This window comes from Typha latifolia, chromosome 13 (genome assembly GCF_019914945.1).
Source record: "Typha latifolia isolate L0001 chromosome 13, TyphaL0001v2, whole genome shotgun sequence".
NCBI lineage: Eukaryota > Viridiplantae > Streptophyta > Magnoliopsida > Poales > Typhaceae > Typha > Typha latifolia.
This window is the reverse complement of record NC_133098.1, coordinates 9,114,424-9,226,368: the sequence shown is the minus strand read 5'-3', so window position 1 is coordinate 9,226,368 and position 111,945 is coordinate 9,114,424. Positions and strand designations below refer to the sequence as shown.

The 111,945-nt window shown below is 35.9% G+C and overlaps 12 protein-coding genes, 1 long non-coding RNA gene and 2 other non-coding genes across 25 annotated transcripts; 5 read left to right on the top strand and 10 right to left on the bottom strand.

Annotated features, from left to right (window-relative positions):
• Positions 1 to 9,854: 9,854 nt before the first annotated feature.
• Positions 9,855 to 11,902, top strand: LOC140799764 (peroxidase 16-like). Its single transcript, XM_073154220.1, has 4 exons — positions 9,855 to 10,158; positions 10,250 to 10,447; positions 10,887 to 11,052; positions 11,292 to 11,902. The coding sequence occupies exons 1-4, from the start codon at positions 9,940 to 9,942 to the stop codon at positions 11,696 to 11,698; spliced, it is 990 nt and encodes a 329-aa protein (XP_073010321.1). The 5' UTR covers positions 9,855 to 9,939; the 3' UTR covers positions 11,699 to 11,902.
• A 4,099-nt stretch (positions 11,903 to 16,001) lies between these two features.
• On the top strand, positions 16,002 to 18,329 carry LOC140799935 (peroxidase 45-like). The gene is made up of 4 exons (XM_073154496.1): positions 16,002 to 16,299; positions 16,961 to 17,158; positions 17,242 to 17,407; positions 17,782 to 18,329. The coding sequence occupies exons 1-4, from the start codon at positions 16,081 to 16,083 to the stop codon at positions 18,192 to 18,194; spliced, it is 996 nt and encodes a 331-aa protein (XP_073010597.1). The 5' UTR covers positions 16,002 to 16,080; the 3' UTR covers positions 18,195 to 18,329.
• LOC140800203 (pentatricopeptide repeat-containing protein At3g61360) lies at positions 18,209 to 24,399 on the bottom strand. The gene is made up of 4 exons (XM_073154874.1): positions 24,357 to 24,399; positions 21,103 to 22,662; positions 19,286 to 19,532; positions 18,209 to 18,744 (listed from the first exon to the last, which is right to left on the bottom strand). Exons 1-2 carry the CDS (start codon positions 24,397 to 24,399, stop codon positions 21,176 to 21,178), a joined length of 1,530 nt encoding a protein of 509 aa, XP_073010975.1. The 3' UTR covers positions 18,209 to 18,744; positions 19,286 to 19,532; positions 21,103 to 21,175.
• A 442-nt stretch (positions 24,400 to 24,841) lies between these two features.
• On the bottom strand, positions 24,842 to 28,705 carry LOC140799934 (pentatricopeptide repeat-containing protein At5g44230). Its single transcript, XM_073154495.1, has one exon. The coding sequence runs from the start codon at positions 27,584 to 27,586 to the stop codon at positions 25,658 to 25,660; it is 1,929 nt and encodes a 642-aa protein (XP_073010596.1). The 5' UTR covers positions 27,587 to 28,705; the 3' UTR covers positions 24,842 to 25,657.
• A 1,310-nt stretch (positions 28,706 to 30,015) lies between these two features.
• LOC140799998 (plasma membrane ATPase-like) lies at positions 30,016 to 37,107 on the bottom strand. The gene is made up of 16 exons (XM_073154610.1): positions 36,934 to 37,107; positions 36,124 to 36,243; positions 35,738 to 35,974; positions 34,328 to 35,089; positions 33,369 to 33,491; positions 33,172 to 33,276; positions 32,940 to 33,084; positions 32,690 to 32,854; positions 32,362 to 32,600; positions 32,248 to 32,280; positions 32,070 to 32,151; positions 31,792 to 31,952; positions 31,404 to 31,577; positions 30,959 to 31,141; positions 30,665 to 30,846; positions 30,016 to 30,438 (listed from the first exon to the last, which is right to left on the bottom strand). Exons 1-16 carry the CDS (start codon positions 36,988 to 36,990, stop codon positions 30,342 to 30,344), a joined length of 2,865 nt encoding a protein of 954 aa, XP_073010711.1. The 5' UTR covers positions 36,991 to 37,107; the 3' UTR covers positions 30,016 to 30,341.
• Positions 37,108 to 42,588: 5,481 nt separating this feature from the next.
• LOC140800202 (uncharacterized) lies at positions 42,589 to 43,965 on the bottom strand. The gene is made up of 4 exons (XM_073154873.1): positions 43,920 to 43,965; positions 43,468 to 43,730; positions 43,235 to 43,289; positions 42,589 to 42,868 (listed from the first exon to the last, which is right to left on the bottom strand). Exons 1-4 carry the CDS (start codon positions 43,963 to 43,965, stop codon positions 42,864 to 42,866), a joined length of 369 nt encoding a protein of 122 aa, XP_073010974.1. The 3' UTR covers positions 42,589 to 42,863.
• A 4,505-nt stretch (positions 43,966 to 48,470) lies between these two features.
• On the top strand, positions 48,471 to 53,966 carry LOC140799945 (COP9 signalosome complex subunit 5-like). Of its 3 annotated transcripts, none has more exons than XR_012111125.1 (7): positions 48,471 to 49,019; positions 49,746 to 50,027; positions 50,117 to 50,264; positions 50,577 to 50,659; positions 53,165 to 53,245; positions 53,332 to 53,481; positions 53,569 to 53,966. XR_012111125.1 is itself a non-coding variant. In XM_073154511.1 (6 exons), exons 1-6 carry the CDS (start codon positions 48,621 to 48,623, stop codon positions 53,428 to 53,430), a joined length of 1,092 nt encoding a protein of 363 aa, XP_073010612.1. In that variant the 5' UTR covers positions 48,488 to 48,620; the 3' UTR covers positions 53,431 to 53,966. The 3 variants fall into 3 exon arrangements, 1 of the variants encoding a protein (XP_073010612.1); XR_012111126.1 differs by having other exon boundaries at positions 48,488 to 49,019; positions 53,630 to 53,966; XM_073154511.1 differs by having other exon boundaries at positions 48,488 to 49,019; positions 53,332 to 53,966.
• A 4,829-nt stretch (positions 53,967 to 58,795) lies between these two features.
• Positions 58,796 to 63,481, top strand: LOC140800339 (AP-4 complex subunit mu). 2 transcript variants are annotated; one of them, XM_073155077.1, is made up of 13 exons: positions 58,796 to 58,957; positions 59,170 to 59,264; positions 59,645 to 59,848; positions 60,027 to 60,143; positions 60,283 to 60,411; positions 60,551 to 60,677; positions 61,148 to 61,248; positions 61,408 to 61,512; positions 61,619 to 61,713; positions 62,081 to 62,168; positions 62,338 to 62,398; positions 62,528 to 62,601; positions 63,162 to 63,481. In XM_073155077.1, the coding sequence occupies exons 1-13, from the start codon at positions 58,900 to 58,902 to the stop codon at positions 63,258 to 63,260; spliced, it is 1,353 nt and encodes a 450-aa protein (XP_073011178.1). In that variant the 5' UTR covers positions 58,796 to 58,899; the 3' UTR covers positions 63,261 to 63,481. The 2 variants fall into 2 exon arrangements, with proteins under 2 accessions (XP_073011178.1, XP_073011177.1); XM_073155076.1 differs by having other exon boundaries at positions 61,145 to 61,248.
• A 2,484-nt stretch (positions 63,482 to 65,965) lies between these two features.
• LOC140799750 (ribulose bisphosphate carboxylase small subunit, chloroplastic-like) lies at positions 65,966 to 68,186 on the bottom strand. Its single transcript, XM_073154208.1, has 3 exons — positions 67,744 to 68,186; positions 67,122 to 67,253; positions 65,966 to 66,396 (listed from the first exon to the last, which is right to left on the bottom strand). The coding sequence occupies exons 1-3, from the start codon at positions 67,897 to 67,899 to the stop codon at positions 66,148 to 66,150; spliced, it is 537 nt and encodes a 178-aa protein (XP_073010309.1). The 5' UTR covers positions 67,900 to 68,186; the 3' UTR covers positions 65,966 to 66,147.
• A 1,006-nt stretch (positions 68,187 to 69,192) lies between these two features.
• Positions 69,193 to 69,374, bottom strand: LOC140800543 (small nucleolar RNA U3). Its single transcript, XR_012111264.1, has one exon. It is a non-coding gene; the product is annotated as a small nucleolar RNA U3 (small nucleolar RNA).
• An 8,101-nt stretch (positions 69,375 to 77,475) lies between these two features.
• On the bottom strand, positions 77,476 to 77,943 carry LOC140800262 (uncharacterized). Its single transcript, XR_012111169.1, has 2 exons — positions 77,863 to 77,943; positions 77,476 to 77,769 (listed from the first exon to the last, which is right to left on the bottom strand). It is a non-coding gene; the product is annotated as an uncharacterized lncRNA (long non-coding RNA).
• LOC140800541 (small nucleolar RNA U3) lies at positions 77,572 to 77,787 on the bottom strand. Its single transcript, XR_012111262.1, has one exon. It is a non-coding gene; the product is annotated as a small nucleolar RNA U3 (small nucleolar RNA).
• Positions 77,944 to 83,625: 5,682 nt separating the features above from the next.
• On the top strand, positions 83,626 to 86,256 carry LOC140799930 (probable receptor-like serine/threonine-protein kinase At5g57670). Of its 3 annotated transcripts, none has more exons than XM_073154487.1 (7): positions 83,626 to 83,951; positions 84,045 to 84,299; positions 84,407 to 84,564; positions 84,639 to 84,718; positions 84,819 to 84,954; positions 85,051 to 85,200; positions 85,782 to 86,256. In XM_073154487.1, exons 1-7 carry the CDS (start codon positions 83,762 to 83,764, stop codon positions 85,929 to 85,931), a joined length of 1,119 nt encoding a protein of 372 aa, XP_073010588.1. In that variant the 5' UTR covers positions 83,626 to 83,761; the 3' UTR covers positions 85,932 to 86,256. The 3 variants fall into 3 exon arrangements, 2 of the variants coding, with proteins under 2 accessions (XP_073010588.1, XP_073010586.1); XR_012111119.1 differs by having other exon boundaries at positions 83,627 to 83,951; positions 85,051 to 85,694; XM_073154485.1 differs by having other exon boundaries at positions 83,627 to 83,951; positions 84,057 to 84,299.
• Positions 86,257 to 88,711: 2,455 nt separating this feature from the next.
• Positions 88,712 to 91,916, bottom strand: LOC140799931 (uncharacterized). Of its 6 annotated transcripts, none has more exons than XM_073154491.1 (3): positions 91,732 to 91,916; positions 89,561 to 90,521; positions 88,712 to 89,050 (listed from the first exon to the last, which is right to left on the bottom strand). In XM_073154491.1, the coding sequence occupies exons 2-3, from the start codon at positions 90,472 to 90,474 to the stop codon at positions 89,008 to 89,010; spliced, it is 957 nt and encodes a 318-aa protein (XP_073010592.1). In that variant the 5' UTR covers positions 90,475 to 90,521; positions 91,732 to 91,916; the 3' UTR covers positions 88,712 to 89,007. The 6 variants fall into 6 exon arrangements, with proteins under 6 accessions (XP_073010592.1, XP_073010590.1, XP_073010591.1 ...); XM_073154489.1 differs by having other exon boundaries at positions 91,683 to 91,910; XM_073154490.1 differs by lacking the exon at positions 91,732 to 91,916 and adding an exon at positions 91,025 to 91,379.
• A 1,571-nt stretch (positions 91,917 to 93,487) lies between these two features.
• On the bottom strand, positions 93,488 to 98,676 carry LOC140799924 (cytoplasmic 60S subunit biogenesis factor REI1 homolog 1). The gene is made up of 5 exons (XM_073154479.1): positions 98,421 to 98,676; positions 97,095 to 97,673; positions 96,837 to 97,009; positions 94,968 to 95,186; positions 93,488 to 94,006 (listed from the first exon to the last, which is right to left on the bottom strand). The coding sequence occupies exons 1-5, from the start codon at positions 98,523 to 98,525 to the stop codon at positions 93,847 to 93,849; spliced, it is 1,236 nt and encodes a 411-aa protein (XP_073010580.1). The 5' UTR covers positions 98,526 to 98,676; the 3' UTR covers positions 93,488 to 93,846.
• Positions 98,677 to 111,945: the final 13,269 nt, after the last annotated feature.

Sequence of the window (111,945 nt, the reverse complement as noted above, 5' to 3'; positions counted from 1 at the left end):
GGGCCACTAGTCCCTTCCGCAACCGCCGGGGGTTGGTGGACCGACTAGCAACACAGTAGGACCGCCGCTGCACCAGCTCGAGCCCGAGCTCGAGTTTAGCCCTCCGGTCGTCGCTCACCACCGTTCCACCACCGCGAGGACCAGCCAAGGATCAACTGCCGGTGATCCCGGACCAAACCCAGCCACCGCTGCCCCCCATGCTCCCTGTGGCAGCACCCCTAGGCCGGATTCCAAATTCAGCCTTAGGGTTAGGTTATTGAAATGGAGATAAAGTGCATGATTTTCGAGGCAGGTCAAATTTTTGCGAACCAATTCGACCACCTCATGCAAACTAGTTTGGAACCCATGAACAAAACCCCGAGCACAAGTACGAGCCCGAGGATGAATGGTGGAATGAATCGGTGGGCCCGCGTTGTCAGACTGAGCCGAACCCGCGTGCAGCCCGGGGGCAACATGAGCTAAACCCGTGGGCCTATGACCCACGAGACTAACATCGACCCCGAGGTCACTATGCTCGTTATGACAGACCACATTTTGGGATCCAAGCTCGGACCGTCAAGCATGATTTTCCAAAATTTTCTAGAGGAGACCCGCTAGATTGGACCTATCTAGCGGAGCAGTTTTTCACATACCATGGCACGCCCGACCACCAGAAGGTCCAGCTAGCTTCATTCCACTTGGAGGGCGTGGCGATTAGGTGGTACCAGTCGACTGAGCAGACTTGACCATTTGAGTCTTGGCAGGACTTTGCGGATGCGATTTGTGCTCGATTCAGTCCGACCTAGTACGAGGACTTTCAAACCATATTGACTAAGCTGACTTGGTCAACAATAGTTCGAGCTTACTAGGAGGAGTTCAAGAGAATATGCAATCGAGTCACTAATCGGTCTGACTCGGCTCTGAAGAGTACCTTCATTAGTGGGCTTAGGCCTAACATTCAGGCTGAGGTCAAGGCTTTGAGGCCCACTACTTATGACGAGGCCTTCTCCTTAGTTGTTCTGATGGAGTCCAAATTGGATCAACTAAACCAGCTCCGCAAGGAGGAGAGAAGAAAGGTGGCCCAAGCCCACGGCCCACTAAAGACGGCATCTACCCCGACTCAGCCTGCACCAATGGCTCAACCTAACCGATAGATGATCACGCGCCGCTTTGTACCCAACGACTTGAAAGAGCGTCGAAGAAAAGGCTTGTATTTTTACTGTGTTGACCAATTTACCCCCCGATCATAAATGCAAGCGTCAGCCAGCCCATGTCATTTTCCTAGGCGGACTCGAAGAAGATGAACATGAATCCACTGATTGGCACGACAAGTTATATGATCATAAGGGTGTGAGAGACTATCACCTTGAGGACAAGGTGTTAGAAGCGTGGTGGATTGTTACGATCCGACCACATGGGTTAAGTCGAGTCAAGTCAAGTCGAGTCAAATTAGTTACTTAGCTTTATCTTCCTATTTTGAATTTCAAATAAATCGGATAATCCGCATGTGGATTCAATCCGCTAGGGATTTTACTCTTATAAATAATGATGGACATGGGTTGATAATTATTGAGAGAAATATGAGTTTAGCCAGTTATTATTTTCGTCCTTATCTTTTTACATTAGCCGTTAGATTGTGTTTATTTTCATAGGAGTAGATCATAACCGTAGATCCCTTACAAGCATCCAAACCCTAGCCACCTCCTACCTCCAGCAGCCACTGTACTACACGGCCGTCCACCACCACCCTTGGCCGTCCACCACCCTCCGACGACCGCCACAATGTCAAAAATTACCGTTCTGCCCTCCCTGACCTATCTCTACTATTTTATTTTTATCTTTTCATCCCGACCTCCGATTTAGGTGAAATTAGAGCCATTAAAACTCTAACTCACAAGGCAACCTCTACCTAAATTTTCATAATCATCCTACTGACAGATCGTTCCAGATCTAGTCCATAACACATTACCTAGGGAGAGCAGGGAATGTTAGGGAGATGGACGACCCACCATCTCCTCCCTACATTGAGGAGTCAAACTGAGATACCATTCCACTGAGATGCAAAATTTTGGTTTGATGAGCTCAACTAACCTGCTACGGTGATGTTCTAGATAGTCATGCTTGATCTTGCCAACCAGGGGCCACCCGACGAGTGTAGTTTCCAAGCTCATGCCATATTCTTCCACAAAGAGAGCAATGCTTGGCATTCTCACATGACTGACTTGAACTTCAGTATTTGCCCCTATTGAGGAGAGACACCAATAGCAGGGTTGTAAAGGGCTTTGAGTCATTCTTGTATGAATCTTGTCCACCTAGCAGGATCCAATGATTCAATGAAGACAAGGACTCCGACCTCAGAGGGAGATATTATAGAGGCAGTCAGCTGTGAAACTGTACCTCGAACTCACAGAAAAATCACAATTCTCCACCGGCACATTTTACTTGAACTCTCCTAGAACAAGCATGTCCCTACTAAAAAATCCGAGGAGCTCCAAGCCATTCCTTTAGTCAGCTTCAATGGAGTTCCAAACACTTGATATTGCTTCCTTAAGTCCCATGGGGTTGTAAGGTATGTTTATAATAAGTTTGCCTACTAAGCAATGATTGTCATTGCTGTTCAGAAAGGTGAGATCTTTCTCTGGAGGTATAACTTCTTAGATGTTGTTCTGATCAACTCATTGTCGTTAGAGGCCATGGACAAAGAAGTACACAAGGATATCGCGGAAGAAGACAAGTACATACCGCGTCAATAACGTCCTAAAGATACCATCATCGGTCTTTGGAAGGTGGAGGGGGCATTAGTAAATCCAAAGAGTATAACCTTGAACTCATAATGTCCATCTTGTGTGAGGAATGCGGTCATTTTATAGTTAACTAGATGAAATTTAATGATCAGTTGGTTTGAGAGATATACAAGCAAAATATTATAGCTTTAAGAAGCATCTATGTGTAAAAAAAAATCAAATGCTTTCAGAGATTTACATGCAAATAAGAGATTTTAGAATATCAATTTTAGAGGTTTGTACACATAAACCAGGGATATTAGAATGGTGTACATGCCAAATATAAAAGGCCAACAAAAGTATACATTCATATATATATATATATATGATCATGGCTCACATGTTGCTCTATGCCCCCCATACGTTATCTAAGAGATATTGACCTTGGAATGAAATGAGCAATCTCGTTTGTCTCCATCATTAAAGAAGTCTATGGCTAAATTTATCACATGCATGCTATCTACTCTACAGATAGTATGGATAACTTTACAAGCATGCATGCAGTTAATTTTTTGTGCCCTCTGGATTATTATTCACGAATAAGATCCTTTGCATGGATAGGGATGGATATATCCTTTAATTAAAACCACCACTTTCTTCTTTCTATCTAAAAAAAGATATCATTATTTCATTATGGTTATACCTAACCTTGGTCCACTTCTTCCCTTCGTCATCTTCTCCCATGGAACGGCCGAGAAGGAGAAAGAAAAAAAGTCGGCGTCCAGAGAGAAGACAGCCCATGAACATATATACCAAACAGAAGAGACCAAACGAGGAGATCATGCTTGGAAATATTAATATTAGTATTGTCTTTGCCCCCACGCAAGCATGGCATGGCATGGCATGGGTTGGGTTGGGTTGGCTTGGCTTGGCTTTCTCGGGGTGTTGCTTGGAAGCGACTTGCAGCTGGCTGTGGACTTTTATCGAACACCTTGCGGGCTTCGGGAGTGAGCATGCATGGATTGCGGTGCATGCGGTGCTATCTGCCAAAGAGAGAGTAGTTAGGATGTCAACATTGTTCAATCCTTATCAAAGGAAAGCTTTAAGACAAAACTCTTGCCTATTTCATCTACATTGTATGCCAGGGTGGCCATTAAATTTTTCAGGAAGTTTTTCAAATAACCACCTACTTTTTAAGTGATTTCATTATTAGCACCCCGTTTTTCTTTTCTTTTTTTAATCTATAAACCCCATTAGAGGAGAAATTACATTTTACATTTTAACCCCCCGAATAGTTTTATTTATGTAAATAATCTAATAAAATTTTCTAACTTAATTAAAATAATATCGATGGAATTTTGTATAACATAATTATAATAAAAAAGAAGAAGTAATCTCTCACAAAAGAAACAAAGAAAAAGATTGTGGAAAAGATTGTTCTTTCCATCTCTGAGACAAGCATCAATCTTATCAGATTAATAAATAGGGCATGGACAAAGGGAATCCTACCTTTCTTTTTTTCAAGTAAAGTTCCAAAGATTAATAATTAAAAGGTTATATAGTTTTGTCACCAATTATTAATTTGTTGAAACTAATATTTACCTTTGATTAATCTAAAGCTATGATAGTCATTTTGAGCTAAAGAAAAAATCACAGACAAAAAAAGGTGGGGATTGGATAAAAAATATAACTTAAAAATGGGTGCTATCTAAAAATTTACTTAGGTTTTAAATTCAGAAAAATTTGCATATAACACCCTATTTTTTAACGAATTTATAATTTATACGCTATATTTTAACTATTTATAAATCAAACCCTATAATTTAACTAAAAAAATTATTATTTCAATCTATGAGACAAGCATCAATCCTATCAAATTAATAAATAGGACATGGACAAAGACAGTCCTACCATTTTTTTTCAAGTAAAGTTCCAAAGATTAATAATTAAAAGTTATATAGTTTTGTCACCAATTATTAATTTGTTGAAAATAATATTTACCTTTGGTTAATCTAAGACTATGACAGTCATTTTGGATAGATGACTTACTACAACCGGTTAAAAAATTCGTAATAAACAAAGCATGAAAAGACTATTTTACCCTTATAAAAATTTATACTAGGGCTTAATCTGGGAGCAACGACCTTCTATAGAAATATTCTGTTATAATATATAAAATAATTTTTAAATACCTACGCTTTCTTCAAAGGAGGGGCAAAGAAAATGAAAAATAGTGACGAGGGTATTTTAGTAATTTGGTGTACATCAGTTAGTCAAAATAAACGTCAGCGTGTTAAACGAGAAGATGAGATATGAACCACAAAATAGATAAAATATAGGGCCCTAAATAAATTATTGATAATTATAAATTTCTTAATTTTTTTTATAATAATCTAAATACATCAATTAGAATTTTGTACACCATTTATGATTACCAAATCTAACACCTTATATAACTCCGAGATAATTGGTTACTTTCAATAGTATCAATTAATTATTATACAATCTCAGTCTTTGAATAAAGAAAAGAGAAATAAAAAAAAAATTATTGATCTTGTCTATATATAATTATTCATCATTATTATAAAAAAAACCAAAAAATACATAAATACATATTAATTAGCAAGAAATTTGAAATGAAATGGATTTATAGAAGTTTTGATAAATTAAGTATCAAAAAAAAATTAAAAGATAAATATGTTAAATTTAATCAAAATTTTAGGCTAAAAAAATCATTAAGATTAATTATGTAATTTTCTTAGGTAAATTTGCATATAACACCCTAATTTTTTTGATTAATTATGGTTTACACCCTACATTTTCACTTTTTATAAATCGAGTCATATGATTTAGTAAATATGTGTATAAAGCACATAAGTTAGAGTTATTCAGTTATTCCTTCTGTTAAATAGAAATATTTTAATATCTAAACGAACTAAAATGCTCTTCGAATGACTTGGTTGCCGATTTTTTTTTAATAAAGTTAACTTAACTCAAATATTTGGTTAAGTTTAATTAACAGATCTAACTTAAACTAAATCATATAGCTTGATTTCATTAAAAGATACGATGTTATATGCAAATTTCTTAATTTTTTCGAAAAGTAAGACCCAATTTTTTTTTGTAAAAATAAAAATAAAAAAAAATCAGTCGGATTGCATGGATTACCCATTGAACGGCCGTTAGCGGATTATTATAAGATTAGAATGCTTATTTTATCCACACATCCATGTATGGTCATCATCAAATCTTCAATTGCTTTGTTTTTTTACAACTCATCTCATTGAAAGCAACTAACCACAAGAATTTGATAATCTATTATACATCTAGATGTCTTTGAGTCATCTTGTCTCTTTGTTAAGGTGTCATTAAGGAAGAAGCTAGATATTAATGTTAAGGACAAATGTTCACTCTCCATTTCTTTTCTTTTCTTTTCCTTTTTTTCCCCTTATTTTAGGTTTTCTTTGGTAAATTTATGTTCATAGTAACTTAGGTTTTTAATTAAGAACACCTCGATATTTATCATTCGACTCTTGTATTATAGGTTAATCATCAAAAACACCCTAAATTAAACTTAATCTGACGCTTAAATACCTAAATTACTTCTCATTTTTTATTAATCCGGTAGCATTAATAAAAAGTTTTCAATAACTAAAGTAGAATTTGAATGATAAATATCAAAGTATTTTTGAATTATTTTTCTAATAATAATTATTTAGGCAAAACATAAGGTGTTTTTAATATATATATATCTTCTAAAAATTTACTTAAATATCCATCTCAAATTTATATTTACAATTATACCCTTTAAATCAAATCTTATCATTACTATTCTATAACTGCAATTTATTATTATTATATTTTTTTTCTTCTTCTTTTCCTTTCAAGAAGCTATCAACTAGTCTTCTTCTGCTATGTTTCTACATGTGAACTCCAGCATACAAACCTCTGTCACCATAAACTAGAAGAAAAAAAAAATTGAAGGGTTTATATGCAAATAATGAACTTTTGAGTAGTATATATACACCAAAAATAAAAATAAATAAAAATTTGTATACTAATAAATGCTTATAATTTGAAACACTTCAATTGGGAATACATAAACTACCAAAGATGAAGAACCGACCTTGATTGGATCCCAGAAAACTATTTGTCTAGTGTCTACCGGACCATAAATAAATAAATAAATAAATATCTTTGGCCGTAGAGTTTTTGACCAAACTAGCCCTCTTCCAAACTTTTTTTTAACCGAAATATATCACCGCTAGAAAAACTATAACTACACTCAAATGCTAATACATACAATATCTTTTTCTTACATATAAGAAGCTGATCAACATTTTATTTGCGGCAATAAACATTTTTAAATAAATACTGATAAGATTAGCAATTTATTTTGTTAACATATTTTTACTACTACCCATGGTGAAATAGACTCTTTAATATTCTGTCTAGTGGATAATCATTTAGGTAAAAAAAAAGATTTATTTTACAATATATGTCAATAAAACGTCAAATCTATCGGTACAAGAGGAAATACTAATATGTTCAGCGTCTTCTTCTTACAAAAAATTTCAAAAAAATCGTTATTGACCGTTATAAATAAACCCCATTTTGATTAAAAAAAAAAATCTAATGCTAATATATACAATATCTTTTTCTTACATATAAGACGCCAAACTAATCAACATTTATGTGCAGTAATAAATTTAGTCGATTATACTAATATTTTGTTTAAAAAAATCTAAGCAAAACGCTGATAAGATTAGCTTTTTATTTTGTTAACATGTTTTACTACTGCCCACAATGAAGTAGACTTCTTTTAATATTATATCTGGATCTATTTAGGCAAAAAAAAAAGATTTGTTTTACAATATATGTCAACAAAACGTTAAATCTATCGGTATAAGACGAAATACTAATATGTTTAGCGTCTTCTTCTTACAAAAAATTTCAAAACTTAGTTGAATCTACTAGTGTTTTGTTTGAAAAATTCTAATATTACGTCTGGATGATGATTCATTTAGGTAAACAAAAAAAAAGATTTGTTTTATAATATATATCAATAAAACGTCAAATCTATCTATATAAGAGGAAATACTAATATGTTCAGCGTCTTCTTCTTACAAAAAATTTCAAAAAAATTGTTATTGACCGTTATAAATAAACCCCATTTCGATTAAAATCAAAAGCAAAAAAGAAAAAAAATTCAATGCTAATATATACAATATCTTTTTCTTACATATAAGGCGCCAAACTAATCAACATTTTTGTGCAGTAATAAATTTAGTCGATTATACTAGTATTTTGTTTAAAAAAATCTAAGCAAAACACTGATAAGATTAGCTTTATATTTTGTTAACATGTTTTACTGCTGCCCACAATGAATTAGACTTCTTTTAATATTATGTCTGAATCCATTTAGGTAAAAAAGAGATTTGTTTTACAATATATGTCAACAAAACGTCGAGGAAATACTAATATGTTCATCGTCTTCTTCTTACAAAAAATTCCAAAAATATTGTTATGGACCGTTATAAATAGACCCATTTTGATATTAATTTCCTGAGATGATCTATTTCGATTAAAACCAAAAGCAAAAAAAAAAATCCAATGCTAATATATACAACATCTTTTTCTTACTATAAGATACCGAACTGATCAACATTTATGTGCAGATATGCAGTAATAAACTTAGTTGAATTTACTAGTGTTTTGTTTGAAAAATTCTAAACAAAACGCTAATAAGATTAGCTTTTTATTTTGTTTACATGTTTTACTGCTACCCATAATGAATTAGACTTCTTTTAATATTACGATCTAGTTGGTGATCCATTTAGGTTAAGAAAAAAATATTTGTTTTACAATATATGTCAACAAAACGTTAAATCTATCGGTATAAGAGGAAATACTAATATGTTCAGTGTCTTTTTCTTACAAAAAATTCCAAAAATATCGTTATTAACCGTTATAAATATACCCCTTTTGATATTAATTTCCGGAGATGGTCCATTTCGATTAAAACCAAAAGCAAAAAAAAAAAAAATTCCAATGCTAATATATACAACATCTTTTTCTTACATATAAGATACCGAACTGGTCAACATTTATGTGCAGTAACAAACTTAGTCGAATTTACCAGTATTTTATTTGAAAAATTCTAAGCAAAACGCTGATAAGATTAGCCTTTTATTTTGTTAATACTACCCACAGTGAAATAGACTCATTTTAATATTACGTCTGGATGATGATTCATTTAGGTAAACAAAAAAAAAAGATTTGTTTTATAATATATATCAATAAAACGTCAAATTTATCTATATAAGAGGAAATACTAATATGTTCAGCGTATTCTTCTTACAAAAAATTTCAAAAAAATCGTTATTGACCGTTATAAATAAACCCTATTTTGATTAAAACCAAAAGCAAAAAAAAATCTAATGTTAATATATACAATATCTTTTTCTTACATATAAGACGTCAAACTAATTAACATTTATGTGCAGTAATAAATTTAGTCGATTATACTAGTATTTTGTTTAAAAAAATCTAAGCAAAACGCCGCTAAGATTAGCTTTTTATTTTGTTAACATGTTTTACTGTTGCCCACAATGAATTAGACTTCTTTTAATATTATATCTGGCTCTATTTAGGTAAAAAAAAAAAAGATTTGTTTTACAATATATGTCAACAAAACGTTAAATCTATCGGTATAAGGGGAAATACTAATATGTTCATCGTCTTCTTCTTTCAAAAAATTCCAAATAAAATCGTTATTGACCGTTATAAATAGACCCCTTTTGGTATTAATTTCGGGAGACAGTCCATTTCGATTAAAAACAAAAACAAAACACCAAAAACTAAAAAAAAAAAGATTTGAGACAGGGGTAGTTTGGTCAAAAAACTCTTGGGCTTGTCACAAGCTCTGTTTTTGGTGCAAAGAAACCCTCCAATTTCCTCCACATGGCTTTACTCGTCCAGGTTGTTATCTTATCTCTCCCCATTCATTCCCACTTGTTAATTTCCTCAAACATCACATTCATTCATTCATTCACTCACTAATTCACAGTTGTTTCTGTAGGACCACTCTACCCCACTATATTCTCTTCTCTCTGCTCTTCTCTCTATAAATACACACAGCATTCATTTATAAGCATTACAAACAACAAACAAAGATAGATATCTTATAATTCCAGCAGCAGCAGCAGCAGAAGAAGAAGAAGAAGAAGAAGAAGCTATGGAGAATACTTATAACTTCCTTTTGCTCTCTTTCCTTGTATCATCTCTCCTAATTCTTACACCTCCGGCGACTGCACAACTGAGGCAGAACTACTACGCTAACGTCTGCCCCAACGTCGAGTCGATCGTCCGGGCCACCGTCTCGCAGAAGCTGCAGACCAACTTTGCGGCCGCCGCCGGCACTCTCAGGGTCTTCTTCCACGACTGCTTCGTCAGGGTAAAGAATTCTTCTTCTTCTTCTTCTTCTTCTTCTTCTTCTTTTTGTGTAAGTAATAACAGGGTATGTGAATTCCGAGTGCATTGGTCAGGGCTGCGACGCGTCGGTGCTGCTGCTGGCGGCGAACGGCGACGACGAGCTTCACAGCGGGGCGGACTTGACGCTGTCGTCGGATGCGTTGGATTTGATCAACAAAGCTAAGGCCGCTGTGGATAGTAATCCTCAGTGCGCTAACAGAGTTTCTTGCGCTGATATAATAGCCATGGCTGCCAGAGATGTGGTCTCCTTGGTATCCAATTTCTTTCTCTACTTTTTTTTTTATAACTTTATTTCTCGGATTAGAACAGAGGATTATTTCTATCATTCTTTGATTATAATGACATCTCTCTCACTGTTTACTTGAATGGAAAATAATTAATGTAGTGCTCTCTGCTTTACTGGTTGGTGCTCTGCTTTTATATTGACTCTCTTTTTTTCTTTTCTTTTTTGTTCTAATCTTTTTATTGTGCGATAATGATTGAGAGCACCTTTGATGAATATAATTAGATACTTCTTTCACTCCTAAAGGGAGAATAAATAAAAGCATCTAAGAAACCTCTGGAATTGAATTGAGACTGGAATATATCTTCTATGCCTTTTTAAAAAGTACATCAATTTCAACCAATTCATATCCTTCATCTGTATGTAGAATTATCATCTAATAAATTTTTTTTTTTTTTTGCCTTCAGGCAGGAGGGCCATTTTATCCGGTCGAGCTCGGGCGGCTCGACGGCAAATTAACCTCGACGGCGATCGTTAAACATAGCCTCCCGAGTCCCGGATCTAATCTCGATCAGCTTAACGCATTATTTACCGCTAATGGGCTTTCGCAGACCGATATGATTGCGCTATCAGGTTGGCAAATTCTCTCATTAAAACAAGAGATTAAGATTATACCTCATGAGCTAAGTAGTTGTAGTTTAGATGGCAAGTCTTAATCAATTTGCATAGAAGCAAATAATTTGATTGCAAACTTAGGAAATTCTGTACATGAACCTTGTCACATTTATTAAATATTGTACGTAGGTCTCTTTTTGATAGGTACAGTAGCGAGATTGATTTTATGTAATAATATCTTTGGACATTATGTATAGGTGCTCATACAATTGGTGTGTCACACTGTGACAAGTTCCTCCGCCGGATTTACCAATTCAGGCAACCGTCGGCGTTCAACCCGCCGATGAACGTATTCTTCTTACGCCAATTGCGTCGCTCCTGCCCGGTAAACTCTAAACCGTCCAACTTCGCGGTGTTAGACCTGCAAACGCCGGCCAAGTTCGACAATGCCTACTATCAGAATCTACAACAAATCAAGGGCGTCTTGGCCTCCGACCAGGTCCTGTTCAGCGATCGGCGGTCGCGGGCCACCGTCAACTGGTTCGCCAGGAACCAGACCGCATTTTTCGAGGCATTTGTCACCGCGATCACTAAGCTCGGGCGGGTCGGAGTGAAGACCGGCCGCGACGGTGAGATCCGCCGGCTCTGCACAGCAGTCAATTAATTATTCTAATTATATCTTCTATTACATATCGATAGTACTCAAGCTTTCGCTTCTGTGTATCAAACTCAATCCCTTCCTCGTTCTTTATTTATTGTGTCAATATCATATGAATCCTCATTTTTATTACCGTTAGATTTATCATTGTAAATTGTGTGTACTCCGTTATAATAATATATACTTTAAATTATATTTTTTATTATAAAAGTTTGTCAATTTTGCCTATTTATGATCTAAAACTCTCTCTTTTAATTCAATTATTAGAACAAATCATGAGTTGTTGTTGTCCAATATAACAAAACCCTAGCTGTACTAATAGACAATTTGGCTGGCTGGCATGATAATATAATTATATAATTATATATAACAATAGTCACATTCACTATTATAATAATAATTAATAGGGTAAATTAGAAAGTAGGGTAAATTTTTTTTTAATTTTTTTAATTTATTTATTTTCTCTTTAAGTATACATTTATATATGATTAGAGAAGTAGATGCCACTTTTAGGATCCCCTACGCGGAATGTGGGACCCCCCCCCCTGATTTACTTAATGAAGCATGGTCATAAGGAGCCAAAGGATGGTCCTGCTTGATCACATGAAGCTTGTCTAATTGCGTATCAGGACAAACATAATTAAGGGAAATTTTTAAATAACACCCTGTTTCTTTTTAGTTTTCTTGTGATCTGACCCCCACTGTTTGGCTTCGTATACACTTTGTATTTCTGTGTGTTTTTTTTTTTGGTTGAGAAAATGCTTATAGGCTAGATCAATTTATTAACATCCAGAAGTTTCATCAACGCAGTCTGATACGTAGAGAGAAGAGAAATAGAGTGATAGACTCAGCAAAGGCTCCACACTTGGCCTGTAATAAACAACACTATAATTAAAATATAACATCAAGCCTAAAGGAACAATCAAAATAAAGAATAACCCTAGTAATCAACGACACGACCTTAGGAATTCACAAAGACAGGAATATCGAAGATCACCCACATAGAACAATAAAATTTTAAAATAAAATCCTACAACATCCTAAAATAGCAACATATCAAAAATAAAGGAATATAGCTTGAGTGGCTAGATCCGATCAACAATAAGAATTATTGAAAAAAAAAAAATCATTGACGAGCATAGCCTACTACCGTGAATGGGTATCAAACCCACATCCCACTTAGTGGATCCTCACCCACCAAACAAGGAATTTAAAGCCAATGGTAGTTGGGAACAAATGAGAAGAGGGTCAACGGTGGCGGAGCAACTACGACAGCAACAAAGGGATTAGGCAGAGCATGGGAAGAGACAGATGTAGGTAAAAGGAGGAAGAGGTGAGGCAGAACAAGGGTGAACTCCAATACAAAAGGTGGCGGTAGGGTGGCAGCATAAATTCGACATGGAATGGAAGGTGAGCTCAAAAGGGAACGACAGCAAGCGACAACGAAGGAAGGAAGCTTGGAGAGAGAGAGGGAGAGTACAAAGCAAAGATGGAGAAGGAGGAGGTCGAGATGGACTACAAGAGGGGAGGCAACGATTGACAGAGAAAGGGTGATAGGGCCGGGGTTGAGAGAAGAGAAGAAGCATTAGAGGGGAAGTGAAAGAAGAAAAGGAAAAATCGAGGAGAGAAAGAGAGGAGGAAGCCTCTCCTCTCGCCTAGCCATTGGAGCTAGGAGAGGAGAGGGTAAAACTCGCCAAATTGATAGGCAAAACCTTTTGAAAGGATGGGGAGTCCTGCATCGAACCCTAACAATTCTTGGGCCAACAAAAAGGGAAGATGACCTTGTGTATTTGTCTTGCCTCTACTTTGGTCACTCGTTTTGCCTTTGATAAACAAAACATTTTCTTTATCATATCTATCAAAGATCTAACATTCCATTATTTTCTTTGCCAATTCTTCTTAGTTGCTAAACAAATTCTCAAATTTCGCCATACATGGTTGTCTTGCCCACCCTTATAATGATGAGACAAAAATGTGATGCTCCTTTTAAAGCCCCTGAATAAGGTACCATTTCATCTTTGCTTCACTAATCGGCTCATCCGAATTAAAACCACATATCTCCGCACACAAAAGTTCTTTACGATAAAAAAAGTACTCTCCATTGCTCATTTTCTCTTAAATTATATTTGACAACTCATTCTCTAAAAATTACAATTAGGCCTCATTTTTCTTTGTCAACAACATTTCAAATAATCAAACACATCTTAATAACAATGACTTGCTTAGTTATATATGGCTAAAAAATAAGAACTCTAAATAACAAGATAAGAGTTATTTTTAAAATGCTCATAATAAGTAGTATGACTAGTAGTGACACACCAATTAGTTAGATGAAATAGCGTGCTAAAATAATAAGTAGATCTAATGCTAATATTTTTAACATTCATTACATTAGTTAGGCCCTAATTTTCAAGACAATTCTGTATCTCCATCCTTCACATAATTAAACCTAAATTAAAACGGATTGAATGATTTTTGTTAACTAGATCTCATCAAGAGGTAAGACTTCGGATTAAGCTGATTTGTTCTAAATAAATAAAAATTCTCTACATTAACTAAATAATGATTGTGCGATTTTATATCCCGATATTCCTCGGATTACATTCCTGACTTAAGATTATATGGAGATATTTCTTTTTGTACTTATCGTAAAGAAATTTTCAAATTAACACTCAATATACTAATAATTTTATCATTTAACACTCCATGTTATGCTACATCAACAAAGTCGTACCTAAACCTTTTGGGTCGGTTTAGGTTTCTAACCGTGTGCTTCGGTTGTTGGTCATAAAAGGATAAACTCGATCCCAACTGAATTAGCTTTGAGTCAGGACCGCCCTAAGCCCAGTTAGAGTTCGAGCTAGGTTTTGGCCGTCAAAATTCAAGTCGAGTTTGATTGGGGTTCAGACCTTCAGGCCGAGTGAGCACTCCTAGCTAGAGCAGTTTATTACTCTCTTTATCTCTATAAAGAGAAGGTACACAATTCTTACTTTTTTACCTCTAACACACACTTATCAAATTTATTAGAATATAGTTGAGAAAAATATTCAGGAAGAAGTTTGACTGGAAATAAGGGAAATTGAGAAGTAGAGATATAAATATAAGCAAAATAGAGAAATTAAAAACCTCTCCAAAATTAAGGTGTTTCTTTTTAAATTATTCAAATTTAGGGGTGTTATTTTGTAAAATTTTCGCTTTATTTTATTGCCGCGTTAAATCCACTCCATGTGATTTTAACGTAAAGAAATTTTCAAATTGACACTCAATATTCTAATAATCTTATCATTTAACACCCCATGTTATGCTAGATTAACAAAATAAGGTGTTTCTTTTTAAATTATTAAAATTTAGGGGTGTTATTTTGTAAAATTTTCGCTTTATTTTATTGCCGCGTTAAATCCACTCGACTGGTTTAAGAATATTTGAACGTTGGCCAGAAACGCGTAATATTCTCTTAAATTAGAATACTATAACATTTCTACCACATGATCTGCAGATTCGCATATACTAGTAGTTTCTAGTAGTTTCTAGTAGTTTCTAGAAGTTTCTAGAAAATATTCTAAAATAAACATGCATGCATGGTATTATATCAACCATTGCATCATCATAATCATATGCCTTCAATGGCAACTAATTCTTAATAAACAACTCTAACTATATATTAGAAATTATTCGGTATCTCTTTTTCTGATATAAGTCTTTATTCTATGAATAATTATTCTTATATTCACTTATATTATGAAATAAGAATGTAATAATTAATCTAGATGTGATATAGAGCGAAGAAAAAGATACGATAGAAAACAAAGTATTTTATTTTTTATAAAATTATAATAAATATCGTTTGATTTTATATAAAAGTAGATTGCTGAGATAGATTTTAATGTAGTATAAAATATAAGGAATGGTTGAATCTATTATTAGATAAAAACTTTCGAATAAAAACTAGCGTTTTATTTCGCTAACTTACAGATATAAACACTAAACTTATCGGCATTTTTATCTAAGAAGTAAAACGCTAATCTTATCAGTATTTTATCGACAACATCAACTACAGTGAAATAAACAATTTTTAGTATCTAAGTATTTGTTAGGTCCTCACTAGTGGCCACCAGCTACAGCAAACCCACAAACTCTAATTAATCCCACCCACACTCCCTTTAGTTGCTTACAACCAGGATCTGAGCTGTTGCTTCTAAACACCACCACCTTCCACCCCTCTCTCTCTCTCTCTCTCTCTCTCTCTCTCTCTCTCTCTCTCTCTCTCTCTATATATATATATATATATATATCTCTTTCCTAGGAAATTAACCTGAGACAAAGACAAAGGTCTTATAGTTATATATATATATATATATATATAATCTGAGATAAAGTAAGGCATAGCTATGGAGAAGCTCCTCCATTTCCTCCTCTTCTCATCATTCTTATTACCTCTCCTCACCCTCTCATCCACAGCCACTGCTCAACTGAGGCAGAGCTACTACGCCGGCAGCTGCCCTGACGTCGAGTCCGTCGTTCGCACCGTCGTCGCCCGGAAGATGCAGCAGAGCGTCGTCGCCGGACCTGGCACTCTCAGACTCTTCTTCCATGACTGCTTTGTTAGGGTATAATATATATCTATATATACTTTTCCTAAGTTTTTTTTAAGGGCTTTTTATAAATCATATAATCGAACCTCTTATTATTATTTTTTTCCTATAATTTTTGCTAACACCCTAGCGTTATTTTGACTAACTAGTATCTATCAAATTACTAAAATACCCCTATTATTCATTCCCATTTTTATATCCCTTTATTATCTTCTCCTCTCCTTTTTTTTTCAACATTTTCTTTTTCCTCTATAATTCTCGTTTAACATTTTCACATTATTTTGATTAACTAATATCAACTAAATTACTAAAATACCCTCATTATTCCCTCCCATTTTTATATCCCTTCATTATCTTCTCCACCTATCTCCTCTGCCGTCGCTGCCGCCGCCACCAACTTTTCTCATCTTGTCTCCTCTTATTTTTTTTTTTCATCTTCTTGTTCTTCTATTTTAGGAAGAGAAAAATAGGATAAAGAAGACATTAGTAATTTAAATATTTATAAATTATTTTGTATATTATAACGAAATATTTCTTTTCTAGTATCGTCTAACTTAACTCAGGGTGTTAAATGAGAATTACAGAGGAAAAGTAGAGATAAGGTTATAAAATCGTCAAAGAGGGGAGGGGGTATGAATTACAGATAAAATATAATGTGTGTTTTCTACATTATTAGGGTTGCGATGCGTCGGTGATGCTCATCTCGTCGGACGGCAATGACGAGTGGCGCAACCCGGACGACACATCCTTGGCAGCCGACGCTTTCGACACGGTGATCAAAGCCAAGGAGGCGTTGGAGAATAACAAGCAGTGTGCTAACAAGGTGTCCTGCGCTGATATCTTAGCGATAGCCGCCAGAGATGTCATCTTCCTCGTGAGTAGTAGGAAGTAGTTTTCCATTTCTCCAATATTCTATATCGATGGTATAAATATAATTCTTGAATCTTTTTCATGAAGAGTGGAGGACCATCCTATGAAGTTGAGCTTGGGAGGATTGATGGGAAAATATCGACCAAAGCTAGCGTTAGGCATAGATTACCTCATCCTGATTTTAATTTGGATCAGCTCAATTCGATGTTTGCTGTTCATGGCCTCACACAGACGGATATGATCGCACTCTCAGGTTGGGTGGCTTTAAGGGTATATATGTCTTTTTACTTAATAAATTATTAAGATAATATAATTGTGTAAAAAAAATAACGTGCACGGTTCCTATTATACCCTTGAGAATCGCTCACATTTTTTTTACGTTAACATTTTAGATATGTGACTAGATTAACTAATAAAATAATTAGAATTTAGGTATTTTTTTATAACTATTTCTTTAATAATAGGAGTGCAAAAATATGACTAATTTATTATTATTGTTATGTTTTATTTAGAATTTATTTAGAATTTTATTTAGAATTTATTTAATTTTAACAGTTTGATTAGGAGAGAGAAATATTATGAGAATATTAATAATCGGTTGAGGTCATTTATTATTTATGATTTTAGGGGCGCATACAATTGGAGTCACTCATTGTGATAAGATCTGGAGAAGGATGTACAAGTTTGGGGGGGGGAGGGGAATAGACCCAACAATGGATCGAGAATTTGTAACTCGGCTGCGCAAAACCTGTTCGATAAAATTCCAACCCACAAGTTTTGTCATGTTGGATGCGGCAACTCCACTCAAGTTTGACAATTTATACTACCAGAATCTACAGAAAGGAATGGGCGTGTTGGGCTCGGACCAGGTGCTGCACACTGACCTGAGATCGCGTGCCACCGTCGACCTGTTTGCCGGGAACCAGACGGCATTCTTCGAGGCGTTTGTGACCGCCGTCACGAAGCTCGGGAGGGTCGGAGCAAAGACCTCCGGCGGAGCAGACGGAGAAATCCGCCGGGATTGCAGGAGGGTCAATTAGAATTGGTTGTGTAATGAAATTAGAATTGGTTTCCAGTGTTCTTCCATTCTTTGTCTGAATTCAAAGTATTTGTATTTATAATATCAATCAAAAATCTCGAACGAAAATAGAGAGAGAAGTTCGACAATTTGTCCACATCCACGGGCAAACCAAATATCAATCCACCAACAAAGAAGTGAATTAAAATCCACCCTTTTTATCAAATTCTGATGAAATATAAGCTAGCCATTGGGACTTGTTAATATGTTTGTCTGCTGATGCTTGTCGTCGCCTCAACATCACTCTCACCATCACTGCACAGATTCAATCCCTTGTGAACTCTTGTATCTCTGAATCTGATGTTTCGCTCCTGCAAGATTAGGCCTGCTGAATGATGGGTCTCGGAAGTAGACGCTGCTTTGTAATCTTGCAGATGAATGATGAATCTACAAGGACTTCAGTAGTTGCATCCGCGGAATTGTTCCAATTTGTGTCCTTATCACTTGATCCAACCAGTAGCAATTTCTGTACACTATAAAACCAATGAAGTTCATGCACCTGATAATCCAAACTGGAAATGACAGAATCAGAGTTTGTTGATGTAGAATAATGAATGGAAAAGGTTTGAGATGGGCATCTACAAATCTAGATAAAAGACAATTAAGAAATTTATTTAAATGCTTTCAGAAGGCACTCAAATCGTATCAGGAAAATTCAAATAAGAAAAAGGCCAAAATTAGCATGAACCAGAATCACTAAGAGTCTAAGAGGAGGACTTCAATAAGTTTGCTCACAGTCACAGGACATATTTTCAAGAAGTCAAAAGGTAGACATTAGAGGGGATATGCATTTCATGGCTCCTACTTTTGAATAAAAATCAGGATATATGTGAACCATTAACTAGAGCAGTGCAGTATACCCATATACCACCACCATGAAACAAAAATATTCTCTGATCTCATCTTACAATACCTTCAAGGTGGAGATTACTTGGATCTGATTCAAATTCTACGGCATAGTACTTCGGTATTCTTTTATTTATCCACTATCCATTTTTGGAAAGAAAGCGTGCAATAGGGTAAATATCAATAATCTGTACTTAATGTTACTACCTTCTCTCTAAAGATCTTCTTGCGCTTCAATACAGTAGATCAAATAGATTCATTGCTGTATTGATACTTGTCCATCAACTCCCAGAATTGGTTGGAATAACTGTGAACAACTTGAGGCAAAAGTGTTGGATGTGCCCCAAGATTCTGGATTCTCTAAGCCCACTCCAACTGCTATTACACTCTTATTCTTCAATAAGGAGGTGCAAACTTCAAAGGTTGTGATTGCCATGCAGTTTCATCCCCATTCCTGAAATTATGAAGTATGAATTATTTATTTGATCTTTAAGTGTCTTCTAGACTATCATAAACAATCAAAGTTCACTTGAGTTTGAAGAGCATCATACAAAATATGCATGCGGACAGATTTGTATGATTAATCATGATAAGAATGTACAAGAGGTATACAACTGTTTTCCCTTCAAATTAGTTCCCCCTTCTCACATGTTCGGAGAGTAAGTCATGGTTGGACCTTATAACATAATAATTATGAAATGATCAGTGAGGTGATCTATAAGATTATTCAACGAAAAAATATGTAAGAGTAATTTGCCAATTTTAAGAGTCCAGGATACTATAAAAGAAGCATCTACTTGCCTCTCTATTATTGCCTTCTTATAGGACACTAAAGTAGTGTTCAGTTCAGTAATTGATTATTGGTAAAATAATGGTCTCATAGTGCATACTTCAATCAGGTGATAGCTCTAGCATACTCAAACCCCTAATTTAAGACTAAAAGTGAACACAAATTAACCTCAACTTCTTAAATTGCAGCTTCATTGGCAAGTTAATATGTAGCCATTCAGACTATTACCTTGTATGGATGCAGGTGTGAAATGGCAAAAACATTGAGAAATATCTTCATATCCGATATCCTTCAGACATGTAAAAAAGGAGACTAAACAAGAACACAACAATTGGCAAAACATAAGAGAAACATCTACTTCCTCCCTTGACAATAGTAAAAAAAATTTAAGTATTTCATCAACCATTTGCGAGAGGAAAAAAAAAAGTCTAAAAGAGCTGGTGCTCTTAAATCTAATATGACATTACCAGAGTTTGAAATCTAATCTCTATTGAAGTCTCAAATCATATTTAGGCAGTATCTAAACCAGCTTTAAGGGAAAGTAAGCAGCATTTTGATAGACAAAGAAAACCAATCAGCTTTGACTGGACAAAAGTTCAGTCTGTTTTGAATTAACCAACACAGAAACATCCCTTTCTCTGACTTTATGTCCAGCAATTAGCCACAGATTGAAATGCAAGTGTTTTGCCTCCTTATTTCATGCCCACTATGAAAAAGGAAGTTCTTTCAGTTCCTTCACTAAACTTACATGAAAGTGCATCTAACAAGAACAATTAGAACAACTAAATTAAGTTAGGACAAAGAAGAGAATGATCTGAACATTAAATAAGGAATTGAGATACGCATGTTTCAGTAACTTTGACGTTTATTTATGTACAAGATTAATGTCTCACTGACTTATAATAAATCAACTAATATATAAGAAGACTATTAAAACTATATTACAGGTTTCTAATATTTTGAACATACAGTGAGGATATATGAACTCAATTTCATTAGTTCATGATTTTAGGCTGTCAATCTTTCGTTCTTTAAAAGAACCGTGCAAATTAGGTTAAGAAAAAATTGAATTATCTGCAGATATGGTGGAGAGGTCCTTACCATTATCCAATATTTAATTTTTTGTAAAGGACCAAATGCTATTGGTATGCATCAGACTTGTGCATGTCTAACCATTTTATGAAGTCCTTTTAAGTATCAAGAGATGCCATGCATTATAGTTTAGGATTCGCACCAAGAGCTAACTCTTTTACTACACTTCCTTCACCATGATTTTGTAATTGCATAACTTGACAGAATGCAACAGTCTAAGATGGTGATGGGTCTTCAAGAGGTTGCAATGTCTTCCACATCTGGCCGAGTTCCTCTACCTTCTCCATCTCTTGCATTTGTTCTAGAAACCCCTCCAGAACGTGAAATGCCCTCTCAGAGGGAACCCTTCCCCTATCAATCATCTGTTGGAAGCATCTGTAGGCCTCCGCCAACCCACCTCTGCAGCATAAACTGGTAACCAACAGATCCAACGCATGCCGGTGAGGGCAGCATCCCTTCCCTATCAGATAGTCCCATAGCTCCAAACCTAGATCAGGTCTTTTATTCTCACAGAATGTCTTCATTAGCAACATTACTGTCCTTGTCCTCGGCATGAAGCCCTGATCTATCATCCTCTTATAAAGCTTCCAAAACTCTTCCAAATGACCGATTCTCTTCAACCCACAAAACAAGGTATTGTAGCTCACATCGTCGACGCCAATCCCCTTCTCCTCCATCTCATCCAAAAGTGCCATTCCAGATCCCAAATCCTTAGCTCTCACATAAGCACCCATCAAGGCATTATAAGCCCCCTTATCCGGACCCAACCCCCTCTCGTGTATTTCATCAAACAAGCGGCGAGCACGAGATGGGTTCTTAACGATTCCCGCCCCGAAGATCAAGGTAGTCATAGTTTCCACGGTCGGCGAGCAATTCTTCCTCCTACTCATCTCTTCAAACAGCTCCAGCGCATCGGAGAAGCGCCCCTTCTTGCAGTACGCGTCGATGCGTATACAGTAGGTGACAGCATCCGGCTCGAATCCCCTGGTCACCATCTCATGGTAGAAGAGATCAAAGGCGTCGAGGTTCCCGGATTCCTTGAAGCCCAACAGGAGCGTGTTTAGGATGCGCGAGTTGGACGGGAACCGGGAGTGGAACCGGCGGAAGATCGCGCGCGCCTGGCCGACACGACCGCGGGCGCAGAAGGCGCGGAGCAAAGCGTTGAACTCGTCGACCCCAAAGGCGAGCCCGGCGTGAGCCCAGGCGCGCTCGGCGCGGGCGAAGGCGTCGAGGGTCTCGTCGAAGGAGCGGAACTTGGCGACGAAGGAGAGGAGGATCGAGAGGGCGCGGTGGGAGAGGAGGGAAGGGCGTGTTTGTGAGATTTCATCGAGCAGTTGGTAGGCGGGAGGGAAGAGGCGGGCGCGGGAGAGGATGAGGATGGTGGTGGAGAGGGAGGAAGGGGGAGGGGAGAAGGAAGGGAGGGAGAGGGCGTAGCGAAAGAGGGAGAGAGCGTGCGAGGTGGGGGAGTGGGCGGAGTGGAGGCGGGAGAGGAGGGAGTCGAGGAGGGAAGGGGAGGAGGAGAGGAGAGGAGGAGGGAGGATGCGATGGAGGAGGGGGAGGAGGGAGAGGGAGGTGGGATGGGTGGTGATGAGATTGGCGAGGTGGTCGACGGAGGGAAGAGGAGGAGGAGGAAGAGGGGTGAGGAGGAGGAGTTTGGGGAGGGTTTTGAGTTCATCTCCTCTCGTGTCATAAGATGCATTTGCTCAAATAAACACTTTTATAGAAAACTTAAATTCAGGAATTTTAATTGAATTTAAAATTAAATTTTTTATAAAATCACACCTTATATTTTATCTATTTTATAATTCACACCTCATCTTTAATCATTTTATAACTCAACCCCTTATTTTTTTTTCTATAATTTTTTATTTTCTTATCCATTATATATAGAACTATTAACTCTATTTGGCTTCAACATTTTATATTACATTTAACTTTTTGAGAGGATTTTAAATGCACTAGTGAGAAGGTGGAAAATTTCTTAAAACTATATTTGAAGTACCGTATATAAAGACACCGGGTGGACACTTATAACTATTCTTGTATTCGTTGATCATATGTTTCAAAATAAATATAAACTCTAAATAGATGCCCTGCCTCATTTTGAACTTCACTTAGTTTACTAATAATATTTTTAAAATGATTCGGTAAATATGTAACCTCAATTTCGATCTTTGGTATCTCCCGATAATAACAAAACATATGAATACAATGAGAGGATGTTTTTAGTTTCTTGTATTTGAAAATTCGTATGTATTAAAAAATAGATTGTTTGGTTGATTATATTTTATAATGTTGTATTTCTTAAACATATGTTTATATTTTATAATAATGTATTTGGTAAATAAATATTTGGTTGTCGTATTTCATAATAGTATTTTGACATTATAATTATAAGTATTTGATTGTATTTCTTAGAATCAAAAAACAATAACTATATTCTCAGTTAAAAGAAAATTAAATTTCAATTGAAATGAAAGAAGAGGGATGGGTCAAGTTAAGTTATAGATGCAATCTATTGGAATCCACTTGGATCAAATGGGTGCCAAAAAAAACTGCATATGAGTTTAACAATTTTTTTAAATTTGATACACAAAACTAAGCAATAGTTTTTGAGTTAGATAGTGTATCTATTAATGCAATATTTATTAAAACCTCTAACCAGAAAGCCTCTATAATAATTAATCACTCTTGTATATGGATTATTTAATGTTAATCTTAGTGAACTTGATTAATATAAATAATATTTGTGTTAAGATATACCATGTTAATATGGGAGTGTTTTGAAGACAAATTGAAATCTACAAGTAAACAAAAAAATTAAAATTAAAATGTTAAGAAGCAACATAACAAATATATAAGTGCATCCACTATTATTACATGTTAAAGGCTAACTATTAGTTACTTGCATATGGAACATGTTATATTATTATCTCTAACACTACTAGAAACACGTTCTCAAAGAGAATATCATGGTTTTCTTCTCATATACAAATAGTTATTAATGAACTTAGATAGTGCTAACTCATGAATTAACCGATAATTTTAGGAAGTTAGTAGTAAAAATGAGTATAAGGTTTGATTGATAGAGGTATTAGCAGCATACTGATAGTAACGAATATTCCGAATCTATCAAACCTCCTAGTAAGCATGCATTGTAATGTTGTTCCATTTTTAAATATGCACGGTGAGGTGAAGATAAGCACTCTAGATGTCTGCAATGGAAGAGATCATTCTTATTTTTAATTTTTGGCAAGTACCCCTTAATTTAAAGAACAATATCGATAAGAAGTTTATTTACAAATATGTCGTATATGTTAAGAAAAAAGGAAAAAAAAAGGTTCCAACTTTAAAAGAAATGGAATAGAAAGATGGGCAAAAGAGCTTTTAACATACCTAAAAGAGTGGCGTGGTTGTGAGCTTTTACATCCAAGTTCATGACGCTGGTGACAAAGAGTCAAGCTGCCTCCATAGGGACAACGATGAACGTCTCATATTTAGAACTGAAGTATATGGAGACACTCCTGCATGGATAATTATTAGGCATGAGCAGAGGCACCAAATGTTGCCTTCCTCTAAATTTTTGATACATATTAACTTTCTAAGCTAAGAAAAATCTCTCACCCAATAATTATTCTACCTTCAACTTATCTCTCTTTCTTTCCTCTGAAATAAGACTAAAATGTATCACAAAAATCTAACTAAATAACAAACAAAAGAGAAATTTCGAAACAAATTTCATAATTAAGGGGGTCAATGTATCACAAAAAATAAATGAGAGAATCTATGTGAAGATGAACAACAGTTCAAAAGTTTTAGATGTAATTGATTATCCTTCAATATATTAACAACTCAACTAGCCAAGCCCCAACAAAGCGAGATAAGTCAAGAAGCATTTCATTAAGCAAAACAAAAACTTACAATCAAGAAAATGGAACCATAATCATTAGTTCAAGGGTTGTTAAGCTCCCAGTATAAAATGAATGAACAAAATCAAACAAAGAATTTTGAAACTTAGACTCTGCTTGAAGAAACTTGAACCAAACGACCAATTTTATAACTCAAGTTGCCTTACTTTAGACTCTGCTTGAAGAAACTCTACAGAAGTAGTACCCACATAAGTTTACTATCAACTTTGTCAATATTAGCATAAACTCAAACGAGATGAACAGCTCATTCTTTCAGGAGAAGCTCTTTGATGTGTAACTAGCTACAGTGCTCTATAGTTCGCCTCTTCTGACTTCTGAGCTTCAACTCTCCATTTTAACTTCACCTTGATGTCTACTTCATCAGTGAATACATGAAGAAGAATACAACACTCTGGCAGTTCTAAGGGTGGAGCTCCATCTTCAATTTACTCTCCCGCTTATCATTCCTATGGAGATAGCTTATTGTACCAAAAATTTTCAGCAATCCCATTTTCCATTACTCTTCACAGATGTGACCACTGAGACAGTCTCCCCTACTGAGTTGCATAATGTTTCAATAGCTAATTCCCTTTCGCCCTGAACTTTCCTCATGAAAGAAGATGGAGGTAATACCTACAAGGCAAAAATTAAGTTGTATCCCAGCTGAAGTTTACTTCACTGTTAGCATTATTCTTTCTTTAATTCCACTTCAACCATAAGTGCAACCGCCTATGCTTCGGCCCAAATGGTTATAGTCACGCTGAACTCGTCACAGTTCCCCTTCTTCTTTCACCAAAACTCCCCACAGGAGCATTCCCCATTTTTGAAATGGTGGAACCTCATATTGTCCCTGACAACAATGTCAATGTTCTCGACCTTTGATGCAAGGCACATAACCAGATGACAGTCCTCACAAATCCTTAGGTTCTTAACAATCCTAATTGTAATTCCAACACCAGTCGTCAGTAACCCGAATGCCAATGCCAGCTTCTCGCTATGACCCTTCAGCAGCCTTTCCTTATCATCATCACTAACATCATAAACGACTGAACTTAAGACTGGCACATAGCCCACTAGCTTCAACTTCCTAATTAACTCCTCCAATGCTTCTTTTATCTCTTGCGACCTCGGATGGGAGCTGTCTCCTGCAAAGAACTCATGGACTAACCCATCCTTACTTTCTACCCAGCTTGCAGCTGGATTCTTCCTCAACCCCTTCCCCCTCATCAATTTCCTAACATGTGACACTTCATCCCACATCCCTGCCGATGCATATATGTTCGAGAGCAACACATAGTTCCCAATGCCATGGGGTTCCAGCTTAAAAAGCTGGTCTGCGGCAATTTCAGCTATTTCAGTCTTCCCATGGATCCGACAGGAACCAAGCAATGCACCCCACACGCCACCATGAGGTTCCGCAGTCATTGACCTCACAAGTTCAAGAGCTTCTTCGACCAGCCCGGCCCGGCCAAGCAAATCCACCATGCATGCATAATGATCTGCAGATTGAACTATCCCATACTTGTCCCACATTTGGGCAAAGTAGAACCGTCCCTCCTCCACCATCCCTGAATGGCTGCAAGCTGCTAGGACTCCGATAAACGTCACCCTGTTTGGCTTCACATTTGTATGCTCAACCATGTCACTAAACAATGCAATTGCCTCACGAGCTCTCCCGTGTGATGCAAGTCCCACGATCATTGAGCTATATGTATAAACATTTCTCTCCTCCGTTTGATCAAACACCTTCCAGGCTTCATCGATGAGCCCACATTTTGCGTACATATCCACCATCGCTGACCCCACCACCACATTCTTTCCAAACCCATGCCTATCTGCTATCCCCTGGATCCACACAGCGCGTTTCACAGCACCCAGCTGCGCACATGCTGAGACAGCCCCAATCAATGCGACCTCATCAATCCCAACGCCTGCCTCCGTCATCCGATCGAAGGTCTCCAATGCCTCCTTGGGCATCGCATTCTGCGCGTACCCACTGACCATTGCAGTCCATGCCACCAAATCCTTCATGGGAGACCTCACAAACAGCCCCTCAGCAGAACCCATATCAGAATTTTTGGAATAAGCAACAATCAACGAAGTCCAAGACACGACGTCCCTCACGAGCATTCCGTCAAACACCTTCCTGGCAGAATCCAGATCGGAGCACTCAACATACAAAGAAATAAGAGTGTTCTGGACGAAGAGATGGGCGTCGAAGCCACCAAGTACGATGGCCTGCGCGTGGACTTGGGTGCCAGTTTCAAGATCGCAGGAGGCGGCGGAGGACTTAAGGAGGGCGGAAAAGGTGAAGGGAAGGGGAGAGAGGGGTGGGTCGAGGCGGCGCATGAGGGAGAAGTAGTGGAAGGCGAGGTGGCGGTGGGGGCCGAGGAGGGAGAAGGCGCGGATGAGGGTAGTGAAGAGGAAGGGGTTGGGGTCGGGGACAGAGGAGAAGAGGAGGAAAGGGTAAGGATGGAGGAATGGATGGCGGAGAGAGGAGAGGCGGCGGAGGAGCTTGGAGACGAGGAAGGAGCTGCCGTGGAGGCCGAGGCGGAGGAGGAGGGCGTGGGCTTGCTTGAGGTGAGGGAGGGAGGAGGCGGAGGAGATGGCGGAGAAAAGAAGGGAGGTGAGGGTGGGGAAAGGGAGGAGAGGGAGAGGAAGAGGGGAGTAGAAGAATGGTCGGGGGATGGGGATGAGGGATTGGGGGAAGTGCACCATGTCATGGCGTTTTGCTCCTCTACGACGACAGAGTCGAAGTTGGGACAGAAGAATGGAAGAGAAGTTTTATTTTTAACTATGCTTTTCATATAATTATATTATTTTTAAGGGATATTTGCATATAACACCTTCTTATTTTTTTAAATAAAATTTCAGTTTATATCCCTATATTTTTACTATTTATAAATTAAAGTCATTGATTTAAAATCATTGCGAATACCTGTAAGATATATCTTAGGTTAGATATGAACTTTAATAATATTTCTCTAAATTTAAATATTTTTCTTTAAAATAACTAAAATACCATCTTTATTTTTTTTTATCTTCTTTAGTCTTCCTCATTTTTATGACACAATATGATTATGATTGCTTCTTTCTCCTTGGGCAAATTAGATTTCTATCTCCTCTCTCTCTTCTCTTCCACAAATTAGGTATAGTTTGGGTTTGATATTTTCGTTTTATGTACTTACTTAAGGTTTTCATTTAGGCATAGCTTGTGTTTCTTGTTTCTATAAATAGAACCTCCCTATTCCTCCACACAAAAATTGAACTGAGCAAATCTTAAACATAATTCTTATTCGAAATGTTAAAGTATTTTTCTTTGCAAATTTCGCTGTTATATATTTTGATATTTTATAGTATGAATTAACTTATGGATCTTGTGTAGACCTTGGTCACTTGTATGATAGTGGTTTAATAAATGAAACATTATTTCATAGTAGTAATCCAAATTTGATACAAATCAATTAATTATTAAAGAGAATTTTCATCCCTTGATAAATTAAGGGGTATATAAGATATTTTACATATGTGACTAGATTAATCAGCGGTAAGTAAACTAGAATTTAAATATATTTTTTATCGCTTATCCTTATAAAAGCTAAGAGAGAGAAATGAAACAGGACTTTAACCCTTACTATTTAAAATGATGATTAGTTTTTCCGGTTCATATGACTAATACTTTCGATTAATTTTATTTAGTATTGTTTAATCTCAACTATTGGATTAGGAGAGACAAATTAATAGTTCTAACTACGCTCGAACTCCCTAACTTGAGAAACAGTCTTTATCAAGCAGTCATTATCTTCATTCAATGACATTTGAACACTGTCCAAATGACTTTCGAACACCTGACGCCGAGATCATTTCGTATTAGGGTTATTTGAATATTTTTTAATTTGTGGCTAGCCTCTAAATATGTGGAACACATTCACTTTATAGAATTATGGAAGAATATTGATATTTTCTACGTATAGCTTTCTTCTTATCTCTCCCAATCTTCTTCTTTGATCCAAGGCCGATGCCGTCAAGCCGATGTCTTTCCCTTCCTTCTCGACTTTCGATCCCTCTAGTCCAATAGGGCTGGCCATCTTTAACTCCCTCTTAGACCCTAGCGGTTGGCTAGCTCCTCCCTCCTCATTCGTTGATCCCCCTCCTTCTTTCGGGTCAACAATTTTCTCCTCATTCTTTCTTTCTAAATCACAAATCTACCCCCACACCATTACCATCTCTATTAATTCCATCATCAAACCGCCACTACCATCTCCACCCAAAACCTACCATAGCTCGACGGCAATAGGATATCCCAAGTATCCTTAGCAACTTCACATGTACATATTTGATGAAATTCATCAAGAGTGGCACCAAAAAGAATTGCATTAATAGTCTTACTATTCCAGCCACAGTTCATAATCATATTTATTGCACTTATCTGTAGGTTTCACTATTTCTTTTTGATCAACTATCATTATAGGAGATGTCTAATAAAAAACAACAAATATCTAAACTCTTTCATGAGATCTAATTTACTATAGTCCTAATAAAAATGCTAATAAGTTCAATGTTTTTATCATTAGATAATTTTTTCCTTAACTGCTGAAAGATTAAGTTAAAAATATTTATATACATAAAATGCTAAATTAATTAGCATTTTAGGACAAGAAAAAAATGCCGAACTAATTCATATTTTTGCTTAAAAATAAAACGTTGAACTATATGCTGATTAATTCAACGTTTTTATAGAGCCGTAGTAAATTAGATCCCATTTGGTAATTAGTTTGAGAGGTAGTATACTTCGGTAAAAATAAATTGGAACATAGCTAATTTGGTCAAAAACTCCAAAGCTCCACATTAAAAATATATAGAGAAAGTATTAAATATACACTCTACTCGATCTAACAATTTGACAACTCAATAATTCGTACTCATGAAGCATCATAATATTGTGTTTATCATCATAATATTATGGCATGATCAACATAATCAAACTAAGCATACAATACATGAAGCATGAATTTCTATGACAAATAAATTAATGAATGTATAAACAAGCAAGCAGTAAATGATATATGAATAGATATACATCACAATACGACTACAAATAACAATTCTAACATTAGTCAGGAAAGGTTTTACTTGCTTCAGATATGTTTGTTTTATCTCAATCTTAGTCTATTATTTGAATCCCTCATTTTTCATCATATGGGAGCTGAATCCAACAGAGAAGTTTGCTTATTTCCATTGAGCATTCACCATACTCACCATTAGGGGAAAAGAAAATGACAAAAGCCACATCAGTGACATACATGCATATATATATATAGGACATACTGCCTTATTTCCATTGAACATAATGCACTTACTACTATTATGCATTAAAGGCAACCCCCTCTACTTGCTCTTCAATATCTTTATCAGTGCTACTTCCCTTTGTTGCCAATAAATAATCCCGATCTCTCCTCTATTTGATTTGCTATTACACCGTGTAATGTTGCTGGATTGTTTCAATGTCAAGCCCCTTCAGCTTAACTACTGATTCCACATGGCCCTTTAGAGTGTGCAGCTCTCTTAGCCTGCGAAATTTTCACTAGAGAATTAAGAATATATTCCATTTTGTAAATAGTGTTATGGCAAATGTGAGAAAAAAAAATCAAATTGGAAAGTTCAATTTTGAATACTAAGTAACTTGTTGGTCATTGTTTTGACTAATAGAGACAGTATCATCAATAATGGAGATAAGGAGGACGCCCCTTTAATTGTATGCATAATAAAATTGAGTGTAAATTTAGGGTTACTAACCTCGCAACCTCAGCTCGCCGTTTGGCCTGCTCAGCAATTTCAGAGAGCTCACGGTAGCTGCTCTTGTCGGAGAAGAGTGCAGTAGTCTCAGGAGGTTGGAGACCATGAAGTGTTCTCTGTGCTAGAGCCCATTGAGCTTCCCTTTCTTCTCTACCATAATCCTTCTTGGTAGTAAAGGCAATCTACAAATTTCAAAGATATCAGCATCACAAAAAGAAACCAAAAATGGCACCAGAACATAGATGATAGATTAATAGTCAAGTAATTAGATAAATGTATAGAGATTTGTCTTACCCTGCTCTGCAAGAGGTTATCCCATGCCCTTCCACTTAGGGCGTAGCGAGTGCCAAATTTTATCCAGTCGAGTGGGAAGAAGAAAATAATGCTGTAAAGCCATATAACTCCAGCCCATCCCCAACCAATGCCTTTAATTTTCGCAAATCCCCAGTTTGCATAGATTGCTATGAGAGTCGCAACCTGCATGCCAAAAAAAAGTACCAGTTTCCTCAACTACTCATTTCTCACAACTATCTTAAGAGGAGAAATTAACAAGCATATAGAAAGCCCTTAGAATGAAGTAGGACAGAACAATTTGCTCTTTTTCACTAGCTTTCTTTTTGCAATACTTGCAGAAATTATATGCAGTAGTTAGTGATCTTGATGTCTTTCAACAGATAGATAACATATGGTTCTACATGGATATTAGAGATAATTGACTAAATGTAAGTGAAGAACTTACAAGTTGAGCGATTATGAATGCGCTGACTAGAAGGAGCCCAGGGCGTTCAACAAAGGACCAACTGCGAGACCGAGTGACGAAAATAAGAGCCTGGCTCACAATGCTGACTTGCAGGTAAAGAGCGGACATCATTTCGTGATCGCTGTTCCGCAGTGACCTTACATTAAATTTGTTCTGTGCAAAGACATCAAATATGAGAGGTTGTAGGTATAATTGCACTGAACTGAAATAGAATTCTAAATATCCTACTCTAATTTATAGTAAGGGATGGAATGGAATTAACCAGTTGACAAAATGCAACCAAATGAACAAAATTTAGTAGCTCAGGCTGTGATTTGCTGAAAAATCATCCTGATCATGATTGTATAATGGGATGAAGAATGCTCACCGAGAAGAAGTCAGTCTCTTTCATAGCCCAGAAGAAGATGACAGTCATCAAAGCCAGGTAACTGCCTAGAATAACACCAGTAGCAAAAATTTCTTTCAGTTTCCAGCTATCAGGTAGTGGCGATGGTTTCACTCTATCTTTTGAGATTGTCATGATTGTGCCTGCACTTTGAATTCCAAGTATGTAAGTTATGCACAAGAGCACGAAGAAATTGTCCGGACAGTGTACCAGATAGTTTCAGACATTATATGAGTAACAATAATCATATGATGACTCACCATCATTAAGGATGGCAATGATTAGAACCATGAAAGGTGAGAAATCAAATTTCCATATCAATGCAATAAGCATAAAGCCAAGCTGCAAAACATTCAAAATAAGCTGCAGTCAATACAAGTACATAAAGACCAAAATACTCACAAGCAAACAGATCAAAATAGTATAGATAGTACTTACCACAATACGGATGGTAATTGAAACTGCATAAATCTGTAAGCAAAAAGGCACAAAGAGAAATTAGACATGAAGAAGCTGTAGGAAAATGAAATTGAATTTCTAAACAAAACATACAGTGTAGTTCTTCATCCGCTGGAAGATGCATCTGCTGGTAAGGACAGCACTGATGATGACACTAAGCCCAGGCTCAGTAAGAACAATGTCAGAAGCACTTCTTGCCGCATCCGTGGCATCAGCAACTGCAATTCCTATATCAGCCTTCTTCAATGCAGGGGCATCGTTCACGCCGTCACCTGTCATTCCACAGATGTGCTTCTTTTCCTGCAGCCTCCTCACAATTTCATACTTATGCTCTGTGACAATTTAAAGATCATTCAGTATCATTACAAAATTTGCATGCCAAATTTATTGGTCAATGGTATTTATATAAACTAAAACTCACCTGGGAAGACTCCTGCAAATCCATCAGCCTTCTCAATCAGTTCGTCGACAGGAAGTGCATCAAGAGAAGCATCCTTGTTCTGGCCAAGCAATGAAGAGGAAGGATACATGTTTGTTCCCATTCCAAGCCTTCGGCCTGTCTCCTTAGCAATAGCAAGTTGGTCCCCTGAAGGAAGACATCAACATTAAAGATCAAGTGATCAGTAAGGAAATAGTTGCCATGGAAAGACCAAAGAAGGCTTAATATATACCAGTAATCATCTTAACATTTACACCGAGATTTAATGCCCTGCGAATCGTCTCAGCACTATCATGTCTTGGGGGATCAAAGAGGGGCAACAAGCCAACAAATTGCCAAGGCCCCCCTGCACTTTCCTTGCTCTTCTCTGGGACTTCCTATCAAACAAAGCAAAGTAGAATTAATAATACAACTTTGAATTGATCATAGAAACAAGAGAACAAGCAAGGATAGGATTCACAAACCTGTCTTCCAACAGCTAGCGAGCGAAGCCCCCGTTCTGCAAACTTGTCAATCACACTGTGAGCCTTCTTCTTAATATCCTCCTTGCAATTGCAAAGGTTCATAATCTGTTCAATCACAGTAAGGAAAAAGAAAAATCAGAAATCAAATCAAAAAATAATTTTTAGCATCCAAGTATAATATTTAACAACTAGCATACCTGCTCAGGAGCACCTTTACTTACGCGATGCCACCTTCCATCAGCATCAATGTAAGTCAGAGCTGTCCTCTTATCCACTGGGTTGAAGGGAAAGAAATGTACTTCCGTAATACCGGCTCTTGCCTGAGTAATATATGATCATCAACCTAGTTAGGTACACAAGGATGGAGCCAGTAGAGAGCTAGAATTTTGGTCTAGGAGGGCAATTATATTGGTAGCGTAAAATTAAATTTCAAAATAGAGTGTCTTGATCCAAGAATTAAGAAAGATAGTTAAATTAAAAGAAATGAAACAAAGAGGGAAAACAAATTGAAACCTTCAAATTTTGTATAGTCATTGCCTTCGTTTCAGGGCATGGTTAGAACCAATTCTAGATGGAATTCAATTAATTTTACTTGGAAATGAATTCTGCTGTTCAGAAAATAATGAAACTGAAAAGAGATCTATCTAATCTTGCTGTTTGGAATGAGGTATATATTTAATATATGTTCCTTTTACCTATTTTACGCATGAGCTTCAAAAAGAATGTAACAAATTAAGGGTTACTTTTGAGATTTGGAAGAAATAATTCAAGTGGCAAATGAATTTCATCCAAATCTGACCTCAAACCATCAAATTTCAATAAATATACTGAAATCCATCCAAATCCACTGAAATAAATTGAAATCTCATAACTTAATGGTTCCAAATACCAAATTTGATGAAATTAGAAATCCAAATCAATTGAATTCTACCTATTTGATGATTCCAAACCGGGTGTAACTAGAATGAGTTTTTTTTCTTCTCATTATCTCTCATATTTAAATATATTCCTAATTTCTATTGTAAAAACACTCCAAAAGATAGCTTATGTGTTTTCTTTCTTTTTTTCTTTAATCAAAGGTCATCGGCATAGCCAATGTAATAATTCTTAGTCTGAATTAGCAAAGTTATAAGCTGGCGGACCATGGATTTCGTACCTCCTTTGGATCTGCGAGCATCCCGACCATCGCCGCATCGATGGCGTCCTGGTTCTCGGTCCTCGACGCCCTGGCGGCCAACAAGACGACGTGATCCTTATCGACGCCTTTCGTGAAAACCTCGATGAGATTCTTATCAACGCTGAGCTTGTTAAGCGTGAGCGTCCCGGTCTTATCGCTGCAGAGCACGTCCATCCCCGCCATCTCTTCAATGGCCGTCATCCTCTTCGTGATCGCCCCTTGCTGCGAGAGCTTGTGGGATCCGATGGCCATGGTGACCGACAAGACGGTGGGCATGGCGATTGGGATTCCTCCGATCAGGAGGACCAAGAGGTTGTCGATCCCGCGGCGGTAGGGGCGGTGCTGGATCGGGAACATGACGATGATCTCGACGATGATGCCGATGGCGATGGAGCAGATGCAGAAATTCCCGATGGCGGTGAGGACTTTCTGGAAGTGGCCGACTTGGTTGGTGCTGTCGACGAGGTGGGCGGCCTTTCCGAAGAACGTGTGGACGCCGGTGGCGATGACCACGGCCTCGATCTCGCCCTGCTTGCATGTCGACCCGGAGAAGACCCCGTCCCCAGGGTTCTTGGTGACCGGGAGGGATTCGCCGGTAAGCACGGACTGGTCGATCTTCAGCGGGTCGCCTTCGAGGAGGCGGGCATCGGCAGGGACGATGTCGCCGAGCTTGATGCTGATGATGTCGCCCGGAACCAGAATCGCAGCTTCCTGCTCGCTCCACAGCCCGTCTCTCAGCACCTGCAAATAAGAACGAACACAAGTAAGTACTCCTAATACCCACTTCGTAGGAGATGCGTTTATTACCTTTCACACCCTACCTTCTGTATTATTTATAAATTTAGCCAAAAAAAGAGAGAAAATTTTCAAATCACGCCCAATAATTTATAACAATAATTGAAAGGATCATTTGAGAGAATTTGAAATAGCCTCCGTAAGAAATGGGATTTTTACAAATTACATCGTGCATTTTATCTATTTTGTGAATCACACCTCATTTTTTCATGTTTGTACTAACGTTGACCAAATACTAAAATACTCTCACCATTCTCTCTCATTTTATATATCCCTTCAGTATTTTTCCCACCTACCTCTCCACGGTCGCCGTGCCACCACTTTTCCTCATCTTTTCACTCCTCCCCTTCGAGAACAGAAAAAGAGGATACCTCCCTTCGAGAACAGAAAAAGAGGATGAAGAAGAAAGAAGTAGTTTAGGTAATTATAAATTATTTTATATATTACAGTAAAAAAAAATTTATTATCATCTAAGTTAACAAAGGGTGTTAAATAAAAATTATAGGAAAAAAAATAAAAAATTAGATTACAAAATCATCAAAGACGAATTGTGAATCATAATATAAGTAAAATACAGGCATGATTTATGATCACCTTTGTCTTTGGGGCGAGATTGGCCATGAGAGCAGCTGCCGCATTGCCAGCGTTGTTCTCTTCAATGAAGGAGATGGTAGAGTTAATGACCAATAAACATATGATACCCACAAAGTCCTGCCAATCCGGTGGCTGCCCACCACCATTGGCCAAGGCGATGGCCATGATGGCCGCCATCTCCATAACCCATGACAGTGGATTCCACATGAACCCTAAGAATTTGAGAAATTTGCTCTCCTGCATCAGAAAATAATTAAAGCAGAGTAATAGATTAAAAAAATTATTCAAGGGAGGTATTAAGATTATGTTACATCTATAATTATTTTTTACTCATATATATATATATATATGTATATATAATAGGAATATTTTATAGATGAAAAGACCTTTTTCTCCTCTAGTTTGTTGAGTCCAAAGATTTGAACCCTTTGAGCTCCCTCCTCGGATGAGAGTCCTTCTTTGGTGCATTTCAACTGCTCAAACACTTCCTCCATGGGAATCCTCTCCTGGAAATACCAACATTAGCCATTAATTTTCTCTTAAAAAAAATCTAAGCTTTGTCAGCAGATTACATGAAATAGATTGCTTTTAATAGGACATCTTTTAGTTTTTTTATTTCTCCATCCAAAAAAAAAAAATCTAACATAAAGAGTAAAATACATAGTTAGCATTCTAATAAAAAAAAATATACATCTACAGTTAGAATGAAGCAGATTCAATAAGAACTACTAATTTCTCTCTCCTAATCTAACGGTTAAGATTAAATAATACTAAATAAAATTAACCGGAAGTACTAATCACCCTTTTAAATTATAAGGGTAAATTAGTCTTATTTTATTTCACTGTCTTAGCTATCTATTCTTTTATAAAAAATAAAAACAAGTCGTATATAAATTTCTCTATATATTCTATTATTATTAAGGAAACGATTTATAACGATAAGAAGTAAAAAAATACTTAAATTCTAGTTTACTTACCGGTTAATCTAGTCGCATATATAAAATATCTTATATACCCCTTAATTTATAAACAAACTATTGCTCTTTTTAAAATGACAAAACTACCCCTATAGGAAGAAGATGGAGTGATATCTATACTCCATTACTCCTCCATCAAGCTCTCTCTCTCTCTCTCTCTCTCTCTCTCTCCGAGATCTAAAAGAGGATGGAATTAGTTCTGGAAATTAGTAGACTCACCAGATCGACCGTCTCATTCTTGATCTCCTCGAGACTAAGTGCGTTGTCTCCTCCCATCTCCTCCTCCTTCTTCTCTTTCTCCTTCTCTCGTTCTCTCTTTCTCTCTTTCTCTCTTTCTAATAAGAGTAGTATTTAGTAGGAAGATATGGATAGAAGAGAGAGAGAGGGAGAGATGGGAAAAGGTGAAGGTTTCACGAGCTTTATATACTCCCTGAGAACACAGCACTGGTTCAACTTGGCGGACCCCACGGCAACCAATGGGTGGACCCCTACAAGCTCACCGGATGACGTGGCTGTAGGTCCCGCCGTTGGAGGCTTATGTTATACGGCCACGCGTGGTCGGACCCCATCGGCTAAAATGCAGGGTGGACTGGACGCATAATTGACTCCCTAATAATTAAAATTTCATCACGTTAATTGAAATGGAGAAATAATACTAACCAAGGTAGCCTTCTTCTTATATAAGAAGAAGGTTATAGGATCAAATCTAATCTCAAATAATTATTGTCGATGAATTTGTTGGTTGATGGTGGTTTGGCTTAGGAGCTCGGCGGTGTAGTCGGCTTGAAGGAATAGTTCGACCACATAATGAATTAGTTCGAAGTACGCGCACGCCTAGACTACGTGGTTTGATATATTAATTAAAGCTTAATTAGAGCATTTGTATCTTTATATTCAAAAAGGATTAGCTCCATATCCAGCATTTTTTGAATAATTAAAAAAATAATAATAATATTATTCTTATTTAAATACTTTTTTTCGTCTACTAAAATAAAAATTTAACTTATAGTTATTAATAAAAATTAATTATAGATTTAAGTGGTTGGTGATTTATTATTTTTATTATTAATTTTCTTATATAGTCAACGTTTGTATCTCTATTGGATAGCAAAGGTTTTGGGAGATAACATTTTCTTTTTTATTGCAAATTTTTAATAAGATCTTATCTTCCACGTGGGCCCCACACCAAATTATAAGAGAGAAGTCAGCTTATTCGCCAAGTAATTATGCGCCACGTGGTGGTATAGAGATAGCAGACGAGAATTATAAATAAAACCTTGTGTTTGGATTAAATTATAAATAAAGCTCTTTTTTTTTAATAAATGGAGGAATGGAAATACCAAAGAACACCCTCAATTAAATTTAAATTACTAACCACCTGGCCGAACAGAATTAAAAGTAGAAATTTTTCGTCTATTTTTAAAATTATCTTTGTCTCACTTCTCTAATATGACTTTGAGATTAATAATAATAATAATAATAATAGTAATTTTTATTTGGTTCTATTTCATTAGGAACTAATATTTTCAATTTCTCTCAAAGCCATAAAATTTTATTCTAATTTTTTTCTTTAATATACGTGTAAAATAATCTCTAGTTCGCCTAAAATTTATCGCACCGTAAGCAAGCGTGATTATTTCTAGAAAAATTATGAAAGTTTAAGATGTAATTAAAGCATCAATCTTGAACTCTTTGTTTACAGCAGGAACTCATATCATTTAACTCAGAATTAGTTCCGCGAGATAAAATAAAAAAAATAAAACTAGGTCAAAAGTTATTAGAAAAACTAACGGTGAAATTTGGATGAAAAATAAGATAGTGAAATTGTGCACGAACTTGTAATATAATTCATAATGAATCTAAGTCAACTAAAAGAGCCAAATTCTTTATTTAACTACAATTAAATGATCCCCATATATATATATATATATATTAAACCATCTTTGTACTGACCTATGGTAATTAATTGGATATATTAATTAGAAGAGTAAGACTGCATGATTTGGCCAAGTAGGTATCACATATCACTCTATAGGTGGCATGCAATATGATGTTCTATTGCATCATTTGTAGTATAAACACTATATGCTTAGTAAAATCTTAATCTATTTCTCAATCTGCATTTAGGTATAACTCTGAGAATTCTTTTGGTTATAATTTTACCGATTAGCCTGCTAACACGGGACGCTTATCAGGTTTTTGGTGCCCTGAAAGAGGCATCACTTTCGTAATTTCTGGCTGCTGATATTTTTATTTGAATGCTTAGTAAAATCTTAATCTATTTCTCAATCTCCATTTAGGTATAACTCTAAGAATATTTTTGGTTATAATTTTACCGGTTAGCCTGCTAACAGAGACGCTTATTAGGTTTTAGGTGCCCTGAAAGAGTGATATTTTTATTTTCTAAAAAAAAAACTTGCTACTTGAAAAAAAAGAAAAGAAATAGATAGTCTTTGAATGCATATATACTCTAAAAAAAATACTTGTGAATATAGCTCTTCCAAATTAATCATCTCAAAGTTCAATTTTTTTTTTATATATACTTGAGATTTAGAAGGGATAATATATTACCACTTGGCTAAGATATCCAAGAAGTTGAATTAAGAAAATAAAAAAGGAGTCAATTCCACCATATCTCACAAGAAATCTAAGTATGAAAAAAAGATAAACTTGCTACTTGCCCATTTGGCATGTACAAGATGTTGTCAATTTGGCATTGGCTACATTGAATGGTGATTTATGAATGATGTTGCCATGGATAGCATATTAGGGTATTCATACAAAGATAGTGAGCTTTAGACTAGTATAATAGAGAGTTAGTCTTCTCTTAAGGTGAGCATCTATGGATAATTTAAGCATCAATGATTGATCAAGTTGGTATTAGAACATCTTAAATATTACTTTAGGATAAGATAATCACACTTAGACCTCACCTCCCCCGAACTAGCCAACTTTAGTTAGACCCTTTTTTCTTTCGTGGTATATTAACCTCCTCAATCAATGTGGCACCGAGGAGAAAGAAAGTATTATCTTCGATCAGATTTAAGCTAACACCGTCAGAATATTCTATTAAGTAGAGATATTTTATTTTTAAAATCACTAAAATGCTCCTAGTAATAACTTGGTTGATAGTATTTTCATAATTTTTTTTTAAATTTAGGTAACTTAACTCGTAGATTTAGTTAAGTTTAACTAACTGATCTAACTGTAGGGTTTTTTTTTTGTGCACATATTTGCTAAATCATATGGCTCGATTTATAAATAGTGAAAATATAGGGTGCGAACCACAATTCATTAAAAGACAGGATGTTATATGCAAATTTCTCTCATTATTATTATTACTATTATTATAGTTGTTGATGTTCTTGTAGCATTAGATAAAGTTGATGATGGAAATAAAGTCCAAGATAATAATATTCATGTTGAAGTACTCAAATCATGATTGATGTTGTGTCTCTAATTAAATAGTCCTCCATTAGAAGCTTTAGAGTGACTACTATGTAAATTATAAATAAAAGAAATTGTACTCTTTACATATTTAAATATATTTTATTTGCATATCATATTCACACATTCTTTTATCTTTTTATTAGTTTAGTTTTAAGATAACACTAAGTGGAATAGCATATGCCCATCAAATGTGATGCAACCTTTAATTAAAATTGTACATTGATATATTTACCATTGAAAACTTTGCAAATATAATAATCATGTCACTAGATTCTTTAATAGATCATAATTGGCACTAAAATAATTGGATTCCTTAAAAAAATATCATTATGTTAATTTATTCTAATTAATTAAAGACTTAGAAAGGAAAAAAATCATTAAGTGCTATATATATTATATTTTGACCTACTAAGAAGCATAATTAGAGATGTCTAAACTCTGAACTCCATACTAAACCTACTCTGAAAGGCACAACTAGAGCTACTAGATAAATATGACATAATTCTTGACAAAAAAATATCTAGGACTAACCCTAATATGAATGAGACAACCTTTTACATGAAAGACTTAATAGTAAAAGCCAATTAGAAAATACTAAGCAATGCAAACACACCAGATTTACGTGAAAAATTCCAAACCCAAGTAAAAATCATGGATCCTATTTACTAGGATTAAATCAACCACTAATATCGTAGCAAATACAAGAGCTACTTACAGATTACCCGCTGAATTCCACAGGTAGATGAAAAGTTCTCTTATTAATTACTCGACAGATTATTTTACCATTCCGCCCTTTTCTGTCTGTACTCTACTCTTTTATTTATATCTTTTCATTCCGACCTCCGATTTATGTGAAACTAAAATCATTAGAATTCTAACTCACAAGGTTACAAATACTTAAAGTTTTATAATTTTTTTACGTTCTGATCGGTCCAGATCTAGTTCGTAACACTGTGCATGTCATAAGCACGTGCTCATGTTAGGTAGGGACATTACATCACGAGTTACCATTATCTCTCAAGTAGATGCATTTGAACGCCCATATGGGCCACTTGAATGTCATAGATTGGCTTCTGTGTCTGGGGCAAGTGTGTTTGAATGCCTACTTAAAATCTTTATGTAATTTAATTTAAAATCTCAATATCATGCTCTTTATTTTAACACATTCAATATAAGGTTTTGTTCACTTAATTGCCAAGTGAAAAATCTTACAACTTTTGTGGCATTATGGGCTTGTAACTGAAACTTATGAATAATATGATCCATGGCGTTAGAACTAGGGTGCGCATGGGTTTAGTTATCTGGATGCTAGGTAACACTAAAAACATAATAAATGTCCTAGAGATCAGATTTACCACACACTATCAATAATAAAATATAAAAAGTAAAACGTAAAAAAATAATTGCAGACATAAAGATTTTTACGTAAAAAAACTCCAAACATAGATAAAAAAAAATAAGAATTCAAACTCAGATCAAAATTAATCACTAGTAACTATAGTAGTTATAGCATAGACATGCATAGTGCTTCTCGATCCACATAGTTATATCTATAAGGTCTTGTTTGCTCAACTCATGATGCACTGCTTTCCGTGATCGATTCTGTAACCTTCAAAGTTAATCATACTAGTTATGCTAGATATGATATAAATAATATAAGCGGAAAGTAATTCAGCATGCTATATGTCTAAAACTGTGAGGTGATCTCCAATAGTATGCAAATATAGTTCTAGCAGTCCTCAAAGTCGATCCACAAAGTTACTCGAAAAGAGTTTAGAAAATTTAGAGCACTAAGGGCATATGAACAAACTATAGTCTCATTTGCATCATATAATGGTTGTAGGATAATGTTTTCAAGAGCTTTGATAATATGGTTGCTCTGTTGTGCACAAACTAGGTATAAGTTCCTGAGGGAGCTCACTAGATTGAGCAACCATTATGACAAGTTGACAAGATGGGTGGTGACCTTGATAAAAATAATTTATCCAGTGGCATTAAACAATCGACAGTTTGATAATGGGTTCTATTTAGGGGTGAAAATGGATTGGATATGGACTGAATAATACTCACATCATATTCGGATCCATACTTTTAGTTCGAATACGGATACAAATGTTAGACGGCATCTAAAACTGTATCATAACCAAACAGATACGAATAATTTTTGAATACAGATCGGATAATTTTCGGATATGAATCAGACCTTAAACTGAAACATATCAGATCGTAAACAGAGTATAACCTTTATTTTAGACACAATTAACACAAAAGTGCTTGCAAATAGAATATCTTCAAAAGTGCTGATAAAAAGACATTTTGATTAGGTAATCTGAAACATACTCAAGAAGCAAAACACTAATCTGTTAATTGTTTTAAAATCAGAAACCCAACTTCAAACATTGTTAAAAGGTACTACATCTACGATTGTTTTTAAAATTTCTAACATAAATAGAGCTTGTTAAGATGGAAGAAGATTTACACGTATCATAACACAACAGATCATTCTCAATAATCCCTGCGACAATCATTATCACCTAAGCATATAACTTAAGAAACATACTCTGTTTAAGCAAGCAGTATGATTTTTGCACTGTACAATTCAACATAACAAACAATATTGGAAGAGCAACCTCACTTTCCTTATACCCTTCTCTATGCCCACTCTGTTCAGAAAATCATCATCAGCCATGCCAGAAAAATCAACCTGATGGAATAAGAGAACTACATCATCACCTCTACGGTTTCACATATAACATCAATATTGATAAAAATAATATCAATCCAAGTCATAAAACCCACCGCCTGAATAAATTAGCAATCTAGCATAAATCTTTGTCATTGCTTCAATGCTGAATTAGCACTAATTAGACAAATATTTGATGACTTAGAAATGTACAACCTAATATGATTGCTATAATGTTCTAAAATTGTCATCCATCAAATATTTTAAATAATAATGAGTAAATGCCCTTTTGATAGAGATATTATCATATGATTTGCTGAAAGAAAATAACATAACAAGAATGCAGTATACTGATTCAAGCAACAATATAAATAGAATATTGCTTACCATCTTTAGAGGCATCCACAAAAGAATGGCTGCTTGTGTGGAACTCCTCTAGAATCTGTTCTACTTCAGAAATAGACATACCACATTAGAAAAATAAACCAAATAGTAAAACAGAACACAAGAAATTAATCTTAAGTCAGAAGTAAAATCCAACATAAATAGAGTTAACTACCCTCGATCAAAACAATGATCATATCGTCATACATATTGATGAAGTTGAAACAAGTCCATACCGTGGCTTGGCCAAGACCCAACATATCCCACCTCTCAAGAGCAACAAATGCCATCATCTCCTCCTCTTCCTCATCATGCTCTTCCTCCCCCTCGCTTGGTGATAGCGAGCTCGAGGAGGGAGAAAAGCAGAGCTTCGTGGCGCTAAGATCGAGGAGGGAGGACCGGAGGAGGCGAAGCTTGGTGATGTCGAGCTCGAGGAGGGAGGACCGAAGGAGGGGAAGCTTGTTGACGCCGCGATGGAGTGGTGATGGTGGCGGAGAGGCTGGAGAGGTGATGGCGACGAAGACAGCGATCGGTGATGGCGAGGAGAGATTTTAGAGAGTTGGGGGTGGAGGCAGCTACCGATTAAGAGAGATGGAGAGGGTAAGGCTAGAGTGGTTTAGAAGGTTGGGTATTTATATAAGCGATTAAATGGATATCCATTATTCGAATCTAATAACATTAACTATACCCGTATCCATATCAGGATCTAGATATTTTACTACACCCCTATCCATATCAGGATCTAGATATTTTACCACACCCCTATCTGTATCTGTATCCAGATTCAAATCGGATAGGAATTTTTTATCCGTATCCGATCCGATCCAGATCGAGTAGTGGGTTGGTCAAACTTAATTCGATATGTTTTCACCCCTAATTCTGCTGCAAAATTGACATGGAGTAGTAGACCCAAATTGAGTTTCTAAGAGCTAGAAGACTGTTAAGGTGTAGAGACAAATCAAGCTTATCTTAGTTAGGCATTCAAATAACCCTTTCAGTCATTCGAATGACCCACTCAGAGTTTGAATGGAAATTAATCTAGAGAGAAATATTTGAATGGGAATAAAGTGTTCTATAAGCATTCAAACGAGATTAGAACGAGTCTTGGGCATTGTAAGGCATTCGAACAGACTCAAAACTCTTGACAAGTAATTGTAAGTTTTTTTTTTGAAATATGTATATAAAATTTGTATCTTTAAGGGGTTGTATATGCTCTAGAACATTGTTAAAACATAGAGAACTTTTTAGGGAGAGAATAACGAGAAATAATTTGAAGTTGTTTGTTTTAGGTTGGTATGACTTTCTCTTTATATAATCCTTTTTGGTTTCTACTTAGTAGAATCGACGAGATCGTCGTGGAAATAGCTCTAATTTGATAAACCACATAAAATCTATCTCTTTCCTTTGTGATTGTTTTTTTTTCCTTGCCTTCTTATCTTTTCTTGAAATGAGTTGCCAATTTTCTTATCCAAAAATGAGTTGAAACAAAGATTCAACCCTCTATTATGTTGAAGAGCTTGGATATATATATATATATATATAGAGAGAGAGAGAGAGAGAGAGAGAGAGAGAGAGAGAGAGAGAGAGAGAGAGAGAGAGAGAGAGAGAGAGAGAGAGAGAGAGAGAGAGAGAGAGAGAGTTTGGATCTAGAAGGTTATAGACAACTCATTCTCTTGAGTCATCACTTATTTAGACTCATTGTTGCTAATAATATGCTCTTTTAACTTCTATTCTTTTCACCCAAAAATAAAACTACCAAAAAGAGATCAATAATATCAGTACAAATTCACACCTATCACCATATCAACACACAACCAATAGAAGATCACCATCCCCCATCTAAAGCACATCTCTATGACACATATAACTAGAGTATCAACAATTACACATCCACTGAAAAAAAAAAGAGAAATGTATACCAAATCAAAATGTAATAAAAAAAAAACTAACACTCCACTAAGTTATTCTTCAACATTGGTAGTCTCCTTTTTTTTTCTATCATATATCTGAAGCTGAACTTTCTTTTGAACATCTTTCCTTTTGGGGCCTACTGAATAGACAAACAACTTATTAATATGGTATATAAGTTCATAGAGCATCTTAACTTAGAGTTATTAAAAGTTTTCTTATTCCTTTTTAGCCAGATTAACATTCAAATATTTGTATAGTCTTTATTCATTACATGATATTTTTAAACCTTCCATATTTCAGTCATAGTTTTAGGCATTGCAAAGTGACCCTAAATCTTCTTTCCTTACACTAAAATTTACTTTACAAAACTGCATTTTAAGAATGGATGTTTCCCAGTCTCATTTTGATTGCAAAAGCTGCATCTCATATTCTCAGGCTAATACCATTTAATCAAAATATCTCTAGTGAGAATACAATGATGTGATTCGGACTAGATCGGATCACATTGAAAGACATTAGGCTTGATAGATCAAGTCTAGTTATCTTATTTATTTACGTGGTTTAGTCAAAGTTTTAGTATGTTAGAATTTTATTTAATTAAGTAAATTTAGCTCTATGCAGCTTTAGGAAAATATTTGCAGAATATTCTACAGATACCAGAATAATATTAAACCACTTGGATAAGATCGCCAACCTCTAGAACCACAACTTTTTTATTTACGACTTTTCCAGATTCAGAATCTAACCACAACTTTTTTATTCACGACTTCTCCAGATTTGGAATCTATCAGCAACAAAATGAAGGGTTAATCCAAGAAGATAATGAAGATTGGTTTAATTAAATTTGCTTTAGACTTTTTGATTTAATATCTATAAATAGGGCCTTATGGCTTGTATCTTAGACATGTTTGGAATAAAAGATTAATTGGCTTTTGTCCTGTCATCTCTCTCAACTAGGCCGCAGACCTCTACATCTCCCTCCTCCATCTTCACAAATCAGCGCCACCTCTTCCATTGGCACAGTCTTATCTAGCTTCTAATCTCCCTCTGCTATCGGTCCCCCTAGTCCCGTAAGATAGGCCTATTTCTCCCCCTTCGTCTCTTTATCGTAACCGTTTCTACCCCCGTACGATTTTTACCATTGTTGTAGGCCAATCATAACTTTCAATCATCTATCGCATCCACATTTGCAAACTACCACCACCATCATCTATTGCTGAGTCCCCTCCATCAACTACTCGGCCTCCACTCCATTATCATCTCCATCCTATACCTAGGAATCTGTGCCTCCACCCGCGGATCCCAAATCTCATGTAGAACCGCTACGAATTGGATCAAGCCGGTTCGTAACATACGATTATTGCAAACAAGCCACAAGAAAGACTTTGTTTACATTAGATTCCCTATCTTTCACATATTAGGGATGACTCTAGAAATTCACTAGCAATTATTTAAAAATATGTACAAAGAATTCATTGAGAAAATATCTTCAACTGCTTGATCTAACTCAAACCGCAATTGAGCATCTACTTCACCTTCTCCTCCTGCTGTAATATTAATATCCAAAAAAAATTCTATATAGAAAGTACCAATCTACTCCATCTTATATCTCATGAATATAAACATTCTCATCCCAAGCAATAGCAAATAGCTTTAGAAACATAGTTGCTAAAGAACAATCTCCAACCAAGATATCTTTCTAGAATTTAATCCTTTTGCCATTTCCCACTTTTTTTTATTATAAATCTCCACCTTCAATGAAGGGCCTCACAGACACTATGTAGTGGACCATATTCATTTTTTTGTAAGTTTATAATTCTCAATCTGTTACGAATCAGTCTAATCCGATCCGCAACGGTTCTAGACTCGATGAAGTATGTAATTTCTAAGGGAATCTGCGAACAATCTAACCAATGGATCCTCTTAAAATTTGGAACTATTTTTTCTCTTGGAGAGAGCTTTCCAACGAATATAATATTATAGAATTCGGACGGTTAAATCTCAAGATATCAACTAAACAGTGGCCGAAGGTTAATTAGATCCTAGCTTGATAGCCCACCAATGGCTAGATAGATGCTAGATTTAGTTCTTGGTGTGAAGGGGGAGAAATTATTATAGAAGAGGGTGGTTAGAAGCTGAAAGAGGCCGAAGAGGCGCGAATGGTTAGATACAAGTAGAGAAGGAGATAAAGGCTAAAACCAATTCCAATATCATCATCATCCTACTATAATTAGGGTTTCTTCCACATATATATAGAATCCTACTATAATTAGGGTTTCTTCCACATATATATAGAGGCTCATCCTAAGAACTCCTCAACTAAGTTAAATAACTCTAAACAAATCCTAACAAACCAACAACTAAGTTAAAACCCGAACAAATCAACTAAACCAGTCTTTCTTATCTTCTCGGATTATCCCTCTAAGTCTAAGTAATAATCAATTTAAAAGTTCCTTTTTTGGAGCAAATTAAGGGTCTTTAAAAGATATCATATATAAATAATAAATTATTCCCAATGGTTAGAATATTAAGGGTCGAATGAACTGCAATTTTATCATTCTTAAGTAAACTAAAAATTCAAGTGAGGTAAGGTTACCCACCTTTTTTAGATAGTGAGTTAATCCACTATTTATTATACAAATCAAATAGTAGAAAGTGAAAAAGTGTCACTCCTAAGTTTTAAAAGTTATACTTTTTAGTTGTAATTTTATATTCAACAAAATATTTAGAAACACCACCACCTCACAGAACTTAGAGGTGATCATCGGGCGGGCTGAATTAGGGCTAGGCTTTTGGGGCCCATCGAGCTTAAATATTTATTCACAATTTGACTCACCAATCACTCGAGCCCCACTAACTCATTAGATATTAAACTTGAGTTAGATAAAATGAGTCTAACATAATAAGTTAAATTAAAAAAAATATTATATCTAATGCGGGACTAAACAAATTATAGGAATATGTATGCAATATGCGTTGAGCTATATGAGTGTAGTGAATCAGGCTTTTGGGCTGGGCCGGGTGAGCAAAGGTTTAACTCATGCCTCTCACTATCATCTCTGACTCGGGTCGGGCTTAGCCTGATTAAAATTGAGTGGGTTTGAGCCGAGTTTAGGCAGATCGTGCATAACGATCATGTCTAGTATTTTTGGTATGTCCGAAAAAAAGAATGTTCATTTAAAGAAAGAAAAAAAAAGGAAAAAAGAGAGAAAAGAAAAATAAAATAAAGCCCACTTTAAAGAGGCCCATAAGGTGATTTGAAGGCATAGCAGGCTGAGCAGGCCTCTAACTACTACTAAAAATTGCACAGTGATTCCATTAGCCCTCCGAGCCCCCCCCCATTTCTCTTCAAATTCCCATTCCACCCCTTTCTTCCCAACGAATTTACTCCCTCTGCCCCTAGGGTTTATCCGCCCTTTTCTTCCTCTTCCTCCCGACCACCACGAAGAAGAAGACAAAGAAGCGAGAGAGCGACGCCATGGAATCGTCGGCGTCGATAGCTCGCCAGACGTGGGAGCTCGAGAACAACATCGTTTCCGTCGAAGGCGCCAGCACCGGCGGTGGCGAAGACCTTGACGCGATCTACTACTACGACGAGGCCTCCCAGACTAGGGTTCAGCAGGAGAAGCCATGGGAGTCCGACCCCCACTTCTTCAAACGCGTCAAGGTTTCGGCTCTCGCTCTGCTCAAGATGGTGGTGCACGCGAGATCGGGTGGATCGATCGAGGTAATGGGGTTGATGCAGGGGAAGACGGATGGCGACGCCATTGTTGTGATGGACGCCTTTGCCCTTCCCGTCGAGGGCACTGAGACCCGGGTTAATGCTCAGGCCGATGCCTACGAGTACATGGTCGATTACTCCCAGACCAACAAGCAGGTCAATTAATAAACCCTAACCCTAATACTCTCCTTAGATTATTCAGTTTCTTTTTTTCACCTGGGGGTCATCAGGTGATATAAGCTTGATGCTTGATGCTTGTTTGTTAAAATAACTTCATGCTTACTTTAATTGTAGAAGAGTAATGCCGTGGGTTGTTTTTGGCGAATTGCATTAGATTGACATCTACTTGATGCATATTTTATTGATCAACCCAAATTGACAGCTTAAAGTTTTGTTCTATCTTGCATGTGTTTTGTTTTAGTGAAGGAATTCACAGGTCCAGTTCCAGGTGCTTAAGCGCTAAAAAGAAGCTTGAAAATTGTTCCTTTATGTTTATTTAATACATGTTTTGATCTGTGTGGGTTGATTTTGTAGTAATAAATGTATTTACCATGATACTGGACTATCTCAAGTTTTCTTGAACTTATTACATGTTTCTTTCTCGAATTCTATTGTATGATGCTAAGCAGTAATCCTACTAGCTTAATTTCTTGGACTAGAACTGAAACTGAAATTTAGGACCATAATGAGAGGTGAATGCAACGAATACTCTTTACATGGACTATTTCTTTCTTTTCATAGAACTAGTACAGAAGAATTATCATATAATAATCCTAAATGTGGTTCAATCATGCTATTAGGAGCATATGTTAAACTACTTGCTGAATAATATATGATATCTAGTTACACTTCCCTGACTTTTGTTAGTCGCAACTGAAATAGGCTGGTAGACTGGAGAATGTGGTTGGTTGGTATCACTCGCACCCCGGTTATGGATGCTGGCTCTCGGGCATTGATGTGTCGACACAAATGCTTAATCAGCAATTTCAGGAACCATTCTTGGCTGTTGTGATTGACCCAACAAGGACAGTCTCAGCTGGAAAGGTGGAGATTGGTGCATTTAGGACGTACCCTCAGGGATACAAACCACCAGATGAACCTGTGTCTGAGTACCAGACAATACCGCTTAACAAGATTGAAGACTTTGGTGTTCACTGCAAACAAGTATATAGTGATAATCTTTTCCTTTTTCCAGATTATCCTTATTGGCAGATGGATACATTTTTTTCTTCTTGGATGTTCTTTTGTTGCAGTACTATGCATTGGACATTACTTACTTCAAGTCATCCTTGGACTGTCACCTCTTGGATCTTCTATGGAACAAGTACTGGGTGAACACACTCTCTTCATCACCACTTTTAGGCAATAGAGATTATGTTGCTGGGCAGATTTCTGATCTCGGTGAGCTTACACTTCTTGGCATCTATTGATTTGTTATTATTGAGTGTGTCACCTTTTATGTGGCTATAAATTGCTTTATGCACCTGAGGTATGGATTTGAGTCATCAACATCCATATAAGCAGGAGCAAGACTACATATATCTTATCCATCTGCGCCTTGTTTAATCTTAAAGTTCAACAGCAGACTGAATTGTTTTTGTTGGATTCTTATTTTTAAATAGTACTTGCATTTATTTGAGAGAAATATGTATTATTCTTCATTATTTTTGCTGCAATGGAGTGACATATTATAGATATGTATTTCTGTGGCAGCTGAGAAACTAGAGCAAGCAGAAAATCAAATGGCTCATACACGCATGGGCTCTTTCCTTGTGCCATCTCAGCGAAAGAAGGAGGTTAGGACCTGTTTCTTTATTTGATGCTCAAAAACTCTGATTCTTCTATTTAAGTATGTTCCGAACAGTAGCAAATTATTCAAGCTGATTTAGAGACATTAGAAAGGAAGATTGAATTATTCATGGGCAAAGAACATCAAACAATTTGAGTTTATGGTGGTAGCAAGGGGAGGGAAGGGCCAAAATGTCTTTGATAGAACTTTCTTCCGTAGAAAGGTATGATCACCCTGAGATGGCGGAGGACATAGGCATATAGAGAAAGAAGAACAGGATAGAGTTGCCACGAAGTTAAGCTAAAGCGGTTTGATATTTGTTACTGAAGTTAAGCTAAAGCTGTGAAAAGTCAGTCTTGGCCGAACATTTTATATGGATACATGCATTTGTAAAGTGGATGTGAAATGGACTTGGACTGATGGAATAGTTAGTATTAATAATGTATACATGTTAGCAGTATATATTTCATTTTCCAATTACTTGCATTCTTCCTGTTTTAGAAAACAAAATTACTGACTTAGTAGGAGACATTTGATAGGAATGAGACTGATTCACTGAATATGGAGAAAATTTGGTGGGGAGCATCATAGCTCACAGCCTTGGATGCTACATCTCAGCCTTGTTTTACTTAAAAGTTATTTAGATGTGCCCATGTGTCAATGTTGCTGCCCATTAGCCACCGATCTGACATGGAACAAGGAGAGGGAGGCCTACTATGTAATGGTGAACTATTGGTAGAGAGATTGATAAAGAAGCCACATCTTGGCATATTCCTCCTTTATTTTTAGCGATTGTTGCATAAACTAATTAGGTTTCTTTTTGGTGAATATTGAAAATAATTGGCTCGAACTTGATAAATTGAGACAGTAGAATGTGAACTATATGTAATGTACGCAAAACTTGTGATGTTGAGTATAATTTGTCCTAATTAAAAACTAAATAAGAAAGACTAGCACAGGAGATGACAAAATTGTAGGTCGTCATAGTCGGTGAAAAAAAGTGGAGCAATGACAAATGCAGTCTGTTTAGTTTGATTGGAAAATTTGTACATTCAAAAAAAGACCTGAAATATCTTGAAGGATTGCTTATGCTAATTATGGCGAATCTGTCTATTTCAACACTATTCATACAACTAACTGAGGATATGAAATTGTAGTAACTGATAGAACACAGCATCATAAACTGTTTAGGGATACAGGACTCTTTAACAATTAATGTGTACAGATTTAATTTCCCTGATTTTGGAGGCAGAAGGCTGTATTAGGATCTGGGATAACATCAACATTACTACTATATACCTTATCATTGAATTATGACTAAACCAGTTACATCTTTTCTTATTTTGGCAGTTTAGTTCTTGTCTTGTGTAATGTATCCTCCAATAAATTATCTAGATTGTTTTTCATTCTTCAGCTTTCTCAAGGACAGTATTTATATCCTTAGATTACTCTGGATATTTTTCCTGTTCATGAATAACAATTCTTCTTCCGAGCTACCTAGCCACATAATTTCCCATGATTTTCCAATCAAATGCAACTGAATTTTAACTTTCTCGCAGACAAGCTGTTTAGTTTCATATAGCATTCCTTTATACTCTTTCCTTATTTCAGAAATTCATTGATTGTATTGCAAAACCTCCTTCCGATAGTCTTTCAAGATCTAATTCCAATTCTTTCTGTAAATGTTGTTTTGTTTACTGCTTAAACAATTACTTTCGGCCAAGATTTTTACAATTAGACAGACCTCTTACATTAATTCAAATAAGACCACTTGTTATCTTTATGTTCTGGAAGTTGTGCTTCTCAAGTTCTGTTCAATTCTTGCTGGTGATATGAGTTCCTTAAGATCTAGATAGGTGCAATAAGTTCAATCCATTGATGATGGATTAATATATTTACTTCTATCTTATGTGCTGATTCTTGGTGACTTTGTTGCCCGATATTGCAAATAGTTGATGGGGTTATGTGTTTTAAGGTTCAGAAAATTTTCGTCTGTTGCATGGTCTAATTAGGCTTCATGTCTTGAATCCTTCTGTTCTGTCAGTTCTGGATTCCATTAGTCCATTAGCTTCTGTAGATAACTAGGTGAAAACTGACCAGATGCCATGATCTTCCCACTTACAGTATGGGCTCAACATTGTTTTGTTTTTGTTTTTCTTGTTTGTCATTTGGATAGGTTGTTTGGGAATAAGTGAAATGAAAGTAGCTATTGATTTGCTATTATTTTTAACTAACTGGATCATTCTAGAAATTTGGCCGATGCTAATTTGACTGTTCTCCTATAACAAACATCAGGCAGCAGGTGTAGCTTTTATTATCTTTACACGGGAACTAGTTCACATGTTCTCCTATTTGTTGTTCAGAGTTTTTATTCTTAGGTCAACTTGTCCTTTAAGTTTTCTTTTCTTATTGTCGTAACAATCAATTGTTGGTTGTCATAGTGTTTCTATTCTTTTTGGCTGCTTTTATAACACAATTTCTTCCTCTCTTTTTTCCCAATTGTGTCATACAGCAGGAGGAATCTCAGCTGGCAAAGATAACTCGTGATAGTTCAAAAATTACTGCTGAACAGGTGCATGGTCTCATGTCTCAGGTAAGTGGCTATTCCTGTTTTCTGTTCTTATTTGCATGGATGATCATTTGTCCACTCTTCTTACCCTGTTTACGCCCTTGTGGCAGGTTATCAAGGACATCCTCTTCAACTCTGTACGTCACTCTAGCAGGACTCGCACAGCCCCCGCCGACTCGTCTGGGCCAGAACCTATGGTGGAGGCTTAAAATCTTGATACGACAGCAGCACAATAGAGTGCCTGTTGACACAACTCTTTGGTACTTATTCCTGATCCTCCTCACTTCTTGATTCGGTTGCTCAAAAATTCTCTGCTGCTTCTGAATCTCGCTCCTTTTTCATGTCAGCGGACTCAGAATCTGTAATTATCAGCTGCTCACTTTATTTTCTGCTGTTCTCATTGAGTAGGACATGTAATTGACTATCCTTACCGGTGAATATGGTACTATGCATGGCTATTTCTGGCTACAAATACTGCTCATGGTTTCATGCACCTGCCCACAAATTTGAGTGCAACACTAGAGAAATTGCTTGAATTGATTACAGAGATCTTGCGAATCAGAGAATTGTGAAATTCAGAGTGGTTGGCTTTGTATGAGTTGAATTTTGTGATCCTGCCCATGCTAGATTTGTTTTGTCAGAGGGAGGAGCAATTTGTTGATACTACACCAATCATATCATTAATCATGTGGACAGTCACTTTTTCAGCTGGAAACTGATCAAGAATTTCTTGCAGTTTTCAACATATCTTGGTGACAATTTAGTGCTTACAGTTGAGTATTTATCATTTCTATTGCTAGGTTCTAATTGAGAGCTTCACTTGATGCGACTGTAAGAGAGTTTCATTTTTCATCCATTGCTAAGTATGCAATTAATAAGAAATAGTGAAATAGTCATGGTAGATAAGGGTCAAGTTCTATATTCTAAACAGATAGATCGGCATTACTAATATAAAAATGCTTCTTAAAGAGAGATATCCTCCTCTGTTTACTACTTGCTTTATATAAGTTACTCATGGATACATAAGTAATGGTAGAGTATTCTATTGGTATTATTTGATTAGTCTCATAAAGCAAACAAGGCAATCATTCTGTTCATTTGCAACACAGTACTCAGTTGAATGCTAAGTTTGCTCTCCAATGACATGACCTTTTAGGCTACAAGCAAGTTCATCGTGGCAAAATCACAAGTATACTGCTAAAATCTCATAGTAGTTTTCAAGTGGTCTCGTTAATAAGATTCTTTTTTTTTTCTTTTTTCTTTTTTTGAGAATGATTAGCCAGAGTAGTAGATATGTTGCTGAATCTCTAGTTCTGAAATCTCTAATTAGAAGTAACCAACCCATTAGTGTTGCAGTCATTAGGTTACCTAATTATATCCCACTTGCCCTACTTTAATAACCCACATATATTGAAGTTATTGTTGATTAATTCTGAGGTAAATTTCCCTCGCCTTTGACTTGTGGCTGAACGATTTTTCTCGAGCAGCCCACACCTTATGGGAAGTGGCCAGTGCAATGGCTTAGGCCATTGCTTCTTTTGTGAGAGAGGGAAAAAGAAGACTCAGCACAAGCTGATCACACTACATTATGGGTGGATATCGGCATTCATTTATAGAAGACTATGTACAGTTTGTTGTAACAGAAAGATTGTAAGTTAAGATACAATTTGATCTATAAAGCTAAATAAAATAACTCACATCTTTTGTAGTTAAGGAGGAAATATGCATATCCTTAACACAAGCCACTAGTCACTAGCGTGTAGACGTAGGGAACACTAAGTGACTACACAAATTAATGAGCGGCATACCTACCTAAGTGGTTTGGTAGAAGGGAGAGGACTCTTCCGCTCCTCTTTTCACTCTTCTCTAATTATTTAGATTGTCTCCTATGTGTCATCGTCGTCGCTGTCCCTGAGCGTCGTTGCCACTATCGTCACCGAGCTTTGTCATTGTCATCACCACATCCTCTCTCTCTCTAACACCCCAATTTTAAAAAAAAACCTGATGCACGCGACCCTGCCACCCTCCTCTGTCCTCTCTTCTCCTTTCTTCTTCTTCTTCTTCCCTTGCCATGCACGCCACCCTCCCCACCTCCATTAATCCTCTTCTCTCCCCTCCCACCGCATCATTTCTCCTCCACCTCGCTACCTCTCTCCCTTTCCTCTCTCTCGGGTTGCTGACGCCGAAGACAAAGCCCCGGAGCCGACGGCCGACGAAGCCCTCCATTGGTGGTGGGCTGCGGTCCAGACCACAGCCCACTAGACCTGGCTTGGGTGCGCTACGGGCCGCAGCCCACCAACCCTAGCCTTTAGCGGGCTACGTCTGACTGCAACCCACTAACCCAAGTGACCGTAGCCCACTAACCCAAGTGTTTGGGTGGGCTGCAGATTGTAGCCCACCAATCAGACCTTGTGGGCTACGGTTGGACCCCAGCCCACCTTAGCCCACTAAAGCCTCCCTTGCCTAGCCTAGCCCACTTGGGGCCATTTGGACCTATAACCCCTTTCATCTATTTTCACCTGATAGCCTAACCACTCCTCACTCATGTATACGCCTAAACATAAATTCTCTAATAAGATAATTAATTCTATTAGTTCACTAATCTTACGTATGACTTTACTTGCGTGAATTAATATGATTGACATTGCGTGAGGAAGATTTTGGGATTCCAGAGGAGCCGGCTAGTTGACGAGATTTAGTGTACTATGGAGACCCCCCAAGCGAGTAGAGTTTATACAAGTCTAGATAATGTAGTTAGAGTTATTATACCTTCCATGACACTGTAGGAATGTCGGTATTAATACATGCATCTAATGTATAATGATATATCTTAACATGTGCAGTTATTAATAATTTACTCATCATGATATTACGAGAATGTTAGCATATGCAATTGTATAACGATGCTCTACATGTATCTTGTATGATAGACTCTTGCATAAATATCTGTTGTGAATATAGAATGTAACGATCATGATGACTATGACATGTCTTATACACTCACAGACACTGCACCACTTCCTATATGACTATACTATTAGCAGCCTACACCTGAGGTCGGGAGCCTGTGACATTCAGGTAATTATACTACTTAGTCAGGATTAGATTATGATGATAGAAGAATATGATTGTGAGACAGAGATATATCTCTAGCGGTACCCGACGACGCAGGGTTAGGGCGTCCATTGATGAGCCGAGGGCTCCCGATTTTCCCTCTGAGGGCGGTGATGATTTAGAAAGAGTGAGATATGGGCTTACGATCGGGGTTCTTAGTTTGATGACCACAAATAATCAGTCATATGTAGTGTCATCATACATGCGTAGGTGGCATTACTGCTAGATGTGTATATATCCCCCCTCAATGTATGAGATGATGGATAATTTTCTTGAGAGTATCTACCACGTGTGGTGAATGGCTCGGTGAGCTATGATAAAACATGATTAATGCCTTGAGAGTACGAGATGACTAAACAACTCTTTTATTGCTATGCATAACATGTAAATACTACAATTGAGATTTGTATGAATAAAAGATTGTATCAAGCATGATATCTATGTGGACTTATTCTGATACGTTTAGGAATTGACATGTTCCAGGATAGTGACGTGTAGTTCTTATTGATTGCATTGATTTAGTAACTCATAGTAGGTCATTTAAACAAGCGCATGGTTATTACTAGCAATTATAGGCATGCATTGAATATGCACTTGTGATTTCATTGTTATAGATAGTATAAATCCTACTCGCTGAGTCGTGAGCTCACCACCTTTTGATAGTATTATTTCAGAGCTAGGGGACGTAGGTGCGGGTAGTGAGAAATAGCTGCCTTTTTATTTCAGTATGTCTATTTGTTGTATTGAGCCCCTACGAGGGCGTTATGATTGACGTTGTATTTTGGACATTAGAGTTATATTTTGGATGTGTATCTTGAAGGCTTGTTGTGGCCTGTGGAACTTGTAGCCGGACTTTTATGGTATGAATTTGTGCTGTCATGTGCTTTGTGAAATCCTATTACTGACAGGTCATGTGATGCATCGCGTGGGAGGATTTACTCATGCGATTTACATGTGTATTTGGAGGTTTGGATGTTTCACTCTCCTTCCCTTAGGAGAGGGGCGAGATCATTCTTTCTTCTTATCATTTCTCTCATTCCTCTCAACTCTATGCCCTTGCTTTGCTTTACCCATGGCTCTGTCAGAGCATTTAGGTATGAAGGGTGAGATGGGAGAGCATTGGAGGTTGGATGAGAATTTTATCACCATATTTGCTCAGGCTAGCACTTTGTCGAATCATTGACTTGTGTTATGGTGTATGTGCTCCTTCCTCTCCATGCTTGGTCTTCCAACAAGAGGAAATCTATGCACTCAGGGCTGTCAGGCTTGACGAGCGGCTCGGGTAAAGCTCGAGTCCGGTTCGGCTCAATCAGAGCTGAGCCGTCGTAATAGGCTCGAAATTAATATCGAGCCGAGCTTGAGCTGGAGCCGGCTCGCTCAGGCTCGGCTCGATAGGCTCGATAGCTTAACTAGCTATAACTAAGGACACGTGGCATAAAGAAATATTGCCACATGTCCCTCACTAACCCATCCTCACCCGTAACCCATTCAATATTCATCACCCTCACCTACCCCACCCTCACCCATCACTTCACCCTCACCCCACGCGCCACTACCTCCTCCCTCTCCGTCGGCCTCCATCAGCAAGCCACCACCACGGGCGCCGATATTATCACAAAGAAGACAAGGTAGCACTGATATTGAGAAAGTTTAACTCCAAAGTTAGCTGATGTACTAAGAGGTTTAGCATCCAACATTTGTGTTTTATTAAAAATGTCAATAGCATATTTCGTTTGGCTAACTATAATAAAAGATGCAATACGTTGAGTGATCCAAGATCCTTCATGTCAAATCTCTTACTTAAAAAATCAATAATAGATGAAACACCAAAAAAATCACTGCTAGTAATAATAATGTCATCAATAAATGAATGCAACCTTTGAGATTTCTTCTAATAAAGAGAGAAGATTTTGATTTACTTGAGCTAAATCCAACTTATCGAAGAGCATAGTTGATTTTATGAAACCAAGCTCGCAGGGCTTGTTTTAATTAGCCCCATATAGAGCTTTATAGAGTTAACAAACATGTGTAGATCAAGCTGAATCAATAAAACTAATAGGTTGCTTTTATGTATAGTATCTCATCTAAATCACCATCATGAAAAGTATTGCGGACATCAAGTTAACGAAGTGGCTATCAAGTTAACATGTCTCCCATGTATCATTATTGTTGCCATCCCTAACCGTCGTCCCCCTCCCCCTCTCTCTCTCCTTCCCTTAAGGAGGGAGGGGAAATGATTTCTCCTCTTATCATTTCTCTCACCTTTATGCCATTGCCTTACTTTACACACTTTATATATATATATATATATATAAAGTGTGTGAAATCTATTATAATAAAATTTATAGATACTTAATTTTATATACTTATATATATACTTAATTTTATATGCTAAATTTAAAAAAAAAACATAATAAAGTTACAAAATCCCCTGCAAATTTATCCCTTTATTGTATCCGTAACACGTGCGCCGTCGTGCCCTACACGGCTTAGTCTCTCTCTCTCTCTCATCTCTCATCTCTCTTGAAGTGAATCCTAAGCAGGGGAGACCGGAAGCGAAATCGATGATCTCGCAGTTCTTCGTGCTGTCGCAGAGGGGCGACAACATCGTCTTCCGCGACTGTAACATCTCCTTCTCTTCCTCATCTCCTCTCTGGATTCCATTCTCCATCTCAATCATGAACGCAACTGTTTAATGACATGTCGCAAACCCAAGAGTTTAGATTTTTTAAATTTTTATGCGGGGAGATCTCGGATCCGTACCAATTGGATCCCTCTTCCACGATGATCCGTTTCGATTTGTTTTTCTTCGTAATTACTCTTCCTTTATGCAGATCGCGGTGAGGTACCCAAAGGAAGTGCGGAGATCTTCTTTCGCAAAGTCAAGTTCTGGAAAGAAGATGAAGCAGAGGAGGCGCCGCCTGTCTTTGTAGGTATTTCTGTATTCAAAGCTAATTTAATGCTTTATATATGCCCTTCTTGTTGTAAGAATTGCTGTATCATATGAACATTTTAAGATGATTTTGAAGTTGTCCTTGGGATCTTCAAATGGCTTAACTTGGAAAATTAAGAATGATACAATTTCACGCAATCTGCACACCAGTTGTGCTGTCCCTGCGTATTTAGCAAAACAATATGCGATGAGCTCACAAATATTCTATGAAATTTAGCATTTTTTTTTTTCTTTTTACTTTGTTCGACTGCTAGTTTTTATATACATTGTCTTCATCTATAAGTATTTATTATGTTATGCTTTCTGTGAGTTCTTCTCTGTAGATCTAAAATTTATTACTTTTCCTTTGGCAACAGAATGTGGATGGGGTTAATTATATCCATGTGAAGGTGGCCGGATTGTTCTTTGTAGCAACCACAAGAGATAATGTTTCACCGTCACTTTTTCTGGAGCTTCTACAAAGGATTGCACGTGTCACTAAAGATTATCTTGGGGTTCTTAATGAAGATTCATTGCGGAAAAATTTTGTACTTGTGTACGAATTGCTTGATGAAGTCATTGTGAGTAGATTATGCTAGTATGCAACCTTGATGTGTATTTGTTGTTCTTCCTTCTAAATTATTGAAGGCATAGTAAACGTTACTTGTTTTTAATGGAAAATATTATAATTTTGTAATCAGCAACCTAAACCAGTAACATTTTCCTGGCATCTATTTATGTATGAGATTTCATTTTCAGGACTTTGGATACCCACAAACAACGTCTACAGAAGTTCTGAAATCTTACATATTTAATGAACCAATTGTGGTTGACGCTGCACGGTTGCCACCCCTTGGTCCAGCTTCTATGTTTATGGTATTTGTTTATATATTTCTGGTGTATTGCAACCAAAGACCAATCATCAAATACTCTTACTCAACAGATATTTGCTAGCTCTCATAGTACTTTATTTGATGTGTTAGTTACATCTGTTCTTCTTTTTTCATATTTGCAGCAAGGTACTAAGCGAATGCCGGGTACAGCTGTTACAAAATCTGTTGTAGCAAATGAGCCTGGTGGTAGGAAAAGGGAGGAAATATTTGTTGATATTATTGAAAAAATAAGTGTGACATTCAGCTCAAGTGTGAGTGGATTTACATCGTTAATGAAAAGAAAAAGTGTTGACATTTTATGATTTTTCAGTACTTTGAAAATTTTAATTAAATTTAACACTGTGTTTTCAAAATATAATTATTTGGTATGTCCAAACCTTGAATTAACAGGGTTATATTCTCACCTCTGAGATTGATGGAACCATTCAAATGAAAAGTTACCTCACTGGAAATCCAGAAATCCGTCTAGCGCTTAATGAGGACTTGAGCATTGGAAGAAATGGGTCTTCTCTTTATGGTATAATTCTTAAGATTGTTGATGAGCTTAATATTTTGAGTGAATTTTATCTTTGGTCCATATATAAGTAGGTATATAAGTATGCCTTAATGCAAACACTAAGTAACTTATTCAATTTTTCGGTTCAGATGTTTTCATGTTCTTAAACTGGATGGACATAGTCATGTTAGTTTCCATGCTATGCACTCAATCTGATAGTAATGATCATTTAGTTGATGAGTTGCTGTTATCAGAATTTTTCACAAATTGACTTTTCTATCTAAATTTAGATTTCAGTACACATGGATGAAATGACAAAATAGTATATTGAAGTTATCATTTTCTCCATAATAACTTGTGCTTGACTCTCGAATGAGTTGCCTTGAATTACATAAAGTTGTATATGACTGATACATAGCTGCTGTGAATTTTTAGAATCATGTATAATTAATCTATTACCATGCTTTGCCGCATCTGTGATGTTGTAGCAGATTACAGAAGTTCTGGAGGAGGAACTGTTGTTCTTGATGACTGTAATTTCCATGAGTCCGTGCATCTTGACAGTTTTGACATGGACAGAACTTTGACATTAGTGAGTATCACATATATAGCTTTGGTGATAGTACATAACGTTTACAATCTCATACCTCTTTTCCCCTGCTTGCATGTTCCAGAGAATGGGAGGAATGATACCATACCATTTACACCCTTGCTGTTAATAAGATACTTATACTTGCTTTCATGATCATAGATACCTCCAGACGGAGAATTTGCTGTAATGAACTATCGGATGACTCAAGAATTCAAGCCTCCTTTTCGTGTTAATGCATTGATTGAAGAAGCAGGATCATTAAAGGTTTGCTATTCTTATCTTACATATATTGCAATGTTTGTGTTATCTGTCGTATATTTATCATTTTGTTTGTGATAATAATGACCCTGAATATTTATCAAATTCGTAGGCTGAAGTTCTTTTGAAAGTACGTGCGGACTTTTCTCCAAGTGTCACTGCTAACTCAATTATTGTACAGATGCCAGTGCCATCTTACACAACAAGGTAGTTTTCTTTTATTTTTTTACTTCTATAACTGACAACCATCGTGATGCTTAAAGCTTAACTACATGATTAGATCTTGCTCTGTAAAAAAGAAAAACATAAAACTATGACATGTTTTACTTGTCCTGATATTACAGTGGTTTTACTTCCTGGTTGTAAGGATAAACCCTCCCTCATATGGAGTTATGAACATAGTGTCCTGGTGTCTACCAGAAAAAAAGAGAGTAGATTTTTCACTTCTTAGATGATGGCTCCAAGTATTAGAGGATGTTTAAGATAATCGTGGCAATTCTAGATTAATTGCTGCTGGCTAGCATTAGTATATTGAGTTTCATTAAGTACACTGTTTCTGGATAACTATATACAGGGCCAGTTTTGAACTGGAGGCTGGTGCAGTTGGACAGACTACTGATTTTAAAGAAGGATCTAAGAGACTTGAATGGTGCTTAAAGAAGGCAAGGCTTTAACTACTGCTTTATCTTTATCAGTATGAAGATTCTTTTACCTTTTTTCAGAATTTGGTTTTATTTGCCAACTTTTCCTAACCAAGGGATGTGAAGCTACCTAGGATTCTTTGCTCTTATCCATGCTTCTATTAATGGCTAAATATGTCAATTGCTTTAGATTGTTGGTGGCTCTGAGCATACGCTTCGGGCAAAGCTCACATTTTCCCAAGAATCACATGGTATGAATATGTTTAACCATTTAAGCACCTGACTTGCTTTTACTATCTATTTATCTTTTTTATCTTTTCTGTCAAGAAATTATTTGTCTCCATCAATTGCAAAGACAAATTTGTTTTCTTTTTATACAGGCAATATCATGAAGGAAGCTGGGCCTGTGAACATGAATTTCACAATACCTATGTACAATGCTTCTAAGTTGCAGGTGAGTCGGATACTTGACTGTGACCTCATTAATGCATCTGCTACTATATTTGTGAGATACTTGCTTTACCTAGTAATTATCCTCACTTGATTATTATCTCCTCATTGAAACTCTGTCAATCCCAGATTATTTATATGAAATGAAACTTTAGAGTGCGACAGTATTGTTGCTTTCCTGGAAGTGTATTATGTTCCTTCACGTGGGTTCCACTAATGGAGCAATGTCGGTTACTTTTTCACATTAGTTTAGCAACATCTACCTTTATTTGGAGATTATATTCATGTGATGTTATGGACCGGAGTCAAGACCATGTGATAGCAGGGTTTACTTGTGCAATTTAGTATGGTTCATCAAGTTCGTCGCTGCATCAGAATGTTGCTTTCTTGCCAATTTCTTTTGAGAAATGCATTCTCGTTCCATGTATTTCAATATAGCCACCAATAATGGTTAAGAAACTTACGATGGGATACTATTCATACATTGTAGCTCTTAAGGGAAGAAAGGAAGTTTAATTATTTTTTCTCAAATTATCTAATAGATGATGTATTTCTTTTGTGCAGGTAAGGTATTTGCAGATAGCAAAGAAATCCAAGACATACAATCCATACCGATGGGTGAGATATGTGACGCAAGCAAACTCTTATGTTGCTCGCCTATGATGAAATCAAAGCTTGGATATGTCCCAGTTTTTTTTGTTAGTAATACGAATTGGAACTGATCTTCCTGGACTATCAAGAAACTGTATGTCAGTTTGACGGATGAGATGCGCACCAATCTTGCAAGCTTCATTTGTTCTTTGTGCCAAATAGAATGACAACTCGCGATTGTCCCTTGTTGTTCTGTTCTAAATATTTTATTAGTTGTCTTCCTTCCGCTGTAATCTTCTTTTTATGCTTCGAATACTTAAGTTCGTTGGTTCACAGCTTCCGCAACTAAACATATATATATATATATATATATATATATATATATATATATATATAGGATTCTCGATGGTTCAATTGAACATAGTACAAGTAGAATCTAAATGATATATTTGGTTAGGATATTTGTATGATTTATCCTCTCAAAAATAGATTATATGGAGCAATTTGAAAATAGTAAAGATACAAGTAATTGTTCTATTGAAATTTCAATTCTCTGTTTTCAATTATTGTAAGACTTTTAAGAGCTTATATATTTAGCTTCTGCGAAGGAGTGGGATAGTATTTTGTTTCTTGGATTTCTAGGAAATAAGGAAAATAACTGCAGAAATAACAGTATCGTGAAATACGTCATCGAATATTAGGGCAACCGGCGCAATCACCTTGTCGAATATTAGGGCGGCATTCATGTGAGGTGACTTAGATGTTGCATATCATATGAACTGTTTAGATGAGCAATAGTGAAATGTAATAGCTCGTCAATAAGTTGACAGTAATTTGTAGGATTAGCAAGAAGAGATCTATCAACCTTCCAGATTTTGAGATTTTAGACTATAGTAAAGGCAACTAGTTTGAAGCCATATGATCACAATCTTCGACAATTTCCAAAGCTTATTTGCGTTGGCAAATGATCACAAATTTTCAACAATTTTAGACTATTGCAGATTGTTATATTTACTGTGCTTTATGTTCATCACCTTTTAGTAAAATACTATTTAGATTATAGGTTGTCATTGAAATCACGGAGGAGCGAAAACAAATAGATAGATTTAACTTAAAATTTATTTATTTATAAACTAGATTCAGGTGGTATATGGAAACATATTCAGGTGGTTTGTTGTTGTGGCTTATGAGTATTACTTGTTGTCTATTACTTTGAGTTATATTGGTAAAAATTAGCCTATGTATTTTGCACCTTCTTCGCAAGGTGAGGTAAAGTTTAAAATAATTGCAGTATAAAGACAAGAAATGAGAAAATGATTGCAGGAATTTAGGGAAGACAACAAGACTTTGTAAAGCTCACTTTGTTTTCAATACTCTCAATACACTAGAATTAGATCATTTACAAGCAATGGGTTTAAGTTTTTATATAGAGGCAAAGAAAACATAGATAAAATGGAAGAAATGAGTATTAAGAGGTTCAAAACAACAGCTAGAATTTCCTATGTGCAGCTTAGAGGAGGAACATCCCTTTTCAGATCAAACCAAGGTCCTATTATTCACCTTAGTCCCTTTAATCTCTTCCCTATCTTGCTACTTAAGGTCACAAATGTGGCTTTGACTGTCCTAGAAGTACACAAAAAGAGCTGCCAATTGCCCAGTTAGTCTTTACTATTGCAACAGTCCACTGGCGGATAAGTTTAAGTCTTGCCTAATCACTGTAGTGTTCCTCGAATCTGGCTTAGCTCCGACGTAGCTTAGGATCATCGGGCTTTGACTGCCCAATATAATGCCTTTCAAATAAATATCCATGCTTGGCTCTCTACGGTTGATTAACTCCCCTAGCCAAGTACCAAAAAACATGGAAGATTAGCTTGTACAATGTATTTCTTAGATTCCTTAACCAATGGATCAAGAAATAAGTTAGTATATATAGTTCAAAACTAAGCATCTGTTTATAGAATAAGTAACCTGCTAAAGGAGGCCCATGCTAAGCCTTATAGAATCTCTGAAATTAAATGTTTTTGTTCACTGTTAGACGTGTAATTTCCTTTAATTAGCTTCTCACTTTTATGATGAATATTTATTTGATATCATTGTTAATTACCTAGACAATAAATGTAAAGGACTCAGTTGAAAACATGTGGCTGATGTAATTAGTTAGTTAATTAGTTCTAATTAAGTCATCTTACTTATGTATCGATTGCTCTCATAAATTAATAGATCTGTTATTGTGCGAAAAGGATCTCGAGACATGGGAGATGTTCGATATTTGAGAAGAGCTTATCCTAGTTTGGATACATTTCAGGAGATGTTCGACATTAAAAAGATCTCGAGACATAGGAGATGTTTATTATCTATTTACATTACTCCTAAACTATCTTAGATTGTACTTGCTGAGTTGTGTACTCACTGGTAGAGGAGATGACGAGAATTAGCTAAAGTAAATTTTAATTTTTTTTTATTTACTAATATATTGAACTAGATAAGTTGTATCCTCTATGCGGATATTATTTTTTAGTTGTATCTGTGTATTTTGATTTTTTTTTGCTTGGGTTATTATAGTAAATTTTGACTTCTTATTTTAGATATTATGTGAAAATATTGACTAATTCCAACCATGTGGGAGGCATATGTATCTAGCAGCGAGTGTTTCAAGAATTAATATATTTAGATTCATCATAATCCAGTGTAGATTTTCACAATAAAGCTAACATATGGGATGGTGATGTGCAGAAAAGAACCTGAAAGGGAAAAGAAAATAGTGTTGATCATCTCAGTACCAGAATTTATGCCAATCCTTTATTCTACACTAGCTCATGAAAAGCTTTGGCTATAGCAGCCCTAGTCATTAACACATTTTAGAGTTTTGGATGATCAGAAAGAAAGCTAACCATCAGTATCTCTATCTTATTCTCTTGCATCTGTTGCATCCTGAAAAGCTGAGTAAAATTCTCATGCGTTAAGTAGCAGCAGCAGCAGCAGCAGCATTCGGCTTTTGGATGACGAAGGACATGCATTGGCACTGCTTCTTGTTGTTGAAGGAGAGGAGGCGGATATAAGCGTTCGGATACGCCTTCTTGCACTCTTCAATCTCGTGGAGGACCTGAGAAGAGTCAGTGCAACCAAACATTGGCAACTTCCACAGAGTCCAGTACCTGCCGTCGTAGTAGCCTGGCATCCGGCTGTTAGTCCTGTGCACTTCTCCCACCTTCAATCAATCACACAGCTTGTGGTAAGTCGTATGTAACATTCTTTGGTTAAATAGATGGAATTTAAGCAAGCGAAGAATTCAGCAATTGAAAACCAATTCAATCCAATCCAAGAGAATCATACATACACTCGCGAAACCATTGAATTGTATGTTTTCCAATGTCTGCCAGTTTTTCCTGCTGAGTTCTCGGGAAATCGATTGCGAGTTTAGTAAACGTCTATATCTTTGTTTTATAAATTCAGAAACTAACTGGGCAAGATATTCAAATTTCAACTAGAAGAGACAGTTTTAATTTGATGAAAAGAAATGCAGATAGCATAGGAGAAAACTTAACAATAGTGATTTTTTTTCTGAACAAAGTATAACATCTTCATAAATACATAGTCAGTCGCAACAGTGATTTTTCCGACATTAATCATCATTGTAATCCATTCGTCTCTTGCATATAATGATGTGAATTCATCAAATGAAAAGAAATGCAGATAACATAGGAGAAAACTTAAAAATATTGATTTTTTCCTGAAAATTCATATCGTCACATTAACAACAATGAATCTGAACAAAGTATAACATCTTCATAAATACATAATCAGTTGCAACAGTGATTTTTCCGACATTAATGATGTAAATTCATCAAATGAAAAGAAAAGAAAAAAATTTGAGAACGTCAGCATATATGTAGATTTTCCGTTTCTCCTCTTCTTTTAGTTTGAAGGAGTTACCTCATCGAATTCCAAGCAGGGGATCCATTTTTTAGAGATCATGTAGTCAACCTCCTTCGCTATTGATTCCTCCGAAAGTGGTGGCAAATAAGAGAGCACCTCAAACTTCTTGTTGTTGATAGGATTCCATGTCTGTACCATTTAAATACATTTAAAGCAATTTAACATAATAAATAAGCTACATATTATAGTCAGAGTAACAAGCCTAATGAGTTGCAGTACTTGATATGTTGTTTGGGTCCTAATCTATCCAAAATTTCTAAGTACCTTTCACTCCCTGGCTATTCTTGTTAGAATTGTTAGATTTCTAACTCACAATCCAATTGAAATATCATACTATTATTGATTTTCCTCTTAAATTTTCACAACCAACAAACCATAAGAATGAAAGTAAAAAAGAAGAAGAAGATAAAGTAATAGTTCATATGATCTCCATAGATCCTCTCTTCTAGTATCATAAATTTACTAACAATATTCCTCTTTATTTCATTACCAAACAAGCCCTAAGAAGAAAAGATTTCTAGGTTATATAAGAACTCCAAAAAATAAGATGACAAGAATGACAACAAAAGGAATAAGAAAGGAGTTCTTGTCGAACAGAGTGAGATGCCAACTTCTTTACCTTCATGCAGCTAATTCTGGAGCCATTGGAGATGGTCTTAGAGCTCCAAATAAGAGAACTCCTGTCTGTGGAGAGCTTGCTCGGACCCTCAGGTCTCAGGCCAAGGAAGCCTGATCCAGACACCAACTGGGCCGGAGAGAGAAACCCAGATGACATCTTCCACCTGCAAAGTGCTCACAGTTTAGATACAAGAATGGAGTGATGGAGATGGTGGTGTTTTTGAACTGAAGCCTGGGAGGAAGAGACAAAGGGAGGACTAGAACAACATTTAGTACTGTTTGGGGATGGTGACTACTCTTATTAAATAGATTCTTAGTGTTATTTGAGAGAGAGAGAGAGAGAGAGAGAGAGAGAGGAAGATGACGATCGATACTATGGTGGGGATTGTACTGCAATCCATGGCGAGTAGCAGAGTGGGGGATATTTTAACTTTGGTTTGGTTTGGTGTCATCACCACCTTTAGCTCTACTTTCTTCTCTCCTCTTGGCACAAAGCCAACAGAATTTGACTTGGGCTATGAGTCATGAAGCTATGTGCCAAAAATACCATGGGACTTGGCGATCTCTCTTATTTATATCTCTTTGGATTTTCTGAGATCGGCCGTTTAAAAAAACGATACATATCACCACCGTTCATCTCAAACGATTCAAAACTTCAATCCATGGTATTCATTTATCAATTACGTAGGCTACCCAAAATAGAGTGGCAATTTTTAACCTAACGGTTATAACTTAGCACTAACTACTATTTCTCTCTTATTCGTGTTACATATAAGCCGGTCCGAGCCTTGGGTGATGTTCTAGGCTTCAAATTTAGTTTGTGATAAATTTTTTTTAAGGATAACTTTATGCACATACAATTATAAATGATACACGAATGTATACTTTGATCGAATTTTATATAAAATAAATAATATGATAAGGTATGCATAAAATTATATCACAGAAAGAAAGGTTTTAAATAAACTTATTCAAGGTTCAAAAGATCTCTGTGTCAATTAAAAAAAATTAAATTTTTTTTTAGAGGAGATATATGAAAAGAAGACTTAGATATCACTTGGAGAGGAGATCTTGGAGAGTAGTAATAAAAGTTCTCCTAACCTATCTTTGGGTTTTAAAGCAAAATAAATTATATATATAGAAGTGACAAAAAAAAAGATAATTCTTTTTACTCCCATGAATTATCACTATTTTTTTTACGACGAACTCCTAAAAAGAAATACCTTATTTAAAGTTAAGAAAAATAATAATCCCTAAACAGAAAAAAAATTATTTTTTACAGTAACCTCATGAGCTATCGCTATTTTTCACAATGACCTCCTGAAATATATTTTAGGGTATAATAATTTTTAAAACTATTAAAAATACCTCACTTCGATAACTTCCATCCATTATGTATCAAAAAAAAAAAAAAGAGTCAAGGATCATTATCTAAAATAAATTAATGTAGGGTCTGTCAGACAACCTCAGAGCCACCCCAACTGTGAACTAAGCCAAGCTGAGAACGATCCTCTACAGCGTTAATCCCGTAAGATCGTAGCCGTTAATCACGCTCTGGTTCTGAGGTCATGATTCATCCACCAGACTTTGTTGGCTGTCTCCTTTGCACTAAAGCTGTAATCTGGCTATCAGAGTTAATATAAACTAAAATAATGTGGTACTAAAAACACCACATTAAATTACAATGGGCCCAGATCGACTTACCTAAGCAAATCCTATCTGGATTGATTTGCTACTATAACTCTTGAGTCGTTGAGATATTAATTATCCTTATTATTACCGTTGAGGTAATATATACTAGCAAATTGATCCGGTGCTTATGTGGTTTTTTTTTTTGGTGCGAAAATTTGTATTTAACACCCTGCCTTTTTTTTTTTACTAATTTATAGTATGCTCACTGTATTTTTACTATTTATAAATTAAATCTTATGTTTTAGTGATTATATGCAGAAGATATATGGGGTTAGATGATGTGATCCGGCCCGATCGAGTTATCTCTTAGGGGAACATTGGGTTTGTGGGTCAAACCAGGTTATCATTAGAATTTTCTTTTCACAGTGGCTATTTCAGGCTATCGTGTTCAGTCACAACCCAATGTTTAAGTGCCACGGGCTCATCGAAGAATAAGTGCTCTTTAGTTTTGACAGACGAATGGCGGCAGTCTGAGTTTGAATATCATAGCCCTATCGAAGAATAAGTACTTTTGGGTTTTGGCGTTCCAACGGTGACAAGCTGACAGCCCGAGTTCGAACACAAAACATGCTAACTGTTCTCGAGTTTTAGAATGATGGCATTTGAATGCTAAAACCATGACTATTCTCGAGTTTTGGCATTCGAATGGCTATTCCCATTTTTAAACGTTCGAACCTTAGAGTGCAGTCTATCCGACGGTGTTTGAACGCCTGTCTAACGATGTTTGAATATCCGATGCTGAGATTGTTGTGTTAGGGTTAATTTGAATTATTTCAAATCTTAGTTAACCTCTAAAGAGTGGAAGACACCCATTTGGGAGATTATAAAAGATTATTGCCTTTTTTATATCTTCTTCTTCCTCTAGCCTCCTTCCATTCCCCTCTCTCTCTTCTTATCTCTCGATCTAAGCCGCTGTCCTCTTTAAGATCGTCGTCATCCCTCCGTCCTCGTCTGCCACACCTCCCTAGACTCGTAGGGTCGGCCCTTTTTCCATCATCTTCCCTTCTCATTTTCCTAATTCCACCATTACCATCCTTACTACCACCATCCATAAATCTGTAGCCTCTATCATCACCACCATCTGTCCACCACCTAATCCATCTTAGCTAGGGACATAACAACTGGTATTAGAGCTAACGTTCCTCGAAATAGCCATGCCTACAACCAAATCCATGTTCGACCATGCACATGAAGGCACTTCAATGGAAGCCAAAGTAGCAACCATGGAAGGCAATGAACCGATCCATAATCCTCCAGCTACAAATGCTTCACCCACAACTCCAGGGTTTGTTGAGTCGATTCAAATGATGGGTTTGATGCAAGCTTCAATCTTGGAGTCATAGCGAGTAATGCAAGAGTTCCAAAAATTCATGCAAGCATCGTTTGGGTTATTGGTGCAAGCTATTTTCGGAGGTCGATAACAACAGACAAGAGCGGAGAGCAACTTCGTCTAATGGACCCCTCCACCTCCGCCGCCACCAATACATCCAATCAATTTGGAGGTTAACGGAGAGCATATCTTGTATCCTCGAATGCAGATCCCTCTCCTACCTACACCAGAATCGGGAGGATTCGGCGCCAAACTTTGAGGAAATGCATTCAGCGCCAATTCATCTAAGCACGTCGGTGACGCCCAAATTTGAGGAAATGGATCCTTAGGACAATGTAGAAGAATCGACGCTTAGACATCCTCCTCATAGAGTTGATGGAAGAGATTTTAGGGGGCAAAGACCACTACCTCAATATGAAAAGCACCAAACTGGAATACAACCTAGAATGATATGCTTGCATTTTCCAAAATTCAACGAAGGCAATCCACTCAATTGGATCTTAGAGCTTCAATAACTCATGTTAGGTCAAGATCAACATGGATATTAGTTAGTACAGTAGAAGTGGATAGCTCACTAGCGAAGTGGGAGGAGTTTGAATCATGCTATATGATGATCCGTTGGCAGTGATCCAACATGCGATCTTGATGCTGTCGAGTCGAGCTTGATAACCATTTTCTGTTTCGTTTTTGTTTATTGAATCCATCAACGGACAAGGAAAGAAGGTATTTGACCAGTGATATGCCGCTCTCGTGCTAAGGTCAAGGTAGAGATCTTCCTTCATGGCAATATATATCTGATAAGCTGGTGATAGAGACAAGAGCAGCGAAGCAGACCTCGTTGAGTAGTTCTTTCAATACCAACGCATCTAGAGGATCAAAGGGTCATGTTGACCTCCTTTCATCTTGAGGAATCCACCATTAGGTGGTACCAAGCAACCCAATGAGCCCGACCACTCCAGACATGGGACGATTTTGCGAGAGCCCTCTACACGCAATTCGGTCCTTTAGAGTATGAAGACTTTTAAGTGGCTCTTACAAAGCTGACCTAGAAGACTACGATGAGGACCTATGAAGAAGAATTTGAGCGCAATAGTAACCGAGTCTAAAGCTGGTAGGATTCGGCATTAAAGATGTAACAACCTATCCCAATAAAAAAGAGAAATTTTGCATGGCACAACGTAGCCTGCCACATTGCTGCTGGCGCGGGCTGGAGGTGCCACGCACTCTCAGTCGTTGGCTCGGCCAACCAAGCCGGGCCAGCTAGCTTCGGTGGGCCCACCGGCACCGTAGCGACGACGTCCCCACCGCCTCTCTCTCTTCCCCTTTATCTCTCTCTCTCTCTCTCTCTTTCTCTCTTTCTCTCTCACTCTCCTCTCTCTCTCTCAAACTCTCTTTCTCTCTCTCCCACTATTACCACTGTCGAACCGTCGTCGCTGCCACCGTCGCCACGGTGGCCAAGGTGAGCTTCTTTTTCTCTCTCCTCTCCTTCCTTTTCTTTCTTTCTTTCTTTCTTTCTCCCTTTCTCCCTCCCTCCCTCCTCTCTCTCTCTCTCTCTCTCTCTCTCTCTCTCTCTCTCTCTCTCTCTCTCTCTCTCTCTCTCTCTCTCTCTCTCTCACTCTCTCGAGTTCACCGGAACTGAGCCACCGGCGAGAGGTCGACCGCTGGCTGGCTAGTAGCAGTTGAGTCTTCTCCCCATCGGCCTGGTCCCCCCTCTCTCTCTCTCTTTTTCTCTTCTTCTTCTTCTTCTTCTTCTTCTTCTTCTTCTTCTTCTTCTTATTCTCCTCCTCCTTTCTGAGCTTTTTCTTTTGTTTCTGCAACAGTGTTGGGCTCGGCCCAGCAATGTAGCAAGTAGTGCTAGGCCGAGCCCAGCACTGGTGTCATTGCTTTTATTATTTATTTTATTTTATGTTTGTTTATTTATTTAGTTAGGTATTGCCTTTTTTTAATTAATGCAGATAAATTATTTAGACATTAATTATGTTCATAATAATATATTCTCCACATGATAATATTAATTATAATTATATAATTAATGATTAATTAGGTTATAACTATTACACGTAAATATAGGTAATAGTTATATTTATTTATTTATATTAGAATTATGTACTAATATTCATAGTATATGCATTTTAAGTAATTTTAACAATTTAATTTATTGTATACTATTGTGTGCAGAATAAGATACTAGTCTTATTTATTTATTTATTATTTTGCATAATTAAGTAAATACTATATAATTTCTGATTAATCAAGATAGAGTAAGAATTCTAAAATTTATTATAAAATAGATCTTATCTGTACTTATATCTTATTTATAATTATTTACCTTTTACTTTATAATTATATATTTAGAATATGTTTAAATAAAAAGAACCAAACCTTTCACCTTATGTTATAACTAGCATTTTATGATAATAGTATAATTATAGTGTTTAAATCATATCTATAATATAGATCTAGTTATGTAATAAAAAATAAAAAGAAGTGATTCTAAACCTAATAAACCTTTATATTTTACTTGAATTAATTTTAATTAGATAAACAACTAACTTCGTACTACTTAAATATTTTCAGATCCTGAAACCCCTTATGTGAGACCCTGTGGACCTTGTCGATGAGTTGACGTTTGATTGACAGATGTGAGGGATACGTGATTTGAATTTTCTGATCAGAAGTGAGTAGTCTTATCCTCTAGATGTCTTTCTCAAATTATGATATATTATATATTATGTACATGTATATTTTGGCCTCCAGCATGATTATATGACTTTATATAGAGATGATTTTAGTTAAATATATTTTATCATGCATTTGATTAGGCTGATATGGGATATGAGTACATTGGTAATATGTAGAGATGATTAGGAGATGATTATACTATTATGATTTTATACCAAGATGATCTCTAGTATGAGTGTGCATATGATAGACTAGCAGGAGTATGTATGTGCTAGATACATGGTTGGAGTCTGGTATTACATTATTTTCTCTTGATTCCTGTTCCACCTAAATTCTTATTATGCATTGACTTGTTATCGTACTAGATATATGCATGAAATGTAATTTATAAGATAGTTGATAGAAAGCGTGAGGATACCCGAGTAGGTGCGAGGGTTAGTATGCGTTTGGTGGACGATTGATCGCTCGACATAGTCGCGATCCTATTGGCCTTACGTCCGAGGTCGCTAGTCTGTGTGCGCAGCAGAAATTCAGACACATGTCGTTTGCTAGGGAATTTGTGGTGAGTTATCCTCACGAGGTTTCTATCAGCTAGAAGGGTGCCCGGTCTGGATAGATGTTGATACCCTATCGAGTGGCAGGGTATGGTTATATTTGAGATATTCCTTGTGGGTGGCAGAGTATGCTCTAAGCATTCGAGCATGATGTTGAGACCGGGTACTAGGTGTTGACTGTGCATAGTGGTTTAGTATGATGATGACATATAGAGCTGACATTGATAATTGAGATGTTGAGAAATGAATATGATTTCATTATCATCTGATTACCTAATTATCGAGTGGTTAATATACACCATATATGGTTGCATTTGGTATAATAGCATGATCATGGTCGGCATGCATCATGTGTCATATTTAAGAGAGAGTTATGATGTAGTAGAAAATGGTGATCTGTTTGTTCATTGTCGAGGATTATATACTTTTATCAGTTGTGACATGTTATCTACTTTTCATTTATATATTATTGAGAATACATTCATATACTCATTCATGACATGATTCTCTTTCTGATTCATATTATCCAATACATAATTTACTCTCTGTTTGACATCACTAATTCGGGGTAAGGTCTATTCACTGAGCCTTTTGCTCATGACTCTCTTTATTTCTTTTCTAACCCTCTGAGATATGTGGTACGTGATAGCGACTTGAGATATCCCGAGAAGATATTTTAGATTGATGAGGTGAGCTATAGGTGCGAGACGGTATAGATGATAATTTGTATAGAAATTAAGTTGTATCGTTGTTTGTTATATTTGTACTTTATTATGTTAGACAATGATTTGTATAATACATGTCAGATTATAGTGTACACGTGTATCAGTTGTTTAGTTGTATTTTGATAATTTATCGTGGCCTGTGTGGGTCCTACCAGATTATGCAGTGGTCTAGTGTATATTATTGTGGACTTGGATATTCATATGTTAACAAGTTTGTTTGGCTGATAGTATGATTTATTTGGTGTGGATTATGTGAGCAAGGATATGTTAACAGGTATTATTTGATGATGTCATGATTATCTATGCGTGACGAGCCCCGCTCGTCCTGTCGCGTGATGCCATGTGGGCGCATGGGCGTGCACATGCTTGTGCCGGGCGGGGGCAATACAAAAGAGCATTTACTTTAGTGGTCTTTGATGGGACATACAAGCCAAAGTAAAGGAGGCCCGGTCAACGACGCTTCTTGAGGTTTTCTCCACTGCCCAAATGATGGAGGAAAAGCTCCAAGAGCTGAGGATGACACGAAGACCCACCGGAACAGTAGTGGAGATGAGGCCTCAACCTTGGCCAACTGCAGCCACCGATAGAGATTTTGATATGCCGAGCGCTATCAAGTCTTAATTTCAGCAAAAACAAGTAGTTGGCCCTATTGAACCAAGAGGATTTTAGCCCCCTAATGCCTTTAATGGCAACAACAGTAGGAGACTTACTCGTTCCCAAGTTGATGAGTGACGTTCCAAAGAATTATGCATATATTGTGTTGAGCGGTATATGCCGAGGCATAAATGCATGAAGATTCCAGTAGCAATTATGTTGTTGGAAAATGGGGATGAAGACGAAGATGAAAAACTAACAGAAGATGAGATTTGGCATCAAACAAACGCTGCCTTGCTTTCGATGGTAAGGATGTCAAAGCCACCTTGTATAGTGATGGACACGTTGAAGTTGCCATGGCCACCAGTAGCTCCACACCGAGACCAAGAAGGAAGCTCTCGGGGGGGCACCTGTAAAGAATGTGATCCAAGGTTTCCTCCTCATCACACACTAAGCACAGAGGGTTCGAGCATAGAGAAAGCCTATTGAGACAACTATTAGTAGGCAAAGTTTCCACACAACTTTCCAGATCGAAACATCTTTACTTTAGGAGTGACCGGCAACCGCCAAATGATAAGGCATTAGGGGTGAAAACGGGTTGGATTAACGCCGACCCGGCCCGCTATCCGATCCGATTCGGATCGGATTCGGATAAAAAATTTCTATCCGATTCGGATACGGATAGAATTTTTGAAAAAAATTCAAATACTGGTCGAATATATTTTTTGGATTCGGATACGGATATCGGATATCCGTTTACTCGCATATTTTTTTAAATAATTTACAGTTTTTAGTTTGCTTATTTAAATAGTAGATATTAATATTGTTACTAATAATACGTTATATATTATTTATAGAGATTAATTTCTCTAATTTTATAAATTTGATATACAAAAAAATTATTTGCCGTAAAACTCTTAATAATTTTATATTAATTATATCTAAATAAAATATTATAATTCTTTTAAATTCAATCAATATCCGTTTAAGATCCGATCTTCTATCCGAAAATTATCCGTAAAAATATAGATCCGGATATAGGTTGAGCACTATTCGATCCGTATCCGATCCGTTTTCACCCCTATAGGGCATCCGTTCCAAGAGGCACTGACCTCCTCTTTAGACACCCTAGTAAATTCAGAAATGAACATATTCATAAACATATACTTATATATATTTTGGTCAAATCTTATAAAAGGCGAGTAATATCACAAGCAGAGGGATGTGATAAAATTATATAAGTTTTTACAAATAAAATTTTTAAAAATACTTATTCAAAAGATTTATGCCTCAATAAAAAAAAATCTAAAAATTTTAGAGGAGATATATGAAGAAAAAAGTGATATCTAAATGTAATTGACCCAAAAAATAAAAAATAATATAGAGACGACGGATCTATAAAGGTATCGTTCATCGTGCGTACTTGTGATTGTTATTATTAGTTTTCAATATTCCCACCGGCCACAACCTTTCCCCAAAATTACAATAAACTAAAACTAAAGCTTCCTATTATCTCTGCTATTTTTTCTCCAAGAGTGGGTGGAGACTGAGAGGAGATCTTGGAGGGTGATCTCCTCGTTTTGTGCAACTTACTTTTAATTAATTAATAAATATAAATAAAATATTATTTATGAGCCCCAAAATTAGATTTGAATTAGACAAGACCGCAACTCTCTCTACATACAAAAAAACACTTAGGCTCCGCTAAGTGCTTAGCTATCTAGCTTAGACCACCTACTCCAAATTATTGCGTTGCTAAGCTTCTCCAAACAAACTGCATTGCCGAGTCATCAACTGAATTAAGTCAAGTCACTAAACTACTAACTACTAAATAATTTATCTACAATATTATTTGGGGTTGGAGTTAAACTCATAACCTCCTTGATCATGAGTAAGATACCTACTAACTCTATTATAGTTGATTGGCATTCAATTGAGATATTGATCACTGCCATTGTTTCTCTCCAGCAAAATATCAAACAGCAGAAGAGCATCACAAGAGGAAAAATATAAATCTATTATAGTTAAACTCATAACCTCCAATGTACCTACTAACTCTATTATAGTTGATTGGCATTCAATTGAGATATTGATCACTGCCATTGTTTCTCTCCAGCAAAATATCAAACAGCAGAAGAGCATCACAAGAGGAAAAATATAAATCTTAAACTCATAACCTCCTTGATCATGACCAACGTACCTACTAACTATCAAACAGCAGAAGAGCATCACAAGAGGAAAAATAAATGTAGGGTCTGTCAGACAACCTCAGAGCCACCCCAACTGTGAACGAAGCCAAAGCTGAGAACGATCCTCTACAGCGTTGAATCCCGTAAGATCGTAGCCGTTAATCACGCTCTGGTTCTGAGGTCATGGATTCATCCACCAGACTTTGTTGCCTGTCTCCTTTGCACTGAAGGAAACAGTGGTACGAGCCTATAGAACAGATCCTGTTCAAGTAAGGTCGTGTTAATATCTGGCTATCATAATATTATAAACCAAATATTCCATTACAGCTAGCCGATGTGGTACTAAAAACTTACTTAAACAAATCCCAACTGGATTAATTTGCTACTATAACTCTTGGGTCGTTGAGATATTAGTTCTCCTTACGACGACTACCGTTGAGGTAATATATTCTGACAAAATTGATCGAGTGATTATATATATATATATATATTCCTTTTTTGTGTGGAAATTTGTATTTAACCCCCTGCTTTTGACTAATTTGTAGTTTACCCTTTGCATTTTAGGAAATTTGCATATAGACGCCTAGTTTTTTTTTAATAAAATTGTGTTTACGCTCTATATTTTTATTATTTACAAATCGAGCTTTATGATTTATCGAATATGTGTAAAAAATATTCTGGGTTAAAATTGAGCTAATATGCACATATTCACTAAATTATAAGAGTCGATTTGTAAATAGTAAAAATATAAGGTGTAAATTATAATTTTTTTTTAAAGACAAGGTGTTATATGTAAATTTTTCTTATATTTTTCCTATTAACCAATCCAACCCTTACGTTTTAGCAATTATGTTTGGAAGATATTTTAGGTTAGATTTATATTAACACCATCTAGATAGATGGCATAAAATACATATTTCATCAACTCTAAATAATATTCTTTTGATAATTACTAAAATACTCTTAGTTTCTATCTTCTTATCACGTGATTGCTGGGGGTATTCTCGTAATCTTCATAATATAGTTAATTTAACTTAGGATTTAATTAAGTTTAGTTCTATGCACGCATTTATAAAAAATATAGGACTTAATTTGTAAATAGTTAAATATACAGTCATACATTCTTGTAATAAATGAAATAGCTATCGTTATTAGACAGCATTTATATTCTATATCAGATTATATTTACTTTTTGAAAAATTAAATATAAACTTTATTAGGCACCATCTCCCCCCACATAGTTGCTTATTATAATAAAAATGTGGAAAATAAAAGTTCAAAATAGCCATAAATTTGGATTAAAAATTATGGAGCGAAACTCAAATCAAACCGGTCACTAAAATAATTGTAGGAATTTAACAAAATGACTTACAGACCACCCGCTAATATTCATGACTATACTTGTCACGATCTTGCTCATAAAAAAAATGTCACTTACTTCTTTTCGTGATCGGTTTCTACTCGAAGACGACGAGTTGAGTAGAAAGTTAGGTTCAGCTCTGCTCATAATATAGCTAGCTTCTCCCAAAAGTATCTCCCGAGATATTTTATATGTGCATTGGAACACAAGTAAGCGTGTTCGAATGCTCTATATCAAAAATTACTTTTTTTCTTCTCAATTTTCATTCCTCAAATGCATATATGCATAAAGTATTCTTTGACTCTTGTTTCAAAATTAACTCTCCCTAAACTAACTCTCCTCCTTTTTTTCATAATTAAACACCAGTGCAGTGCAGTTAATGAGGGGGAAAAAATGTAGCTACACTAATGTGAACATCTCATTCAGTGTTTGCTCAAAATGAGTATACACAAGATGGGTCTCGTCGAAATAAGTGAATAATACCAAACAAATCGTATGTCAAATCACAATCTGTGCAACCTCGCTGAGCGAAGGAGTAAGTAGGATGATATAAAAAATATGAATGGAGACTCAGGAAGATAGCGGTGATTGCAAATAATCTCCATTTCCTTCTATAAATAGACATTGAAGGTAAAATCCTTTTAACTATATTGGATGCTCACATACAAATGGATAAGTGACAATCTTTTTGTTGATATTTTCTTTGCTATACCTTTGATGAGAATCTTGGAGGTGTTGAAGAACCCTCATTCTAAGTTTGTCTCTTTGAAACAACTACCTTCTTAGGTCTAGTTGCTAAAAACAATCACAATAGCAAGGTGGAAACACAGGGAAAGCAACCAAATCACATATGAAGAAAAAAACTACCCAAATCACTGTGAAATAGGGGTGCTCATGGATTAGGTCAGGCTTGGACAACGCTTGGCCCAATCCACTTGGAGGTGTTGAATATTTTGACTCGGTTCGGTCCGTGCTCATGTTATTGGACGGGCCAAGTATGGGCGGACAAACGGGCCGAGTCCAATAGACGGGCTAAGTGTACAATCTTGGGCAATTCATTGTATCTAATTCCAAAAAAAAAAAGTAATATGTAGAGTTTGGAATTTAATTATTTGGTAAGAATATTTTATATGATTGATAATCACAAGACCCTTAATTGTTGGTTTGAGTTCGAAAACAAAAGAAAAATATAAAACCGGCACTAGCGAAACTCAAGTTCATGAAAAATCAGTCAATGAAATAAACTCCTAAAGAAGTTCAAAGTTTTGAGAATCTTTCATCTATAGACTTTAAACAAGCACATAGCCTACATCCTTAGCTACATCGCAAGAATAAATCCGACAAAATTTATCAAGAGCAACTTCATTATCGACTTTATGAGTAGGGGGATTCTGACCATTCACTAAAGGCAATCAAACCCTTTCATCTATAAATTTTTAAATAAGCACATATTCTAGCCTTCTAATAGGAATAGTTTTCTCCATCAAGTAGGGAAGATCTAATATAGGATTTTCCTTTTACATGGAAATCCATTAGAGGATCTTCCTCTAGAGTAAGAGGGTCCTAATATGACATCAATTAAAAAAAATTAAATATTAACCATCAACACGATCTTCCAAGCATTTGCTTATTCTAATGAAAATACGGAATATAAAATAACAAATAAATAATCTCACACACAAATAATGAGTTATAGACTGTCCACCCATACTCACAACTATATATATATATATATATATATATATATATATATATATATATATAATTTTGCTTGCTAGAACCCACAATCACTATTTTTTCATGATCAATTCCCAATTTGGTAACCTTTGTAATTGTTCTAACCGTCTTAGTAACCTTCAAGGTATAATCCATCATGATTTGAAATTGACGAGTTGAGTAGAAAGTCAATCAAGCCTACCCTTTATCGACCACTGGCCAACCAGATTTTTGGCAAAATCGAGAGGACAAAAGGTCGAGGAAAAACTAATTAGCTAACGAATTTTAAATTAGCTTACCTGAAGAATATGGAAGCTCCGATTGGCTCAGTGATGCTTCGGCGCAACGGCATCCCAAAAGGGGCTAACAGTAGTTGCAGATGGGGAGAAGGAAGAAAAAGAAAAAGAAGGTAAGAAGGAGAAGAAGAAAAAAAAAAGAGTGAGGGAGGGAGCAAGGAAAGGGTTGCACGTGCTCCGCACATGAGCACCCTTATGTTCAACGCATATCCCGGGCACGTACGCGCCATTTTTTGTTTATGGATGTTACATTAGTACCTTCGAGGTATAGTGCGTCAAGATTTGAAAATGATGAGTTGAGTAGAAAGTCGATCAAGCTTACCCTTTATAGAGTCTCTCTAAAATCATGACACATTCTTCAAATGTCCTCAGCTAAGTTATACTCACCCAACCTATACTCAACTAAACCCAACTCCAACCCAATCTAACTTGATCTAACCTAACCTAACCCAATCGAACCCAACCCAACCTAATATGTGGAGAAGAGAGAGTTGCTAGAAGAGAAGAACTTACCTTTTCTTAACCGAAAGAAGCAATCACATTGCACCCTAAAAGAGAGAATGATAGAAAAAGATGAAATATAGGGAAGAATACAAAGAATGAACTAAGGGTATTTTAGTCATTTAAAGAATATGTGTTAATTTGATGAAATATTTCTACCTGCTCAAACAATGTTAGTTCAAATCTATTCCAAGATGTTTTCTACACATACTCAATTTGCAAATCGCAATTTCTTTTATAAGGGTATTAAATACAAATTTTTCTATTTCCAAAAAGGTGCCCTAGAGTCGCGTTAAAATACTAAGTAAACACCTCTTTCAGATAAAATTCATAAAGCCATTCAAAAGTGTTCTTGAGATAAGTAAGAAAAACAAAATTCCCTTAATTTAGGAGCTCTTGAATTATATATATATATATATATATATATATAAACTACTCTAACTACTGAAATTCTATAATTGTTTCTTTGTATTTTGACACATGCTAAAACTAACCATGAATTATACAAACTACAAACACCCCCCAAATTAAATCATTTTCTTGGTTTTAGAATAAACAAACCAACCATCCACCTCACCTCTTGAAGTAGACTTTAATTTATATTTCAACTAATCTTTGGTTTCTTCTAGCTATTTCCCTTACTCACCATTAATTAATCCTTGTTCAAAAGTATTATACAAGATCTCCAATCTTTTCTCTCATAAGATAGAGATGGGTGGCACTTGAAGATTAAATGTAAGAAAAAAAAATGCAATCTATGATTCAATAATTGATGTGTGAGCCAACCAAAATATCACACATATAGCCCTAATCAGGTAGGGTACCCCAGAGACAATTCATAAGTGCTTCACAGGGATGGCCCTACATAGAATATGACACAAATAATCAAATAATTCAAACCCTCTCTCAACCTCTTCTTTTTACTCCTCACAACTGTTCATCTAAAAGATGGTCCTAATCAAATGTACTTGTCCCAAAACAGCTCACATTAAGTCCCCTCTTGCAAAGAGGAACAGTGGATTAGAAAGCAACCCTTAAGAGTTAGGACCAAGTCTTAGCATAGTAGTCAAGATGGTCCTACCTAGGGTTGTCAAAAAAAAAAAAAAAAAAACTCATCGGCTTACGAGGCTTGTGAGCTCAGCTCAGCTCGTTTAGAGCTCTTACTCGAGAAACTCGAATAGGCTCGACTTATAATATATGATATGATATTTTATATATATATATATATATATATATATATATATATATATATAAACTAAAGTAAATATATAAATATTAGATAGCATAGTCGGTTAAAATAAATTTTATTACCCAGCAGGTTTTACACCCCTATTTCTACTATTACAACCAAGAATATATATATATATATATATATAAACTAAAGTAAATATATAAATATTAGATAGCATAGTCGGTTAAAATAAATTTTATTACCCAGCAGGTTTTACACCCCTATTTCTACTATTACAACCAAGAGGTTTGGTTTTGTATTCATGGTGGCAAAATACAATGAATAAATATCTTTGTAAATGCTACCGATGCTGTATAATAATATCATACCCATCTATAAATTGTTGAAATTATGAAGTACAAATATCAAAATTTGAAGTGTATATAAGTAAATATGGGATTTTTGAAGAGATATGAATACGGGTATTTTACAAATCACACCTCATATTTTACCTATTTTATGATTCATACTCCGTCTTCGATGATTTTGTAATATGATTCCTCATTTTTTTCTATAATTCTCGTTTAACACTCTGACGTTATTTTGACTAACTGATATCGACTAAATAACTAAAATACTCTCATCGCTATTTTTCCTTCTCTCTACCCCTACTCTAAAAAAGATATGGGTAACTTAGGTATTTATAAATTATTTCATATATTATAATGAAATATTCTTTTGCCGGTACCATTTAAATTAACGGAGAGAGTTAAATGAGAATTATAAGAAAAAAGTAGGAGTCTGGGTTACAAAATGAGAATTATAAGAAAAAAATTAGGAGTCTAGGGGGATTACAAAATTATGAATCACAAAATAGATAAAATATAGGGTTTAATTCGTACAATTCCCTATAAATAAATATGGAAATTTGAAGGGTATATATGCACACAAACAAAACTAAAAAAAAAATAAGAAGAGAAAAGAGAAGCAAACACCTCTTATTTAATATCCTTTCAGAGTCCCCCCCCACCCAATAATAAATGCCACCTGGTACCGAAACAGCCTTTTGTAGACTGTTCGAAGCCATTAATTGCCCATTTGATTTTAATTTGGGTCTCTCTCTCTCTCCCTCTCTCTCACCCAAACACACACACAAGGTGTTTGTTGTATTGGGTCTACCATTTTGTAGAGCCTCTTGCTTCTAGCACAATGCAGCATTTGTATCTCAGGAGCAGAAGCCTTAAGCGCCTGCTCTCGGCCATTGGAAGGCAGAGCAAAGTGGAGGAACCTTCAGAGGTGTCTGTGGAGAAGTCCGTGGAGTGTTCTCCTCTCCAGAAACCAACTTGGAAGTGCTTCTCCTACGAAGAAATCCACCGAGCAACCAATGGCTTCCACCGAGGTACTACAATTGCATGGAGACCAACATGTTCGGAAAAAAAAAAAGAAGCTAAAATATATAGAACGTTGTAGATCATCTTTTTGAGCGTTGCAGATAACATGGTAGGAAAAGGAGGGTACGCCGAGGTTTACCGGGGAGTTCTCGAGAACGGCCAGGCGATCGCAGTGAAGAGGTTGATGCGGGCTTCGACCGCCGAGCAGAATGAGAAGGATTTCTTGACGGAGCTCGGGACCATCGGCCACGCACGACACCCGAATGTCTCTGCTCTCTTGGGGTGCTGTATTGATCGCGAGCTCTATCTAATCTTCGAGTTCTCTTCGCTTGGCTCGGTCTCCTCTAACCTCCACGGTGCGAATAATTGTTTAGCATTTGCCACAAATGAAGTAGAGTAGAACTTTATAATGGATTTCTTTCTTTCTTTATTTTGGGAAATAATACTATGTTTGGTGATCTAGATGAGAGTTCTCCAGCAATGGCATGGAAGCTGCGTTATAAGATTGCAGTTGGTACTGCAAGAGGACTCCACTACCTGCACAAGGGATGCCAAAGAAGAATAATTCACAGGGATATCAAGGCATCCAACATACTCCTTACAAACAACTTTGAGCCTCAGGTATTCGACAAAAGTCTTGTCTCGTACTTTGTTGTCTTCTGCTGTCTGAGACATACCAGAAACAAATATCACAGATTTCTGATTTTGGGCTCGCAAAATGGCTGCCGTCGGAGTGGACTCACCGTGCTGTTGCACCGATCGAAGGGACATTCGGGTTAGTATTTGTGGAAAAGAAGAAGAAGAAGAAGAAGAAGAAGATAATTTGAAATTAAACCCAGGGAAGGTGTCTAAATGGAGCTTGTGTTATGTTTCAGGTGCTTAGCGCCGGAGTACTTCACGCATGGAATCGTCGATGAGAAGACCGACGTCTTTGCTTTCGGTGTCTTCCTCTTAGAGATCATCTCAGGGAGGAAGCCAGTAGATGGGACGCATAAGAGCTTACTCAGTTGGGTAAGTTTCATTGTTCTTCATCAGTTTGACTGGAACTAATGCTACAATGCTTCTTCTTTGTCATCCTTCTAAGTTTATTTACAACAATTGGAGCAGGCTAAACCCTATCTCAACGACGGTGTTATACAAGCGCTAGTTGATCCGAGAATCGGCGATGATTATGATATGATGCAGCTTAAGAGGCTCGCCTTGGTAGCATCCCTATGCATACGCGCATCGGCGACATGGCGGCCTACCATGACTGAGGTACTGAACATCTCCAACAAAACTCAAACTTGTCAATTTTTAAGACAAAAAGCATGTAGACAGAGTAACTTCAATCAGTAAATTTTATGTCATGCTTGAAAGAAATTCTTAAATTCTAGTTTTGTTTTCCATCCCAAATTCAAGAGGAGTCTTTGGTACAAAACCAAACTCTTATTTTTGTTGTTCTTTTCTATTCTCCTATCAGTGACACTACATATGACAGCACTCAAATAAAAATCTACTATTGAAGCCAATAGTTTACCTAAAATTGACTTCATGTAGATTCCATAAGATGAGAATATTCTCTAGTTGAAATAATTTTATTTTTCAACTTGTCTTGGGAGCATGAGAGCTAGCCTTGGATACTCTCTTTGTTACTGCCTCTTCTCACGAGATGCCCATGGTATCAAGAGGGATGGAAGTATACGAAATAAATTCAAATGAAGGACAAAGATTCAGAGCATGCAAACTTAACACATGCTTCCAAAAGAGTGGTCTTTAACCTCCTAATTCTTTTATCATAGAATCATTTATTTTTTTGCCCCCACACATAAGTAATGTAATTCAATGGACAATGGCAGGTCTTGGAGCTATTAGAGAACGGCGAGATGTCACCAGATCGATGGACGATGCCCGAGGAGGAAGAAGAGGAAGACGAGCTCTGGGATTTTGATGATCTCGATATCGAAAGCGACACACCCTCATCTTCTTCATCAACTGTGAGCAACTAGTCCATGTTTTTACTTCATCAGAGACCCATTTGAGTGGGTGGGGGGGAAGCCAGGGAGGAATGTACATAAACACTCATCAATGTGTAGAGCATGATTTCTATGTATACCATAAATTCGCCAGAATTACTCTCTAAGGTTGATTGATCATGAACTCATAGGCTAATCATTTGTTTGACTCAATATATAGGTTGAACTACTGAGTTCATCTTAGAAACTTTATCCATCTCATATCAAACAACAGCACATGTACAGGGGATGGATGTTGGAATTTTTTTTTTCCTTTTTCAAAGACAAGTTGATGATGTCTGATTGGGTTTGTCTGCAACCTAAAGGCATGATTTGCCTTTCTTCTCAATTATTTCTCGAATCAGAATGGGTAGGGTGGCAGTTTGGAACAGGTTGACCTGTGCTTCTATCCTTGAGTACAGCAAGGATAACTGATATTTTTATCTTTGTGTGTGTGTGTGTGTGTGTGAGAGAGGATTAGGTTAGATTATTATAAATATTACTTCAGAACTTTGGGTGTTAGTTTTGACCTAGGACTATCAAGATAAACAAATCCTAATTTAATAAGGCACTCTTATGCTCAAAACTTTACGTCACCTAATAAAAGTACTGCTTATTAAATCTTTCATAGAAGAGTATACAACTTGATTTGTAACCACTGATCATCCCTTTGGGATATTTTTTTTTATTTAAAAAAAAAAAGAACTTATCGAAGAGCGAAAGAGAAACGTAAGACTCAACCATTAAGCTACTTGTAGTTGAGAACTACACGGTGTTGGGATTAAATCGGGGGCACCGCCCTGTTGGAATTCGAACATGAAAATACTCATATAACATGACTACCTCTCAATGGAGGAGGTTGGGGGGGGGGTTGGCTTAGCTTTGAAAGACCTCCACCTCTTTGTTGTGAAAGGTAGTTGAGTATTGTCAGTAGAAGTCCCACCAAGTTTCATCTTCCAAATTAATGGCAACAAGCAAACACAAGGAAGGAACACCATCTTTCAACAAGCAAACTTGTGACATTGTTTTATTGCAAACTACCCTTTTACCATATCTTAATTTTAATTGCTGTCAGGTTGTGTTGCAAAAGAAAGAGAAGAAAGAAGAAAGGAGTTGAGAGTGGGGGTTGGATGTAGGTGATTTGCCCTCACAAATATTGATGGCATACAACTCATTTCTGATGAACAACACTTGTTATTGAAAGCGAAAGTAACACACTATTGTATATGTCAATGCAACCACCTTTACCAACTACATGTTGGCCAAGTAGAACAAAAGGGATGTCCCACAATAGAGTAATGATCAACTACCTCTTGTTGTTGTATTATTACACTTGGAAACTCAACTATTCCTTATTTCTAACTATATAATATGTCCCAAGTGCTAGCTTTTTCTTTTTCTCTTTCTTTTTTTTTGTTAAAAAATTATTGCGCGATCAATTTTAGCCGCTCTAAAGAATGTTGCGTTCTTATTTTAGAGAAAAGAATAAGACAGAAGTTGAAAGTAAGACGGTATTTTTCTTTTTGTTAAAAGATTATTGAGCGATCAATTTTAGCCGCTCCCGAGAATGTTGTATATAAATTGAGATGGTATTTTTGTGTTTTCTATTTATATTGTATAGAAATTTTTTTCATATAAATCACTGACCTAGCCAGTGATATATTTAGAAGTCACTAGCTGTGTCAGCAAATTTCAAAATAAATTAGACAGGTAGAAAAAAAAAAATTTAACTCTAAATCTTTTTTAACCATCAAAAGCTCAGTAAGACAAAGCAAGCAAGATATTGTAAAATACCTTTCCTACTTTGATATTGTAAAATATTTTGCTTACTTTACCACTTAAAAAAGAAAAATCTAAACAAACTCATTAATATCAAATACACTTAGCCTAGTCAATCAAAATACAAGAGGAAAAAGGGAAAAAAAAACACTCATTAACACTAACTAGTATAGATAAGATGGGGTTGAAAGTAACAGAAAAGTAAGTAAGTAAATATTTGTTTAATAACTAGGTTCGGTAGATTAACTCGTTTATGACCCGAAAGACAAACTCATTGAAAACCTTCGGATTAATGTCGCATTACTGTTTCTTATCCCACCCCTAATCCAAACATTATCACTAAACAATAATGATTGAGTGCAACTACTTTTAAGTTTGTCAACAGTTACTTACTATGCTAACTTTAATATTATACAATGTAATCTGAGTTTGATCATTCTGTTCTAATTAAAGCCCAGATCATAAGATGAACCCCATGTTCAACATCAAAGATGGTTTAGGTTTCAACCAGGTCCACTAGTGCTATTCCTGGGACCTTCAAAGACTAGTTTAAATTGGCAACAAGAAAGTGCTCGATCTAACAAAGAATTGAGTTTTAACAGGATAGTTTAGTAGACAAAAGAGTAGCCTTTACATGAGTTTGAAATCTCAAATGGGGAGAGGCAATGCAGTTCAGCCAAAATGTGCAAAAAGTTATAAACATAGATACTATATTACCCTTTGAAAGTGTATAAGAATATACTTAAAATCTAAGCCTAGGACTTTCTAATAGAATATTCTTCATGAGATGTCATTCCTTCAGGTTCTGTTGGTTAATATAACCTTGGGGTTTTCCAAAAGACTTCAACTTAGATTGGAGAAGAAAGAAGAGGTCAAAATGGAAATAAGGAAAAGAGATGGGGTTTAAATAAAATTTTCCTTACCAATTTTTTCTTGAGCACAATTAGGAAATTTCCATCATTCAAATGTCGACCATTGACGACCGACAAAATCACTTCTATACAAGAACAAACAATCTCATTCCATAGATGTAATTTACAGATCTTTCCATCATTTAAATAGTGTATGAGAAAAGAAAAGTGTCGATCGCCAAGCCGATCACAAATATCTCCAAGCAAATGTTCAGATGTATGTACAAAGGAAGCTATCATACAGCATTACTATTATATACACAAGATGAATGCAGGTTGACTACTTATACCAATCATAGAGAGAGCTAGAATGAAGCTAATTACAAATAGAAGATAGGATGTCTGTCGCACCATGAAGTAGAGTCGTAGTTACCTGACAGTCAATGATCGTATAAATGGGACCGCCTTCTCCCATGATTGTCTCTGTTACAATGCAAAAGATTCAAGTATCAGCCAAAGGAAAAAGAAAACTGCAATCAGAGGAAAGGATTAAACATGGATACATATCATCAACCTGCATGCTGATTATATCACTCTGCAGGAGTATAGACTTGAAAAGAACGAAAGGAGAACATAACACCAAAAAAAAAGCAATAAATACTTATTGTACCAGAAGACAACAACTATGATGAACCAAATATAACACATAATTCATTGTAGAAATATTTCACTTTCTTTAGAAAAGTAAATTGAAAAGGCTAATCAATAATACGACCACCTTCCTAGGAAGAAAAACTGGAACCATATATTTCGTGAATCTGGAAAAGCGAAAGAATAAAAGAACCATTAAGCATTAGAATAAAGCATTAATTTTGCTCGGAATTGGTAACTACATATAAAGAATAATCTCAAGATAGTAATTAAAACTTAGCATCGAAGAAAAAAAGAAGAAATTTAAAAGAAAGAACTTCTAGTGTGATATGTAAAAGAAACCTGTAATGGCTAGACATTCTCCTCGATGCTGCAACACTGCTCCCTGTTCGGACAAACTCAATATCAATTTCATCCAATCTGTATGCCATTATATCCACAGATCTTGCAGGGGCATCCTCAACGTATGAATAATTAGAGATTGATCGAAGGTTTCTTCTCCTCCCACTCCCTCGTCTTCCCCGTTCTCCTGTCCTCCTTCGGTTTCCTGAATCCCTACAGAGCACCTTAGAGAAGATGCAAGAGATCCACCACTTACCCCTCATCCTATGAAAATCTTCATATTCATCTCCACTCTCGTCATCAGCAAATTCAATGACATAGTCGCCAAACACCACCCCACGGGGCACTTCTGAATGTATAGTGCTCAAAACATCTATGATATCAGAGGATTGCTGAAAATTTTCCCAGTCAAGTTGTCTTGAAGGATCAATTTTTGAAGGGCGGGAATTAGGATGCTTTAGTTGAGTGTGCTTCTGGAGCTCGTAAAAATTGCCAACATATGAACAACGACTCTCTTCGCAACATCTTGTCTTCAGGTTAAGTTGCTGACGAGCCTCACTTAAAACAACCCACCCCATCACATCTCCTCTACACAGTGGGCAAGTTGGTGGACTCTTTGGATTCTGAGCGTTTTCTGAAGAAGTCTCATTAGTAGTTGAAGAAACTTTTGCAGCAGCAGACAGTCCATATACACTTCTATACCGATCAAGACAGTTTGAACGAGTCTGATCAGTGTCGCATACAAATGGCTGACACCCCTTCTCACAAGAGGAGCATTTGAGTAAGACCGCATTGTGAGGGAATTCTAAACAGATTGGGCAAGTAACATCCTCCCAATTGCTGTTCATGTCCAATTCCAAAGAGTTAGATTTGGTATGCCTCTTCAGCAAAGCACCCAGGGTCATCCCAACCATTCCTAAGCAAGCATGGTGTTTACTGGAAGTAGATCTTTGATAATAACCTGCATGAATGACAACAAAGTTGATTTAATTGATGCAAATGACCAAATTTGAATCTCAAGGGCAATGGTACCACAGTATAATTAGTAAAAGAGAAAATAAATGGAATTTAGGCACCCATTCCACCTGAAGTCTGCAGCGAATTATTCCTCCTAGTGTGTAAGCTAAATCACCTAAGGAGCAATACTAATGCATAGTTGAGAACTATATATCTTGCATGAAAGGGGCTTCCCTGATCTATAGGGACCTCGTGGCATACGACCACCAAGTTCTCCCTTTCTTTCAACTTCCACTTATCAGAGGAGATGCAAAATATGAGCAAAAAGTTCAAAATAACATTTGATCAAATGAAAGAAGAGTCTCCGGTACATAGAGGATCTAAATATTTAAGAGAATTAGATTTCCATCAATCTGTCACATATACTAGTAATACTAGATGTGATTGTTACAGAATGCATAAGAGTGGACACACGCAGTAATTCCTCAACCAGAAATCTCAAATAACCTTGGATTACACCATAAGCTTCAGGAGTAGCTTCTTTTAAAAGTTGATCATCATATTAGTGTGGAACTATAAAGCACAGTGTTGAGCAAGTCACACTGCATAGTTTCTTCTCAAGTTCTCGACTAGATATTCCCTGTTTAATTGCCAGTAACTGAATCAAATTATGTACTATCTCTTCAAAGTTTTCCACAATCAATCAAGCATTCTGTCGATTCAGTCGCAAAATCTATTACGCCAAATCGATGCATATTTCATAGACCTTCGATTATCATGAAAAATCAGAAACATAGCTAGTTTGTATCATCCAAGAATTTCCCTAAATATATGACTGGAGATGTCAACTTGCCATCACTCCTCATTCATTTCAAGTAAAGGGGCTTTCACTTTTATCAGTCTCTTCACTCCTTTCCAACTTTCAATCTCTAAAAACCAAAATTGAGAAATAACAAATAGTCTAAATCTCATTTTCCCTCCGTCTTCTGAACTCTAGACAATTACCATGCTCCTAGGACCTAGGTTACCTATAAGCAGAAACCGCAACAAGAAGTCTACGAAAAGATTATTCATCGACACAAGAATCAACAGCTCAATCAAATTTAATCTAAAAAGAAAAAAAAAACTTAAAATTCATCTACTAATGAATCAAACAAACAATTACCGAATAAATAAAAGATCAGAAAACCACCAACTCCTTCTCTAAAAAAGACCTTCTCTCTCCTGGACAGATCGAGTTGGAGGAAAATTATAACTCCCAATACTTGACTTGTTGATTTGTTTGTTCGTGGCGTGGGGAGAGGAGAAGAAGAAAGAGAGACGGAAGGGAGAAAGAGATAGAGAAGAAAGCTTCCTCTTTTTTTTTTATGAATTAATCGAGAGTTAGAATGCGATGGATACCGGGAATGGGATTGACTTTAGTATATATATTTATTCCGTAGATTGCTTATTATTCTTCCACCTATCAAGGCAAATAGATATTATATTATGTGCCTTTTTATTACAACTTATTTCTTTTTCTATTGGTAATAAACTAATAATGGCTAGTGTGCACATCAACAAACATTGCATAGTTTTTGACCAAATTAGATCCATTTTATATATTATTTTTATTGAAATAAACTGTCACTCAAATTTATTATCGAACGAAGTTTAACTCATCGTAGCCGTAACAAAAATGCCGAGAGACTAAGTTAAAAAACATTATATACATAAAACACTGTACTGATCAGCATTTTATGATCAGACAAAGATACTAAATCGATCGGCATTTTTTGCCTAGAAAAAAAAAATATTGATCAATTCAATATTTTTATAAGTTTAAGAGTTAATCTATTTCGATTAAAAAAAATTAGAACAGTACTAATTTGATCAAAATAACTCAGCATTGCATATGAGGAAAGTGAATTTTAGACTTATTTATGATACTACATGACTTCTAGATGTTTTTCTTTCGTTTTTTTGTCAACCCCTGACAATTTTTTATCAAATAAAATCGTTAGCTGTAGGCATTGATTTTTATATACATGACATCCACCTAAACTGAAAGGTCCTATAAATAAATTTGAAACTCACTTATTTGGGTATAAGAATTGAAGAGCAGATTTAAAATAGTAAAAAAAAAAAAACTTATGATGAGGAGCAATTTGTAGCAACAAAAAAAAAAAAACCCTTCAGTTTTTTCATGGTAGAAATAGGTCTCCAATTTATCAAATTATAATTTTAGATATTTTTTATTAATTTAGCTCTAACAAATTTTAAAAAGATTGTTATGTCCTAAAAACGTCACGCATTACTTATGTAATTTATAAGTATTTACTATACAAAACGTACGCTCTAATTTTTAACAAAATAGGTACTGAGATTAAAAAAAAACCACGCATAACTTATATAATTTATACACACCACCTATCAAAAAATACACTCTAATTTCAGTAAAAAAAACTATACATATAATATATATATATATCGCCTATACAAAATATACACTACTGTTTAACGACGTGCGCATTAAAAATTTAAAAATAAATGTCATACATCACTTGTGTAATTTCTACGCATCGTTTATACAAAAAATACGCTATAATTTTTAACAATGTGCGCATTGAAATTAAAAAAATAAATTAGTTTAAATCAGTTAAAAAAAAAGTCTTAATTTATAATTTGATAAATAGGAGGGCCTATTTATGCTATGCCAATTAGAAAGCTAAGACTTTTTGCTCCCATGAGTGATACAAAGTCAGTTTCCACCTTCATATTAAGAGCACAATTTTGAGGCAAACCGAGCAATCTGTGTCAGTCTGAGCACGCCTCAATCTGAATGCACTATTAAATATCGATCAATGTATCAATTATGCACATTCAGCAGGATTCCAATTACACACCAAAAGGAATGCAAAAGAGCTGCAGAATTTAAGCTAGAATTAATGAATTTAGTGCGAGAACTAGAATGTAAACCTAAATCCCACATTTTCTGAGAGATGAGTAAGATTTCTCTAGATTTGAAATAACATACAAGCAAACATATGGTGACCAGTTTATAAGGTTGCATTGCTATTCTGGTCACAAATAACTTTATTTTCTGTTGGGAAAAGCAGAAGAGTAGGAGTATGAAAACAGAAAGATTAGTTGTTCTTAGTGGAAACTCCAAAAGTACAACCACATCAGAGACAACTCTATTGAGACGATAAGACCTTCATGCCATAGCTGACAGTAACTAATATACATATAGTATAAAGCAGCATCGGGCGATCAATAGGGAACATTCTTGGGAAGGTCAATAGGGAACATTCTTGGGAAGGTTTCTGATGACATTACTCTTCATTCGATCAATAGGGAACATTCTTGGGAAGGTTTCTGATGACATTACTCTTCATTCCCATCTTTGTGCGCATTGCTTCTACGCCAGTCCTGTTCATCTCCCGGAGAACTTTCAACCTCACAATCTGCTGCTTTGATTGGACAGTCGCCAAACCCATACTTCTATATCTGCAAGTGGAATAGCAAAGGATCATCAGATTGCATGTTTTATCTGTTCTTCCTTTTATATTACTTCTAATTGATAGAAAATGAAAATTTTATGAAGGCTACACCAGTGCACAAAAGGATTCTTCAAATACAAACCTAATTGGAACCAAAAAATAAAATATTGTCCGAGGAGAAAACTAAGCCCATTTGCCATGAGTAAAAATTAATTGAAAAATAGCATGTAAGGAATTACTGAATTAATGCAATAACAAAGCTGACTTGATTCAAGATATATCACAGCAACAAGGAACACAAACGAATTTTGTGAAAAGCAGTGTGATATGACGAACCAAGTCTGACAAAATTAACAATTAAACCAAAAGTCAGAAAAGGATAGAGAATCATCTACAGCTAATGGGGTCATAAAACTGTTCTTATTTCAATTTATATTTTCCTTTCTGAGAAGAAAGTGGAGTTTAACCAATGTTTGAAAAATAAAAGCAGAGAAATAATAAGAATTCTCTGAAACAAGAAGAGAAAGCCCTGTAAGTCTCAGATAAAGGATGTCTTCCTACTACTGCAGTACTGCAAGAAAGTGTTGGGCCCAAAGAAAAAGCTGATTCAGAAGCCCTCTTAAACAACAAAAAGAGTGCGACCTTCAGATAATGAATGTGTTCTCCTAGTATGCAGTAAAGTAGAATGTTCTAGGTCATAATATTAATAAGGAATAACACATGCTTTGAAAACATAATATTACAAAATATAAGTAAACAAAAGAAGTTCCAATGTCCAAACATAGGATTTACATAATAAAGAAAGGCCATGATAGCATAACAAACAAAGAAAAAGAACCACACAGCTTTATATCAGTTATAAACTTATAAGTTGATTGGCCATCAACAAACAATGCGATAAAATTGATAAAAAAATGAACAAAACATATTACAAATTTTAATACAACGAGCATTTTGTGCTTGCATACCTTGACGCTAACGAAAGAGCTAGAGCAATATCCTTCGCAGGGGAAGGTCGTGGTTTCTGACGATAGTAACGTAGAAATTCACGAGAACCAAGAGTTTTAACAAGTGACCCATTGCTGGTCTTCTGAGATATTACAAGCTCACATCCACCACTTCCTAGCTCAATGTTGTTATTCATGTCATTTGATACCACCAATTGCTTACCATCAGCATCCACATAGCTGTAAAAAGAATACCACAAAATTTATTGGAACTGTACAAAATTTGTAAATTGCCAGATAAGAGAAGTGTGAAGTAATACAACTCATTGTCAAAAACCATAAGAAAGGAAAAAATATGCCAACTGTTTTGGTTTCTCAGGCTCTCAGCTATATGGATTTTTTTTTTCAACGTAGGTAGTGCATGGAAAGACAGTCACAGGTGGTGCGCAGTCATCTCACTGCCTAGCACCTAGACAGGTGTCAAGACAATCTAACATTTCTAATATATAAACAATAAAGGATAATTATATATGATACATAATATATATTGATATAACACATCTAAAATTTCTAATAGTAATTTATAACCATAACAGAAAATCAAAAATTAACTATATATATACAAATAACTATATACATGTGTGTGTATGTATGTATGTATAGGGTGCACAAAACCAAGTTTCAAAAATCGGGATCAACAATGGGATTGGCCTTTCAAAAAAAATGATATGTATTAGCCGTATCGGTTGTCCGAATCAGACTTAACCTTTCTAATTACGTATAATTCTAAATACTATTTAAAAATACAGAATTTTTTTAAAAAATTTAGAAAAAAAATATCAAAAAATAAGAAAATAATAATTATTTACATATGAACCCTAAAAATTAAAAGAAGTACTAACTTACTTAATTGGCTTGCTATTGATATTTTCTTATTTGTTCTCTAGTCTATCTATAAACACAACATACTGTAATGCATATATATATATAATAAAGCATTCCATTTTAGGAATTTATCTTTTAATCAACCATTCTATATATATTAAGAGAGATATTAGACCCAATCGGTTATATATAGGAGGGTGTAATTAGGAGACTATATATAATCTAATTAATTAGCAAACTCAATGTAGTGTCGTCACTTTAATTAATTTATTGACATCTTCACTACATATACCAAGAATAACTATTAATTTGCGTTATCCTTGAGTCAGCACAAGAGATTGGTTATTACACTCGAACTAATTAATCATAGCTCATGCTCACCATCTTCCATGCTTTTAGTATTAACCTAGCTCATGAATGCACTACTTTATCCAAACCCACCAATCCCGATCCGGATCGGCCGATCCTGCCCGATTCCAGTCAATTGATTGGGATCGGGCATCGATCAAGATACCTAATAGCTATCCTACACAACCACATCGACCACAACAAAGAAGGTTTGCTGTTTTTCAAACTTCCTATTTGCATAAGCCAAATGGAATAAGTAGAAGGTGGTCAAATCTAAGAGCAATGTTACTTCTACTCCTTAATAGGTACTGAATTTTACTACTTACTAGATGTGATTTTACGATTCATTTATTTACAGATTTTATCTAATTAAAGATTTAAGATTTACTCATCAACATGTTCAATATTCTTTCCTAAAATTGACACATTCCAACATGCAACGAAATGGAAAGTAAGGTCAGCAAGCATGCAAGCAAATTGCATGGTTAAGAAGAAAATAAGGATTAAACATAGGTCAACACTTGAATAGCCAAAAAAAATTCTCAACTTATTTCCAACTAAGACATTTAGAAATCTAAAGCAATTTAACATTTCCAAATTAGAGATAGGAGATAAAGATCACTTAGGTAATACTTAAGAGGAATAAATAATAAAAACCTGCTGCTGTAGTCATAAAACTCTTCCAAGTCAGCATCCTCATCATCATCATCTCCGTCTCCATAATGTAATTTACAGTGACCTTTAGCAACCATATGCTTTCTGACAGCCTCCAAGCTTTGAAAAGGATGGCATCTCTCATTGCAAAACAAGCATATGAAATCTCTTTTAACCTGATAAAGGTACAACATATCATGCTTAAATCAGCAAACCATCAACAATTATAAACTGAGTGTTATCCAAAGAATATAACTCTACCTTCAGACCAACATATGCAAGAAGGCCCTTAAGATCCTTCAAATATTCAACATCCGGTATAAAAAATCCATGCTTCTTGTGCATGTGCACTACGCAATTTTCTAAGGTATCATGCTTTATATCGCACATGAAACAACAGGAAGGATCCAATTCTACAAATTCCTCCATGTCATCATCAGAATTTCTTTCATCTACATGCATATTCGACAAAGACTCGTTGGCCATATCTATGTTGTCATGTGGGTCTACTTCCACCCATTCATCCTCATCGTCATCCTCTTCACTTTCGTGATTCTCCTCTTCTCTTGCAAATGGAGGAATATTGGAAGAAGTTGATTTGTCTGGAAGTGGTTTGACAATTGTAATTCTTGCTGTTGAGGCTGCAGGGTCCTGAGCGGCTTTTACAACGTGAGCTCGTGATCTGAGGTGCTGAGCATGAGCCTTAGAACTTCTGTACTCTTTCCCACAAAGAGGGCAACCATATGACATGGGGGTGGCACTCAAATTATTCCTCTCTTCTGCTAGAGCAGATTGCCTAGCCTGAAATAATGCTTCTGTCACACCAGGAACCCCAGCAACCTGAAGAAAAAAGAAAAACAAGATTACACAAAAGAAATTATGTGGAATTTCTATCAATAGAGAAAGCATGAGACAACATAGAATTTCCAACACTCAAAAGAACCCCAAAATGTTTAAAAATATATATATATCAAGCAAGCACGCATCTTTTCATTATTGATAAAGAAACTGCCTTCTCATCATTAACTACTGTTTCTTCACTTACGAACTGAGTAAAAATTGAATCTTTCTCTTCAAACAAAAAGGAATTAACAGAGAAAAATACAAGAGCCATGCAGAAATGTATAAGAGAGGACTAGAAGACCCATATTAAATAGGTTAAGAAAGGCTGTGAGGGCAAAATTATCGTATAATTACACCTTCTATACAACATCACAAGTACAAAATCAATCAAGAAACATCTCTTAAGAGTTCACAAAAACTCAAAACAGCAGCATATACACTCTATGGCAGTTGAATCCACTAGATATACCGATTCATAACGGGAGAACCCCAAAGAGAAACCAAAACCGAAAAAAAAAATTTGACCTAAATCCTAGAATCTTCAAAAGTTCCCACCACGACCTTATTGATAACTATAAGTCCCCAAAATTCTCAATATGACCCAAGAAAAACCCTAACTCTTCATATCAATCCCTAAATTATCGATTATAAGCAGGAAAACCACTAAAATTGCTCCAAGAAAAAAAAAACTAACCCTAACCCTAACCCTAACCCTGGGATGTAGGATCAAAGACCGGATGATACCTTCCGCTTGAGATTGTAGCGGTGCCATTCGGATCGATAGTGGACCTTCTGCTCCGCCTCCTCCACGAACTCGGCGTTGCACGCGTTACACGTGAGAGACGGCATCTCTCTCGTGATCTCGCCCTCTACTTCTCTTAGCTTCTCTTTCCTTGGAGATTGCTTGGGTTCTCTCGAAGGACGGCGAAGGGGTTTGTTTTGGTTTTTTGGGTATTTATAGGGAGGGGATAAGAAGGAAGGAAGAGAGGAGGTGAATTTGAAACGCAACGTGAGGCCTTTAGGGCATGTACGAATTTGAACCCGTCCGGTTTTAACCGGGCTAAGCCTGGTACAAATCCGATTTAAACCCGGTCCTATCCGAGCCTAAGATGAGCGGTGAGGCTAAGTATTTGGTCGCCCGACTTGAAAGCCCGACAAAACCCACTACTCTCATCCATGACTCAACTCATAATGATTACTTATTTTAAAGATTTTTAAGTCCCACATCGAATATTTAGTAAACTATATATGAACTTGTAACTATGTTCATATAAAAAAAAGATAACTAAATTGTCACTTTAGTATTATATTAGACTAAAAAGAAGTAAAATTGTCATTTAATACTTTTCACCAACGCTAAGAAAAGTGAGAAATTTTTTATAGTTTAGAAGGTCAATATATAGGACATTAGTTTATAGGGTCTTAGCATAATTATGTCTGTATTATTTATTTTACTATACTAGTTGGACAGGTTCACTCACATAATGTAACAACATGAACAAAAAACAAAACAAAACAAATTTAAAAAGTTTTTGGGCACTGCATGAGCAGCTTGCGTGTGGCGTGGGGGTGCCACGCTCCCCAGCTACTGTTGCCACAGCCAACCGGCGGCGGCCAGCTGGCTAGGGTGGGGCCCCCCGCTGCCGCTGCCCATCTCCGCCACCGCCTCTCTCTCTCTCTTTATCTATTTCTCTCTCCTTCTCTCTCTCTCCCCTTTTCAAATGCTCTCTCTCCCCTTTTCAAATGCTCTCTCTCTCTCGTTCCTCTCTTTTAAGCTTTCCCATCTCGGTATGACGACGCCGGCCACTTCGGACCATCGCCGTCGCTTCCACCGCTACGCTACCGACACCAGTGAGCCTCCTCCTCCTCCTTCCTTCTCTTCCTTTCTCTCTCTGTTTCTCTCTATTTCTCTTCTTCTCTATTTTTCTCTACTATCGTCATCTTCAACCACCCGACCTATCGCCGAGAAGCGACTGGTGCTCCCTCATCCCCCCACTTCTCTTCTCTCCCTCTCTCTCTCTCTCTCTCTCTCTCTCTCTCTCTCTCTCTCTGTCTCTCGGGGTTCGTCGGAACAGAGCCGCCGGCGAGAAGCCAACCCCTGGCTGGCCAACAACGGTCGAGCCCCTCCCTACCGCCCGGTCCCTTCCTCTCTTTCTTCTCTTCTTCTCTTCTCTTCTCTTCTTCTTCTTTCTTCTTTCTTCTTCCTTTCTTCTTCTCCTTCCTCAGTTGCTGCTTCTCTTTTTTTCTACAACAGTGCTAGGCTTATTTTTAGTTTATTATTTATTTATTTAGGTATTTCTTTCTTAATTAATACAAATAGATTTAGACATTATTTATTTTAATAATAATATATATTCATCAATATGATTATTGTTAATTATAATTAATTAATGATTAATTAGGTTATAAACTATTACACATAAATATAGGTAATACTTATATTTATTATTTATACCTCTATTAGATTAATATATATATTTGTAAATTATAATTATCAAATTTAGATACTAATATTCTTATGAGATACATTTTAAGTAATTATAATAATTTATTATACATTATTATTTTGTAACAAATAAAATACTAGGCTTATGTATTTATTTATTATTTTATAAAGTAATGATTACATAGTTCCTAATTAATCAAGATATAATTATAATTAGGTCTTTATCTATATCTTTATTTTTATTTTATTTATAATTAAAAATCTAGCTAGTTATAAAGATAAGTAAAAATTCTAAAACCTACTAAATCATCATATATTACATGAATGAATTTTAATTAGATGAACGGCTAACTTCATTCTACTTAAATATTTTCAGACTCCGAACCCCCTTACATGAGACCCTGTGGACCCTGACAATGAGTTGATGTTTGACTGACGGACGTGAGAGATACGTGGTTTGCATCTTCTTATCAAGGTGAGTAGTCTTATCCTCTAGACGCCTTTCTCAAATTAGGTTATATTATATATTATGTACATTGATATTTTGGCCTTCAGTATAATTATATGACTTTATCTAGAGATGATTACAGTCGAGCATATTTTTATCATGCATATAATTAGACTGATCTTGGATATGAGTATGATGATGATAAATAGAGATGATGAGAGATGATTATACTGTTATAATGTTATATCCAGTTGATCTGTAGCACGAGTATGTGTGTAATAGATTAGCATGAGTATGCATGTGTTGACTACATGATCGAAAATTACATTGCATTGTTTTTCTTTTAATTCCTATTCTATCTAAATTTCTATTATGCATTGACTTGTTATCGTACCGGATATATGCATATGATCTGTTATTTAGAAGGAAAGCATGAAATGTGATTGATAGGATAGTTGATAGAAAGCGTGAGGATACCTGAGTGGGCGCGATGGTTAGGACGTGTTTGGTGGATGATTAATTGCTCGATATAGTCGCGATCATGTTGGCCTTACGTCTGAGGTCGTTAGTCTATGTGCGTAGCAGACATTCAGACACATGTCGTTTGCCAAGGAATATGTGGCAAGTCATCATCACGAGGTTTCTATCAGCTAGAAAGGTGCCCAGTTTGGATGGATATTGATACCCTTAGCAGATGGTAGGGTATAATTATATTTGAGATACTCCTTGTGGATGGCAGAGTATGCTCTGAGCCTTCGGGCATGATGTTGAGACCGGGTACCGAGTGTTGACTGTGTAGTGGTCTAGTATGATGATGGCATATAGAGATGATATTGATGACTGAGATGTTGAGAACTATATATGATTTATTATCATCTAATTACCTGATTATCGAGTGATCAATATACATCATATATGGTTGCATTTGATATCATACCATGGTCATGGTTGGCATGCATCATGTGTCATATTTGAGAGAGAGTTGTAATGATAGTATGACATGGAGATCTGTTTACTCATTGTCGAGGATTATATACTTTTATCAGTTATGACATGTTATCTACTTTTCATTTATATATTATCGAGGATACATTCATATACTCATTCATGACATGATGCTCTTTCTGATTCATATTATTCAATACATGATTTACTTTCTGTTTGGCATCACTAATTCGGGATAAGGCCTATTCACTGAGCCGTTTTGCTCATGACTCTCTTTATTTTTTTTAACCCCTACAGATATTATGGTACGTGATACCGATTTGAGATATCCTGATGAGATATTTTAGAGTAAATATGAGGTAAGCTATAGACGTGAAGTGGTATAGAAGATAGTTTAACCAGATATTGAGTTGTACCATTATTTGATATTTGTACTTCACTATATAGACGATAATTTATATAATATAGGTTAGATTATAGTGTACTTGTGTATCGGTTGTTTAATTATATCGTGATGGTTTGTCATGGCCTGTGTGGGTCCTGCCAGATTATTATTTGTGGAATTAGATATTCATATGTTAACATGTTTATTTAGTTGATAGTATGATTTATTTGGTGTTGGATTATGTGAGCATGGATATGTTAGCAGGTAGCGCGTGGGCGTTACACATAACCCCTTTAATAAATGAATTAAATAGACTCTTTTTTCCAACTTTCAGAGAAGTATTTTAAATAATAAGATTTGTTATTATTAAATGAATTAGCCTTTGGCCAATCAAGCATGAATTTTGAAGATTAATATAATCTCTATAAGTATTTTGAAGGTATTTGCGAGGTTTAGTTTCCATATCATAAGCTTTTATGAAATTTTTTTCTCTTTAAGCTGTCTTCCCGATAGTTGGTGTAAGCTTCATTATCAAGCCCTAGGGTCCTTCAGGTTCTTCTTTGAAATTTATTTTTTTAGAGAAAGACTGTAGTCATCAACTTCATTCATTTAATCATTAGTACATTCAATCCAAGGCCGATTATGAGGTAGGGAATTATTAGCCCGACAAGTAGACGAGACAGTAACAAAAGGAAGTGCTATAGATAGACTATGGCACCCTCTAATCCAAGGCCGAATGGTTCACAATATATATCATCTAGTTGAGTAGAGTTGAAAGCATCCACTGTGAGAATATAGGTTACCGAATGGTTCACAATATAAAGAATCCTTGAATCAATTTCTGTAATATATGGTTGAAGCATTTCTTTAACCTGAAGTATGTTGTTCCAAGCCCGTAAACATGATTGTTTATGACTGGCTTCCCAAAAAGAGTAGTGCGATCGCCATACCAATTTCAAGTTCTTTTAAATTCGAGCAGAGGTCATGTCTCTGGATTTCACTTTAAATCGATTTTTCATATGTAGGAATCAATCTTATGTTAAGAATATTATTAGTTCTTTTGTGTTTAGGGAGGTTTTGGATTACTACCAACTATTGTCATGTATATTCAACTAGATTTAAGAATGTCCATACTCCAATTCAAATAGGATATATTTATATGATGAGGAACTAATTAGATTATCAAATAATACATAAATTTAAGAAGTCAGAAAGTCAACTCTCTAAGACTTTTCATGCCCTCTTTTGTTCATATATCATCTTCATTATCTCAACTATATGGGATTCCAATAAACCAAGATAACACAATACAGTTGCAACCATAGTTCTAATTCTTTTCCGGTGGTGGAAAAGGGTTTCTAGAAGTTGAAGTCAGCCAGAAGGTGTGAAAGACTGCTTTGATGGGAAGACTAAATATGGTTAGAGAAGAGGGCAGATTAAGGTGGAATATTGGAGTGGCTGCCATTTTCTGGTTAGTGTGGCTTGAAAGCACTAGACGAATATTTCAGGGTAAAGAGAAGCAGTGGAAGTTTTATTGGGGGGAGGTTATGGGTGTAGTAGTGGTTATATTTTGGTCATGATAAGTTTTACTCTAACAGTAGATAGTAGTGGCTACATTCTCTGTTTTGTGTGGATTCTTGTTCATAGAAGAAGGTTTTTGCTAGTTCTGGAAAGAGTTGTAGGATGTTTTAAAATTTCAATGAAATTAGGCAACAAGCTTTTTTTCCAAAAGAAAAAAAAATATAGTTCTAGTTCCATAAATTAAACGGAAGAATGAGGGGTGGAATCAGAAATTAAACGGAAGTAGAAAAGAGGCCTACAAGCCACGTCAAATCCATCACAAATACAATAAAAGAGTAAGAATCCCTTATAAGAGAACATGCTAGTTTTGGAAAGAATCGTAGGATGTTTTTGAAATTAGGCCACGGGCTTTTTTTTCTAAAAAAAAAAAAAAATTCTAGTTCCATATCACTGAGCAATCCGAAAGAAAAATGAATTAGTTATTTGCACTAAAAACCCACTTGATTTTTATTTTTGTGAGTCTAAGTCTATTTTTTTTTATTTCTTTTACATATGAGGTATTTTTTTTTCATTCTAAATTTTTTTTTACCATTTAGTGTCTTACTAAATTTGATGGGACAGATAAGTGGCCCTGTATTATTCTTACTATTCTTCCTATCTATCTTCTTTTTCATATGCTGCTATTATTTGTTATTTTTCTTTTCTTCTGTTGTTGCAGCTTCTTTTTCTATCTTTTAATTTTTTTTTTATAAAAGTCTCTTAATTAATAACATAAGAGATTAATCAGAGATAATTGTGAGATAATTATAAATAGTTAAATAATAAAAAATATGACTCTGCATAATTATTATTTATTTCTATCTATATTGTAATAGTAAAATATGTAAATTTTGTAGTGTATAGAAAAATAAATAAGATTTGTTAAAGAACAACGAATGTTGCTATATATTTATTTGCAAAAGTTGTTAATATATTTTCTTCTTCTTCTTCATCATGTTCTTCTTCTTCTATCCTTTAATATTTTTCTCTTTTTTCTATACAAGTCTCTATAATTACTTTTTAATTAATAAAGTAAGAGATTAATATTTGGAGATAGTAGTGAGATAATTAGAATTAATTAAATAACCAAAAGTATGAGTATACATGATTATTATTTATTTCTCTGTAAATTGTAATGGTAAAATATATAAATTATGTAGTGCATAGAAAAAAAAACAAAAAAAGTGAAAGTTAAAAAATATTAAAATTATTAAAAAAATAATGAAAGTTGTTAAAAAATAATGAAATTTGTTACATATTTGTGAAAGTTGTTAATACATTTTCTTCTTTTTCTTCTTTTTTTTTAAATAATGAAAGTTGTTAAAAATAATGAAAATTGTTATATACTTTTGAAAGTTGTTGATACATTTTTTTTTCTTCTAACCCTTAATCATTCTCCTTTTTTTTCTATATAAGTCTCTCTAATTGCTCTTTAATTAATAAAATAACTAAAACACCAGCCACCAACCATCAAATACATGTGCCCCTCACGTAGGTAGAACCCAGGTGGTTTCTATGTGACCTGTTGATCAATATTTTATACAATACATAAGAAAAAGACTCAACATTTTTATAAATAATACAACAAAAAACCCCAAAATACCATAGGCTACAACAAGCCTTAAATATATATTCATACACCTCAATAAAATAAATGTTACAAAGTGACTACAATCCATTTAACTTATTTCACAATAATAACATAGATAGAAGAGACTATAAATCTTCACCGACTCCTCACGGACTCGAGGTTATCTACCGATCTGAAATATTTTCACCAAAAAGTGGCCAGTATAAAACCGAGCAAGTCTATATGTATAATTCAAACTATCAAATCATTTCTTCCATGCTCACATGAACCATAGCCACGAATTATTATCATATGCTCACAGAGCTATCCATTACATAGTAATATATGCTCACACATTGAGGAGGAATAGACATCGTAGCCGGTGAGTCCCCCTCCCTCGCTCTTTCTTTTCTAGTCGATGATGGCATGGGTTCTCCCCCTCATAGGGGTGGTGTCGGTGTTTGTAGGAGGGGGAGGGGAGGAGGTACCTCCCCTATAATGCAGCACCCCGGCCAATTAGGCTAGGGATTGCTGCTAGGGCTAGGTGGTGCCTAGCCCGAGTGTTCCCGGTCTCAAGCTAGGCTGAGTGACACCCAACCCGAGTGCGTCGTGGCTGTGATCTGCCAGCCCAAGCCTGTCATGGTGGATGCAAGTTGGGCGATACCCAGCCTAAGCTCGTTGGTTGTGGGCTAGGCTTAGCCCAGCTTGACAGCCCTATCTCAATTTGGGTTTGGCCCCGCTTGTCAACCTGAGCCCTTTTTGGGTTTTGTTTTATTAATTCTCGGGCTGGGCAGTGCATGAGCTTGGTTTTTCTCCCTCTCCTTATTGTTATTTTCAGTATTATTATTTGTCCCCCCATAAATTTAGAAATTGGTGCTAACCTAGTGATTTAGTCGCAAAGTATCTTAGGACCAGTGCTCACCTCGGAGCCAACCATGATTAAGTGGAGATTACTTATTGCCAAGAATTTTAGCAAATCTAGGCAAGTGGTCCATCAACTCTTGAATTATCGCTGATGTGATAAGTGACAACATGAACATCTATGACATAACTTTTATTAATTAAATTATGATATGCATTCATCCACATGCTTAAATGTCCTTCATTATGATTATTGTTATACTAATCATGTTCACCTTATCATACCACTTGAACACATGCACAACCTTAAAGGGGGTGATTTTTGTATTTTAACAATACTCGACACCTCCCTAACTAGAGTTAGGGGCGGGGGATATTTATAATATTACATAGTAGGGTCCACGCCTGAGGTCTCAGTTTGTGGATCATAGACAATAGACAGCCATTTCACTGAGCGATGGGCGATTTACTATCAATTGACAAGAGTCAACCTCTTTAAGGTGTTCAAGCTCGAGAGTAAAAATATGATGACATAAACCTAGCGGTACCCGATTAAGTAGGGTAAAGGCGTCCGTGAGTGATGGCTTATGAGTTATTGCACAGTGGCATTATGATGTGGAGCCACAAGCTTAGATGGTCATATCGATATGCGATACTAACTTACATGATGGGCTTATGACTAGGGTCTTTAGTTTGTCGTGGCGGACAACTAGTCATGTTGTTTGTTGTTCACCGGGTGACGAGCAGGCGATTCTACCACTATCCTTATTGTAGACAAGTAGTCTATCAACTCTTGAACTATCGCTGATGTGATGAGTGACAACATGAACATCTATGACATAACTTTTATTAATTATATTATGATGTGCATTCATCTGCATGCTTAAATATCATTTCTTATTACTAATCATGTTCACCTTATCATGCCACTTGAACACGTGCACAACTTTAAAGATGGTGACTTCTGCGTTTCGACAATACCCGACATCGCCTTAGCTAGGGTTAGGGGCGTGTGATATTTATAGTATTACATAGTAGGGCCCACGCCTGAGGTCTCAATTTGTGGATCCTAGGTAATAGGCAGCCGTTTCATCGAGCGATGGGCGATTTACTATTGATTGACGAGAGTTAATCCCTTTAAGGTGTTTAAGCTAGAGAGTAAGAATATGATGACATAGACCTAGCGGTACCCAATGAAGTAGGATAAGGGCGTCCATAAGCTCATGAGTTACTGCACAGTGGCGCTATGATGTGGAGCCACAGTCTTGGATGGTCATATCCATGTGCGATACTGACTTATGTGATGGGCTTATGACTAGGGTCTTTAGTCTACAATGGCAGACGACTAGTCATGTTATTTGTTGTTCGTAGGGTGATGAGCATGCAATTCTACCACTAGGGTCTACCCTCCTTTGAGGGCTGCTATGATTGTTGAGTAGAGGTTGGTGGCCAAGAACTTGTATAGAACCTGTGCCATATAATAAGCGATGGATAAAATAGCTATAGTCTTGTTGGACCATACTAGCCTATTTCATTATATGTATATTCAGTTATGTTATATTCAATTGTATAGTTGCACATGCCATTATCTTTCTAGACTGTGTGTATTATTATCCATGATGCTTAACTAGTGATAGAGTCAGTCGCTTGCTAAGTGTTAATCTCATTCCATGTTAACACTGGATATAGATTGACTTGTACCCTAGAGAGATTCTTGGCAGCATTTCATCTCATAGGGCGATAGGTCATTTCCTTTCATGTTTTATTTGTACTCATGCTAAGGGATTTATGTTCCCTTGTTGTATCTTTCTTTGAGCATGTTCTCTTATAAGGGATTCTTACTCTTTTATTGTATTTGTGATGGATTTGATGTGGTTTGTAGGCCCCTTTTCTACTTCCGTTTAATTTCTAGTACTTCATTCTTCCATTCATCTCTTCTTCTTTCTGGTTCCACCCCTCATCCGCCACTTCTCTCTCTCTCTCTCTCTCTCTCTCTCTCTCTCTCTCTCACTCACTCAATGTCTACGATGAGTTCCTCTTCAAGATCAATCGTATGCTTGAGAGCTCCTCCTCCACTGCCTCCACTATAGCCCAAGATCAAGGATTATGATGATCGGAGGAGGTGGGATGGTGTTTGCTGTCGAAGGAGAGAGTGAGTTAGCAAGCGGGAAAAAGGAGAAGAAGGGAGAGTAGCATGAGCCACAAGGTAGTTGTACTCTTGACACCATCTTGGTCGAGCTCATTAAGGACATCAGATGCTGCCGAGGCCGAGGGGGATCCTTGTGCATGATCTATGCCACCTCGATGCGATGGATTAAGGCCACATCACCTCCAAGAAAGCTCCAACTCAATCATTTTCATTTCTTAGTTTGCTTACTACAAATGTCTATCAGTATACGTATGAGTATTTATGATTGCTAAGACAACATATCCACCATTTAAGTTTTTAAAACAAATTTGTCTTACCATAGTGGCATTATACTAGAACATATGGAGTTCTTGTGTCTAAAATAAAAATTTTGGCACCCACATCCATTTATATATGCATCTAAACTAGTTCATGCATCTATTGTGATTATTTACTATTTAATGTCTTAAATTCTAGGGAAATTTGCACATAATACTCTTTTTCTTTGATGAAATTATTGTTTACACTCTATATTTTTACTATTTGCAAATCGAGCCCTATGATTTATCGAGCATGTGCAAAAAATACCCTACTATTAGATCAATCAGTTAAACTTAACCAAATCTTTGAGTCAAGTTAATTATACTAAATAAAATTATGAAAATATCCTCAACTAAGACATAGTAGGGCATTTTAGTTCTTTTAGAAATAAGAGCATTTTAGTTATTTTATAATATTCCCATGGTGTTAGTTTAAATCTAACCTAGGGTATTTTCTACACATATTCACTAGATCATAATGCTCGAGATAAGAATCAAAAGGGAAGCCCCTATCCAATAGATCTTTATGGGCATACGCAGACCTGAACGCTTGGGTAAGCCCTCGACAAAAAAAGGGAAGCACGGGGAATATAGGGTAGGGTGTAAATAATAATTTCATCAAAGAAAAAGAGTATTATATGCAAATTTTCCTAGAATTTAAGACATTAAATAGTAAATAATCACAATAGATGCATGAACTAGTTTAGATGCATATTTAAATGGATATGGGTACCAAAAATTTTATTTTAGACACAAGAACTCCATACGTTCTAGTATGACGCCACTGTTGTAAGACGAATTTGTTTTAAAAGCTTAAATGGTGAATGTGCTATCTTAGCAATCATAAATACTCATAGATATACTGACATACATTTGTAGTAAGCAAATTAAGAAATGAAAATGATTGAGTTGGAGCTTCTTGGAGGTGATGCGGCCTCAATCCATCGCATTGAGGTGGCATAGATCATGCACAAGGATCCCCCTCGGCCTTAGCAGCACCTGATGTCCTTAATGAGCTCGACCAAGATGGCGTCAAGAGTACAACTACCCTGTGGCTCATGCTACTCTCTCTTCTCCTTTTTCCCGCCTGTTAACTCGCTCTCTCCTCCGACACCAAACACCATCCCACCTCCTCCGATCACCATAATCCTCAATCTTGGGCTACAGTGGAGGCAGTGGAGGAGGAGCTCTCAAGCATGCGATCGATCTTGAAGAGGAACTCATCATAGATATTGAGTAAGAGAGAGAGAGAGAGAGAGAGAGAGAGAGAGAGAGAGAGAGAGGTGGCGGATGAGGAGTGGAACCAGAAAGAAGAAGAGATGGATGGAAGAAAAGGGGTAAGGCTGGTGAGCACGTGCTCACCTAGGACTTTATTTTTTTTTATATACATACACATCTTTTTTTGAAAGGAATGTTATAATGATTTTGCATAATTATTATTTAGTTCTATGTAAATTGTAACGGTGAAGTATGTAAATTTTATAGTGTATAAAAAATAATTAAAATTATTAGAAATTTGTGAAATTTGTTATATATCTGTAAAAGTTGTTAATATTTTTCTTTTTCTTCTTCTATCCTTTAATTATTCTTTTTTTTATACAAGACTCTCTAATCGCTCTTTAATTAATAAAGTAAAAGATTAATCTGTATAGTGGTGAGATAATTAGAATTAGTTAAATAACAAAAAATATTCCTCTGCATGATTATTATTGTTTTTATGTAAAAATGTTTGCAGTATATAGAAAAAATAATAAAAGTTGTTAAGAATAATGAAAGTTGTTATATATTTGTGAAAATTATTACTATATTTTCTTCTCTTTTTTCTTTTTCTTCTATTATCCCTTAATCCTTCTCTTTTTTATATAAAAGTCTCTTTAATCACTTTTTAATAAATAAAGTAAGAGATTAGTCAGAGATACTAGTGAGAAAATTATAATTAGTAAGTAACCAAAAATATGACTCCGCATGACAATTATTTATTTCTATATAAATTCTAATAGTAAATATTTAAATTATGTAATGTATAGTGTATAAAAAAATAATAAAAGTTGTTACAAAATAGAAAATTTTGCAGTGTATAATTTAGTGAATATGTGCAGAAAATACTTTAGTGCTAGATTTATTAGCTAAACTTAACTAAATCTCTAAGTTAAGTTAACTATACTGCGAAGATTATGAAAACACCCTTATACCCAACCTATACTAATTCAACCCAACCCAAATAAATCTAACTCAACTAAACCCAACCTATGCTAAGAGCATTTTAGTCTTTAAGAAATAAAATATCTTTAATTAATAGAATATTCTTATAGTGTTAGTTTAAATCTATCCCAAGGTATTTTTTGCACATATTTGTTAAATCATAGTGTTCGATTTGAAAATAGTGAAAATATAAAGTGTAAAACCATTATTTCGTTAAAAGATATGGTGTTATATGCAAATTTTTTTTAAAAATAACAAAATTTGTTATATGTTTGTATAATTTGCTAATATATTTTGTTTTTATTTTTCTATCCCTTAATCATTCTCTCTTTTTTTCTATACAAGTCTCTCTAATTGCTTTTTAATTAAGAAATTAAGAAATTATTCGAAGATAGTAGTAAGATAATTAGAATTAGTTAAATTACTAAAAGAGATCTCTATATGATTATTGTTTATTTCTATATAAATTGTAACGATAAAGGATGAATATTCTACAATGTATTGAAAAAATAATGAAATTTATTATTCTTCTTCTTTTGTGTTTGCTTCTTCTTCTTTTTTTCCGTTGGTGCTTCTTCTTTATCTTTTTCTTCTATCTGTTAATCATTCTTTTTTCTCTATACAAGTCTCTTTAATCGCTCTTTGATTGATAAGGTAAAAGATTAATCGGAGATAATGGTGAAATAATTATGATTAGTTAAATAACCAAATTGTAATTATGAAGTATGTAAATTCTGCATTGTATAAAAAAACAGTAAAAATTGTTATTATATTTGTGAAAGTTATTAATATATTTTCTTCTTCTTTTGCTATTTCTTCTTCTTCTTCTTCTCTTTTCTATTGCTATTTCTTATTCTTCTTCTTCTACTACTACTACTACTGCTTCTTCTTTTATCTCTTAATCTCTTTTATATACAAATCTCTCTAATCGCTATTTAAAATAATAAAGTAAGATATTAATTGAAGATAGTGGTGAAATAATTAGTCTCTTATTAATCCTAATTAATAAGAAGAAGAAGAAGGAGGAGGACGAGGAGGAGGAAGAAAGAAAGAAAGAAAATGAGTAGAGTCACTTATCTTTTATATTGTCCCTTCTGCATTTAATAAACACTAAATGGCAAAAGTTAGAAGAAACTGAGGGAAAATGCCTCATCTCTTAAGGAAACTGAAAATGTGTTTGACTCACAAATATGAAAACCAAGTAGATTTTTAGTGCGAATCTAAAATAAATAGATAGGCACATCTTGAGATCCTATAGAGAGGAATAGGATTGTCTCCTCGCGAGTTATTATCCAATAAAATAACCAAATAATGCGAAAGTGATACTCAACTAGCATGTAATCTAGATGAGCTTGATCTGATCAAGCTTGAATTGAAATAATTTTGAGCCTAAATTTGTGGTCA

Excerpts from the sequence above, each read along its gene's own strand:
- LOC140799764 (XM_073154220.1), top strand. The coding sequence starts at position 9,940 with ATGGAGAATACTTATAACTTCCTTTTGCTCTCTTTCCTTGTATCATCT. Across the intron at positions 10,159-10,249 it reads TCCACGACTGCTTCGTCAGG|GGCTGCGACGCGTCGGTGCT; the intron begins GTAAAGAATTCT and ends TGCATTGGTCAG. Across the intron at positions 10,448-10,886 it reads CCAGAGATGTGGTCTCCTTG|GCAGGAGGGCCATTTTATCC; the intron begins GTATCCAATTTC and ends TTTTGCCTTCAG.
- LOC140799935 (XM_073154496.1), top strand. The coding sequence starts at position 16,081 with ATGGAGAAGCTCCTCCATTTCCTCCTCTTCTCATCATTCTTATTACCT. Across the intron at positions 16,300-16,960 it reads TCCATGACTGCTTTGTTAGG|GGTTGCGATGCGTCGGTGAT; the intron begins GTATAATATATA and ends CTACATTATTAG. Across the intron at positions 17,159-17,241 it reads CCAGAGATGTCATCTTCCTC|AGTGGAGGACCATCCTATGA; the intron begins GTGAGTAGTAGG and ends TTTTTCATGAAG.
- LOC140800203 (XM_073154874.1), bottom strand. The coding sequence starts at position 24,399 with ATGAACTTGGATGTAAAAGCTCACAACCACGCCACTCTTTTAG. Across the intron at positions 22,663-24,356 it reads CAACCACGCCACTCTTTTAG|CAAATGCATCTTATGACACG; the intron begins GTATGTTAAAAG and ends TGTTTATTTGAG.
- LOC140799934 (XM_073154495.1), bottom strand. The coding sequence starts at position 27,586 with ATGGTGCACTTCCCCCAATCCCTCATCCCCATCCCCCGACCATTCTTC.
- LOC140799998 (XM_073154610.1), bottom strand. The coding sequence starts at position 36,990 with ATGGGAGGAGACAACGCACTTAGTCTCGAGGAGATCAAGAATGAGACG. Across the intron at positions 36,244-36,933 it reads AGAATGAGACGGTCGATCTG|GAGAGGATTCCCATGGAGGA; the intron begins GTGAGTCTACTA and ends TGGTATTTCCAG. Across the intron at positions 32,855-32,939 it reads AAATGTTAAGATGATTACTG|GGGACCAACTTGCTATTGCT; the intron begins GTATATATTAAG and ends GTCTTCCTTCAG.
- LOC140800202 (XM_073154873.1), bottom strand. The coding sequence starts at position 43,965 with ATGGATAGGGGTGTAGTAAAATATCTAGATCCTGATATGGATACGG. Across the intron at positions 43,731-43,919 it reads AGATCCTGATATGGATACGG|CCTCTCCGCCACCATCACCA; the intron begins GTATAGTTAATG and ends TCACCTCTCCAG. Across the intron at positions 43,290-43,467 it reads TGGGTCTTGGCCAAGCCACG|ATTCTAGAGGAGTTCCACAC; the intron begins GTATGGACTTGT and ends GAAGTAGAACAG.
- LOC140799945 (XM_073154511.1), top strand. The coding sequence starts at position 48,621 with ATGGAATCGTCGGCGTCGATAGCTCGCCAGACGTGGGAGCTCGAGAAC. Across the intron at positions 50,265-50,576 it reads TGGGCAGATTTCTGATCTCG|CTGAGAAACTAGAGCAAGCA; the intron begins GTGAGCTTACAC and ends TTTCTGTGGCAG. Across the intron at positions 53,246-53,331 it reads TGCATGGTCTCATGTCTCAG|GTTATCAAGGACATCCTCTT; the intron begins GTAAGTGGCTAT and ends CCCTTGTGGCAG.
- LOC140800339 (XM_073155076.1), top strand. The coding sequence starts at position 58,900 with ATGATCTCGCAGTTCTTCGTGCTGTCGCAGAGGGGCGACAACATCGTC. Across the intron at positions 60,144-60,282 it reads GTCCAGCTTCTATGTTTATG|CAAGGTACTAAGCGAATGCC; the intron begins GTATTTGTTTAT and ends TCATATTTGCAG. Across the intron at positions 60,678-61,144 it reads AAATGGGTCTTCTCTTTATG|CAGATTACAGAAGTTCTGGA; the intron begins GTATAATTCTTA and ends GTGATGTTGTAG.
- LOC140799750 (XM_073154208.1), bottom strand. The coding sequence starts at position 67,899 with ATGTCATCTGGGTTTCTCTCTCCGGCCCAGTTGGTGTCTGGATCAGGC. Across the intron at positions 67,254-67,743 it reads CCAGAATTAGCTGCATGAAG|ACATGGAATCCTATCAACAA; the intron begins GTAAAGAAGTTG and ends TAAATGGTACAG. Across the intron at positions 66,397-67,121 it reads CCTGCTTGGAATTCGATGAG|GTGGGAGAAGTGCACAGGAC; the intron begins GTAACTCCTTCA and ends GATTGATTGAAG.
- LOC140799930 (XM_073154487.1), top strand. The coding sequence starts at position 83,762 with ATGCAGCATTTGTATCTCAGGAGCAGAAGCCTTAAGCGCCTGCTCTCG. Across the intron at positions 84,565-84,638 it reads CAAACAACTTTGAGCCTCAG|ATTTCTGATTTTGGGCTCGC; the intron begins GTATTCGACAAA and ends CAAATATCACAG. Across the intron at positions 84,719-84,818 it reads CCGATCGAAGGGACATTCGG|GTGCTTAGCGCCGGAGTACT; the intron begins GTTAGTATTTGT and ends GTTATGTTTCAG.
- LOC140799931 (XM_073154492.1), bottom strand. The coding sequence starts at position 90,474 with ATGGTTGGGATGACCCTGGGTGCTTTGCTGAAGAGGCATACCAAATCT. Across the intron at positions 89,386-89,560 it reads AGAATGTCTAGCCATTACAG|ATTCACGAAATATATGGTTC; the intron begins GTTTCTTTTACA and ends TCGCTTTTCCAG.
- LOC140799924 (XM_073154479.1), bottom strand. The coding sequence starts at position 98,525 with ATGCCGTCTCTCACGTGTAACGCGTGCAACGCCGAGTTCGTGGAGGAG. Across the intron at positions 97,010-97,094 it reads TTGCATATGTTGGTCTGAAG|GTTAAAAGAGATTTCATATG; the intron begins GTAGAGTTATAT and ends TACCTTTATCAG. Across the intron at positions 95,187-96,836 it reads TTTTATGACTACAGCAGCAG|CTATGTGGATGCTGATGGTA; the intron begins GTTTTTATTATT and ends TTCTTTTTACAG.